Source organism: Schistocerca piceifrons, chromosome 8, assembly GCF_021461385.2.
Source record: "Schistocerca piceifrons isolate TAMUIC-IGC-003096 chromosome 8, iqSchPice1.1, whole genome shotgun sequence".
Taxonomy (NCBI): Eukaryota; Metazoa; Arthropoda; class Insecta; order Orthoptera; family Acrididae; genus Schistocerca; species Schistocerca piceifrons.
This window is the reverse complement of record NC_060145.1, coordinates 172,933,291-173,077,469: the sequence shown is the minus strand read 5'-3', so window position 1 is coordinate 173,077,469 and position 144,179 is coordinate 172,933,291. Positions and strand designations below refer to the sequence as shown.

General features: G+C 41.0%; 1 protein-coding gene across 3 annotated transcripts; it reads right to left on the bottom strand.

The window, feature by feature from the left end:
* Positions 1 to 47,644: 47,644 nt before the first annotated feature.
* Positions 47,645 to 108,553, bottom strand: LOC124711949 (arginine/serine-rich coiled-coil protein 2-like). Of its 3 annotated transcripts, none has more exons than XM_047242217.1 (9): positions 108,142 to 108,199; positions 107,896 to 107,979; positions 107,259 to 107,350; positions 87,220 to 87,452; positions 78,764 to 78,814; positions 75,449 to 75,912; positions 65,864 to 66,081; positions 48,942 to 49,086; positions 47,645 to 48,656 (listed from the first exon to the last, which is right to left on the bottom strand). In XM_047242217.1, exons 3-9 carry the CDS (start codon positions 107,322 to 107,324, stop codon positions 48,499 to 48,501), a joined length of 1,335 nt encoding a protein of 444 aa, XP_047098173.1. In that variant the 5' UTR covers positions 107,325 to 107,350; positions 107,896 to 107,979; positions 108,142 to 108,199; the 3' UTR covers positions 47,645 to 48,498. The 3 variants fall into 3 exon arrangements, with proteins under 3 accessions (XP_047098173.1, XP_047098174.1, XP_047098172.1); XM_047242218.1 differs by lacking the exon at positions 108,142 to 108,199 and adding an exon at positions 102,125 to 102,170 and having other exon boundaries at positions 107,896 to 107,978; XM_047242216.1 differs by lacking the exon at positions 107,259 to 107,350 and having other exon boundaries at positions 108,142 to 108,553.
* Positions 108,554 to 144,179: the final 35,626 nt, after the last annotated feature.

Sequence of the window (144,179 nt, the reverse complement as noted above, 5' to 3'; positions counted from 1 at the left end):
TGCCAAAACCTTGTGAAATACTGCCAGGTGGTGTTCATGTACATGACAAGGGTTCAATGGACAACACTGATTTGAAATTATGGATTAACAGGGTTCGATGGATTAACAGAGTATGAGAGAGAAGGAAAGGTGCTTTATTGAAGAAGAGTTCTCTTCTTTTGTTAGGTCAGTTTAGTAGTCATTTGAAAAATTTTGTGAAAGAGGAGTTGTAACAGGGAAATACAGAGCTTGCTGTTATTCCGGCAGGACTTTAATAACTTCACAATTGCAAACTCTTGATGTGTCTATAATTAAACCATTTAATGTGTATATGAGAGGAAATGGATGATGGATGAAGCCTAACATGGAATTCATGTTAAATAAAACGACCTACAATCAAACAATTGTGTCAGTGGATAGAGCAGTTGTGATCTAGAGTGAGAGAAGACATTATTATTAAATCTTTCAAGATGTGCACCATAATTAATGCTCTTGATGGCAGTGAAGACCATCTTGTATATGAAGAGGACAATGATGATGACTAGGAGGAAGAAAAGAAGAAAGTTCAGATGACAGTTTTCAGGCATTTTAAAGGTCAGTTGGTTTTATAAACTAAGATTTCTTTCTTTCCTTTTTTCTTAAGTCTGTATTTGCAGTCTAAAAATAAAAATGGTATTTTTTTTTAAAGTTGCTTAAACATTAAGGTGTGTCTTATAGTCTTTAAAATACACAAGAGGATGCCCCTTAGCTATACATAAATTTTCTGAAAGTTAAAACTTTGCTTTTATCACCCCTAGTGTTGTTCCAATTGACAGAAAACAGTTTGTGGAAAATTTCATCTCAGTTTAACAAATCGTAGATGACTATCAAATGCCTTGAAGCTGGAACATAGCATCCATAACACCTGTTTCCATTAAAAAGCATTGTATTCTTCCTGATATTCACTGTACATTTGTTTTTCCTAAAAACAATGGACATTGCACATTCCAGCAGATCAAGCAAACGTTTAAAATCATTTTTGACTCATATTACTGAAAAGTTCATGTGAGGCATTCAAAGAACACCACCAGAAATCTAAAACATCAAGTTTATTTTTGCTAATGCACACATTTTCAATTTGAAAAACCTTTTTCTTTATGCAAGTCATTTTACAATATTCATTTCTGTTGAATCAAAATATATTTTGATTGAATGAACACTGGAAATTATTTACTCCTAAGGGTATTTTTTACGGTCTCCAGCAACGATCGGAGTAAATATCCTGATAATTTATCAACTAAGTCATGAATCGGAAATCATGGTAAGATGCCCTTAATTGCTTCCTTTGAGAGAAACCAGGCCTGAATGTGCACACAGACGAAAAAAATACATATTCTTGTAAATGATTTCTTCTCCATATCAGATAAGAGAAAATCATTATGAAACTTGTATAACTTGAATACATACGAGTATAATGCTTGCCATCCACCTACAATAAGTTACAGCTCCTGAGATGTGAAAAGATATCCCGTTCTTTAGAATGCCACCAAGAAAGATCATTGTTTACTCCAACTATTCTTTGTAAGCATCTTGTGGTTGTTTCTACATAGAAAGTTGGTTTTCAAGAAATCCGAGAATAATAGACTGTACATCATTGGGTACTTCAGTTCCATGCCTGGTTCAGAAGTTGCCCCCATCAGTGATTTGAAACATGTCTTTGACACCAGTTTACAAATGTAATGATGCAAGGGAGGTACAGTAGATCACGACGGAACAATTTTTCTAGATTTGTGCAGCAGCAGCAGCTTATTCAACTTGCATTGCTTGCTGTCGTATCTTAGCAAAATGCCTGAACTGTCAGCTATACCCCACTTCTGTACTGCTTGGTAAACAGCCATGGCTTTATCATCCCCAGGTGACGGGAATTTAGGGACTCCCAACAATTGTTCCTTGCCTTAAAAGGTTACATATATTGCCAGTCCATCTACTTTTCAACATCTTTTAAGTGCTGGGAGCAATTTCCATCTCTGCGCAACGTTAGTTACTGACAATCATTTAGGTTAAATTTTTGTTGAATTTCTGCACATCTCTCTTCTTTACATGTTGAAAAGAAGTTCGATTTATAACCAAGCTTTCAGTTTTCTGCCATAAAGCCATGCAGCCATTACTGTGTGAACCTCATTTCTATCACTGACTTTGCTATGACTTTCTTGCCTTCTTGATGTTAAATGATCACTTTCTGGCACTGTGATGTCATAAGTAGCAACAGGTTTCATTTCTTCATATGCCCTTTTCCTTCTGGTAATTTGAATTGCAGTTCACTTCTGTGTTTTTTCTTCCTGGCAATTTAGTTTATGATTAACACCAGCCGTGTAGCCAGAGCATCCTTTTTGGTGCTGATTTGTTAAAAATTTCTTATCTTCATCATTTTTCATCTGTTCCAAAGCATTGGAACGGGCTGTGTTAAAGGGCTCTTTCATGTTTTCACAAAAATATATCTTTTTTTCCCCCCTCCTTGCCTGAATTTCTGGTCAAATTTTCTGTAGAACCATTTATCATTCAGACTGAGAAACTTTTTGACACAGTGGTCTGTTCTTATAGTAGGAATTTGTGACGTTTGCTGAAGAATGGAAAACTACCTCATGTGCCAGTACATCTACATCTACATTTATACTCCACAAGTCACCCAACGGTGTGTGGCAGAGGTCACTTTACGTGCCACTGTCATTACCTCTGTTTCTTGTTCCAGTCGCGTATGGTTCGCAGGAAGAATGACTGCTGGAAAGCCTCCGTGCGCGCTTGAATCTCTCTAATTTTACATTTGTGATCTCCTCGGGACGTATAAGTAGGGGGAAGCAATATATTCGATATCTCATCCAGGAACGCACCCTCTTGAAACACCGTGATGCAGAGCGTCTCTCTTGCAGAGTCTGCCACTTGAGTTTGCTAAACATCTCTGAAACGCTATCACGCTTACCAAATAACCCTGTGACTTTGGATCTTCTCTATCTCCTCCGTCAACTCGACCTGGTACGGATCCCACACTGATGAGCAATACTCAAGTATAGGTCGAACGAGTGTTTTGTAAGCCACCTTCTTTGTTGATGGACAGCATTTTCTAAGGACGCTCCCAATGAATCTCAACCTGGTACCCGCCTTACCAACAATTAATTTTATATGATCATTCCACTTCAAATCGTTCCGCACGCATACTCCCAGATATTTTACAGAAGTAACTGCTACCAGTGTTTGTTCCGCTATCATATAATCATACAATAAAGGGTCCTTCTTTCTATGTATTCGCAATACATTACATTTGTCTATGTTAAGGGTCAGTTGTCACTCCCTTCACCAAGTGCCTATCCGCTGCAGATCTTCCTGCATTTTGTTACAATTTTCTAATGCTGCAATTTCTGTGTATACTACAGCATCATCCGCGAAAAGTCGCATGGAACTTCCGACACTATCTATTAGGTCATTTATATATATTGTGAAAAGCTATGGTCCCATAACACTCCCCTGTGGCATGCCAGAGGTTACTTTGTCTGTAGATGTCTCTCCATTGAGAACAACATGCTGTGTTCTGTTTGCTGAAAACTCTTCAACCCAGCCACACAGCTGGTCTGATATTCCGTAGGCTCTTACTTTATCAGGCGACAGTGCGGAACTGTATCAAACGCCTTCCGGAAGTCAAGGAAAATGGCATCTACCTGGGAGCCTGTATCTAATATTATCTGGGTGTCATGAACAAATAAAGCGAGTTGGGTCTCATACAATCGCTGTTTCCGGAATCCATGTTGATTCCTACAGAGTAGATTCTGGGTTTCCAGAAATGACATGATACGCGAACAAAAAATATGTTCTAAAATTCTACAACAGATCGACGTCAGAGATATAGCTCTATAGTTTTACACATCTGCACTTTGCCTTATTGTTAGATTGTAGGAGAAAACACAAAACTTGTTTGATTGAAAGTAGTTTGGCTCCAATAATTTTACTGAAAATAGAACCAACAAGAGATGCTGAAGCCTTTTCTTAACAATAATTTTGTCTTGAAACTCTTCCATTGGTCCGTGTTTGCATGCAAAACAACAATCTGGGATTCTGGCTCCACTTCGATGCAAAAGACTTTTGTTATTTATTTATTCATTCGCAAACTAGCTTCAGTGACAAATGTCGCCATCATCAGTAGGTTCTTTGATTCTGAAACATTATTACATGTATGCTGTTTGGTTCCAAATATTGTTTTTTTGTGAACAATTTCATAATATCTTACCTACAATATGTCACAGCATGGTTTGACTATTGTTGCTGCTGTTTCTCGGATATTTTTGCATTTTTATGTTGCCACAGTAGTTTCATTATTTGATTTGCAGTGTTCACTGCTGAAGTGCATCACTCTCCAGATCATTAAAAGGAAGAGGCCACTCTTAACCTTGCGTAGCTACTACAGCCATTCCTACTTAGTCTATTAATGTTTTACTATTCGTAAAGTTATGATATTTATTATATATTATATTAGGTTCATGTGAAACAGGGTTAGAAAGTTGAAAATTAAGGGCCACCCTAATAAGCAAACACATCGGCCCATTATAGATATGCTGTATAGTCGTAGTGTAACACCATTTTTGTGGAGATGTATTCTCGGCAGTGTTACAAGCACGAAAAGTGCAGAAATTGTATAATGTATCATAAACATTGTGATGTATGAGATTCTGATAAACAAGTGTTGTAGATTGAGTAATTGGTGTTACAATAAGAACCATATACATAACAATAGGTGCAGTAGTTGACAGTATTCAGACTATAAACTTTGAAAAAGTCGTAGATATTAGTATCATGATTTTTCCAAAATTCCTTGAAGAAAGTATGTTGAGTTTGATGTCAACGGGTCCCAAAAGCAATCACAAACATTCCAGTAGTTTAATTTTTTCTATATGTGCTAGATTTTGATTGATTTTAGATTTTGTTTTGAGCTCAGAAGTGCCCTCTTATTGCCTTGGTGGAGAAGTGGACTCAGTGTGGAAGCATGAGGGGCACTTGTTCTGGCTCTGTGATGAGACTCTTGTACTGGCAGTGCTGGGAGAGGAGAGGATTTTCGTCATGGGTTTGTGGTTAATGGTGAAACTAAGGTCTACTATTGAGGCACAGAACCAAAATGAAAAATTGAAGTATGGCAAAGAGAAAGTTGTTACAGACAATGTTAAAACATGGATGCTGAATATATTATAACATTACACCTCCTTTTACAAAATGTTACCCCACGATCCATGCTACTGTGGAGGGACACACAGCTCCTGAATATGTACAGCAACTTTTCCAGTAGCTGCAAGGACAGTAGTGTGGATGACTGACTGATCTGGCCTTGTAACATTAAGCAGTATGAACTTTCTATATTGATACTGTGAATGACTGAAGTCGGGGGAAAGCTACAGCCTTTATATTTTCCCAAATGCATGCAACTCTACTCTATAGTTTAATGATGCTGGCATCCAGTTGGGTAAAATATTCCAGAGGTAAAATAGTCCACTCTTTGGATCTTCAGGTGGGCAATGCTCAAGGAAATGTTATCAGAAAAACTGGTAGAAGTTTGGAATCTCTAAGTCCCATAATTAGGTTGGTAGGTTAGAGAATTTGATAATAGGTAAGATAGGTACAGTAGAAATTGCTGAAGTGAGTTGGCAGGTAAAATAGGAGTTCTGGTAATATGCGTATAAGGTTACCAACACAGTCAAGTAGGGGTAGACATAATGAATAAGAAGATAGGATATGATTCAGTTACTGTAAACAGCATTGTGAACATCGTATTTTAGGCAAGGTAAACATAAAGCCAATGCCCAACACAGCAGTACCAGTATAAATGCCTAGTACCTCTGCAGATGATTGAAAAATTGCATGACAAGATAAAAGAAATAATTCTGATCATTTAACACTTAGCATGCAGCTAACGTTATATTATGGCACTTAGGGAAGTGGGAATAAGCAGTGGATGTAATATTACATCACACCAGTAATGATGTTTTTTCCATGGTGTTAAATGCATATTTATGGCTCCTGCAAATGTCAGATCTGCAGGCCTTGTAGTTTCTGGTAGATGGTAGTAGCAATATCAGTCAAGAAATTCATTGTATTTGAAGCCTTTATCATCATCTCTTGTGTCGTAGGCATTAGCTGACTATCAAGTTCTCTCTGTTTCTTGCTTTTGTATTGACTGTGTGTTCAATATGTGTAGTGAAGAGGAGAAATGTCTGGAACAAATGATTTACAAAGTCACTCTCATTGTTTTTTGTATAACATGATAAAAAATACACACGTAAATACTGCACTTCACAACCAGAATAATTCTTGAAACATGTTTGGCTCATCATGAAAAAAATACATAAGTGCGCACTGTGTTTAAAAAATATGTAACAGGTGCTGTGTTTAAAAAATACATCACCGGCACTGTGTTTGAAAGTGAATGACAGTGTCAACTAGTGCTACGGGAATGATAAAGAATGGCATAAATGACAGGAAAATGTTAATTCTGGGAATGTAAAAGCAGGGTTATACTGTAGTAGAAAAAGGAAGAAAAGGAAAAATATTAGGGATAAAACAGGTAGAATTCTACACAAAGCACAATTTAATTGCTAACACTTAGTTTAAGAATCACGAAAGAAAGTTCTGTATGTGCAAGGGTCCTGGAAAAACAGGAAGATTTCAGACAGGTTATATAATAAGGTGAGAGAGATTTTAAAGCACAAAGCATTACCATGAAATTGGATAGATAAAAAATCTACTCTCCAAGTGACAGCAGGAGAACACCCGTATAAAAAAGGTTTTACTTATGCAAGCTTTCGGAGGCAGTGGCTCCTTCTTCTGGCAGAGGAATTGAAGGGGAAGAAAGAGGAGTGAAGGGAAAGGAATGGGAGAGGTGGAGTTCGGAAAAGTCAGCCGGAATCCCTTGTCGGTAGACTTACCGGGCAGTAAGACTCCCCTGACCCGGGGTTCCGAACTTCACCCCTTTTCCTCAACTTCTCTTATTCTTTACCCTTGACCCACCTTCCTGCCCCCTCAACCCTTCTGTCAGAAGAAGGAGCCACTGGCTCTGAAAGCTTGACTAAGTAAGACCTCCTTTTATACAAGTTCTGTTCAAAACATTCTGAAACATTTGTAATGTCGCACCAATGGTGCGTTGGAGCAAAATGCACTTGCATCCCTGCACACATTTGCATTAAAGGAGTACCTGCCAAAAGTTTTATTGTTGTATGTCTGTTAATTATTGTTCAGTGCTGTATTGAGTAGAACATCATGTCACACAGTTTGTGAATTTTGAGGTGGCAGAGTTAGAGGAACAACAAATCTGCATTAAATTTTGCGTGGAACTCAAGAAAACCTTTACGCAGAAACACCAAATGATGCAGTGCTTAAGCCATAACCAGTGTCAAAAATGGTTCACATGGCTTAAAAAGACCAGTTGGAAGTTCAGGATGCCCATTGACACTTATTGATGATGCTCATGTCAGGAACGTCAACGAAATTGTGCATGCCAATTGAAGACTGACTGTTGGAGAGAATGCAAAAGAATGTAACATTTCAGTTGGATCATGTCATGAAATCTTGACACAGCATCTTGGAATGCATTGTGTTGCTGCTGAGTTCATCCCATGGCTCACGAATAAAAACCAGAAGGATCTTTACCTTGCAATCCGTGAGATCTTTTGGATCATGCAAATGAGAACGAGATATTCCTCAAGAGAATCATAATGTGATGAGAGGTGGGTGTACGGTTATGATGTTGAGACCAGGGTTCAACCTTTACAATGAGTCGTGAGAGGTTCTCCAAGACTAAAAAAAACCTAGTTAGGTCAGGTCAAATGCCAAAGTCATGCTGATAGTTTCCTTTGACACAGGGCACTGGGACAGTGTGTTAATTGTTGGTACTATCGGAACACGTTGCGACGTCTGCGAGAAAATGTGAGAAGGAAATGGCCTGAAATTTGGCAAGACAATTCACGTGTCTCACATCACAATAATGTACCCACACATTCATCCCTGCTGGTGCATGACTGTTGCAAAAAAACGAAATCATTGTGCTGCCTTATCCTACATCTCTCCAGGCCTGTCCCCTGCAGACTTTTTTTTATTTCCAAGTTGAAAACCCCATTGAAAGGACAAAGACTTGCAACGATGGACAAGATAAAGGAAAATTCACAGATGGCACTTTGCATGATCCAGCAAGAGGGGTACGAAGTCTGTTCCCAGAAGTGGAAACAGCATTGGGAGCGGTGTATCAATTGTAGAGGAGAGTATTTTGAAGGAGACCATCCACAATAAGTAAAAGGTAATCAGAGCATTCTTTAGAACTTTTCTTCTTTCATCCCCATTCCAAAGAAGAAAAGTTCTAAAGAATGCTCAGATTACCGAAAAATTGCACTTATTTCACATGCTAGCAAAGTTATGATGAAAATCTTACAAAATAGACTTCGCCAATATCTAGATCGAGAGCTACCAGAAGAACAAGCTGGATTTAGGAAAGGAAGAGGAACTAGAGATCAAATTGCTAACATTCGGTGGATTATGGAAAAAGCGAGAGAATTCCAGAAAGATGTGTACCTCTGCTTTATTGACTACGCCAAAGCCTTTGACTGCGTCGATCACAACAAATTATGGAATGTACTGAAAAACATGGGTGTACCAGATCACCTCATTCATCTGATACGGAGTTTATACCTTGACCAAGAAGCCACGGTGAGAACTATGTATGGAACAACGAAATGGATAATGATTCAGAAAGGGGTCCGGCAAAGCTGCATACTGTCACCGTACTTATTCAATCTGTATGCAGAACATGTTATGAGGAATGCGAGGCTAGATGAAGGAGAAACAGGAATTAAAATAGCTGGAATAAATGTAAACAACCTCAGGTACGCGGATGATGCGATCCTGTTGGCAGAAAGTGAAGAAGAATTGAGAACACTCTTACTGAAGGTGAAAGACAAAAGTGAAAAGGCCGGTCTTATGCTGAATGTTAAGAAAACAAAAATTATGGCAACTACACCTACCAATTTGTGGGATATAGCAGGAGAAACCATGGAGGTAGTGAACACATTCAGTTATCTCGGTTCCCAGATCTCTACTGACGGCGACTGCAGCCATGAAATCTGGAGACGCCTGTTGCTCGGTAGACAGGCGATGTCAAACCTTGACAAGGTTATAAGGTCCAGAGATATAACACTAGCAACAAAGATCCGTATTGTGAGGGCTATGGTCTTTCCAGTTGTGATGTATGGATGTGAGACCTGGACCATTAGAAAGGCTGAACGGCAAAGAATTGACTCTTTCGAATTGTGGTGTTGGAGGAAACTTCTTAGAGTTCCATGGACTGCAAAGAGAACCAACAGATCAATATTGGAGCAAATTAAACCAGATTTCTCCCTGGAAGGTCTAATGTTAAAACAAAAGCTGACCTACTTTGGACACACAATTCGAAGGCATGCCTCGCTGGAAAAAACATTAATGCTGGGGAAGATTGAAGGAACTAGAAGAAGAGGACGTCAGAGGATGAGATGGATCGATGGCATCACAGAAGCAATGTGTTCCAACCTGGAAGGTCTACAGGAGAAAGTGCAAGACAGGAAAAAGTGGCGTGATTTGGTTCATGGGGTCACGAAGAGTCGGAACCGACTAAACGAATAGAGAGAGAGAGAGAGAGAGAGAGAGAGAGAGAGAATCATAGAAAAAATTTGTGGACAAAGTTCCAAAATTTTTTGAACAGACCTTGTATGTGCGTTCTCCTGCCACTGCTTGGTGAGTATATTTTTTTACATATCCGAATACATTATATTATCAAAATTGATTATTTTCATTGTTATGAAACATTACCATGGGTAATGGCTTACACCCAAAAGTAAAACAAGGGCAATAATGTATACTCAGATCAGGTGATGCTGAGAGAATTGCATTAAGAAATGAAACAATAAATATAGTAGATGAGTTTTGTTATTTGCGTAGCAAAATGACTGACGATGTCCAAAGTAGAAGAGATGTGAAAAGCAAACTGCCAATAGTGAGGAAAGCATTTCTGAAAAAGATAAATTTGTCAACATCAAAATAAATTTTAAGTGTCTTTTTCTGAAGGCGTTTGTTTAAAGTATAGCATTATATAGAATCAAACACAGATAGTAAACATTTTGGACAAAAAAAGAATAGAAGCTTTTGAAATACACCTCTATAGAAGAAAGCTGAAAATAAAATAAGTAAATCGAATAACTAACGAGGAGGTACTGAAACAAAATGGGGGGAAAAGTTATGGCTCAGATTGATTAAAAGAAAGAACTTGTTGATAGATCATATTCTGAGGCATCAAGGAATAGTCAGTTTGGTAATGTAGGGAAGTGTGGAGGATTTTATTGTAGAGGGGAATGTAGGCACAAATACAGTACTCAGGTTCAAATGGATGTAGGTTGCAGTAGTTGTTCACAGATGAATAGGCTTGCACAAGATATATTAGAGTGGAGAGCTGCATCAGACCAGTCATTGTACAAAAGACCACAATAACCTATTTGAATTCTGACTCTTGAAACTCCCAGCAGCAGAGGACAAGCACATACATTTCTGTGGTTTTACTCGCTATGTCTTGAATGTACTATCATTCAGCTGTAACTTATGTAAATAGCCATTTATAATAATGTACTGCTTAGCTGCTATGGTCTGGTTTAGAAAGTACTGCCCTGGGGAGAACCTCAGGAAAGAGTCGCCTTATTGACAAAGAAAACTGTTGGTGGAACACTGAAGTACAAATGGTTATGAAAATGAAATGAAATGCCGAGGAGATGTGAAATGAACATGGAGCAGCTGAGGGCAAACGACTATAGAAGCTGGCCTTCAAGGGGGCAAAAAGAGCAGTTGGCAATTTGAGGGTGGGTGCATGAAAAGATGATTATGAGAAACTGGAGACAAAAGAGGGAAGAACAAATCTCTCTGAAAAGCTACAGCCAGAGTCAATGCAACCAAGGATTTCACCCAAGTTAAACAATGAAATGATGTCCAGACTCCAAGATGAGAGTAAGATTAAGGAACAATGGCAAAACTACTTTGAGAAACTCTTGAAGGAATAAAATCAAAGAAACATCTCAGAATAGGGTGGCTTCAGCCAGAACATGATATGGGGATATATCACAAGAAATAGTTGTTTCAGCACTGAGAGAAAGCAAAACTGGGAAGACAGCTGGACCAGATGAAATCCCCATAGACACTTTGGAGTGTCTGGATAGGGTAGGGGTAGACTTACTGTGAGACGAGATAGGTCTGTGGCGTCGATAGTTTGTATTGACCACGAAACTTAATATCTGTGAACTCTAAGTGCTCTGTCAAGCCTCCATCTTAACTTTACGTTAGTCAGTTCTTTGTTATACTTCATTCTGTATGGACACAGTGTCAAGTGTAAATATATACGAGCTACAACATATATGGGAATTAAGTTTTCTATATCCTGATTACCAATCCCATTCCCATAGTGGTGACCCCGCAGTTCGTTTGTGTATTGCGTCTTCCGCACCAGTGTTTATGCAACAGGTTATATGCACTGTGCAATGACCACACCAAACAATGCCTTGTTCGAAGATGTGGAAGCAGAACCCCGCTCCCCGAGTTTCGTCGTTTCTTCGCCTATAGCATATTCACCATTTACGCGCAGTGATACGTGTTCTCAATGAACGCCATGTGCTAACCTCATTAATTTTCAACAGTCGTCAAATATGCCATTAGAGCAAACAATGATTCAGACTTCGCGTCAACGGATTATGCCCATCCGACAATGAAATATGAAATGAACTATATTTCGAATTGTCTCTCTTCAAATCGAGTGTTTCAAGAACAAAGTGATCTCCATTCGAACATGTGTTTAGCCACCCACTGGCATGCTACATCAGTTACTGTCGGGCCGTGTGCAACGCTGCCATTACTACAAACTGCGCTGGATCTGTTCTGTGCATGTGGTGTTCCAGTTGTGTCTAATTTACATGCACAATTCAGTGTTTCGCCTAACATGGACCCCTTACCTTGCCTCAGAGACCCGCCACATGACATGCACTACAGCATGTTATGCATCAGATAGTTTCCACGCGGGTACTGTTTTTAACCCTCCCATCCCCCTCACTTTTGGGGGTCCCCATTTCCAGTCGTTCAACCGCCTGCCGCTCCCACAGCACCGCCTGTGTCTGCCGTGCCGGTCTCTTGCTCTCCGGAAGTGGGTTGTTTCCATCCAGCACTCGTCACTCACGGTCCAGTTTCCGGGACCCCGTCGTGTGCCTTCCATCCACCCATTTCCACAGTACCGTCCGTGCCTGCAGCACCATGTTTTCGTGACACACAGTCAACTATGCCAGCAGTCGCTACTATGGATTCGCTCGCCTGGTTTAAATCCGGGCCTACCTCAGTTCAAACACTTGGTTTAAGAATCATGAAAGAAGGTTGTATACATGGAAGAACCCTGGAGATACTAAAAGGTATCAGATAGATTATATAATGGTAAGACAGAGATTTAGGAACCAGGTTTTAAATTGTAAGACATTTCCAGGGGCAGATGTGGACTCTGACCACAATCTATTGGTTATGACCTGTAGATTAAAACTGAAGAAACTGCAAAAAGGTGGGAATTTAAGGAGATGGGACCTGGATAAACTGAAAGAACCAGAGGTTGTACAGAGATTCAGGGAGAGCATAAGGGAGCAATTGACAGGAATGGGGGAAATAAATACAGTAGAAGAAGAATGGGTAGCTTTGAGGGATGAAGTAGTGAAGGCAGCAGAGGATCAAGTAGGTAAAAAGACGAGGGCTAGTAGAAATCCTTGGGTAACAGAAGAAATATTGAATTTAATTGATGAAAGGAGAAAATATAAAAATGCAGTAAGTGAAACAGGCAAAAAGGAATACAAACGTCTCAAAAATGAGATCGACAGGAAGTGCAAAATGGCTAAGCAGGGATGGCTAGAGGACAAATGTAAGGATGTAGAGGCCTATCTCACTAGGGGTAAGATAGATACCGCCTACAGGAAAATTAAAGAGACCTTTGGAGATAAGAGAACGACTGGTATGAATATCAAGAGCTCAGATGGAAACCCAGTTCGAAGCAAAGAAGGGAAATCAGAAAGGTGGAAGGAGTATATAGAGGGTCTATTCAAGGGCGATGTACTTGAGGACAATATTATGGAAATGGAAGAGGATGTAGATGAAGATGAAATGGGAGATACGATACTGCGTGAAGAGTTTGACAGAGCACTGAAAGACCTGAGTCGAAACAAGGCCCCCGCAGTAGACAATATTCCATTGGAACTACTGACGACCGTGGGAGAGCCAGTCCTGACAAAACTCTACCATCTGGTGAGCAAGATGTATGAAACAGGCGAAATACCCTCAGACTTCAAGAAGAATATAATAATTCCAATCCCAAAGAAAGCAGGTGTTGACAGATGTGAAAATTACCGAACTATCAGCTTAATAAGTCACAGCTGCAAAATACTAACACGAATTCTTTACAAACGAATGGAAAAACTAGTAGAAGCCAACCTCGGGGAAGATCAGTTTGGATTCCGTAGAAACACTGGAACACGTGAGGCAATACTGACCTTACGACTTATCTTAGAAGAAAGATTAAGGAAAGGCAAACCTACGTTTCTAGCATTTGTAGACTTAGAGAAAGCTTTTGACAATGTTGACTGGAATACTCTCTTTCAAATTCTGAAGGTGGCAGGGGTAAAATACAGGGAGCGAAAGGCTATTTACAATTTGTACAGAAACCAGGTGGCAGTTATAAGAGTCGAGGGACATGAAAGGGAAGCAGTGGTTGGGAAGGGAGTAAGACAGGGTTGTAGCCTCTCCCCGATGTTGTTCAATCTGTATATTGAGCAAGCAGTAAAGGAAACAAAAGAAAAATTCGGAGTAGGTATTAAAATTCATGGAGAGGAAATAAAAACCTTGAGGTTCGCCGATGACATTGTAATTCTGTCAGAGACAGCAAAGGACTTGGAAGAGCAATTGAATGGAATGGACAGTGTCTTGAAAGGAGGATATAAGATGAACATCAACAAAAGCAAAACAAGGATAATGGAATGTAGTCAAATTCAGTCGGGTGATGCTGAGGGAATTAGATTAGGAAATGAGGCACTTAAAGTAGTAAAGGAGTTTTGCTATTTGGGGAGCAAAATAACTGATGATGGTCGAAGTAGAGAGGATATAAAATGTAGGCTGGCAATGGCAAGGAAAGTGTTTCTGAAGAAGAGAAATTTGTTAACATCCAGTATTGATTTAAGTGTCAGGAAGTCATTTCTGATAGTATTTGTATGGAGTGTAGCCATGTATGGAAGTGAAACATGGACGATAAATAGTTTGGACAAGAAGAGAATAGAAGCTTTCGAAATGTGGTGCTACAGAAGAATGCTGAAGATTAGATGGGTAGATCACATAACTAATGTGGAAGTATTGGTTGGTTGGTTGTTTGGGGGAAGAGACCAAACAGCGAGGTTATCGGTCTCATAGGGTTAGGGAAGGATGGGGAAGGAAGTCGGCCGTGCCCTTTCAAAGGAACCATCCCGGCATTTGCCTGGAGCGATTTAGAGAAATCACGGAAAACCTAAATCAGGATGGCCGGACGCGGGATTGAACCGTCGTCCTTCCGAATGCGAGTCCAGTGAGGAAGTATTGAATAGGATTGGGGAGAAGAGAAGTTTGTGGCACAACTTGACCAGAAGAAGGGATCGGTTGGTAGGACATGTTCTGAGGCATCAAGGGATCACCAATTTAGTATTGGAGGGCAGCGTGGAGGGTAAAAATCGTAGAGGGAGACCAAGAGATGAATACACTAAGCAGATTCAGAAGGATGTAGGTTGCAGTAGGTACTGGGAGATGAAAAAGCTTGCACAGGATAGAGTGGCATGGAGAGCTGCATCAAACCAGTCTCAGGACTGAAGACCACAACAACAACCTCAGTTCAGCCGCTACCCCAGGAGACACCAAAGCCACCGTTGTCGTCCCCTCCTGGCTGCCTGCCGAAGCTACCGCCCATATACGAGGACAACCTGGCATCGTGTTTTGCGCTTGTCGAGCATCTGTTCGAGTTATATCATGTGTCTGATGACAACTCAAAGTTTCTCTGCCTCGTCACATACCTCCACGACCACTCGGATTTGATTTGTGACCTGCTCCTTTCACAGCCGCCTGCATCAGAATATGAGTTTGCGAAGAAGACTAAAATGGAACGATTTGCCTGCTCGCCACAGGAGTTAATAATCAAGATTCTCTATGAGGAGCACCTGGGGGAACGCACCCTCTCATAACTCTGGCGCTGCCTTCGATTGCTCGTGAACGAGCATACCATGCCTGACGCCACACTATGGGATGTTCTTGTGGGGTTAACAAGTTAAAGTACTGGCACTGGGTGCCAAACTTCCTAGCGATGCTACTGGTCACAATAACAAAGGTTTGAGGAAAAGATAATTTTTTTGCTGAATAATTAATTACAGCAAAAAATTTACATCATCTTAAAATGTTTGAAACGGTGGAGGTATTTTGCATAATTTATTTTCATACTGAATAAGGTTAAATTTAGATATTATTAAATGTTACCCTACAATAATATAACAATGAAAATAATTATTGACAATCTAATGTAAATGATAGATGAAAAATCCACTCACCAAGTGGCGACAGAACAGACACAAACCAAAAGGATTAACTTTTACAAGCTTTTGGAGCCAGTGGCTGCTCCTCCTGGCAGAAGAGTTGAAGGGGAAGGAAGAAGAGTGAAGAAAAAGGACTGGAGAGGCTTAGGGATGGGTATAGTTCAGAAAAGTCAGCCAGAACTCCAGGTCAGGGGAGACTTACCAGACAGAATGAGAAGGAAACACTGATTGTTGGGGACTACACCAGACAAGATTTGAAAATCTTAGAGCTTAAAGGTACAAGACAGGGTAATATGCATGACAGAGATTACTACTAAAACATCATCCATGAATTAATAAGAGTGAAAAGCTAAGTGCTGTGCATGTAACAGAGGTGGGAGGGTGAAAAACAGACAGGTCAGAAAATGAAAGATTTAGAAAACTAAAATGGAGTGAAGAAAGGAGTAGCTACTGTGAAGAAATGCTGAGACGGAAGGAATGAACGTAAATTATGGCCAGGTGGGTGGCGAGACACAAGAACATGTTGTAGCACTAGTTCCCACCTGTGGAGTTATGAGAAACTGGTATCTGGGAAAAGAATCCAGATGACATGTGTAGTGAAACAGGCACAGAAGTCATGACTGTCATCTTGTAGCCCTGCAAAAGGATATTGTGTGTTGCCAATATACACACTCTGCCTATGCCCATTCATCCTGACTGGTAAATGGGTGATAGTTATGCCAATGTAAAAGGCCAAACAATGTTTACATAACGGCTGGTATATGACGTGTTGTTACACAGGTGACTCCCTTTCATAGTATATGTTCTGTCAGGTAAAAGGCTGGTATAGGTGGTGGTATGAAGGTGCATACAGTAAATCTTGCAGCAGTGACGGTCACAGGGGTAGGAGCCATAGAGTAGGGAGATGGGTGCAGAAGGAGCACAGGGTCTGACAAGGATATTGCAAAGATTGAGAAGGTGACAAAAAGCTATTCTAGGTGTGGGGCGCAACATCTCAGACAGAATTTAAGGACATGATTTTAGAAAGTCATGGCCTTTCAAAGTAGCTGATTTATACATTGAAGACCAGAATAATACTGAGTGACAAGCGGTGTGTACCAGAGAGTTGTTTTTTGATGTGATCGGCAGTACCAGGATTAGATGTGATGGACTGGGAAATCTGCTTTTCAGCCACGCTGTTGGGATAATTATGTCCAGTGAAGGCTGATGTGAGAGTGGTGGTGTATTGCTGTAAAGAGTCCGCATCCAAACAAATACATTTGCGTCAAATGCAAGGCTGTATGGGAGGAAACACTTGACATGGAAAGGATGGTAACTGTCAGAATGTAAGTACTGTTGTTTATTTGTAGGTTTAATGTGGACAGAAGTGTGTAGCTGGCCTTCATGAGGATGAGATCAACATCAAAGAAAGTAGTATGGGATTCAGAATAGGACCATGTGAAACTTAGCTGGTAGAGAGTATTTAGAAATTCCAGGAATTTTAAATGGTTAGCCTTACCATGAATTTGTATGGCAAAGGCCGGCCGCGGTGGTCTAGCGGTTCTGGCGCTGCAGTCCGGAACCGCGGGACTGCTACGGTCGCGGGTTCGAATCCTGCCTCGGGCATGGGTGTGTGTGATGTCCTTAGGTTAGTTAGGTTTAAGTAGTTCTAAGTTCTAGGGGACTTATGACCTAATATGTTGAGTCCCATAGTGCTCAGAGCCATTTTTTTTGTACGGCAAAGGTGTCATCAGTGTGTCTAAACCGAACCAGGGGCTGAAGGCTTATGGATCCCAGGAAACCCCATCCAAGTGACCCATGAAAAGATTGCCGTAGGAAGGAGTGGGGGATGTTGGTGTAATGGAAGATGGCATCAATGATGACAAGAAAGGTGTGTGGTGGGGGTGATATGCGCAAGGATTTTGGACGCTTTATGAAATGGTTGCTATATTCAACATGGGAGGGAAGTCTTTGTACTATGGCTTGCAGGTGTTTATCGACTAAGGCAGATATACATTCGGTGGTTGCTTTGAAGCCAGCAACTATAGGACAGCCAGGACGACTGGGCTTGTAGATATTAGGAAGAAGGTAAAAGGTGGAGGTGCATGGTTTGCGTAGAGTAAGAAATTCTATGGATTGAGGTGAAAGTCCTTATGAGGGGCCTGAGGTTTTCAGGAGGGACTGCAGGTCAATTTGAATCACATGGATGGGATCTTGATGGCAGGTGTCAGACAACTGGCACAGACCTTCACTAGCATACTCCTGATGGTCAAGTACCACAATAGTTGGTCCTTTGTCTGCTGGGAGGATAATGAAGGGGTCATCAGCTTTTAGGGAACATAGAACCTGGAGTTCTGCAGAGGACAGGTTAGGGTCATCTTGTAGGGACCCGAGGAAGGGTTGTGAAGCAATGTTGGATGTGAGGAATTCTTGGATGGCTTTTAAGGAATGATTCTGAGATAGTGGTGATGGAGATCAAGTTGGGATCATGGCTGGAACTGTTCAAGGCAGGATTCACTATCAGGTTTGCTGTTGGAAAGGTTTTGGGATCGTGTTGCAAAGTGATATTTCCACTTGACATTATGTGTAAAGGAAAGTAAGTCCTTCACCAAAGCAGCAGGATTAGGGCTGGATAATACAGATAATTCAGGAGGAGAGAGTGCTTTTGACAAGAGGTTGAGAACAACAATGTACTGTTGTCATACAATGAAGGCTTTCACCACTGGATGGTATTGTTGTTGATAATTCTTCCAGGTTATATGGCCGTGGTCCATGGAATACTTCTATTCCTAACGTTTCGTCCAATACTACGTTGGACATCCTCAGAGGTATGGCTGGTCCTTTTGAGTCTTGCTGACTGACGAGTTGGGCGCCGGAGAGCGGCCTAAATACCGAGGAAAGTGGGCGTGGCCTTTGACTAGTTTTCTCTCTGCTACTATGTGCAAGCTAGACCACGCCTACTTTCCTCAGTATTTAGGCTGCTCTCCGACGCCCAACTTGTCAGTCGGCAGGACTCAACATGACCAGCCATACCTCTGAGGATGTCCAATGTAGTATTGGACGAAACGTTAGGAATAGAAGTATTCCATGGACAACGGCCATGCAACCCGGAAGAATTATCAACAACAATGTACTGTTGTGACTGGTTCTTGTGATTATGAGTTATTACTGGTCTGGGAGGCAGTGGGATGTTAAGGAGGTTAGCAAAGCTTGGTTTGTAGGAGGGGAGTGGTGGTTGGTGGTGTGGTGTTTGGGGAGCTGCTGAGGGACAGGACGGGAAACACCAATGTTGAGATAGTTTAGGACAAGGTCAAATAGCTTTTTGAGGTGAGGTCTGGCATGTTGTTGTAGTCTGGGGTTGGCTTGGCAGAGGATACCATCTAGGGAAACATGAAGGACAGATAACTGCAGGATTTCGTAGAACAAGAGAAGTCTGGTGGAGTTGAAACTGGCATCTGAGGCATATAGAGCATAGATTAGTTGGGTAACTGCAAGAGACTGCTGTATTTGAAACTGTAAAAGAGCCTGGTGTAGAGCAAGATTACATCCAAAAACAGAGACCTTCAGTGTTAGGCCCTTACGAGTAACTCCAAGGGACAAGCATGTTTCAAGAAACAGAATGTGGGACCTTAATTTTGATAGTGCAAAAGCATATTTTCAAAAAGAAGGATGTAATACATGATGGGATTCACCATGGCTAGAGACAGTTTGGAGTGTTAGAAATGGTGGGAGTGGCAAAAACAAGAGGCAGATGGTGTTTTGATGCCATCTTCCTCCGTACTAAGATCCCCCACATGCACAATCTGTCTGCTGTTGAACATTTCCGCAGTCAAAACCCACCTGATTCCAAATCTATGACATCCTTCTTGCTCACCTCAATCATCTTTATACTTACCAATAATTAGTTTGCCTTATAGGGGCAGACATACAAACAGATCAGGGGTACAACCATGGGAACCAAGATGGCTTCTTCCTATGGCAATCTTTGCATGGGTCACTTGTACAGGATTTTCTGGGATCCATAAGCCTTCAGCCCCTGGTTTGGTTTAGACACACTGATGACATCTTTGCCATATGAACTCATGGTGAGGCTGATCAGTTAAACTTCCTGGAATTTCTAAATACCTACTCCCAGTTAAATTTCACATGGTCCTATTCTGAAACCCATGCAACTTTCCTTGATGATGATCTCATCCTCATGAAGGCCAGCAACACACTTCCATCCACATTAAACATACTAACAAACAACAGTACTTACATTTTGACAATTGCCGTCCTTTCCATGTCAAATGTTCCCTTGGCATTTGAGGCAAACAAATTTGTTCGGATGCAAACTCTTTACAACTATACATCACCACTCTCACCTCAGCCTTTACTGGACGTAATTATCCTGGCCCATCACATTCAGTCTTGCTACTGCTGATCCCTCCTAAAAACAACTTCGCAGTGCACCACTTGTACTCAGTATTATCCTGCTCTTGAATGTAGTAATCAGCTACTCTAACAAGGCCATGAGTTCCTAAAATCATGCCCTGAAGTGAGATCCATTCTCTCTGAGATTTTACCCACCACCTGCATTAGCTTTTCATCACCCTCTCAATCTCCACAATATCCTTGTCAGATGCTATGCTCCTTCTGCACCCATCTCCCTACCCTATGGCTCCTACCCCTGTGACCGCCACCGCCGCAAGACTTACTCTATGCACCCTCATTCCACCACCTACACCAGCCTTTTAATTGATGAAACACATACTATCAGAGGGAGAGCCACTTGTCTAAGGACACATCATATACCAGCTGTTGTGTAAACACTGTTCAGCCTTTTACCAGCATGATTACCACCCAGTTATCAGTCCGGATGAATGGGCATAGGCAGAGAGTATATACCAGCAACACACAGTATCCCATTGCAGAGTGTGCTCTACAAGATGATCTCAGTGCCTGATTCACCATACACGCCATCTGAATTCTTCTTGTCAGCTTACAGCAAGTATTTCCAAACACAATGTTTTGCAGTTTAGATTCAAAGAAAAAAATGTATTCATTTTTGTCTGCTTGCTCTTGCAAAGCTGAGAAAGCTCTTGTGGAGAATCACACAGAAGGTTCATGAAGGCGATAGTGATACACAGGCCACATATATAGCTGCAAATCTTCCATGCCCTTTTTCTTCAGTTTTGTTATTCGTCAATGTATGGTATAAAGAAGACCCTGCTGAATGTTACAGAAATATGTCAAGGGAAAGCTAAGCTTCTTTCTTGATTAAATTTGTCAAATTGCTCTCCATGAGTTGGAGTGTGCTTAAATAGGAGATTCTATTTCATGATGTAACCAACTCATAGTCAGCCAGATGATAATCATCAACCATTTCTGTGTTGTTATAACAGAAGGGAGATATTTACTTTTTCAGATTCTTCTCTTGAGTGTAATGTCTTTGTAAAGAAACTATGCAGACTGATTAGAATTAAAACTCAATTTTCAAAATTCTTTAAAAAAAGGAAAACCACTCCTCAGAATGATGTTAAATTTGAATGGAATACTATCAGTGACGGGAGAAACTTATGGGAAAAAAATGAATTAAAATTTTACCACTAGACAGCACTGTAGGTGGCAGAATACATAAAATAAAAGATGTGGTGCACACGACTTTGCTCAGTCTGAGTTAAGAGTTTCTTGTTGGTGTGGAAGTAGACAACTAATGGCCATTGAACGTTCTGTGAACAGACAAAGCCCATTTCCATCTCCAAGGACATGCTAATACACAGAATCTGGGCAACAGAAAGTCCATTTGCACATCAACTGGTATCGCTTCATTCTGCAAAGTTAACTCCATGATGCAGGTTGACATCACTGTTTATCATAGGGCCATATTTTTTCGAGGAGATGGGATCCTGTTACCTGCACCATCACTGATAAACACTATAAGAGTATTTGTGCCCCAACATCATTCAACAGCATGGATGTGTGTGTAGGATCATTTTTGTGCAAGATGACGCTCCTCTGCATATCACAGTCAGTGAAGTAGCTACTACAGAGGCCTTTTGGAAATGCTAGAACTGTCAGCCTTTATTTTCCTACAGCCTGGCCATCCCAGTCATTTGATCGTAATCCACTTGACTTCTGGCTGTGGTGTTATATGAAAGATATTGTGTTCAGTGTTCCGATTACAAACATAGCTGAACTGAAGGCAAGCATTGCACAGAACATTCTGAACATGACCCCTGAATACTGATCTGTTGTGAAACATTTCAACTTGTGGCAGAAAACAATGGAAACATTGAATACATCTTGCACCAATTTCAAGACAATTAAAAACTGATTTTGCTGTTGCTTTTTATGCAGTTATTGGCCTCTGGACAATTAAAAATCAATTTTTCCCATCCAGTGTGGTACACCCTTCCCATGGTTGGTGGGCTTACCTAACCAACAGTGCCACAGCTGTTGAATGCCAAACTTGTGTGATTATGCACATTCCACAGTATGGTTGGTTTAATATGCAACTCACACCATAGCTACAGTATTGCAATTCCTATGTCATCTGCAGCTGACACCATATATGTTATGATGCTTACAGCACCATCTAGTGGAAAAATTTTCTTGTGTTATAATGTTTCCCACTTCCTCAATAATATTTCATTCAAATTTGATGTCATTCTGAGCAGTGGTTCTTTTTTTACAGTGTTTTAAACTGGAAATTGAATTATAATCACCCTGTCTGTTCAACTTTTGTGTCAATTTCATTTGTTGCCTTTTTCCTACCCTTTTCATCCAATGCACTAAAAATGTTATCTTTACTTACACATGTATACAGTCTTTTCCCAGTAACTCGAAAGATATTTAAAAAAATACTTCTCACCCCCCCCCCCCCCCTCCCCCCTACAGACCTTACTCCAAGAAAAATTTGAAGCTAATGCCTTTAGTATTTCTGAAACCATACATTTTTCAAGACCTCATAATCGGACCTGACTGAACAAGTCCCTGAAGATACACATTTTGCCAACCGTAATCACTAAGTTTCTGGAAGAAGTGAAATACATTTCCTCTCACTGCTTCTTTAAGTTGGTTGTGGCATTGCATCTTGCAACAACAGGTGTTAAAAGGAAGGCTTTTATCTTGAACTTTGACACCCTTCCTTATAATACACTCCTGCCCACAGTTCCGCTGCCATTGCCTAAGACTCCTCTTCCACTTCTCACGATGTTGAGGAAGTTGTCTTCCTCTTTTCTCTGCTCCAGCTTGATTGCAGATGCTATTGTCAACTGCTGCAGAAGCACCACCTTCCTCAGCAAGTGTGTCCTCTACTGCATTAAAGGAAAAATGTGCTAATATAACATACGGTAATTGTGAAAGTTCCTCTGTGCTCTGAAGGCCTGAATCCTGGATCCACACCTGCAATTATTCCCAACATAGCTGCCTTTGATATAACACTAAAAGGAAAGATGTCAGACACATAAGAAACAAGGATCCTGCCGGCAGTTACAGTATGCATACAGAAGTTTCATTCAGCTTGCTACCCTGGACTGCATGGCATGGCTGCACCTGTGCTGAAAGCTGATGCCTCCAGTGTAATCTGCGGTCCCTAATGTCATTTGCATATACCTTACCTGGCTGGTTTACACTCACCTGAAGGTGAATGACACACAGCAGCAGGGTCACAAATCTCTCAGCGGAAGGCAGTAGTGGGTGCCAGCCTTACAGTTGTTCCCTACACTTTAAAAACATATTTTACATCTGACCCATTCCTAAAGAGTAAACCAGAGCCAGCCATACTGGGGCACCTTCCTTGATGTTTAAGCTTAGCAGCACAGTCTGGTTATTGGCCTGTTAGTTAATTCTATCATAATAACAAAGTATATATAAATACAAAGATGAGGTGACTTACCGAACAAAAACGCTGGCAGGTCGATAGACACACAAACAAACACAAACATACACACAAAATTCAAGCTTTCGCAACAAATTGTTGCCTCATCAGGAAAGAGGGAAGGAGAGGGGAAGACGAAAGGAAGTGGGTTTTAAAGGAGAGGGTAAGGAGTCATTCCAATCCCGGGAGCGGAAAGACTTACCTTAGGGGGAAAAAAGGACAGGTATACACTCGCACACACGCACATATCCATCCACACATACAGACACAAGCAGACATGTGCTTGTGTCTGTATGTGTGGATGGATATGTGCGTGTGTGCGAGTGTATACCTGTCCTTTTTTCCCCCTAAGGTAAGTCTTTCCGCTCCCGGGATTGGAATGACTCCTTACCCTCTCCTTTAAAACCCACTTCCTTTCGTCTTCCCCTCTCCTTCCCTCTTTCCTGATGAGGCAACAATTTGTTGCGAAAGCTTGAATTTTGTGTGTATGTTTGTGTTTGTTTGTGTGTCTATCGACCTGCCAGCGTTTTTGTTCGGTAAGTCACCTCATCTTTGTATTTATATATAATTTTTCCCACGTGGAATGTTTCCTTCCATTATAATAATAACAAAGTAATTATACTTGAGCTTAAACACTGGTATTCCAAAGTGTTATCTTCCATATCTTCAGACAAACCACTCATTATCACCAATCTGCTTCAACTAGAGGTCACACACAAACAGAAACACTGCAAACTGTGACAATGGACAGGTTCCCACTGTGGTCTGAATAAAAGACTGCTACCCTTCATGCTCAACAGAAATGCCAATCCTACAATGGTTATTTACAGTATCTGGACATGAATCATTTATACTCTGAAAGCAGCTCATAAATAATATTTAAAACTGGAATAAGTCCAAAAGGATCAAAAATGGACTTGATTCCTCTGTGCTCTGAAGGCCTGAATCCTGGATCCACACCTGCAATTATTCCCAACATAGCTGCCTTTGATATAACACTAAAAGGAAAGATGTCAGACACATAAGAAACAAGGATCCTGCCGGCAGTTACAGTATGCATACAGAAGTTTCATTCAGCTTGCTACCCTGGACTGCATGGCATGGCTGCACCTGTGCTGAAAGCTGATGCCTCCAGTGTAATCTGCGGTCCCTAATGTCATTTGCATATACCTTACCTGGCTGGTTTACACTCACCTGAAGGTGAATGACACACAGTAGCAGGGTCACAAATCTCTCAGCGGAAGGCAGTAGTGGGTGCCAGCCTTACAGTTGTTCCCTACACTTTAAAAACATATTTTACATCTGACCCATTCCTAAAGAGTAAACCAGAGCCAGCCATACTGGGGCACCTTAGGGAAATATGAAGCCTGTCTAAAAAGTAACCGACCTTTGGCCAGGAAAAATATTTCAAATACCTGACAGGGTTGCGGCCCCAATCCCCTTCAAAGTAGGCCCCTTGTGCTTGAACACACTGAGCCCACCTATCCGTCCGCTGCTGGAAACACCTCTGGAAGTCCTCTTTTGGGATGGTGTTCAGTTCTATCATTATGTTCTGCATTATCTCTAGTCTCAAAATTGGATATTTTTGGTGGTGTCTTCAATTTTGGAAACAACCAGAAGTCGCAAGGAACCATGTCTGGAGAGTATGGAGATTGGCAAATGGCCGTAAATCCATGTTTGGCCCAGACATTTCGGATCAAGTGGGATGAATGTGCAGGGGCATTGTCGTGATGCAGTTGCCAGTATTTCGCCGTCCATATGTCTGGTCTTTTGCACCATACAGCACCACGGAGTCACTGGAGAACATCTTGACAGTACTCGTTTGTCACTATTTGTCCTTCCGGTATGCATTCATGATTCAAAATTCCACAGACATCAAAGAAGACAGTCAGCATCACCTTGATTTTACTTCGCACCTGCTGCACTTTCTTTGGCCTTGGAGACTTGGGGTGCTTCCATTGCGCGGCTGTCTTTTTGTTTCTGGGTCATACACATACACGCATGACTCATCTCCAGCTATCACAGTATTCAGAAACCCAGGATCAGTGTTGGTGCTCTCCAGAAGGTCCTGTGCATCAAAATAGAGATCTTGTTGAACCGGTGACGACGACTTGGGCACGAATTTCGCAGCAGCTCTGTGCTTGTTCAAATCATTGCGCAAAATTGCATGTGCAGAATCTTTACTCTCTCCAACATCTGGGGCAACCTCACGCATGGTCAAACAACGATCTGCCATCACCAAATTTTGCACCCTCTCAACAACAGCTGCACTTCGAGGAGTTTGGGGCCCGCCAGAATGCTGGTCACTCTCTGCTGATGTGCAGCCATTTTTGGATCAGTTGAACCACTCCTTAATTTGTGTTACATCCATTGCATCTTCTCCAAACACCTACTGAATCTTACGAATTGTTTCGCTTTGGGAATCACCAAGCTTCTGACAAAATTTGATGCAGTTACTTTGCTCAACACGTTCAGTCATCTTGAGAGAATCGGTAATCTGATGAACACATTGTGTAGCACCTCACTCAGTGACCGAGAGGCAGCGACTGATGAGCTGGAAGGCAGGGATAAAATTCATGCATGCGCATAAATGTCTCTTCCTTTACTGTGTACAGTGGCACCATGCTATCGTGTCTATTTTGAGCGGGAAAATCAAAGGTCGGATACTTTTTAGACAGACCTCGTATACAGGTATGGAAAGAAGAGGAGTGTCCACCTGGTATGCTCTCTAGGCACCTTGTCCATGATACATAGGAGGTTCTATCAGCTTCTGATTTTCTTGGAGCAGTTGTGACACAGACTTAGTTGCAAACCTCCTCATGTTCAGTTCTCCTGACAATGCATTCAGGGCATGTGTCACCAAGTCAATGTTTGTCCATTTTTGAAATGCTTATCCCAATGTAAGTATATGTCTCACCTGAAGCATTTCCCTCAAAACTTTGCTCTTCCATATCTGTCAAAGGCATATTGTAAGAAAGCAGAATCATCTTTCTATCTTTCTTAACATTCTTAATGACACTTATAGTCAGTCGTGCTAAAACGGCCATATCATCAGCGTCACCCTGCTCTTCGCAAGTGAACTGAAAATTCTGGGCCTGTTTGTAATCATGAGATCTAAGCTGTAACTCATTAGTCCTCCTCTCAGTAACAGCTCAAAGTAATTTTCAGGAAAAGTATTTAGAATCTCATGGAACCCTGTCATCACCCACCCCAATCACTTGTACCTCCCATTTCACAGCTGGCAAGTTGGAATCTCCACTCTTAAAATACTACACTGAAGCGCCAAAAAAAACTGGTATACACATGCATATTCAGATACAGAGATATATAAACAGGCACAGTAGGCCTTGGTGGTTGGCAACACCGATATAAGACACCAAGTGTCTGGCACAATTGTTAGATCAGTTACTGCTGCTACAATGGCAGGCTATCAAGATTTAAGCGAGTTTGAATGTGGTGTTATAGTTAGCACATTAGCAATGGGACACAGCATTTCTGAGGTAGCAACGAAGTGAGGATTTTCCAGTACGGCCTTGTCATGAGTGTATCATGAATATCAGGAATCTCTGACATCATTGCAGCCGGAAAAAAATCTTGCAAGAACAAGATCAATGACGACTGAAGAGAATCGTTCAATGTGACAGAAGTGCAACCCTTCTGCAAATTTCAATGCTGGGCCATCAACAAGTGTCAGCATGCGAATCATTCAACGAAACATCATCGATATGGGCTTCCAGAGCCAAAGGTCCACTCGTGTACACTTGATAATTGCACAACACAAAGCTTCACCTAGGCCAGTCGACACTGACATTGTACTGTTTATGACTGGAAACATGTTGCTTGGTTGGACGAGTCTCGTTTCAAATTGTATCGAGTGGATGGACATGTACGGGTATGGAGACAACCTCATGAATCCATGGACCTTGCATGTCAGCAGGGAACTGTTCAAGCTGATGGAGGCTCTGTAATGCTGTGGGGAATGTGCAGTTGCAGTGATATGGGACCCCTGTTGTGTCTAGATATGACTCTGACAGGTGACACATACAACATAAGCATCCTTTCTGATCACCATTGTGCATTCTGATGGACTTGGGAAATTCCAGCGACACCTCACACGTCCAGAATTGCTACAGGGTGGCTCCAGGAACACACTTCTGAGTTGAAACACTTCGCTGGCCACCAAACTCCCCAGACATGACTATTATTGAGCATATCTGGGATGCCTTGCAATGTGCTGTTCAGAAGAGATCTCCACCTCCTCGTACTCTTATGGATTTATGGACAGCCTTGCAGGATTCATGGTGTTAGTTTCCTCCAGCACTACTTCAGACATTAGTCGAGTCCATGCCAGTCGTGTTGCAGCACTACTGCATGCTCACAGGGGCCCTACACGATATCATAGGCAGGTGTACCAGTTTCTTTGGCTCTTCAGTGTATAACAAAATTTACGAGTGATCTTCTCCACATTTTCCTTGAAATGTTCTGTCACTATATGTCCCTAGGCAGGGAGTATGTGAAGCACTCTATTTGATCCAACATAAACACTTAACTTCACCCAAATTATTTCACAATCTGATTCTGTACTAATCTAACTAGATATTATCACCACCAGTGTCCAGTTATTATTGTGATGTATAATCTGACTGTAACTAAAATTTTCTCACTATTCAGTTCTCTCTTCAGTCAGCTTTTTTTAAGTACTACATGCAAATTATTAGCATTTGTAAGTGAGACTAGTCATGGGAGATCCCCATTGATGTTCCAACAGGTAACTAATACTATGTCAACATTTCCTTACTCTTGTCTGAAATGACAATTGCTACCCTAAGTATTTAATGGGTTTTACCAGGCTTGTGGACAATCGCAGATCTAGGATTCAGTTTTGGGGGAATGATCACAGTTTGTTATTGTCCCCCGCCCCCCTCCCCCCAAATATAATTTGAAGTCACTTCCATTTTTAACAAGCTGCAGGTCCTTAAGATTTTAATGATAAAATACATTAAATGTTTTAATATAATAATTTATTTACAGAACTCCTCAGTACAGGCTTTAGCTTAACTCCCAAGAAATTGCAGTTCAGAAAAATACACCAATTGAAAACCTTTTGTCCAAAAATTGGAGAAATAGCTGTACCATGTAATTGTTTTAAGAAATGTAATAGCAACACACTTTCATAGTTCATACATTATAAAATCAAATGTGCACTACACCGTTATCAGTATTTCACTGAGCATTAAGGTTGTGAATACAGATCTCCAGATTATGGCTATTGTTTCGATCTATTTTCACTCTTTATTATTTTTTCTTAGTGGATGGTCTTTCTCATCTTTTGCCTTTTCATTACTCAGCTACCTGGAGTTTGCCAGTTTGGTCTGTGGATTCATGAACCACACCAGATTAGTTGCTCGCAGCAAGTATGATCAGTCTGGGAATGGGTACCTTTTCCGTGCTGAAACATTTTCTACATCCAGTCCAGCTGAAAATCAATGCACACTAGAATGCAACTGAAAAGCTTGTGTTAAACAAAGTCTACAATTTTTTAGAACTTCTAGCTATTTTGGCAACTTTGAAGTTTTCAAGCTACTTTATCTTTGTAAGCTAGCTGAATATTTTGGAAATTACTGAACGTACAAAGATAAATGTTATCAGTAAAGTTTAGGAGTGTGAGTGCATCCTGAGATTACCTCCCCCCCTCCCCCCCAGGATTTGCACCTGGTTATGGAGGGGTTTCTCCTTCCCTAAAAAACCTACATGTGCTCCTCGATACTTTAGTAACTGCTTCCTGTGTGCACCTGACTTATTAAGGTAATTTCTGCAGTTTCTCCATCCTACAGCAGTGTTAGGTCTCATTCATGCCTACATGAGCCACGATTTGCAGCAGGTTGCACCAAGACCATCCAGGAGCCAAAAAAGGCTGCTGCACACCTCATAAGCAACTCCCCACCTCCAAAATATACTGAGTGGCCCCTACCCTTCCCTCTGGACCTGCCTGCTATTTCCCTGAGAGGTCCTGTCACCTGAGTAATATTGGAATTCCCTACGGCCAGCAACCCTTTGCATTTGTCCAGACAACAAACCAGTTCCAGAATATGTTTTGTGACCACGCGACTACCACACAAACTGAGGGCAAACTGACCACGTCAGGTGTATTAGAAGGCACAGTGACTTTGGGGGGTCTCAGAGGTGCCACAGTTTTCACTGCAGGTGCTTCGATGTTATCACAGCCCATGGCAGCAGCCTGAAGTCCATTAAGTGTTCAATGCATTCCCCAACTTTTTTGGTCAATGACCAGTTCCTGTTGCATTCTTACGCAACAGGTGCAGTCTCTCTACAGTCAGATAACACTACAACAACGCTGGCAAAATACACAGTTAGATAAATGCAAGACACAGTTCAGGACAGACAATGAATAAACAGCTAAAGACCACTTCTAAACAGAAGTAGGTGATAAAATAACCAGGTGCTCTACACAAACTACTGCATTACTTACATGTCCACAGAGTACACAGCACACTCCAAACTTCAGAAACATTGTGCTACACCTGCCCTGAGATAACATGGATTTAGGTTTTCTTTAATTATTTTGGAACCCTTTGTCCTTATGATAAACTATTTCAAAACTTTGTGGTTAATACTATGCTATTGTTAAACATATGAGCACTGGCTTGATACTAAAGTACACTCCTGGAAATGGAAAAAAGAACACATTGATACCGGTGTGTCAGACCCACCATACTTGCTCCGGACACTGCGAGAGGGCTGTACAAGCAATGATCACACGCACGGCACAGCGGACACACCAGGAACCGCGGTGTTGGCCATCGAATGGCGCTAGCTGCGCAGCATTTGTGCACCGCCGCCGTCAGTGTCAGCCAGTTTGCCGTGGCATACGGAGCTCCATCGCAGTCTTTAACACTGGTAGCATGCCGCGACAGCGTGGACGTGAACCGTATGTGCAGTTGACGGACTTTGAGCGAGGGCGTATAGTGGGCATGTGGGAGGCCGGGTGGACGTACCGCCGAATTGCTCAACACGTGGAGCGTGAGGTCTCCACAGTACATCGATGTTGTCGCCAATGGTCGGCGGAAGGTGCACATGCCCGTCGACCTGGGACCGGACCGCAGCGACGCACGGATGCACGCCAAGACCGTAGGATCCTACGCAGTGCCGTAGGGAACCGCACCGCCACTTCCCAGCAAATTAGGGACACTGTTGCTCCTGGGGTATCGGCAAGGACCATTCGCAACCGTCTCCATGAAGCTGGGCTACGGTCCCGCACACCGTTAGGCCGTCTTCCGCTCACGCCCCAACATCGTGCCAGCCAACGTGCTCCAGAAGATGTAAGTCAACTACCCTGGCCAGCAAGATCTCCGGATCTGTCCCCCATTGAGCATGTTTGGGACTGGATGAAGCGTCGTCTCACGCGGTCTGCACGTCCAGCACGAACGCTGGTCCAGCTGAGGCGCCAGGTGGAAAGGGCATGGCAAGCCGTTCCACAGGACTACATCCAGCATCTCTACGATTGTCTCCATGGGAGAATAGCAGCCTGCATTGCTGCGAAAGGTGGATATACACTGTACTAGTGCCGACATTGTGCATGCTCTGTTGCCTGTGTCTATGTGCCTGTGGTTCTGTCAGTGTGATCATGTGATGTATCTGACACCAGGAATGTGTCAATAAAGTTTCCCCTTCCTGGGACAATGAATTCACGGTGTTCTTATTTCAATTTCCAGGAGTGTATGTTATGTCCACAGCAAGAGAGGGCTAAAGATTGCAAGAGGTGGAAATTAATGTACAAGAAGATGGACCTTGCTCTATGTTGGGGGAAATGCTGAGAAGAAAGATTATTCTCACATCATATACAGATTTTAACATGTTGATGCCAAGACTGCTGACAGACACAATAGGGGATCACCCCTGACGCCCTGTGCCCACCAGCGGCCACACACTCCACTACGTTCAGTACAGTTTTTTCTGCTAATTTTTGGGAGAGCTACTTTTGCACTGCTGGGGCCCTCACCAGACTTAAATCTGCCACTGGAAAAAGCACTCTTCCCTTCTAGCAGCAGCCTGCTGTAGGTCACTAGAAGACTAAATCATTCCAAATGATTGGAAACATTGTGCAGGTCATTTCCATTTTCAATAAAGGTCATTCAACAGATGCACACAACTCCAGCTTTATGTTACTGACAGTATGTTGTAGAAATTTGGAACATGGCTTATGCTAATTTACTGTGACCTTTCAGAAGACCAAAAATCTCCTCTGTAAGAATTAATAGGGATTCCACAAACAATGACCATGCAGAACTCTGCTCTTTCTAAGAGGTCCAAAAGGATGTCCATGTTCCTTAACTTCTACTATGTGTTCAATACACGAAATAGAGAAGATCCTAAGAGCAGCAATTTGTCACAGATTTGTTTAGAGTGCAAAAATGTCATGGAGATAAACACCCATCTCCAGTGGCAGAAGCTACAAGAGAGCCTTTGTGCATCACAGTATGGTTTACTATTAAAATTCCAAGAGTGTACTGTACATTCCTAGAAGAGTCAGCCAGCAAGTAGTTTCCTTTCTACACATATCTCACAAAAAGGAAATGAAGCTAAAATTAGAGACAAGCTCACACATTCTTCCTGCACACTACTCATAACTGGAACAGGAAAGGAAGGGTGGCAACACTGATGTGCCATAACATCTCTGGCGCGCAAAAACTCTTTGGGCCAAGGCGGCCATTATGTTCTGTCTATGTGATACTTTTGATGTGTAATGACGTATATATGAAGTGTGACAATAAATGTGCTCATTGTTTTAACAAGTGGATCAACGGGTTGTTATTTATAGCGATAAGGACCCAAACTCCCACACTGGTGACCCCGACGACAGTTTGTGACGCTCTTCCCGTGTTCTACCTGAGTTCAATAACAATAACAATCGTGTGTATATGAGTGAACCGCCTGTATCGTCATGTGGCCTATGCAACGAGTTGTACCGCCGTACGATTTCTACGGTCAGAATCCGACCATGCCACCCACCTGTACTACGCATGGACTCTATACATCGAGCATTTCGAGGCCCTCCAACCTGCGAGTGGATTGCAGTACGACAGCACTAACAGACAACGCGTACGTACCGCCCACCATCTTGCCTCAAGATCGTTCTTCCGATCATACAGGACAAAGTGTGAAAAGAGATCCGGACATTCCACTGCTAACATCGCATGCTCAGGGGTGCGCAACCCCCCCCTCCCCCCCCCCAGAACTTTGCACCAACTTTCGGAGCAGTGTCACTAGACGGCTGCTACATCATCCGCGCCGTGAATCGGTTCCGTGCCTGGCTATGCAGAGCCTCAATTTTCTGATCAAACTGAACAGTGTCCTCCCCTAGTACCTTGCCCAATTTTGCTAGACACCAGACAGCAATAACAACCGATCCGAGGGGTGTAACAGTTTACAGGTCTCCGGGCCTAACCACCCCCCCCCCCCCACCCCCCGGCAGATGCCATATTGACTGCTCCCACACCTGTGGTTCTTACGCACCCAGAGGTCGTGGATTCCAAACCAACTAAGTTACCTAAACTGCCGATTTTTGAAAAAACACAGCCCAGCACATGGTTCGCGTTATAGCCGACTCTATATTCGCTGCCACAGGCACTGACTCAGAAGAATCATGCTTCGTGTGTTTGGTGGGACATTTGCATGACCATTTGGATTTGATTAGCAACACTGTGATCAGCCCGCCACCTTCACCAAAATATACGAACGCGAAAAGACTCATTTGTGAAAGACTTTCTCGAGCTCTGCGTGAGAATATTCATCATATCATTCACAAGGAACAACTGGACGACCTCACCCCATCGGGACTATGGCGACGACTCCACGCCCTCGCACCTGTGGATTTGCTACCCGATACAGCGTTGTGGTTGATGTGGCTCGTCAAAATGCTGGAAGCATTACAACTACAGCTCCTGCTGCTCACCAACAGCACCTTGGACGAGAAGCCTTCGGTCGCGGATCGAGCTTTCAGGATTATTAACAGGCAAGTGCATAGCATGAAGAGTGGGAGCAGCGATCTCAAAAGCACGTCATCCCCCCCCCCCCTTTCCCCCTCCAGGATTCGGGCGAGCTCGCTTCCTCAGCACTCACGCTACAACAGTGGTGACATCTACCCGCGGTCGCGGGGAACCAGATACAGCCTCCACTACATCCGCCATGACAACCGACACCACACTGCAACGCTCCACAACGGACACAGCTGACACCAGGAGCTCTACATCATCCCCACCTAACGCAGCCTGGCCAATTTGTTGGTTCCACACCAGCTTCGGCAACGCGGCAGGAAATGCAGCTCGCGAGGCACCATAGGTGCAGCATCTCGTGCACAGGAAAAAAGACGCCTTACAGCAGCAACAGCATCTAACATGGTAAGCGCTAACGGTTGTCTATTCGCTCTTGACCTCGTCTCAGGAACTAAATTCTTCATTGACAGTGGTGCTAATATGAGTGTAATACCCCCAGTTCTCGCACCTACCGTGTTAACTCCCTCGCCCAGACTGTTCTGCGCGGCTAGTGACTCTCATATCAAAGTGTTAGGTACGGCGCCTTTAACGCTCAAACTGTCAAAAGACTTGAAGTTTTCGTGGACTTTTCATGTGGCACAGGTGACTTGTCCGGTCTTAGGCATTGACTTTCTGCGACACCACAAATTTTCACTTGACATTCTGTGAAGTACAATAGTCCATCAACCTTCGCAAAAGACTACTGCCCTCATGGCCACTGCGTCTGTATCATCCATTCGGTCAACAAACATTGTCATTTCACTATTGCAGACCGAATGTGCTCTTCTTGCGGCCAAGTTAACTAGTAAAAGTTGTGACGTGCTACTACAACGACAAGAAATCAGTGAACTCCAGCAAATGCAGGCCAAGCTCACCTCCCTTATTGAGCGTACCGAACAGACATAACAGAGCATGAAATCCGAACTCGCGTCACTTCGAGGTATTCGCTCTTCGCACAAACCGGCGTGGGCTCAAATCATTGACTTATTGCACAAGTGTTCGAACGCTAATGATGCACCCCGTGCGCATAGCATGTTATCAGTCACAAGCGGCGCATGTCACAAACTCAATATGACTGAGGGCCCTCCAGTCAGACACCGACAATGATGCCTGAATCCACACAAAGCAGCGAAAGCAATCATCTCGGACCTATTAAAAGCAAGCATTGTACGCCCATCCTACAATGACTGGTCGTCACCGATTCATCTCACACCGAAGAAGGATGGTTCCTACAGACTCTGTGGTGACTATAGACGTCTCAGTGACCACACAATCATGGACAATTATCCAGTACCGAACATTCAGGACTTCGCTTCTCAGTTGGCAGGCGCTAAACTTTTCAGTGTGGTAGACTGTGAGGAAGCGTATCACCAAATACCAATGTACGAAAAAGATATCCCTAAAACGGCCATCACTACACCCTTCGGCCTCTTCAAATATGTTTACATGCCTTACGGATTGAAAAACACCACCCAAACCTGGCAGAGGTACTTAGATACAGTGTTACGACCCCCACCTTTCTGCTACGTGTACCTGGACGACATTTTGATCTTTTCTTCCTCTTGGGAGGAACACGAGCTTCACATCCGGGCACTGTTTTGACACATTACAATCCCACGGTGTGATCATCAACAAAGACAAATGCAAACTGAGACAGGATTCTGTTGTTTTTCTGGGACACATAGTTTCAGCCAATGGTATCCGGTCCACACAAGAGAAAATAGACATCATCAAACAGCTGCCGATACCAGAAACATACTATGTACTCCGCCTGTTCTTAGGAATGATCAATGTTTTCTGCTGCCACATTCCAAGAGCCGCCGAACTACAGGTCCCCCTCACAGACGCACTGCGTGGGCCACAAACGTCAGGCGACAGGCGCGTGCCGTGGACAGAGGTCATGTGCGCATCTTTCAAAAAACTCAAATCCGCACTCGCAGAAGCCATCACACTTGCCCATCCACACCCGGATGCAACACTTTCGCTCACCACGGACATTAACGAAATATCTATCGGTGCAGTACTTCAAGGAGAGGTGGTGCAACCCCTTAAATTCTTTTAAAAAAAAAGCTTCCGACAGAGAGCTCTTAGCTGTCTATGAAGCCATTAGATATTTCCGCGAAGACGTCGAGGGACGCCCCCTCGCGATCTTTACAGACCACAAACCTCTCGCCCAAGCACTCACAAACCCTCCAGCCGCCCCACCTCCTAGGAGGTTCCGTTATTTCGACCTCATTTCACAATACACAACTAATCTACAATATGTTTGAGGATCCTACAACAATGCCACTGATTATTTCTCCCGGATCTCGGGCATATCTTCCTCAATCGACTTTGACGCTCTTGCTCGAGCGCAAACAAATGATGACTCCTTGGCGAGCCTTTTATCTGACAATAATCACTCTCTGCGCCTGGCGCGCAAGACGATCCCTGGCACATGCTCAGAGCTATGGTGTGACACTTTCACTGGCGTGCCTCGCCCCCTCCTCTTTGCGTCGCTCAGTGTTTGACGCACTGCATAGTCTCGGCCACCCGAGGTTTGCGCAACCACACGCATCATCGCCGAGCGTTTTGTATGGCCTTCGGTTCGCAAAGACCGTCGGTGTCGCACTTGTATTTCGTGCCAGCGGTCCAAAGTCGGATGCCACTGCACGCTTCCCTCAGGTATCTTCCACTCTCCTTCTGGCAGACTCCACCACATCCACATCGACATTGCTGGCCCCCTTCCCCAGGTGGATGGTTACCAATACTTGCTTACTTTTATCGACAGAACAACTAGATGGGTCGAGGCAACCCCTCTAGCCGATATTTCGGCCAAAACAGTTGCCAACGCTGTCCTCTCCACATGGGTCGCACGTTTCAGCTGCTCCGAAACCATTACTACAGACCAAGGCCATCAATTCGAGGCTGTCCTCTTCACAAAAATGTGCGAGCTCTTCGGTGTCGGCCACATTCGCACGACAGCCTACCAACCCCAATCAAACGGCTTAGTGGAACAATGGCACTGCACATTAAAGACAGCGCTAACGTGCCACGAGGAACAGTGGTTACACACCCTCCCGTGGGTACTGCTAGGCCTCCATTCTGTATATAAAGATGACCTGCAGTGCTCGGTGGCCGAACTGCTCAATGGCGAGCCATTGACCCAACCAGCCGAGTTTGTCAAGCCTTCACTGCTCCAAGATACCATTGAATGCCCTGTGCTAATTGAGAACATACGACAGACGATACGAGCGCAGAGAGCACCCGCTCCCAAAGCACACACTCCGCCTAAAACATTCATGCACCAGTGGTTAGCCACGTGTGAAGCTGTGATGCTTAGGGACGATACAGTGCGCGCCGCCCTGCAACCCCCATACACAGGCCCTTACAGGGTACTTAGGCACTCGTCAAATACATTCAACATCTGTATCAAAGGCAAACCCTCGACAGTGTCAGTGTCTCGACTCAAGCCGGCGTGGGTCACTGCAGACAACAGCACCTCCAGCGACCCGACGCCACCAACCACGACAGACGACGACCTCCACACCGCCGCCTCCTCAAGGGATGGCACGCTGGCCATGCCCCCTTCCCCAACACCGGCAAACTGCACTGGGAAGAGTCCGGGGTCCACACCCTTCACCCCACCCTCTCCTGCTACGCCCGTAACACACTTCTCACCCGACATTCAACAACCCACTACCGTCTCCATCGACTTCTCACACTTTTCACCATCTGACATCTGTATAACTACCACAAATGATTCTCTCTTAGTCATCCATGCTCCTGCCCGCTCCACCACCGCTGACACCTTCCAACTTTCCGTTCTCCACTCCTCACCAATCCCCGATTCCTAAGATCCTTCCCTCATTCAGTCTTTCATTGACACCATGGGGACACTGTACGTGTTGTACCCCGTGTCTCCGTCTATTCCCACCACCCCCTCTGTCACCTCACGAACCGGTCGCCACATACTCCCACCGGTGTGGCACCGTGATTACATTTTTCTATCCAAAAGGGCTCGAACCCCGGCCCCGCCCCGCCCAGTTCCCCCTCCGGACAAAGACGGTGCGACACTGCACCCTCCCCCCACAACAGCCGGAGCCTCCTGCTCCGCACTGCAGGGGGAGGAGGTGTCTGTGGCAACACTGACGTGCCATAACATCTCTGGCATGCAAAATCTCTTTGGGCCAAGGGGGCCATTATGTTCTGTCTATATGATACTTTCGATGTGTAGTGACGTTTATCTGAAGTGTGACAATAAATGTGCTCAATGTTTTAACAAGTGGATCAATGGGTTGTTATTTATAATGATAAGGACCCAAACTCCCACAGAAGAAAGTGGTAGTGAAACATGTAGTTCTCTCAGCCACATACCATAACATAAGGTGGCTCACAGTGTGTAAATATTTAACTGATTCTACGACTTATTAATTTGTAGTAATTTCTTTTTCAGACATTGGTTATACATTACTAGCAACATGCCCCAGCTTCAAAAAGATAGCACAGCCAAATAACTCATCAGAGTTACAATTTGTGGTGATTATACAAACAAACCTTCCTTGTAAATTAAGTCTGCCTATTAATGAAAACTGTACCAAAATTACCACAGTAATTCCAAAGATTAGCCGTAACATAAAGATAGAAAAATACAGCGGAGACTTCAGTTTAATAATATGTATAGATTTTAGATTTATTAGAATTGATTTCCTGCAACATTTTTCCATTCAGTGCAACTGTTTATTTGCAGTAGTGGTATACCAAAGTCACCTGCAAAAAGAAGATGTCCGACTTCTCTTCCAATTCCGATTTTCCTATTATTCCTTGTAAGCCCAAAAGAAACTGAAGCACTAACATGGACATCAATCAATACTTCAGTTCTAAAGGGCAAGTACCTTTTTAATTAGCTTTAGAACAAGATTATCACCCCCCTCCAGATGAAACGAAAAGGAAAGTTAATTCACAATGAAATGTCTAACAAACGAAATAAGTTGTATTAAACATACTGTAACTGTTGTCACAAGAATAAATTACATCAGGAAGATCCAATGTGGATTGTGGGATGAGTGATGGTTTGAGAATTCGATTGAATAGTGACTGTGATCTTTTATATACGTATTAGTTGCTGTTGTTACATTTATGACCTACAGTGCAAAAGATATTACTGTTCATGTTTCACTATTGCTCCAGCACAGCACTACAGAAAGTTGGAGGGGGAAAGGGCTGATAAATATGATGAGTGCCAAGAGGACAGTGTTGAGCAGGCTGAAATTTCATCATGCAGCCAACCATGGGAATGTATACTGCATACTTCAGCTTTTTATTAAGATCTACATGTTTAAACTGCAGTTTTCCTACATCCATTTGCACTCTGAATCGAATTGACTTTAAAATTGGACAAATACTCAAGAATAGCATACATTTCTCCAAGAGACATTACAAGCCTAAATGAGGGCCAGTGACGTACTTCACTGTTTTGCACAACAACGTTACTGACCCTTTCCATGAGGTATGACTGGAATGATTGGGCGTGTGTCAGCTGCTGGTTCTACACAGCTAATGAGGGAGTGATGGACAGACAATGTGTATGGAAGCAAGGGACATGGGGAAACATTCACCCGTCAATGCACAAGCGAAATACGCTGTGTGTTTAAAAAAACTGGATTCTCGGGTCCCACACTAACAACCACCTCAGAAATCATGACATATTCGAAAGAAACAGCCAAATATTTGTGACAATGGAGACAAAGTTTCAGAGCTGCCCTGTTAGGATGGTGGCGGTGATTACCATTAGTGATACTACAGATGACAGACTAAGTATTAAAAAAAAAAAGGCAATGATGTAAACAATTTCTTTTTGTTTATTTTATTTCTCCCTGTATTATCAAAATGTAGCAAGGAATAAATGGCATAATTTTGAATAGGTGTAATGTTAACTACTTAGACAGGTTCCCTACATCAATAAAAGTTTGTAATTATAGTTAATCTGAATATGTTAAAAACAAATTTTCTCAAGGAGCCTCTTACAAAAGGGGGCATCGTCTTATACTCGGGTAAATACAGTAGCTTTCGAAACTTAGTTCTTTCCTTGAGTAGGAATGAGGTATAAGTTTACGAACTTAGGAAGAAGTTTTAAGTGACTTTGATCCAAAGTTGAGAGAGTGCTAATTACTGTCCAGTGTAGAGCACTCCACCATGTCTTGCTATTGCATCAGGCAAGGACCATATCAATTGAAGCAGGCTAGGAAAAAATCTTACCTTCACTGTCTCGGATGTTATTGAATTTGGCAAATGTTAAAATGAAGGACTAAGTAAGGAACAAGCATTTTTTTGTTTTCTCCAAAAAAATTTCTGCTCCGAGATACAGCCCTCCAGAGATGATATTGCATACCATTTTGAAGATGCGAATGTTGTAAAAAATTTTAAAATGCTGTATCTCTGGAACAGTTCTATGTAATTTGTTGTTTTTTTTATTTGAAAGATAATTGCCTTATGATTACAAAAAAATCCTCCATTTGGACTTATCTGCCAAAGTTCTTTTACGATAGCATTCTGAATGTCTTTTTATAATTTATGGGAAAAAAAATTTTTTTTCAAAAATGCCAATCCATAAAGTTTTGATTTTTTCTGTTGATTAGTTCCATATAGTTCTACATTTCCTGAAAAGGAGAGCTTCCACTTTTAGGTTGAACAGGTTTTATAAACAATTGAAATTTTTGCCTTACATAAAACCTGTTTTATTATCACATAACGGGCTCATAAAAATCAAAACCTAGCCTTATTTAACGTAATTTCAGTTGTGAAAGATGAGTAAGATACCCATATTTTTCAAGCATTTTAAATTTTTCCAAAATGTATGTGAAAGGTCCGAACACTTAAAGGTTTCAATTTATACAATTTCCGTGCACTCTGTTTTGTACTGAAATTAGCCAGTCAATGAACTAAAAATGTGTTTCACTGCTTCAGTATCTTCCTTTGATATACAGTGATGCCTTCCTGTTGGAGCACTTACAATCTTCAAACCCTCGTGAACAGGAAGTGAGCACTGATGGTGGTGTTGCTGTCCTTCAGCTGGAAACCTGTATCCAGGAGCTGGTCCATGTGGTAGCATAAAGTTCACTACAATTTCATTTATCTCATAACTGGTGTCTATAATCTCTGCAATCCACCAGTCACACTCATACACACACGCCACAAACATCCCCCTTCTCAGGTTGTGAATCTGAATATCATCCTGCTGTTTCTGAGGTGTTGGCCGAATGAACGGAATTTATTCTTTCTTTCTGTTTAAAGTGCGTTCAATATGAGTTCGCCCATCACTATTGAGTCCAAAAATGTGTCTTCCGAATCCCTTTCACAGGAGTAATTTGTTTGGACCATTCTTCTTTCTTCTGCTCACGGAATTCTTCGATTTCCTCTTTGGACAAAAGAAGAGGACTGTGGATGTGTAAGATTTCATGACTCTCGTAAAATCCTCAGCATTCTGAATTGCAGCTGTATTTGGTCTGGAAAGATTATGTTTCATAGTATGGTGCTTCAGCAGGCCGCCTACACCATCACAAGACCCCTTCCCGAGACCTGTAGCATTGTATACCTGGTCAGTTGGTACAAGCGACATACTCAATTCAACAGCTGGTAACGATTTTTAAAATGACTATGAGCACCATCAGAAGTAATGATGATCTTCTCTGCCTCTGTTTGCTGTTGAAGAATTTTGTGCATTGCTAGCAAAGCATGTGCTGAGTCATGTCCTGTGTCATCATATATGACTGCAACACTTGTGGTCTTGTTTTGAAAATATGTCACTCCTGTAAAAATTGAACCCTGGTCATTACTCCCATGATACCCTTGTACTTCTTGTGGGACAATTACAGACTACTTCTCAGCAAAATCACAGTGAAGCATTAAACATAGTTCTTCAGCTTGTACACACACTTTCACTTCTGCAATGTGGTGTTGTTGTAATTTCTCCAGATGCTTGTGTGTTACTGGTTTCACTGACCATTTACTACGTTCATCAATGAAACTGTAAAAGGCAATAGTTTTCTTAATTAGTTTATTTTCCTCCTATGTTCCATATGTAATTTCTGCATGGTTATCTGCTACGTCCTCTGGGCCAAGTGTCTGTAAACACAGGCCTCCCTTTCCAGAGCAGTCACCACATTCTTGAAACAAACAAGTCTCAGACTTTGCCAGAGACTAATGACTTCACACGCCCAACCTAGGTGTCCTATGTCACATGCTCCAGTAAGTTCTTCAAAGTTACCACATAAAGTTCAAAATTCGTGCATCACACACAGACAACTTTAGGTGGGTGTGGAACTACCCACTTAGGCTGTAGTGCAGAAAATTTTGATCTTCCTGTGGTGTCACCGCCAGACACCACACTTGCTAGGTGGTAGATTAAATCGGCCGCGGTCCATTTAGTACATGTCGGACCCGCGTGTCGCCACTGTGTGATCGCAGACCTAGCGCCACCACAAGGCAGGTCTCGTGATACGAACAAGCACTCGCCCCAGTTGTACGGACGACCTAGCTAGCGACTAGATGTACGAAGCCTTTCTCTCTCATTAGCCGAGAGACAGAATAGCCTTCAGCTAAGTTAATTGCTACGAACTAGCAAGGCGCCATTAGCCTTACAGTGATTGTAATTAAAGTCTCCTGTGTATCGTCAAGAGCGATGTACCACAATGATTGATTAAAGATAAGTATTAATCCAGCTATGTACTTTTCTTCATAGCATTAATTACGTAGCCTGTTCCAGTACTTCACGCCCGTCTGCGTTAGTCTAGCGTGCATTTTCAGCCATCTCGATCTACAAGGTGTTGGCCCAGCTGCCGACACATCACTTCCAATATGTGAAGTTGTATAAATTACAAAAGTCTCTTTAATACCGAGAGTCATGTAACTATTCACTTTTACAACTTTTTGACCTTGAACCTTTACAGTTGTGTGTGTCTTTTGTTGGCACTCTGGCGAGAACAGTCCCATTTATCTTCCAGATAAAATGACTGCACTATTTGAAATGGAGCTGCTTATACAGGATGATCATAACAGGGATCTGGTCTTCCAAAGACTCCTTTTACAGACCCATATTTCTTGATTTATCTACCATGTACTTTGATACTGATGAAATCTAGTTCAACATTGTTTTCTTTGAAAATGTCTCTGGAATAACAGTTAAAAATTGCATCTTTTCACTGTAGGACGCACGATATTCAATAGTTGAATTGATGTTTGTGAAAAATTCCTGGCAAGAGGTGCAAGAGTGCTTTGGTTCATTTTCTTCTGAAGACGGAATTTCTACTTTGAAGAGTGTGGTCAGTTTTGCTGTGGTGTATACATCCATACTGTGCTTTCTTGATGCATAGAGCTTAGTACTCGACTTCACTTACCACAGTTTCTTAACAGGACTAACATCTACCTCTGCAGCTGACTGATTCTTCCTCTACTGATGCAAAATCTGCACCATGGGAGGCTTCACCTTGTTTATATACTATCATTGTTACTCTGTCAAAACATTTAGAACACAAGAAGCCTTCACTGGAAACATCTTTGCTTTGAGTGAGCTCCCTGCCGCCATTGGATAAGCAGCAGCCAGCAGCAAGTCATACTCTTAGCTCACTTATTTGTTCCATAGTTTAATTCTTACTTTCTTTGCATGTTTTTGGGTACTTGCATAGTTTAATTATAAATTTCAGGCGTATTAAAGTATTTGAGAGTTGTAGCATCGCATTTTAGTACCCATATAGTGTAAATTCATGTAATCATCAGTCATCTGTTTGTTTTGAATGGCTTGTAAGATAAAAGAGAGGAAAAAAAATTGTTAGGGATGGATAAGAGCTGTGCCTGTTGTGTACGGATTCAGGGGGAATTAGCCACTGTCCGTAAACAGCTGGAAGCTGTGTTGGCCGTCGTCGACAGGCTCCAGACTGTTGCCCTGGGCCACACTGACACTAGGACACCCGGGGCGAGCGCTTTGGCGCCTTTGAAACCTGTAGCATCGCCTGGGATTTCTGATGCCACTGCGCCCTAGGATTCTGACGTCCCTGCCAGTAGACACCCTGCCTGACGGTGATTGGCGAACCATGGCGAGGTCGCGAATACCCAGGTGGAAGGTGAATGTTGGTGCTGGCCACAAGACTGTACCCGTACGCCTCCGTAACAGGTTTGAGGTACTGCCCACTGCTGAAAGTACTTCTGAGCCAGCAAGGGTGGCCTCGCCTCTTGCGGCAGTGGCCGGTCTTCCTGAGAGGTCGGACAAGCACAGAAGGTGGGAATGCTTGTCACTGGGAGCTCTAATGTTAGGCGGGTGATGGAGCCCCTTAGGGATATGGCAGCTAAGGACGGGAAGAAAGCCAATGTGCACTCCATGTGCATACCGGGGGGAGTCAACCAAAACCACTAAATGAATGCAAAATATATCTGTTTAAAACAACAGATAAAAATTCGTTTGATGCCTTCCTGAGAGAGAGAGAGAGAGAGAGAGAGAGAGAGAGAGAGAGAGAGAGAGAGAATTCCTTCCAAGCTAATTATGTAAGTGTAGACCAGATATGGCTCAAATTCAAAGATACAGTATCGACAGCAATAGATAGAGTCATACTGCATAAGTTAATGAATGACGAGACTGATCCACCATGGTACACAAAACACGTCAGAACACTGTTGCAGAAGCAATGAAAAAAGCGTGCCAAATTCAGAAGAACACAAAATCCCCAAGACTGGCTAAGTTTCACAGAAGCTCGAAATTTAGTGCGGACGTCAATGCGAGAAGCTTTTAACAGTTTCCACAATGAAACATTGTCTCAAAATATGGTAGAAAATCCAGAGAGATTCTGGTCATATGTAAAGTACACTAGTGGCAAAAAATAGTCAATACAGTCATCGCGCGATAGCGATGGAAATGTTACCAATGATGGTGCCACTAAAGCGGAGTTACTAAATACCATTTTCCATAATTCCTTGACGAAAGAAGATGAAGTAAATATTTGAAACCAGAACAGTTAGCACAAGTGTCATAAAAGTAGATATCTTAGGTGTTGCGAAACAACTCAAATCACTTAAGAAAGGCAAGTCTTCTGGTCCAGATGGTATACCAATCAGGTTCCTTTCAGAGTATGCACATGCAATAGTGCCTTTCTTAGCAATCATATACAACCGCTCACTTGACGAAATATCTGTTCCTAAAGACTGAAAAGTAGCACAGGTCACACCAATATTCAAGAAAGGAAATAGGAGGAACCCATTGAATTACAGTCCCATATCACTGACCTCAATTTGCAGTAGGATTTCAGAGCATATACTGTACTCGAACATTATGAATCACCTTGAAGAAAATGACTTATTGATACATAACCAACACGGATTCAGAAAATATCGTTCTTGTGCAACACAGTTAGCTCTTTATTCCCATGAAGTAATGAGTGCTGTCGACAAGGGATCTCTGATCGATTCCATATTCCTAGATTTCCAGAAGGCTTTTGATACCGTTCCTCACAAGCAACTATTAATCAAATGGCATGTATATGGAGTATCGTCTCAGTTGAGTGGCTGGATTCGTGATTTCCTCTCAGAGAGGTCACAGTTCGTAGTGATAGACGGTAAATCATTGAGTAGAACAGAAGTGATATCTGGCGTTCCGCAAGGTAGTGTCATAGGCCCTCTGCTGTTCCTGATTTATATAAATTATCTATGTGATAATCTGAGCAGCCCCCTTAGATGACGCTGTAATTTACCATCTAGTACAATCAGACATTCAATTCCAATTACAAAATGATCTAGAGAGAATTTCTGTATGGTGCGAGAAGTGGCAATTGGCACTAAACAAAGAAAAGTGAGAGCTCATCCACATGGGTACTACAGGAAATCCGATAAATTTTGGGTATATGATAAATTGCACAAATCTAAGGGTTGTCAATTCGACTAAATACCTAGGAATTACAATTATGAGCAACTTAAATTGGAAAGACCACATAAATAATATTGTGAGGAAGGGGAAACAAAGTCTGCGCTTTATTGGCAGAACACTTTGAAGTTGCGGCAAACCCACTAAACAGACAGCCTAAATTACACTTGATCGTCCTCTGCTGGAATATTGCTGCATGGTGTGGGATCCTTACCAGGTAGGATTGATGGAAGACATCAAAAAAGTGCAAAGAAGGGCAGCCCATTTAGTGTTATCGCGCAATAGGGGTGAAAGTGTCACTGATATGATACGCGATTTGGGGTGGTAGTCACTGAAACAAAGGCAGTTTTCTTTGCGGCGAGATCTACTTACAAAATTTCAATAAGCAGCTCTCTCTTCCAAATGCGAAAATATTTTGTCTACACCCACCTACGTATGGAGAAATTATCATCATAATAAAATAAGAGAAATCAAAGCTCAAATGGTATGATTTAGATGTTCCTCCTTCCCACGTGCCATTCGAGAGTGAAATAGTGGAGAAATAGTATGAAAATGGTTTGATGAATCCTCTGCCAGGCACTTAAGTCTGAATTGCGGAGTAACCATGTAGATGTAGAAACAGTCTTCAAATGAGAACACTTGTTACCAACCTGAACAAACTGTTTTTTGGTTTGTCCTATGTATCACTCTTTTACAGATATGCAAATAGTTAGCACACTTCACTCTCTCCTGTAGCCCCAGTCAGAAGAAATTTCAAACAGTCCTTTTCACAAAACATACTTCAACTGAGTCAACTGACAAATTCCTCACGAAAACTCAGAACTCGCTGGATAGTCTCAGATTTCTTAGAAGGCTCTTCAGTAAACAAATTAGCACTGAACTACAATACAGAAACCTGCAATGAACAACCACAACAAAGAAACTACAACAAAGTGTAAGAAATACCTGCAACAATGATAGTGAAATGAAATAACTGCAACAAAGACAACAGAAATAAACATTGTAACAAAGAAATCAGTAAGAAACAACTTCAGTGAAGACATACATTACCCTCGAAAGCTTTTTTTTTTTAAATAAAACCTGTCCAACTCAAAAGGGGAAGCTCTCCTTTACAGAGAATATAGTACTATATTGTACTACTAAACAGAAAAAAATCTGAACTTTTATGGATTGACATTTTTGAGGGGGGGGGATTGTAAATTATAAGAAAATTCAAATGGCTACAGTTAAATAACTGACAGATATGTCCAAATGGAGGATACCATTGTAATCATAAAGCAATTATCTTTAAAAAAAAAAAAAAAAAAAAAAAAAAAAAAAAAAAAAAAAAAAAAAAAAAAATTTAAACAAAATTTCTAAAACGGTTACGGAGATACAGCATTTAAAAAAAAATTCTGGAATTCGCATCTTCAAAAAGGTGTTCGCAGTGTCATCTTTGGAGGCGTGTATCTCGGGGCAGGGTATTTTTTGGGAAAAATACATGTTACTTACTCCTGAATTTTAACATATGCTAAATTCAATATCTATAATATTTTTTAAATTTTGTAGCTTGCAGTAAACCCTAAACCCAAATTTCTTCTCTGCTCTGTTACACTGTAGTAAAATGAATACCCCGACTGCAAGCATATTTGATCTTTTTCACATTTTTGACAACAATATGATTTGAACTTAAAATCTTTTTTGCATCTGAAGTTCTACAAGTTATTGTCTCAAAATAAAATAACATTGTCACCTCCCCTCTCTTCTTTTGGCCACCACTAAACTAAACAAAATTAACGTTTAGAATTTTTGCCAGCTCAACAGTCATTTTCCGATCACTTCAGCCACTTAGGATGTGAATGTGGATTTACCTTGTTTGCTTGCTTCCCGTCACAAACAGAAGTGTAATTGGCATTGTCAGGCTTTTCTTACTGCCGGAAAGTATACCGATCAAATCACTTCAACAATTCCATAAAGCCACAATTAAATGGCCTGATTGATCACTGCCTATACAGCACACAAAATGCGTGAAGTGTATCTGTTTTGATGTGAAAAGCAAAGTGTTTTAATTAAATTTATTTTATAGATGACCATCCTCCTAAAACCTCTCAATAATGATAAATGAATACCGTCAACCAAAACCTTTCGATACTTTGATTTAACTACATGTCACTATCAGTTTATGAAGGAGTCTATTTTTGTGTTTTACAAATTTTCATTTATCAGAAAACTCTCCTCGATATTAAGGAACACACAGTGCAAACACATTATGTGATGCTTCAGTCATATGCATTTAGTTCTCTAATCACAATCATTATATTTACAATAACTTAAAAGACAAAATTTTATGTATGAAATTTACAATTAACATTCACTTTGATATGCAAAAATGCATAGCCATTAATCTTGGTACTTTCAGTCAAATTGAGGGATGTTCCACATTAGAACTGTCCATCTGCAGGCAGAGAATTCAGCAGATAAATTTAGAAATTTTACCAAAAACTTAATACAGCACTATATTAGAAACTTAATGACAAATACAACAGGATGACACTTCAGTGCTGAACATTGAGAGAAACATAGTGCATTTCTAACATTTAATACAACAAAATTCACAAACATATCATACATTCATTATAATTTACACTTCATTGTAAAATCACACATTCATAGAAAACTCTACATTTTTAACAGTATATACACGAGATACCCGAACAGTTTGAATGTATAGAACATTTTACATCCCAGCTCCTTAATCCACTTCCCTATCAATTGTTTGTCAGAAGAGAAAGGGTTTAAAACATGTCCAATCATAGCATGCCGAGACCTTTTTAAAACACGAGTGTATGAAAATGTACCACTAAGATCATTCTTTTTAGAGGACTTTAGATCCTTAAAGGAAGAGATGAGACACTGAAATTAACACTGGAAATCCACTCAAATATTCCATGGAAGGTACAAATGATACAGTATTTTAAACTGTGAAGTGCAGGAGCTGAAAGTTAAATCCTTATGAACAGGAATGTGAAGAATACCAATTTCTTATTGCATTTGTCCGATTCCATTTCCTGCACTCATATACATCACGTCCCCAGGTGATATCACGACACACCTCCCATTTTCTTGCTATCGTGGGTACTGGAAAGTACCAAAGCCAAGGCCTACCCCACGATGTGTGTGGGTTGCTACTCTCGCTACCTCATACTGCATCTCCATGGAGTTGAACATTTCTTCTTGCTTCTTGAGAATTTCATTTCCTTCTGTGCCTGAAGAGCCAGAGCTTCCTGCAATTGAGAAACATTTCAACTGTCATATTGCCACAATACCAGAATGTCTACCAACTAGTTTTCCCCTCCTTTATCTTAACAATGGACTGTATATATGACACACAAATACCTCTAAGAAATAATTTATATAGAACAGTTTCAAAAAATTAATGAGAGTTATATTTCATAATTCATCCATAAACTGAAATTTGTGAATTCAAGTAACAGTCTATCATTAAAATACTTGTCACTCTTCTATTGGTAAGTGTGTATCTTGGTTAGCTTGATATGTAGTGTACATACCTTGTGCCGTATCTTTGATCCCCATCAGCCTCTTAAACTTGGCTGTCATTTTGCCATCTTGGTCTTGGGCAAATGTAGTTCCTTCCCATTTATTGGTAGATGTTTGTGGTGTTGACGAATCTGATTTTGCAGTAGAAGTTGTTGCCTGTAAAAAAGGACAACACAAATTTAAACAGGAACAGCAAATATTTCAGTAAATTATTTCAAAACTATCTTTAAACGTAACTGGAACAGATACAGCGTTTCGAAATCCCTCTGATAATGTCATCTTAGACCACATATTATTGAAATTGTCTAATGCAGCTCGCATTAAATAAATGCATGTCACACAAAGTACAGTTATTGATAAACTGAGAAGAAAGGTGCTATAGTAGAGATGGCATAATAAGATCCCCGACAGTACTGTTGTCAGTTTTCAACTGCAAAGTGCTAATGGCTACAGCTGAAAACAGTAGCCATCTACTACTGTACTGTGACAGCACTGAGGCATTACCATAGAAATGTTTACAAAAGTGCATACATTACTGGTTAAGGAAGCTGCGTAAATCTGCTACACCTAGTCCACTGTAACTTTCAGGGATCACCTTATGCTGACTCAACTACAGCTGTGATCTTGCATATCAAAATTCATTCACAGGAGCCACTGACTCGCAGACAGACCCAAATTGTGTCTGACTCACTGCCTACTATACGCAGTGAGTAGCAATCTATCCTTTTCATATTATTGTTATTCCATCCTGGACTTTCCATTGCTTAAAGTTCACCTAGAGCGATTTAGAAAACTTCACAATACCCCTACACATACTTAAATCACCACTAACGTAATTAAAGTCTAACATTCTTTTGACAACAATATCAGTACCCATAATCTTGTGGGAGGTTAAAAGACTATGTTGTATCACTGGCAAAAATCTGTTCACCCAAATGCACTTCTTCTGACTCAAGGGCCACCTTTAATGCCGTTTATGGTTTAATTTCTCTCACATACGTATATTACACAATATGGCCTTCCATAAAAACAGAAATGACTATAAAGCAAAATGTGGTATCAAATGATGAACAAATGCACAGAACTGAGCAACTAATATGAACTATCACTTTGGAAGCCATGGGTTTTGAGAAAACTTTTTACTCAGTTTCAACAAAATCTGTACAGGGAGCTCATGAGAAACAAGGCATGATTCAACCTAAAAAGAATGACGAACCTAAACAAAATCAACATTTTCAAGGGTGTTCAGGGATATTTTCTGGTATAAGATAGATACGGTTTCTTGTGGTCTGTTATCCAGTAATTATATTTTGTTTCATTTCTTACCACAGTTTATCTTTGAACCTGCACTGCACTAAAATCATCTGCAGACAGTGCAAATGTTGACACGAAGCACTTTGTCTCCTATTTGGAAACAAACTTGTTGCACTCACTCACAGTAATAACTGTCAACAACAGTAATCCCCACTTTACTCTTCATCATCGAGCATGCCTTCAGTACTGCTCAGACTTGCTCCAGGTTTGTTTTTTCAGACTACGTTAATTGCACATTAACAGTGATGATACAGCAGTATGGATTGGTTTAATGGTGAAGAGTAGTTGATATGCAACTTGTGTGGGAGTTCACTGAATGTAATGGAAGAGCAACACTATTACACTATGCTCAGTCATTTCTAAAGTACCAGCAACTGAATCTTAGTCCGTTAGAATCAGAGGGTTGTGGCATTACTCCGTGTTGTGTATTGTACCTTCTGTAACTAAGTATTACAGGCTTTTCACTGTTCTTAAGATATTTTCGCAAGAAAACCATAACTGGCAAAACAAACTGTATAAATCATAGTTACATTATTACTCTGTAATGAGTCACTGGATATAAAGGATATCTTACTCAAAATGTTGTTGTTGTTGTCGTCGTCTTCAGTCCTGAGACTGGTTTGATGCAGCTCTCCATGTTACTCTATCCTGTGCAAGCTTCATCTCCCAGTACCTACTGCAGCCTACCTCCTCCTGAATCTGCTTAGTGTATTCATCTCTTGGTCTCCCTCTACGATTTTTACCCTCCATGCTGCCCTCCAGTACTAAATTGGTGATCCCTTGATGCCTTAGAACATGTCCTACCGACTGATCCCTTCTTCTAGTCAATTTGTGCCACAAACTCCTCTTCTCCTCAATTCTATTCAATACCTCCTCATTAGTTACATGATCTACCCATCTAATCTTCAGCATTCTTCTGTAGCACCACATTTCGAAAGCTTCTATTCCCTTCTTGCCTATACTATTTATCGTCCATGTTTCACTTCCATACATGGCTACACTCCATACAAATACTTTCAGAAACGATTTCCTGACACTTAAATCTATATTCGATGTTAACAAATTTCTCTTCTTCAGAAACGCTTTCCTTGCCATTGCCAGTCTACATTTTATATCCTCTCTACTTCGACCATCATCAGTTATTTTGCTCCCCAAATAGCAAACCTCTTACTACTTTAAGTGTTTCATTTCCTAATCTAATTCCCTCAGCATCACCTGACTTAATTCGACTACATTCCATTATCCTCGTTTTGCTTTTGTTGATGTTCATCTTATACCCTCCTTTCAAGACACTGTCCATTCCGTTCAACTGCTCTTCCAAGTCCTTTGCTGTCTCTGACATAATTACAACGTCATCGGCGAACCTCAAAGTTTTTATTTCATCTCCATGGATTTTAATACCTACTCCGAACTTTTCTTTTGTTTCCTTTACTACTTGCTCAATATACAGATTGAATAACATCGGGGAGAGGCTACAACTCTGTCTCACTCCCTTCCCAACCACTGCTTCCCTTTCATGCCCCTCGACTCTTATAACTGCCATCTGCTTTCTGTACAAATTGTAAATAGCATTTCGCTCCCTGTATTTTACCCCTGCCACCTTAAGAATTTGAAAGAGAGTATTCCAGTCAACTTTGTCAAAAGCTTTCTCTAAGTCTACAAATGCTAGAAACGTAGGTTTGCCTTTTCTTAATCTAGCTTCTAAGGGTCAGTATTGCCTCACGTGTTCCAATATTTTTACGGAATCCAAACTGATCTTCCCCGAGGTCGGCTTCTACCAGTTTTTCCATTCGTCTGTAAAGAATTCGTGTTAGTATTTTGCAGCTGTGGCTTATTAAACTGATTGTTCGGTAATTTTCACATCTGTCAACACCTGCTTTCTTTGGGATTGGAATTATTATACTCTTCTTGAAGTCTGAGGGAATTTCGCCTCTCTCATAAATCTTGCTCACCAGATGGCAGAGTTTTGTCAGGACTGGCTCTCCCAAGGCTGTCAGTAGTTCTAATGGAATGTTGTCTACTCCCGGGGCCTTGTTTCGACTTAGGTCTTTCAGTGCTCTGTCAAACTCTTCACGCAGTATCATATCTCCCATTTCATCTTCATCTACCTCCTCTTCCATTTCCAAAATAGTCAGAAGATACCCACGAAGATTATCCTACATTTTGCCTGTGCGGTTCAGGCTCACCTTTTATACGTTAAAGCTAAAGCTTCCACCACACCTATCAGGATAGCAGGAAACTACAAACTTGAGAAAAGAAAACAAATAAACAATGAAGTTTTAGTATCAGCTGATGAGCATCCCTATTCGTCAGTTGAAGATAACGGTGAGACTGACAGTAAAAAAATAAACAGAAGAGTAAAAATAGGATGGAGTGCTTTTGACAAACTAAATACGGTTTTAAAAACAAAGCTCCTACTATGTCTTAGGAGGTAAGTTAATAATTTTGACTTATGGCTGAAAGATACTTGACTTTTAATGCAAAAACCACCCCCAAAACTGAGGGTTACTCAGTGAGAAATGGACAGTGATGTGACAACTACGTCCATTTGCTACCACTGACAGCAGAAAATGCGCTGCACTCCCCAAACATCAGCAGCCAGAGAAGCTCCCATCAGCTAGTATACCATTGCTTTCTCCAGCACCCACATTGGTAACTCCCGTTTCTGCTCCTGGCCCCACTGTTGAGAACTCGGCTCTAGCAATGCCACACTGTTTGCATCCTTAGCCACCATGCCTCATCGGACTTTGCCTCCGTTACTATAGTACAAAAGGATTTCAATAGCCCTTCCTGTGTGCCATTTTAGAGTCTTGTTTCCTGGAAAGACTAGTGTGGTTCTACTACGTCTGTTGCCAGATGATCAGTCTCCCCTCACCCCAAGCATCAGCGCTGAGTTACTGAGCGTGTGTAGTAATTATCAGTGCAGTGATGTGACAAGTGAGTGCAAGAAATGTGATGCTATTTATTTTACTAGTGTCACATCTGGCCATTTTGACACCTGTTCATTGCCAAGTGCGCAGAGAGGTGAATTCTGTCCCGACTGGGCTAGTTCTCTTCACAGCCAGACAAGTCCTTTCTTTTAATCTTAATTTTGCCTTGCACAGCAACCAAATATCTCCCTTTTATCTGCTTCAGTCACAGATGAGTAGGAACACTAGCCAGTGAACGGCCCATCTGTCCTGGAAGCAGCAGGTTCTGCACTGTGATTTTAATTCGGTATCACAGAACCACGTTTTTTTTGTAAGTAACTGCCAATAACTCGGCCATTATTATTTACGGTGTACAGGCCCACATCATGAACTACTGTGGACCTTCACAGTTGCCAAGTGCTACTGTTCTCATACTGGCCAGGCATCATCATCATCATCATCATCATCATCATCTGGCCGAATTAGGTAAGCGCTGTTTAGTCAACAGCGCCTCCAGCACATCTGTCAGCTACAGGTCCTATTTCATTATATGTGTTGCCACAATGAACAGCTGGAATCTCCCTTTGGCGAGAATCTTTCAGAATTCCTCCGCCTCACCTGGCCATCCAGTGCCCATCAGAACATTCAGCACCACACCATGCATTACACTGTTACCACTCCCCCCCCCCCCCCCCCCAAAACAAGTCCAAAATTGAGCAGAATGAGTCTGAAGAGCTCCTTGCCACCAGCAAACTTCGCCCCTCAAAAAGTCTTTGGGCTCAGCTTTTCACCTCACCACCAAGCATGGTTTCTGCCACCCTTGCGGCAATTACTGTAAGCTCAACACCCGCATCATTCGCAACAGTTACCCAATTCCACTCCTACGCACTTACAGCAACACCATCTTGGGAATAAACTATACTGCGAAAAAGCCTTCGCCCAAATCCGGGTCACCACAGAGGACATAAAAAAGGCCATAAACAATGCCTTTCAGCCAGTTCAAAAGTATGTTTATAGCACCTGGTTTCCAGAATGCTGCACAAACCTGGCAAAGACTATACACAACATCCTACAAAGCACAACAGGTTGTTTTGCCTATTTAGATGATATGCTCTTCTACTCCAGAAACCCCAACGAACACCACCAATGTATCTGATGTGCTTTTACCTGTCTACAGAAAGCAGATATGATCCTCAACACCACAAAATATGCTTTTTTGGGACAGGCGAGGTTGAATCCCCTGAACATGTAGTCTTTGCTGCTGGCTCTCCTCTTCTCCCAGAGAAAGTATGGGCAGTAGCAGACTTTCCACACCACTTTCAAGGAACTCAGCCATTTCATCGGCATCAGCAACTTTCTCTGATGCCATTTGAAGGACGTCGCTGCCACTTCATGGCCCCTTACTACCACAGTTCACAGCAATCTGAAGAAAGGCAATAAACTAGTCCCGTGTACCCAGTCCATGATTGAGAGCTTCAAAAAGACAAAATGAGACCTCGCCAACATTGCCCTTTTCACCCCCCTCCAAACCACCGCCCTCCTCACACCAGTTACGGACGCAGGCCAAACAGCTATGTACAATGTCACTGGGGCACAAATGACCAAAAGCTCTCCCATAGCATACGAAGCTGTTTGGTATTTCTACAGTCACATCCACATATACATTTAAACACATATTCCTCAAGCCGCTGCACAGTGCGGGGTGACCTTCAGTCAAGGGATGTGTTGTTTATACAGACCTCTGCCCCCTCATCACCAAATTCTGTAGGAAAGATCTGATCTCAATCTATACCTGACAGTTTAGGCTACAAGAGCGTATCATGTAATTCACTACCGGCACCCAGAATGTCACCAGCATTGATAACATTGTGGAGGATTGCCTTTGTCACTCCTGTGTCGTCATCCAAACATTAGATTACAATGCTCTAGCCACCACCCAAGAGCATGACCAGGACCTCAACCACTCCCTTCTGGTCTCCGACACCATCTTCAACCTCCATCCCCGGACCTCAACCACTCCCTTCTGGTCTCCGACACCATCCTCAACCTCCATCCCCATACCCAGCTCTGATAACAAAATCTGGTGTGATGTGTTTGTAGACCCATCGCAACCTGATGGGCCCGGCACTCACCTCCTACCCCTTTCTCCCCCAGCTTTCTGAAAATCAGCCATTTACCACATTCATGGTCTTGCACACCTTGTGTCGGAACCTCTGTCACCTTCAAGGAACAGCGCTCCATCTAATTGGGCATTCACCGCGACTACAGCAACAGTGGATGTAGGTGCCCCAAGTCACATTTCCTTCCATGCAATATCAGTCTGCACATGCACATGTCAACATTGTTGTCCCACTGCCTTCTTCCTGTAGCTATCAACATATGTCGACAGTTATCAACTGATTTACATGCTGGCTGGCAGCCATTCATATCCCCAACTTTTCAGTCAAAACTGTTTACGCAGCCTTCTCTTGGAACCTGGGTGTCCCGTTTTGGATGTCCCTGCCACATCACTCTAGATCACTGGTGCCATCTCCTTGCTTTGGCGGACACCTGTGACTTTAGCACCCATTGCACTGCAGCTATCACCCTGCAGCCAATGGCATGGTAGAACAGTTCCACTGCCCACTTCAAGCTGCCCTAGTCTGGTACTTTTGTACACAAAGTCGACCTGGAAACTTTGGCTCATATACGGACAGCCAATTGCCATCCTTGGCTATTTGACGGAAGCAGTACCACTTCCTCCCAACAGCATCATCCCAGGCTTCAGCAATAGCTCAATGATTTCATGTTTCAGCTGTGATCAACACTCCCACAGCGAGCAATGCACTTTCATTCAATGTGACCTCGCAGCATGACCCATGTCATGCTTTGGACAGACACATGCCTTGCCCATCCTCTCACCAGTGACACCACTCACACCAGCATAGCAAAGAAAATCCGCGCAGGTACCTCTTAGTACAAGTTCCACGTCCTACACCACCCCCCCCTTTTTTTTTGCGTTTCTAGCAGTGCCACTGCCACAATGATGCAACCAGGCCCAACATCGTCATCACACTATATGTTGCTCCCTTGCCAGCACTTGACACTGGGCACAATCACCCCACCCCCTGCCCAGCTGTCATCAAGATGCCACCCCCCCCCCCCTCCTCTCTCCCAGCAAGCACTCTCAACCAGCTTCAAGCACCTCCTTACCCTATCACTGCCAATGTTATCCTCTTGAAAGGTGGGCACTGTATAGCGACTCCCTTCTTTCGTCTCTACTGACAGCAAGGGTTGACACACTGCAGTTGCCCCACATTGGCAGCCAGAGAAGCCCCTGTCAACTATTGTACCACCACTTTTCTCCAGAAACCATGCTGGTAATTTCCACCACCTGTGACTCTTTGATCTCCACGATTTCTGGAAGCCATGCACTTTTACCTGTCGCCACCAGTTTTTGTTTCCACTCTGACATATGATGAAGCAACACCTTCTGGCCACAGTCATGAGAACTCAGCTCGTACAATGCCACGTGGTTTGCATCCTTAGCCACTGTGCTTCACCAGAATTTGCTCCAACAGTAGAGCTTCATATTCAGTTTTCGTTACCATAGTTCTCTCACAGTCTGGTGAGCAAATGGATTTCTTCTGAATCTCCCGTGTACTGTTTTAGAGTCACGTTTCCTTGGAAGACTTTTGTTGTTCTACGTAATTTGATGCCAGACTTTTGTTGTTCTACATAAATTGATGCTGGATGCCCAGTTCATCTCCCCGGTATTAGCGCTGGGTTACCGAGCGTGTGAAGTGATTAATCAATGCAGTCACATGATGAGTGAGTGCTGCAAGTATAAGGTGGTATATTTTACTAGAATCACATTCAGCCATTTTGGCACCCCTTTACCACCAAATGTACACAGAGATGAATTCTGACTCCCTTCACTGCCAGACGCGTCGTTTCTTTCAATCTTGATTTTGCCTCCTACAGCAATGTAATATCAGCCTTTTATTTTCTTTGGTCAAGAGTGAGGTACGAACACTGAGCTTCCAATCTACCTTGGAAGTAGGAATCCTGCACCATGATTTTGACTCCATATCCCACAGACTCATTTTTGGAACTATAGATATGAGGTTAACCCAAGGATATATCCAGTATGTTTTTTTTTATTTTGTGTCTGTTCATATTTGTTGTATCAGTTAGGCCCTGAAATAAAGTTGGAATTACTTTTGTAGAAATCAGGGCTGAGTTTTATTCCTATGCCCATAGTGATGTGCCAACTTACCCATGTTTCCCCTCTCAGTGTAATCACAGTATTATGTTACTTACATAATTGAGTTGGTGCATCTGTTTCTAGCATTTTTCCATAAGTTTAAGAAACACAACAGATACACATAACGGAGTCTTTAGTCATCAATAATATATCCTCCTCCACTATTTACAACAGTCTGCCAAAACCAAAGTAACTTTTCAATTCCATGACTGTAGAAATCACAGTTTTAAGGGGAAGAACTCATTGAATCATGTTCAGAGCATATTTTCATCTGGAAAGGAAGTTCCTTAAAAATTGGTTGATGGAGAGTGGAAAAGGTGAAAATTGAAGGTGCAACATCAAACGAATAAGAGGGGTGTGGAATGACTCGCCAACCCATTGCCTATATGGTTTTCTCTGTCAGTTTACCAGAATGCAGGCGGGTGTTATGATGGAGTAGTATCACTTCACGTGGTCTTCCTGGTCATTATTCTTGCACTGTATCTGCAAGATATCTCAACTGTTGACAATGAATGTGAGCAGTGATGGTTACACCTCGGAAGCAATTCATAGTACACCACACCATCGCTGTTTCACTAGGTGCATAACATTATTTTTTTGGATGCATGCAGGTCTTTATACAGAGAGCTGTTGCTTTGTTTGGGCTCACGCAAATGACATGTGATAGTGGAATGATTACAATTCTTCGCATTTGCCAGTTCTGAAGTACACTGATGTGGATCATTGTGGATTAATGTGTTTAAATGATCTTCATCAAACCACAAAGTCTTTCTGAGCATGGAAAGTCACTAATCTCAAAATGATCCTCCATAAAACAAGAAAACCATGTGCTCTGTCCAATGGCATTATCCACATACATGAAGCAAATGTTTCTGGCTGTCTCTGCTGCTGTCACCCCTCCACTGAAAAACAGTTGAATTTGTCAGAAATGTTCCGATTTTAGCACTCCATTTCCTAGCATCCACAGTTTCACACACTATCTTGAAATGATAAAATGTAAACTCAAATAGTCAGGATTAAAAGTTATGACCTGCAAGTTATATAGCGTAGTTGAATTTACTGAATATTTTTAAGTGCTTTGTGTTTGAAAGGAGTGTGATAAAAGTTAGTGCAGTGACCTTTTTTGACCTTTTTTTGTTCTTAACTTTAATGTGAACTACTTTTTACATGTAATATGTAACATTAGTATATTTTATATTGTGTACATAAACCCTCCAGTCATATACATTTGCTTACTCTTCCTTCTATATTATCTCAAGTCTTTGAATTTTTCTATTCTTTTTCAGGAATTTATCTGGCTAAGTTCACTTGACAGAAAAGTGTTTTAAGTAGGCATTGAAAATACAATATGAAGAAATCAAAACATGGGTGAACCAAACATCCCGATTCATTTTGTTATGTAAGTGGTGATTTCACGACAAGGAAACAAAGATCACCACTTTCTAACTTACTGAAGACAATGTATCAATTATACTTCAAATGCCAACTGGGAGATAAGGATAAAGATTGGGCACCTCACATAACTTGCACTAGGTGCAATTCTAAACTAACACAATGATTGAAAAAAAAACACTTACCATTTGGCAAACCAATGATCTGGCAAATGTCTCAAAACCGTGTTGATGATTACTACTTCTGTTTGACTAATCTAACTGGCTTTTCATCAAAGAATAAGAAGAATATTAAAAACCCAAACCCACCCTCAGCAATTAGACCTGTTCCCCACAGTGAAGACCTGCCAGTTCCAACAGCTCCACTAGTGTGTGAAGAAGTTACTAATTCTGATAATGAATCCACAAACACTAAGGAAGCACAATGTCAATGAAGTGAAGAGGAGCACTTTCCAGAACAAAGACTACTTTTAATTACACAAGCAGACTTGAATGACCTAGTTCTTGATTTATACTTATCCAGGGATCATGCAGAAATTTTATCTTCATGTCTTAAGGAATGGAACTTACTTCAATATGGTGGGTAACATTTGTGCTTGTAGTGATGTAGTAGGATTAATGAATCAGTTAAACATACCATAATATGCTGCTGAGTGGCGCTTGTTTATTGACACTTCCAAGACAAGTCTGAAGGCTGTACTACTGCATAATAGTAATACATTTCCATCTGTTCCTGTGGGGTACTCTGTGGCTATGAAAGATAACTATGTAAATTTGTCAGAGATACTTGAAGCTGTTAAGCGTAAGGAAGAAAATTGTACAGTATGTGGTGGTCTTAAGGTGATTGGTTTACTAACTGGTCTCCAAAGTGGTTTCACAAAGTATTGCCGTTTTCTTTGTCTTTGGGACAGCCGTGCAACAGATAAACATTATACTGTTAAACAGTGGCCACCACAAGAGAATTTGGCTCCAGGGAGAGATAATGTGAAATATGTACCTCTGGTGGAGTCTCAAAATGTTTTCCTTCCCCCAATGCATATTAAGCTCGTTCTTATGAAGAATTTTGTCACGGGAATGGACAAAAACGCTAATGGTTTCATGTATCTACGTGAAGTGTTCCCTGAATTAAGTGACACCAAATTGAAGAGAGGATTTTTATTGGGCCACAAATTAGGAAGTTAACGCATGATAAGAACTCTAAACAAAAATTAAGTCAATCAGAACTTGGCAGCCTGGCATTCTTTTAAGGATGTCGTTAAAGGTTTCCTAGGGAATACAAGAGCAGAAAACAGTGACATTAGTGGGAACTCTTTTAGAAACCATAAAAATCTTGGATGCAGAATGTCACTAAAAATGCACTTCCTTCATTCTCATTTAGATTTCTTCTCTACCAATTTTGGTGAGGTTAGTGATGAACATGGAGAAAAGTTCGATCAGGACATTTAGCGAATGGAAAGCTGCTATAAAGGTAGATGGAACCCTGCATTGTTAAGTGACTACTGATGGTTTTTGAAGTGCGAAGGATATATATCCCACAGAAGGAAGTTGTCATCAAAAAGACTCAACCCTTCACCTTCAACATCATCATCGAGCAAATTAATGTTGCAATTTTTCTTGTAAAAATGTACATTAGGTCCAGGATAGTAATACGGCATTAAGAATGTTATATATTGTCTAAATTTAGTGTGGACCACCATAGTCTCTTTAGATATAGGCATTTAAAAACCACCATAACAAAAAATTGGAGGTTGATGGTGAAAATCTAACTGATTCAGCAAGTCCAAATTTATTAGGTCCTCCATATTTTATCTCTGTACCTGAAAAAAAAAAAAAGTTTTTTTTGTTGTATAGTGTAATCGATAATTAAGACCCATAGCAACCTGATTACCAACATGCAAAACAAAAATGCTATGAACTTGTGGATCACCCTAATATTTTCTTGTTAGATGCATTGTTCAGATGCATACCGGGAAACTTAACAAATGAAGCATCTACATCTACGTGATTACTCTGATATTCACAATAAAGTGCCTGGCAGAGGGTTCCATGAACCACCTCCAAGCTGTCTCTCTATGGTTCCACTCTCAAATGGCGCGTGGGAAAAATGAGCACTTAAATTTTTCTATGCGAGCCCGGATTTCTATTATTTTATCGTGATGATCAATTCTCCCTATGAACGTGGGGGCCAACAGAATGTTTTTACAATCGGAGGAGAAAACTGGTGATTGAAATTTCATGAGAAGATCCCGTCGCAACGAAAAATGCCTTTGTTTTAATGATAGACACTCCAATCCACATATCATGTCTGTGGCACTATCTCCCCTACTTCACGATAATACAAATCTAGCTGCCCTTCTCTGTACTTTTTCGATGTCATCTGTCAGTTCCATCTGATACAGATCCCACACTGCACAGCAATACTCCAGAATAGGGTGGACAAATGTGGTGTAAGCAGTCTCTTTAGTAGACCTGTTGCACCTTCTAAGTGTTCTGCCAATGAATCACAGTCTTTGATTTGCTCTACCCACAACATTATCATGTGATCGTTCTAATTTAGGTTATTTGTAATTGTAACCCTTAAGTATTTAGTTGAATTTACAGCTTTCAGATGTGTGTGACTTACTGTGTAACCGAAATTTAGCCGATTTCTTTTAGTACTCGTGTGAATAACTTCACACTTTTCTTTATTCAGGGTCAACTGCCACTTTTTGCACCATACAGATATCTTATCTAAATCATTTTGCAATTTGTTTTGGTCATCTGATGGCTTTACAAGACGGTAAGTGACAACATCACCTGTAAACTATCTAAGACAGCTACTGAGATTGTGTCCTATGTCTTTAATATAGATCGGGAACAACACAGGGCCTATAACACTTCCTTGGGGAACACCGTATATTACTTCTGTTTTACTCAATGACTTTCTGTCTGTTACTACGAAGTGTGACCTTTCTGACAGGGAATCGCAAATCCAGTCGCACAACTGAGACAATATCCCATAGGAAAGCAGTTAGGTTAGAAGACTGCTTGTGAGGAACAGTGTCGAAAGCTTTCTGGAAATCCAAAAATATGGAATTAATTTGACATCCCCTGTTGACAGCACTCATTACTTCATGAGTATAAAGAGCTAGTTGTGTTTCACATGAACGATATTTTCTGAATCCGTGCTGACTATGTGTCAATGAATCATTTTCTTCAAGGTAATTCAAATGGTTCACATGGCTCTGAGCACTATGGGACTTAACATCTGAGGTCATCAGTCCCCAAGAGGTAATTCATAATGTTTGAACACTATATATGTTAGAAAACACTACTGCAAATCACCGTTAGTGATACGGGCCTGTAATTCAGCACATTACTCCTATTTCCCTTTTTTTGGGTGTTTGTGTGACTTGAGCAATTTTCCAGCTCTTAGGTACAGATCTTTCTGTGAGTGAGCAGTTGCATGTAATTGCTAAATATGGAGCTATTGTATCAGCATACTCTGAAAGTAATCTAACTGGTATACAATCTGAACCAGAGGCCTTGCCTTTAAGTGATTTGGTGAAGGAGTTTGGGAAAACCCTGTTTAATAACTCTGCTTTAGTGGCACTGTCATCAGTGACTTCACCATTGTTATTATGCAGTGAAGATATTGATTGCATCTTGCCATTGGTGTGCTTTATGTATGACCACAATCTCTCTGGGTTTTCTGCCAGTTTCCGAGACAGAGTTTCATTGTGGAAATTATTAAAAGCATCTCACAGTGAAGTAAGCACTATATTTCAAACTTCTGCAAAACTTTGCCAATCACCTGGCATGCTTTTTACGTTGCTTCTACAACAGCGATCTCATCCATTTTGTGTATCATGGAGGATCAGTACCATCACTTATTAATTTATGTGGTATATATCTCTCAATTGCTGTTAATACTATCTCTCTGAAATCATTCCACATCTCTACACTTACATGATCAGATCGGAAGGATTGAAGACCGTCTCTTAAAAAGGCGTTAAGAGCATTTTTACCAGCTTTTTTAAACAGATACACTTTGCGTTTCTTTTTGATGGTTGTATGTGTTACGGTGTTCAGCCTAGCAGTTGCTAATCCCTGTATTTGTCACGATACTCACTATTTGTCCAGGATTATTTGTTGCTAAGAGGACAAGTATGCTTTCACAACCATTTATGCTTCGAGTGGGCTCATGAACGAAAGCATTCAGTACAATTTCGGATGAGGTTTTATGCCTGCCACAAGCTTTACATGTATAATTTTTCCAGCATATCGAGGGCAAATTGAAGTCACCACTGACTAGAATTGTATGAGTGGGGTACCTATTTGAAATGGGACTCTAGTTTTCTTTGAACTTTTCAGCAACTCTGTCTTCTGAGTCGGGGGGGTACAATGATCCAATGCCTGAGCTTCAGTGCTTTCTATTAGAGCTTGGAGCTCTGGTTGTTTCCTAACACAGCTACGATAATTTGTAACTTCAGTACCGATCATTTCTACAACTACCTTGTTGTGTTTTGCCTGCCACCTTTTAGATGGACACCCTTTCTGTGGTTTCCTGAGAACCACTAACCTAAAAAAGTGCCCAGTCTCTTCCACACAGCCCCCGCTACGTGTGTAGCCACTTCCTGTGTGTAGTGGACTCCTGACCTATTAAGCGAAACCCAGAAACCCACCACCCAATGGTGCAAGTCAAGGAATCTGCAGCCTACACGGTCACACAATCGCCTGAGCCTCTGATTCAGATCCTCCACTCAGCTCTGTGCCAAAGGACCACAGTTGGTTCTATCAACGATGCTGCATACAATGATTCCTGCCTTAATCTCGCAAGTAAGACTGGCAGTCTTTACCATTTCCACTAGCTGCCCGACACCAGAGAGAATCTCCTCTGATTCAAAGCGACACACATCATGGGTACCGACATGAGCCACCACCTGCAGCTGGCTGCAACTTTGTACTCTTCACGGCATCCAGAATGACTCCTCCTGGCATGCACACTGGCTTCCTTCCCCTCCTTGGGCTTGTTCCTTAGGGGCCCCATTACGCACCTAACATTGGAGCTCCCAACTACCAGCATATGTGAATGTCCAGACCTTGCTGGCCAAGAAGCTTCCTCTGGAACAGGGTGGACAACTGCATCCAACTTAGAGACTTTTGTCAGCCACAGATAATGACTAAAATCTGTTCGTCAAACGAACTAGGGAGGCCCTATAATCGGCCGCTTGGAAAGTCTTTTGCCCTGCCAGACTTTGGAATGATCTCCCACTCAACCATAGGTGAGGGGCCAACCTCAGTGGAGGCAGTACCCAGGGCGGCCACAGCAGTGGACCAATCAGGGGACATGTGGAACATGCTTGACGTCCCTCGCATTCCCAAGTCTGACCCCCCACTGTGATGCTAGTTGGCAGCAGCCTCAAGCTGTGTATGGGAGCCAACAGCCCGGAGATGTGAGCGAAGGGTCACGAACACAGCTCACATCTGTACACAGCATTTTTAGCAGCAGGAATTTGAAGTGCTCTCTCACTGACATTCTCACTGAGCTACAATAACCGAAACAAACAAAATCCTGTACAATAGGACGGTCGATAACAGCAGCAGTACTGTATGTTACACTGTTATTGAAATAAAAGGTTATGCCTAGTAAGCACTCGAACATTCAAGAAATTACAAAATAAACTAGTAACTACACAGGTATCTGTAAATAAGTTGATATAACAAATGAATTATGTACTCGCTGAGTTAGCAACAGGAACTCAAGGTGCTCTGTCACTGACAGTCTATCTGACACAGAAATGGCAAACGTAACAGTATTTTGAAAACTGTCTGGTTTCTACAAATATACAGTGAATCCTATTTTGACACCTTTCCAGAGACGTTAAAAAAAGTGGGAACTAACTTATTAAGCAGTGAAAGTTACAGGCTCCCTCCTTCCATTTTTGTAGTTTATGTAACATACATAATAGGTAACAAAATATTCATTCCGGGCTTGTTTATTATCCAATAAAGGTGTACTAAGTTTAGTCACTGACATATATGGAACTTGGAACTATCTGGTAAGCAGAAATGTTTGACTTAATTCCATTCACTATAATCGATGTTTTGGAAAGCCTGTAATTCATTATTTAAATAATGAAACACTGCACCAGTTACATACTTTTTTTATGCTTAGCATGGCACTTTTCAAGAATTATTCTCATTGTCAAGTGCAAATATTTACGTATTTTGTCTTATGTTTGCATGTGTATATGGTACTGTGCCTGCACGCACGCAAACAACCATCACTCACATTGTTTGTGTGTGAAATGTCACAAAAAATACTTGTTCATATGTTTACAATTGATAACGAAAAAAATTCTCTAAACACATTTCGTTAAGCATGGAACATATGTAAAACTGGTGCAGTGTTGCAGTATTTAAACCAGAAACATTTCAGCAATGCAAAGACTGCAAACTCGCCAAGTTGTCAACTAGGTCAACAAAAGAACTAAACAACAGAACACGGATCGCAGGTGTCATGACAATTACAATGCTCACAAAATTGCCCACACGCATTAGTGACAGTTTGAAAACTGTTGTGATCGGACATTATTCAAACAAATCTAGTTACCCCCATCAGCCATCAGGCAAAGGAGATCTTGGCAGTGGCAGGAGATAAAGCATGAATTGTCTCGACTTTCACCGATTCAGATCTGTTGATTAGAGCACCCAGCTGTCAAGCAACTTAACCATATAACATAAAACACTATTTGAAGGCCAACACCAAGCCAAGTATAATTTTATGCCAATTATGTCAGTTTTTTTCTACAAGGACATAGTTTCACAAAGTGTAAATCATGGTAAAATTATAAATGTGCTAGCACAAAATCGGGTGAGAGTTAACATTGTGAACATAGAAAATTTGACGAGAGCAACAAAGAATGTTGCAGCTGGAATGTAAAATAGAAGTTATACTGTACTTGGAATAAGTCTCGCACCTAGTGAGTTATGGTGCGTGAAAGTGAGATTAGAGAAATCTCTGTGCTAGTAGGTGCTTTCAGTTTTAAGTCTGACAGCAAGCAGCTCTCCAAGCACAAAGTTTTAATTACCTTGTTGCCCCATAAGAGACGCCTCTTCTGCATTTGTTCAGCATAACGTGCAGGATTCATTGCAGCTGGATTGTAATATTTTGGAAATTCTATTCCAGTAGTAGACTTAATCTGTCGAGCCTGCTCTTCTGCTGAACGTTGAAGAAGTTGCTGTGGTGTTACAGGTTGTGCCGTAGGATCATTTGGTGCTTTTATTTCAATTCCAAGACGTTCCAAAACTGCACAAAGTAATCATCACATAGTCAAGCTATTCCTATATTGAAATACCCTCACTATTAAGTTTAGCTCATATATGTAAAGCAAATTGTATCTATTTAACTCATTGTACACAATCTATTCCAAGTTGCAGTGATAATTCTTTAATTTCATTAGAAAATACACAAAAATAAAATTAAAATACAAGTCTTAACTGCTGAAATATGTCTTTACTTTGTCACTTGAACTAACTTGTGGTTCAAATGATTTTCAATAATATAACACAGTAAATAACATTCTGTAAAATATTGGTATTTAATATTAGAATTTTTAAAACATGCTTAGTTCATGTCAGCCGTGGAAAAGAACTTTTTTAGACATTGCAGCACCAAACCAGAATTTGCATCCAGGACATAGAGCTCACACGAGCAAATTTGGTCAGCACTGGGCATTTCCACTGATGTGGGGGTGTGGCACAGGAAATAGAAATGTTTTTCAATTGTTGCATTTCTACACTATGAAAATGAAGATGCAGACTAGCATTCACTTAACCTAATTTTTTGTGGATAGGATACAAAACAATCAAACAAGGGACAGCAAAATCATGCAAATAGAAAAATATAACAGTTTATCACTCCAACTGAGACAAGTTACTTGTATCTTATATGCAACTATTCTGACAGTATTAGTGATAAAAAAAGGGAAGACTAAAACTTTAGACTACTTTCCACAATTGCTACTTGATTGGAGATTAAAGAACTAAACAGCAGGGACTAAACAGCAGAGTCACCAGTCCCTTGATCCAGGGATAGTTCATCTGGAATTAGTGACATCCACAAAGTATGCGTCCTGATGATGAAAGTACGTAGGATGGGAAGACCAAGGCATTGAAGGCAATACTGATGCCAGGGCTGAGAAAGGATTTACAAAGAAGTGTATGGATCAGGCCAGTATGTAGGTCAGGTGAGGGGTCTCCCAGGGCTCATCCTGTGGTGAGAAAAGCCCCTCCCCTTTATCCAAATCCTGTCAGCCTGATGAAGGACGAAGACAGTTACAGAGCAAAGAATATTTTCTAGTTGACAGAGTCAAGGCAGTAAAAGAGAAGAGGCTAAATACAGCCCATAATAATACAAGAGAAAAGAAACAGGTAAGGTAGCTGGTGAATGCCCGCAGGGCTCTGCACACAACCGGAGTTGTACTACCCACAGCAGTCGCATCCCTGCTCCAGTGCGGCAAAGCATTAAAGAGCACCCACTATTCAACAGATACAAAATAGGCAGAAAAGGCAAAACACCATACCTAAAAGCAATTAAAACAGAGTAAGGAGGTGTTCTCAGCGGTCCCCCTGATCCAGCATGCAACAGATGCCAAAAACCCAATCACCCTGCCCCTGCCCTGAAGCAAGCTTCAAATCTTCTGACAAAGCTGGTGCATGAAGTGCCAAAACTGGTAGCTACACAATAAGTGACAACATAAGGACAGTTGTAGGTGTTTCATTTTCTTACAAACTCAAAGTTCGGGTGGACTGCCATTTTAAATGCTAATGACTGAGGCAACACTGAAATTTTCACAGCAAAAGGAAAGTTTGTTGCGATACAGTCAGCAAGCCATCTTCGAACAACATGACTGTGCCTTGGAAATGGTGGACCATATCACCTGCCTGATTCAACACGCTGCCGCACATTCCATTCCCTAGTCTAGCAACCACCTGACAATGGTGTGGTGGAATGATGAACATAATTTATCAATCAGAGCCAGGCACGCAGCTTTGCAGAAATTAAAACACTGTTCATCTACTGAAAATCTTCATGCCTTCAGGTCTGCAAGAGCACAAGGGAAGTGAGTGTTAAAAGGACAAAAGGAACTCCTGACTGTAACTAATTAGTCCACTTCCACTGCGTAAGACAGATTCAACATGGCAGCTTTCAGCCAAGGGCAGTACACCTCCCCTTACAACTTTGTTGAGAAAAGAGGGCTTCATGAAAACGCCTACACAAGGCACAGGTTTTAGCTGAACACTTTTATACTGTCGCTGCATCAGCCAGACAAACTCCTGCAGTCCAGGTCTTCTGTAGAACTGTAGAGATGAGGGGCCTCTGCTTTACTTCATGCAACGAGGAGGTCTACGATCTTCCATTCTCCTTGTGGGAATTGAGTCAGCTCTGACCATGATCAGTTACACTTCTCCAGGGCTGGATCAAAACCATTATGCCATGTTCCATCTTCTGGGCCCTTGAGCTGAAGTCAAGCTCCCATTTCGTTTCAATCAGATCTAGTTTGATGGACAGTACCTGTAACAGTTAATGGAGAATGGCCATTACCAGTTAAGTGGGTAAGACTCTCCGATGCAAGGTCAACTGCAGCCTTGTCTGGTTCTTCAAATTCCATGGTCACCTACTCCAGTGCAATTTCTGGCACTACTGTTCTGCCGTTGACAACTTAATTCTACTGAAGACAGCAATACAGGATACCTTATGCCGGAACCATTTGGCGTGTTACTTGACCTTGCAAAACCATAGCACATGGCACCATTTGGAAGTACAACATCCTTCACCAACTTCATGAATGGGAACTACATGGATATCTGCTGCTTTTTATCCAATCCTTTGAGGATTGGTGCTTTTGATTTTGCATTGGTGATGGCTTGTCTGATTGCAATGCTCAAGAGAATGGGGTTCCACAAGGTAATGTACTCAGTGTCACAGTGTTTGCAATCACTATCAATGGCATCTCCTCTGCTGTCAGGATCTCTGTTAAATGTTCTGTTTATGGATGACTTCATTATATCCTGTTGACCATCCTGCAAGTCAGCAGACAAATCCACACTGGAAACTAGTCACTGGAATGCAAAGTCGTGGCCATTTCCCACTGAACTGTCTGCAATAGCTGGGAAACAAAGGTTAATGGCTAAACATCACACTGCAACTGTAGAAAAGTGTGTGATCTGCCTGGAATTCAAAAGGCAGATGTTCTCTCAATGAATAAGGCACTTGATAATCGAATCCCTGAAGCATGCGATAGCTGAACAGCATCTGCATCCAACAAGTCATAAGGCGAATTGTTTAAAGAACACACTGTTTAATTTTATCCATTTTTGCAGCTGCAAACCTGACTGTATTCAGTACACTGGAAGTATGAATTAAAAAATACTTCATCAAAAATTTTCTTGTTTTATTAAATACATTATGCATTTCGGACCCTGTGGGTCCATCCTCAGTGTAAGTTGTTTTAATACGATTTATTGTTGATCTTGAATGAGGTGAAATGCATGTTTCTGTTATGAAAAGGTCTGATGTTAGCTTATGAATTTCGTACGTCAAATGCAGAAAATATGTTCAAAACAATGGAAAAAAATGAATAGTGTAAATGGTGGGACAAATTTAATTTCAGGAATGTAAAAGCGGGGTTGTACTGTATAGAAATTCAGAAATTCATGCAGGTGCTAGGTTTGCCTCTTTTTGTTGTAACTAACCTATTTGCAAATGGTACCAACTGAAGAAACAGTAGATATAATCTTTGAAAACCTGGTTGGGAAAAAAAAAAACTAAATAAATAAATAAAAACAAACAAAAAAAAACGGTAGAAGAAAAGTCAATTGCAGAAATATCAAAGTCAAGGACATATTGCAGCTAATATTGCCACATAATTACTTTACATTTAATAGGAAAGTTTACCGACAGAAAAAGGATACTGCCAGGGGCAGTAGTGTATCATGTTTCCTGGCAGATATATAGGATGTATCAAAAAGAATCATCCAATTTTTAAAAAATCATAGCTATTATGCCATTTGAGATATACATGTGTGTGTGCAACATACTCTTGGAAAGAGCAAACTCTCGAGTTTTACATGGTTCCCACTAGGTAGCAACAGTGTGCGCCGACTGTAGTTCTAGTAAAAATAGTGTCAGGTTGACAAAGCGTTTTGTGTTCTATGTTTTCTGCAGTGTGGTTTAGTAACAACTGTTCAGCGTGACTTTCGTACTAGGTACGGTGTGGATTCTCCTACAGCACAGAGCATTAGACGATGGCATGAACAATTCCGAGAAGCAGGTTGTTTGTGTAAAGGCAAACTGCTGGGCCATCCCCAAGTGTCTGACACAGACGTCAAACGCATCCGCCATAGTTTCACTAGGAGTCCACAGAAATTCGTTCATCGTGTAGCTCGACAATCAACATGCCCCCAATGTCTGCGTGGCTTGTGTTGCGTCAAAGTTTACACATGAAACGTACAAAATTCCTACTGCAAGCTCTTTGTGAAGGTGACAGACAACAACACGTGGAGTTCTGTAATTTCGTTCTTGGTAGGATGGAGGATGACAGTTTTCCTCCACACTCAGTGTTTAGTGATGAGGCAACATTCCATTTAAATGAACCATCATCATATGAAGTTGTACAACATGAGACAGACCCTCCAAAATTTGGTGCATTTTGTGCAGTTTCACAGAAAAAGGTGTAGGGAGGTCCATTTTTCTTTGCCGACAACACTGTTACAGGTAGCACATTTCTTGATATGCTTGAGAACTTTCTTTTCCCACCATAGGAGACCGCTTCGAATGACTTTATTTACCAACAGGATGGGGCACTGCCACACTGGCGTATGGAGTGCAGGAATTTTTAAATCAAAGAGTTATTGAATGATGGATCGTTCACACTGGAACAAATGATTCAGCCTTACATTACTGGCCTCCAAAGTCACTGGACATGACTGTGTGTCAATTTTTATGAGGGTTCGTAAAAGACTCTGTTTATGTGCCGCCATTACCAACAAAGAATGAACTGAGACATCGCGTAACAGTAGCTGCAGAAGCTGTAACTCAAGACATGCTTGCTGCAGTGTGGGAACAATTTGAATACCGCACTGACATATGCCTTGCTTCTCAAGGGGGGCATACTGAACACCTATGAAAAGATAGGAAAAAACTTGATGTGCCAAATCGGATGTCTCTTTTTGAATCAACCTGTGTTTCTCAATCATATGGAAAGCACGTTCTTTAAAGAAAACAACAGACTCCAAAATATAATATTACTGGAAATATGTTGATGATACCTTGCTGGTATTTGACAGAACGAAAGAGGAGATTGAAGAACAACTAGCCTTATTCAATTCTTTCCACAATAACATGAAATTCACAACAGAACATGAGGACAACAAAAGCATAAATTTTTTGGTTCTTATCACCAACCACTGACAAAAACTTAAGTTGCAATCTCGACTAATAAGAAGTTAGGATACTCACTCGTCCATAACAAAATCGAATACATAAAAAATTCAACGGCGGTGGAGTGTACAAAGGATCATGCCCTAGTTGTCCTGCCTACCATGTAGGGAAAATAGGCTGAAACATCAAAACCTGGTTTCAAGAACACACAAATGCTTTCAGGCTCAACCACCTCGAAAAATCAGTTACTGCACAGCATTTCTTGGAAACAAAACATAACATCAACAGTGTACAAAACAACTTGGTACTATTACATAATGAAGCCCATGGAAGATCCTAAATCTGTTAGAACTGGAGATACACCTCCATAAAATCAAAAAACTACAATCTAGGTTAAATGAACAGACAGATTTCACAAGCCACAGTTATTTCAGTAATTTTAGAGATCTACTCTAAATTTATTCTCTGCATATGTCAATTATTTAATAATTAGACCTCTGGCACTACAAGTAATTTCGTTTTTGGTCACACCATGTACACACTTGTGAAATGTGCGTGCAAATGACCCTCTTGAGTGAAGTGATATGCATGGACAGGATGGAGAAACCAATGTATGATAAGTTAAAAACACTTTTCTTGGATTATGTGGCAAGTTTACAGCATTCATTTATTCCACTGTTTCATGCATATTTTCCACATTTCATTCACTAAATTCATAACCTAACATGAAACCTTTTCGTGGTAGGAACATGTTTTTCACCTGATTCTAGACCAACAATAAATCATGTATTGAAGATAACTTACATCCAAGGATGGACCCACAGGGTCTGAAATACATCATGTATTCATTAAAACACAAAAATTTGAGGCTGCAGATGTTTCTTATTTCATACTTCCAGAACAAACTGTGATTTTAACTGGTGTCAGAACTTTACTGCAACTGTTTGTATAGCTGTGGTAAGGAGAGGAATGGCATTAATCACCATCAAAAACAGATACTCCACCCTTAGCCCCGTCTTCAGTAGCACTGTCCTTCCTGTAGGAGTGGTGGCCCCTTAATGCAGATGTGTCAGAGGCTTTAAAGTGAGTTTGTCAGCAGATGCAGAACAGTCTCTCCTGGGCCAGGAGCTGTAATTCTTCCAAACGTGATCTGTATCCACTCAAGTTCCAGTGCAATACAGAAACCCCTGCAGATGCCGTTAATTAGTGATAGTTGTAACTGCCCTCCTCCCTTGGTGCTGGCGATTAACCTGAGAGGTCAGAGGGAATGTGAGACAGTGCCCAGCTCTGGTTCTTCCATATGAATATCAGTATCCTCAGACACATGATCACTATCTGAAAGGGAGAGAGCTCCCCACTCCAATGGTGGCACTGCCACTTTCTTTGATTTCGAATGACTTTATCCTTACTTATGGGAGGAGTTGCATGCATGAGTAGAGAGGATGGCTTAGTGGGCTCCTGATGGTGTGCAGTGGTATGCGGCCTAGGTCTTTCATTGATGGGTCCCAAAAAATTTGGGGTTCAAGTGTAGCTTTTCCTCCACAGATACACTGACAAGTGCAAGCACTTTTACTCGAATCCTGTGGTCTGGGTTTATGTGGAGCATCATACTTGCCAACTGGCTTCTTAAGGGCTGATGCAAAAGTAGCAAACACCAAAGTTTACATAGCTTTTAAACCTCTTTTAGATTCACCACAGGGTTTGTTTATCTTAGCTTTCAACCCCTGAATTTTCCTTTCCTTGTTACAAAATCCAACTCTTCCTGCTCCATACTGGGTAATCTCCAGAGCCGTTTATACATTTTGGAGGAAGAGTACAGGAGTCACTGGGCTGAGTCTCCACAATTTCCACATATAGCCCTCCCACTTGATGCTATAGTGATATGACCAAATCTTTGACTTTTGAAATATCGATTTGGGTTGGCAACAAATAGTCTAACCTTGAAATGGATATAACTGTGACAGTTTTTTCCAATGTGCCGTTGACTCTCCCCATATACTTCTGCACTTCCATGACACCCATTTTTTTCCATTCTATACTTAACTGCTTAGGGTCCATCTCCGTTATATCAGAGCAGGTAACCACACCTTTACAGAAGTTAAAGGCGGTATGAAATTCAGCCAAAACAGGGTAGTCACCTTAGGCCTTGTATCACGGAAGCTTACATACTTTGACTTAGCAGTTCTATGATTTTTCCAGGTAAAATGTAATTCCCTGAGAATTCCAGATTTTCAAGGAGAATCACTGCCCTGACTTTTTGACCAAGCAATATCCTCCAACACCTTATGAGCATAGAAATGAGAGACCTTCCCAAAGGTTGTCTCTGCTCTCTTGATTGTAATGGAAGTGTTATGGTAGACTAACCCTGGCACCATAATTCTGAGACATCTTCTTAGACAGACTGACCAATTCAGCTTTCTTTGTTGGATGGGTGTAGGTACTAACTGATAGCATACCCATGCTGTCAGGAGTAGATGTGAATTGAGGTCTCTCCATAGGGATCCCATGAGCCACTATCAATCCAGACATAGCCCTGCATGCTTAGCAAGCCTTACATTACAGGGTAAGGGGCATGTGCCCCGGGGGTTGACTGCTAGACTTTTTACCTCAACAGCCATTCAGCTCATCAGGACACAGCCCATCTTCAGGTTGAGTTCTTTTTAAAACAGAGGTGTGTTTCTTCCTCATGATCCAGAATGTAAGGCAAAGGCACCTGTTCTTTGAAACACACAACGGTCCACTGTCGTGCCTAAAGATGACCCCCTGAACTATGCCCAGAGTATGGTAGAAGAGTCTGGCGGCACTGGCCAGTCTCCAGCTTGGGAAATGCAGGTCGCCATATCCATACCTACCCACTGCTGGAGCAGTTTCTTGGGAAAAACACAGCCCTACTTCCCTTCCAAGTTGTGGGACACATTCTGTCAGGCCCCAGCCCTGAGGTTGCACTAAAGATGCCTATGATAAAGCGGTGTCCCCCAGGAGCAAGAGAGAGCAAGGCAGCAGGTGCATGGAATAGGAATGCAACATGACCCTGGTACCAGCAAGATTGTTAATCACATGATAATGACGACATGCAATGACATGGAGAAGTGGTTTGTCGGGAGGGGAGGGGGGAGATGATAACACACACAATAACTTCTCAAACTTGGAAAAAAAATTCCCTTAGAAGACCACGCATGAGGAGGAAGATGGTGTCAAAAAAACCCTGAAAAATTAATGGTGAGCATGGAAGGTGGGAGGGGTGGGGGATGGCACCGTACCACAAAATGATTTTTCTTTCCTCTCTGCTGAGCTCTATACAAGCCATAGGCAGTAGTTTAACCACAGTTTTTAAACATCGATAATTTATTTTTAATAATATTCATATAATTAACATACTCTGAAATAGTGTTTTCAAATTTGCGATATCTAAAACTCTATGAAATCCAATTTCAATGCTAGGAAAAAAATGTGAAATTCCCCCGAGACTTAAGGCAAATCCCTGAAATTCCGTGATCTTTCCTGGTAAAATTTAACTCCCCAAGAATACAACGTTTTGCAGAAGAGCTGCCCCCAGACAGAGGAAAGGGACAAAAATCAACCTAGGCACATGTCACGTATGGCAGAGCATATCAATAAAGACGCAAAAACAAAATCTTGTCATACACCTTTTCACAAAGCTCAAAGAACTCTTGGGCAGGAACAGTTTTGGAAGTGACAACAATGTGAAGAGTACTTGGAAAAACTAACTTAATGGATTGGCGACAGCCAACTATGACACAGGATTTCTGAATACGTGCAGTGGAAGTGATAAGGAAAAGGTAAGCTTCAATTTCATAAGCAATGACTTCTTAGTTGACAAAATTTACTTCTTTATTTTATTAAAGCCAAACATCAGCCACTTTCAGGCTCACCCTTTCATATTTCTAACTGTCGTGGATTACTGATCACTATCAATTAGCTGTATCAAGGCTTTAGTAATGAAACAGTTTCCCCTTTAGTGCTGTTAGTTTTAAAACTCGAAAGTACCAAATGTTCAATAATTTTTTTGGGCTAGCACATGGTTGCATTAATTCTTGTTACAAAAATATCTTACTGCCATAGCCATGCAAAAGTATCAGATAGAAAAATACTGTTGACTGGGGCTTCACAAAACATGACTGAATATTGAATTCACCCACAAAGGTTCAGGAATCACCATGACCAATTTTAGCAAACATAAATTATGTTCTAGCTGTAAGTATGCACTTACTCGTTAGCTTGTTTGGTTTTTTTTCATATGGTCGACGATGTGTTGGAGAACGTGACCTTCGGTCTCTATCTCTCTCACGATCTCCACCCCTGTGAGACCTAGAAGATGGACTGTGGGACCTCTTTTTACGATCTGCTGATCTTGACCTCCTCCTGCGTTCTGATGGACTGTGTGATGATCGTTTTCGGTCACCTCTGCTTCTGTGGGAAGGAGATCGCTTCCGGCGCTCTGGACTTCTTGACGATTCTCCCCGCCTGCGACGGTCACGAGATCGTGACCTTGAACGCCTTTTTGCATTTCCACGGGAATGACTCTTGTCTCTATCAGAACTATGAGATTTTCGCCGACGAGTGTTTGGTGAATGGGAATGCTTTTGGCGGTCAGGGCTATGTGAACGCTTCTTGTCTTCTGAACTATGTGCATGCTTCTTAGCATCACTTGGATTTTGAAGGCTATTACTGCACCTGCAAAAGCATAACACTAGTTAATGCAGTCTAATGACAATACTCAAATGGCAAAATATGAAAATATTTAACAATTCCTGGCTAAATATAAAAATAAGTCTTATTTTTCAATTTCATGCTTGTATAAACAGAAATTTTTATATTGTTTAAATGAAATCTGCTACCACTTTCTTGTATCTGATATTGTGACACTTCGATATTCCTCAATATGGGGCAAAAGAAATACATTATAGATGTTGGAGACTGTGAAAAGTTGGTTTTACATAAGTGTGCAGCCTTCATCTGCATGCAGTTATCAATATTTTATTCTTTCACTTATACTGGGTAGCACATTTTATATAAAGTTTGAAATAAAATCATAAATGATGAAGATTCAAATTTTGTAACAGCTGTGACAAGAATTTCCAGAGCATTTAACTTGTGCCTTTAGAACTTTTTCAACAGCGTCTTTGTAGGAGAAAAATACAAAAAAGGGAACTGAAAAAGGAAAAAGTACAAATGGTGTGCCTCTGGATCTCAATCCCACAGTTTATCATGATCATACAATCTTTGAAGGTCATGTTATGACTGACAGCTAAAATTATGGGAGCAAGCTCATAAAATATTGACAAAAATATTTCATTTTTCTTTAGTTTATTGGCTGCGAACAGAAGCTACTGACATGATGTACCACTGCTTACACAGATTTCATGGGAGCATGATTTATATTACTGCTTCCTGCTCATGTTAGCAAGATGTACTATTGCAGCTAGCAAAAGAAGGGTGAAAAATTGGGGTTTTGGCCACTTGTTCATTTTGGAAGAAGCATCCCCCACAAGCAATTTAAGCGAACTACAAAAAACAAACATGGTTGGGTGGACTCCTCCCAAATGAGAGTAAAGTAGCATTTTCACCTAATGGAGAAGCTCCACAAACAGTCTATGTATTGTGCATATTTCTTGCTCAAACAGTCCATGGGTGTACTGCCGGTCCATAGTGTCCAACGGGCACAATATTTTGGTGATCAGACATGTTGCCATTGTCATGTGTGCTGACAAACTGAGCTCCTGAGGGCGGGCGGCCGTCCTAAATCCCCTCCCCCCGCGAGGCGTTCTCGCCGCGGTCTGCGGCCGCACGTCGGTGGTCGCTGAGAGGCTGGCGTTGGCATCTGTGGTGTCATCGGTGTAACTGCCTCGTCTGCACTGGTCGCTAGGAGCTTGTCCCTTTCATGGGACAATTTTGAGGATGAAGCGTTGCGTCATCCAAATGGAAACCTACTTGTTTTCTACGTAATGTTGAGGACACGTTCATGATATGGCCCCATGGAAGGGACAAGCTCCTAGACTTCCTTACACACCTGAACTCCATACATCCGAACATTAAATTCACTATGGAGACCGAAGCAGAACGAAGTTCACCATTCCTGGACGTCATGGTCAAAAGAAGAGCGGATGGCACCCTGGACCATGAGGTATACAGGAAGAAAACACACACCGACCTGTATTTGCATGCTAATAGCTGCCACCACCCTTCGTAGAGGAATGGGGTACTAAAAACACTGGTGCACAGGGCGCGCACCATCTCGGATGCAGAGAGTCTACCCCCATGAGCTGGAACACCTCAAAACTGTATTTCGGAAAAACGGGTACTCCAAATGGCAGATCAGACACGCTCTCCGCCCCACCTCTACAGAACAGCATGTGGAGATGGACAAAGTCACAGAGGAAGAGATAGCCACCGCCTATATACTGTATACTGGCGCACTATCGGGGAAAATAGGACGAATGAGGAAACACAGAGAAGGAACTGTCTTTTGCCTGCCCAATAAAACACTAGCATTATTGGGAAGTGTCAAAGACGATCTCTGTTTGCGGAAGGCCGGCATATACCAGATTCCCTGTGAGTGTGGGAAGACTTACATTGGACAGACAGTGCGCACCATCGAAGACCGTTGCCAATAACATCAGAGGCACACTCGACTTATGTACCCCAACAAGTCGGCAGTCGCAGAGCACTGTTTGTCCGAAAATCACGAAATGGACTACCAACATACTAGGGTCTTAGCACAGACATCTAAATAACGGGACAGTGTCATTAGAGAGACTATCGAAATTTGTACCAGGGACGGACTCATCAACAGAGATTGCGGCTATAACCTCAGCAAGGCATGGGAACCAGCACCGAGTCTAATTAAGAAGAGGCTCAGCAAAGAAAATGAACGAGCGACCAGGGCAGACGAGGCAGTTACACCGACACCACCACAGACACCGACGCCAGCCTCTCAGCGATCACTGATGCGCGGCCGAGTGTTGGACCACAGAGAGAATGCCTCGCGGGGGAAGGGGATTTAGGACGGCCGCCCGCCCTCAGGAGCTCAGTTTGTCAGCGCACCTGACGATGGCGACATCGTCTGCTCACCGAAATATTGTGGCCGTTGGACACTACGGACCGCAGTACACCTGTGGACTGTTCGAGCAGTCTAGGTATTGGCTGAGGATTTTAGACACACAGCAAATCAGCTGAGGAAATCTGTACGCTGTTTACACTTTGTCCGGAGTCCACTTCACAGGTAGGTGTAACTGCAGAATCCATTGTGGTCACAACCATGATGCACACTTTCTAGTGTCTTGCCTATTAACAATTTACATACACTTCCAAGTAAAATTTGAAGTATAGTCTATGTGTCAGTCAAAATATACTATGTAAATGAATGCTAACAAATCAGATGCCCCTGTTACACACATTTGCACACTTAACTCTTCAAAAACAACACTTAGTTACATGCCACTGCTACAATAAAATTGGCTATTGTTTGGCCACAATAAAATAATTTTCAAATACAGAATATCTTAAGCATAATTATGCAACATACCTTTCTGCAGTTATATCAGAGCCAACTTCAGGCTGCCGTGTATCCTTCTCACTGAAACAAAGAAAAATGTTATAAGGAAACTTCCAGGAAGTGCGTCAGCTACAACAAGAAACTAAGAACCAACATGACATATTTTCTGTACACAGCCACACAACTTTTGCCATTAGTTAAAGACTGAAAACTGACTGCTAACATGGTATATGAAGATCAAGCTATGACTACTGTAGAAGTACTGAACTAATGACTCTGAATGTGTACCCCGCATTTCCAACTATCTTCAAACTACCCCTGTTTCATTCCCCAGCAAGGAACTAACAGTTCCAAAATCTATGGTCATTTTTTGTACTTTGTGTGTGTGTGTGTGTGTGTGTGTGTGTGTGTGTGTGTGTGTGTGTGTGTGTGTGTGCGTGGGTGTGTGTTAGCAGTAATGGAATTTGCCTCTTGAAGGCAAGCGCTGACCACCATTTATGGCCCTGTGTACCTTCGCTCATGATGTGTGCGATTTAAGAGCATGTGTCCCTACAGTTCTCAAGGCCTGCTAATGAAGGCCACTCGGGTCACCCTCCTGGCATGCTTTGGTGAGCCATCAAAGGAAGAGTATTATTTAAGCAATCTCAAATGAGTGTTTGACCTATTCTGTAACCCGTATTACTGTTGTCCAGTGCTATGCACAACCTGTACTTCATTGTATCTCACGTGTTGTTCCATAAAGTACTATGTTCCATAAATCATGTCCGTTCTTGCTATAGCAAACGTGGCGACGAGTCAGAATTATGTTTCCTCCCATGTTAGTGTCAGTGCTAAGTCACCCGACAAACATCTCAATGGAAGAAATACTCCAACATATCAAGGCCCAGCAGCAAGTTATCAAGGAACAGCAGCAGGCTCTTACCACTGCTCTCAATCATGTGGCATCTGCACGTTCGCAGCAGTTTACTTTCTCATCAGTGCAACCGTCACCCCTTCCAGCATATGATGAATCAACTGAATATTAGGATTCCTACGAGACACAGTTACACCAACATTTCCCTGTTTTTCGCATAGTCAATGCAAACCTGAGTAGGGCTCTCTTTCCTGCCTTTTGTCACGCATTTATCACATGTTGTGCCAACTTGTGCCTGTTACAGCGTAAATTCAACCGCCGGCACACCAGACAGAAATGAGACATCAGAGAGGGATGTGAAGATGTCAGCCAATTGCATGCCGACTGACCCTTCTCCAGGACGAAAACGCGATGGCAGCAACATATATGTGAAGAGGACATTAGCGCCACACCGACTGGTCGCGGCCCAGTTCTACAGCAGCATCAAATTAGGCACTTCAAAACCAGCAACTTATGAATTGTATACACTGAAGAACACTGTTTACTTTGTCTGTCGCCCTTTGCTTGTGACACATCTGATTAACACAAAGTTAAGTAATGTCATGTAGTTTTCATAATAAAACTCATTGCTTGAATTTTTGTCTAGTGATCCGAGAAGCAGGTTTCCTAGACACACATCTTTGACAACTAGGTGGGATTCAACAGTGCCTTTGCAAGTACTGACCAGTTAATCATTTGATGAAATGTCCATTACTGCGACAGAACGCATGTCATTGCGATGCGTGTAGAATTTTACCATCGTCAAAAACAGCCAAATCAATCTTAAGACTGGGCTGCACAATTACACAGGTTGAACCATCATTGTAAATTTATCAGTAGTACCCATCACAAATCGAACACTGATCACAAGGTGTGTGGCGATGATATTCGTCTGGTCCCGGAAAGGGAAGTCCGTGAACAGGCACTTTAATGTGAGAACCTGATGCTTACGGATGTACGGATACCGTATTTAATCGAATCGAAGCCGCACTTTTTTTCCGGTTTTTGTAATCCAAAAAACTGCCTGCGGCTTAGAATCGAGTGCAAAGCAAGCGGAAGTTCTGAAAAATGTTGGTGGGTGCCGCCACAACTAACTTCTGCCGTCGAATATATGTAGCGCTACATAGGCATGCTTTGTAGGCACAAAGATAAATACTGGCACCAAATCCTCTGCGTCAGTTAAAAAAAAAAAAACAAAAAAAAAAACAAAAAAAAAAAACAAAAAAAAAAAAAAACAAAAAAAAAAAAAAAATGGCCAACTCTACTTGTCAATATGGCCAACTGCTAAGCTTACGACTTGAACCAAACTACTGTAGCTGTATCGTCATTCATTCGACCTAAATTGTGTCTCATATTACAATGGACCAACTTTGTTTCGATTTCGAGATGCGGCCTAAAACTTCTCTCTCCTCTTTAATTTTGAGTCTCAAATTTCAGATGCGGCTTAGATTCGGGAAATTTTTTTTTCCCTTGATTTCGAGTCTCATTTTTCAGGTGTGGCTTAGATTCGAGTAAATACGGTATGCTCAATATAGCACAGTCCTTTGAAGTGACATGGACCACAGGCAATCAGATTTCTGCGTGGGGGGAGGTATCGGAAGTTGCTCAGTCAACCCCTGTTAAATACACTGCAAGTGTTCAGGATGATGATGCAGCTGTTGCAGCAGTACAACCTCCCATTCAGCATCACATGGGGTAGCATTTGTTACGGACACAGCAGTAACAGGCCGCATCACAACATTGCCTGACCCCCTTCCCTCTTGCCCATACTGCTTCATCCAACTAGAGCTTGCTGCATGCCCTAAGTGTTGAGTCGTTTGCAACTAGAGTCAAAAGAAAGGCCACACCACTGCAGTGTGCAGCTCCTCCTCCAAAGTGGTGGCCACAGTAGTACTGATGCCCATAAACTGTCTCTCTCCAATAACTGTCTGCGCGAATAAATTGTTTATTGACTTGCGCGTATTTAATAAACCATTAAAAATGCAAAAGGACTCAGGAGCTGCAGTGACTTTAGTTAACGCACAAATGTATGTGGACTTGGGCTCCTGTCCCCTCACACAGGTTTCATAGAATTTGGTTGGCTATAATAAATAGCAGATTCCGATCCTAAGTAATTTCTCTGCTCGTCTCTTAGAAATCTGTTGTTTACCCTCTTACATTCCCTGTGGTGGATCAATCCTATACCGCAGACATGTTGGGTCAGATGTGTTTAATGCTTTCGGTTTTATATTGCTGATAAGGTAAATTTAGTGTCAGATCAATTTCCGTACCAGCTACTGGAGTCCCTCTGCTCTGAATTTTCATCTCTCTTTCCCCTGGGCTAGATTGTGCTACCAGTTATCAGGCGCATATTACCATGAATAAGCTTGCACCCTCCTTCACCTGTTGCATCAGACTGCATCCACTGGAGACGCCGGTTCCGCACTGGTTCTGACCACTGGCCAAACTTGGATCCTGCCATCATCAAGTATCACCGGGGCTGGTGCCTGTGCATCATCCACACTCCTGATGTGGAGACAACCTGTCACTTCGACCAGCTGTGGCTGTGCACTGTAGGATCTGTTGCAGAGGGGCCACCATCTCCCCCACTGCTGCCAATGCCTGTTCCTGTGTCACTGTTCACACCACAGCGGGCGTCGCTGCCTGGCAGATCGCGGTCTAGTGTGCCTACCTCCAACCTCACTCCTCAACTGCTGTCACCCAACTCCTCGATTGCTGTCGCCGGTGCAATCCCCGCTGCACCTGATGCCGCTACCTCCATCACTGGGTCCTGTGTGACCATCACTGCCGGGTCCTGTGCGACCATCACCGCCGCTGGCACCTATGGCGCCAATTGCTGATCATCTCATCTCAGCGAGGACGTTGCTATGAGACACTATCCACAGTAGCAGCAGCCATTGTCGGACGACGAAATGGATGTCAGTGCTGTCACTGGTCTTTTCCACGATTCATGTGCCGTAAATTTTTTTGTGTGTCTAGTATTTTTTCTGTACCGTATATTTTTTGGTGCCTAGTGTTTTTATGTACATATGTGGTTTTCCAACCCCATGGAAGGGGGGAGTGATGCAACTTCACTCATGATGTGCACGATTTCGTAGATCGCGTGCCTGTATAGTTCACAGGCCTGCTTATGGAGGCCAACTGGTGTACTCTGGTGAGCTGCCAAAGAAACAGTATTATTTAAGCAATCTCAAATGAGTGCTCAGCCTATTCTGTAAACTGTATTACAGTCATCCAGACCATGTTTCCAGTGCTACTCACAACCTGCACTTCACTGTACCTTATATATTGCTCCAAGAAGTACTATGCTAAATAAATCGTATTTGTTCCTGTTACAACAGTCTCCTCCTAACTTTCAAGATTTGTTAAGTTCTCATTAATGTATGCAGAGCCACAAAGTTGCACACCAATAAATTTGAACAAGACAAAAGCAACTTTATCAGTTTTCTTGTTTCCGTGTGGCCAATCATTGCAGTTGGAGTGCCCTTTCACTTGGCAGTATAATCACCATTATTATACAGTTTATCTCATTCGTGATATAGTACTCTGGCATGCTCAATGTGAGGTGGTTCGACATGAAGGCTTGAAATCTCTCACACACATTCACTGATTGTACTTATGATTAATCAAGCCTTTGAGGTGACATGAGCATTGGACTGTACGCTAAGGCCAAAGTTCACTCGTCATTTCAGCACTGAACATCGACATCTTCATTGGAGCTTCTCACTTATGCCATGATGACAGTGCATCAAACTGCACAGCAGGTACCAACACAAAACAAACAAAAAGATGGCCAATACATCACGCCTCACCGCAATCTCAGATGACTAAACTATTCTTAGTGGTAATCCCTGAATACAACAACTTGCCACGTTATGTATTATGAGAAGCAATTAAGTCCATTTAATCACAGATCTTGCAGCACCTGCTACAAGCTATAACACAGATAGTGTTTTATTGTTGCACTGTCTCAAACTCAAGGTCCATTTGAGATGGATCTTCATTCCTTGTCAAATTGATATTATGTTGGCTTTAAGAAGTATGGTAATTAACATTACTGAGTTACAAGCTTATCTAGGCATAATGAACTACTGTGAAATATTCATTCTCAGGGATACCAATATTACGTGTATCCTGAATGTATTTTTTCGTGAAAGTCTTCCTCATTAATGTTCTACTCAAATAAGTTAATGTTTAGCACATACATTCTGGGCAAACTCTTGTTCTAGCAGTGGATGCTACTCAGTATGGAATCTGTGCCACATTGTCGTGCATAATACTGATGGCACTGAGCAACTTATTGAGCCACTTTTAAAATCGGTGTGTGTGGCCTGAGGCATTTCTCCACAACAGATTGTTCATGAGGATAAACATTTTACACCTACTTGTACGGTATGAAGTGCTATTTAACTACTTAATGTTTTTTTAATCATTTTCCAAAAAGTAATTTACTCTTTTATTAATGAAAAACATTCCATAATGAATGACATTGCATACACACACACAAAGCTAGCTTTTACAGCTCAAAATAATGAGTTACAAAATTTTGAAGATCACCAATGATAAAATCCCAAAGTATACTTGTACAATGGACTTTTGATTAAAATATCCTGAAACTATAAGTCACTTATTAGCTTCTGTGCAGCTATAAAGTCTATGCATGGGTTTCACAACAGTTTCTTGTGAACATAAATCTTGGAGGAGCTGTTTGGGAAACAGTAGATGTATTCATCTTTTACCACTGGCGACCACTTGTCACTCAACTGACGTACTGTGATCACTTCCAGTCTGTAATGAACTAACATCATGTTGTTCTTCACTTCCTGAACTGCTAAATTCAATGTCAATACAGAATCATTACAACAATAATGTCCTGCAAAGCGCAGGCGCAAGGTTCCTCATAATTTTGTGTATAATCATACGTATTATCACCACCAATTCACTGCTGACACAAGTACTGATGTGCATTCACATAGGTTGGACAGAGAGGACACTAAATGTTTCAAGAAGTCTTCATGCAGTTCCACACACTGTCAGCAACTCAAGGGGTCATCACATTGATCACAAGCTCCAAGCAACATCTACTTTTTCATTCCTTACACATTATAAGTTCAGGTCCTCACATTTCTAAAGATACAGTATTTGGAAAGTCCAGGTTGGAATATCAACAATTAAGGAATGGATAGATTGCTTCTCACTGAAAAAATGAACAGCCACAGACAGCAGTTGTGTGTGTTAGGTGCGCCTGCTTGTGTGAACACGTGTTTCTCTTTTCTGATGAAGGCTTTGGCCAGAAGCTTTTTATGTGTAACAGTCTCTTCAGTGTACCTGTCTGCAACTCAACATATCATCTTTATGGTGAGTAGCAATCTATCCTTCCCATTATTTTTGAAACAGTATTTGGGAATGACATGCATCCAGAATGCAGCTGCACACCATGTTTATTGGCCTATACCAACACACACAGAGAAATAATATGCACATGTCCACAGTGCGCTAAAAATCTTCAGTGCCATACACTACTTATGTCCTACAGCCAACCCCCCTCCCATCTGTGTGAAAAAATTAAGACCAATTTTAAAAGTTCATTCTTAAATTTCATATGGCTGGTAGTAATAAAAGCATCTCATGTACTCAAACAAAATAGTAGAAATCACAATCTGAACACTTGCCAAAGGAGAACACATTTCTGCTAAAATCTCCAGCTTATGTCATACTTATTCCTCTTGTTCTAAACCAGAATGGGATCTACCATTTGAGTTCTAATCCCTTCCAGCCCCAAAGTAACAGGGAAGCAGAGTGCCTAGTGCACACATTTAAAATCTTTCAGGACAGGCAGCGATATTGCTCTTCTTGACATATAGGGTCACAGTCATGAATGACTGCAGTCCTGTTGCTCTCACTCTTGTAACCTTGGATGTCAAAATCTCACTTCTGAACAAGTAACCTACTTTAGGAAAAGTCTTTGGGCAGTTGCTATAGAGGACATCAGCCATTCGTGGTTACCTCACATAGTCACTAAGGATGGCCCTTTCAGAAGTCACCATCTTAAGCAACAATGTCTATAGTGGTAACACCAACAAATGCCATCAACTCTGCTGCATCCAGGATGTACACCTGTGGAAGAAGCCAATCTCCGCACAGTCTGCCATGTGCCTCCTATTGTGATTGAGACTACAGACACTTCGTACCAAGGATACTGCAAGTGGGCCTTTTGCACACTAAAACTGACCAAAACAGTGGAGGAATTTTGCACATCATTTACATGCTGTTGTGGGCCAGCAAAATACCAAGGCCTGCTATTGCTTATTTGGATGCTCTTATTCCAACCCTAGCATGTTGGACAGTGCCAACAGACAATACCAATGACCTCCGAAAGTGGACATACTGGACCCACCAGAAGGTGGCACAAAGCAGGGCATTTTGAACCATGTGTGGTTAGCTTAGTGGATTGAATCTTTAATGTCCAAAATGTTGACCTCAACAATGCATTGAAGCCAATAGAAGCAGCCCAGTTCCAGGTTATACAGTAGCACACACACGGTATCTTACAGTCTCACAGCTAGCAATTTCCTGGGCCACACACCTAGTTGTTATCGTGGCTTTATGGTTGACTGGTCATAGCTTCACTACATTCACTTGTAGCACTAACTCAAGTATTACTGACACATTTCTGGCACGATTTCCCAGTTCCCTTCCATCTGACAACATATGCTATGCTTGGACTTTGACTACCTTGAGTGTTAATGCTCTGCTGTTGGTTTTTAACTGCATCTCTGGACTTCATATCAGGCACTGGATGCACCATGTCTTATAATTTTTGGTGCTTTAACTTTGTGGATTCAAATTCTCACTATATGCTCCTGTATTCATAGTTATCTTGTTTAATAATATTTATCACAGACAGAATAATACATTAAGTAGTTCTGTGAAAATAAAGTTTGATACAGAATATCCAGCAAAGCAATTTATGGTATTAGAAATAATGAGTCAAATTGATTTAAGGGTCTAGAGGCAAACTCAAAAAGATCACCACGTAATGAACTGTTGTATTCTCTTCAAGAATACAGTTTTGCGACGTGTGACAAAACACTTAGTCAATATAAACCATGGGAGGAAAGAAATTAACTTAAACGAATACAATTCATTATTAAATTTACAATTAATCCATGGAGGATGTAATTATTGGACTATTTCACACCCAAAGTAATATCTGTTAAGGATAAGAGTCACACTGAATGATAAAGAAAGGAAAAAAAAACAGGCTCAGGTTCAGTTACTGCAATTTAATATTTCACTGATCTCAGTAATTTGATGATTACAATAGGGATAATGTGCCACTACTAAAATTCTACTCAACAAGGTGATAAGTAAATGACATTATTGCTGAACCAGTGATCAAATCTTATGTGACGCAAGTTTAAATCTTGTGAATTAGCTCACAAAATTTTATTAACTTCCATTTTAAATCAGAAAGGACATCAGTACCAATGGCAAGTATTAAAAGGAACTACCTAACATTTGAGTACTGTAAGAGAATTTATGGGTGTTTCAAGAAAGAATCATAAAGATATAACAGACAACAACTATTTACCTTTGCGATGTGGCCGTAACGTCTGATGCTTCATGCGATGTGGCGATAGGAGTTTCAGCAGTAGTTGCTTTAGGGCTCTGGCACTCTCTCTCGTCACCACTGCTGAATGTACGTGAGCTACTGGATGATGAGTGTTTGTCACTATCACTATCACTTTCACTGTCACTACTTGAGCTGCTAGTGCCACTGCTGCTGCTACTGCTACTACCACTGGTGTGGTTGTTGTTGGATTCCTGTTCACACAAATATCACCCTGAATTAACTTTATTAACAAAAATAGTTTACGTTAGAAAACTATAATATGGTCAAAAAATACCAGACAAAACAAGCAACCTGCAAGCTGAAGTTTCCAGAGAATGCTAGAATATGGGATTTCAGAACAAGACCACAAATCTGGGTAATCATCATCACTAAAATATATGTGATGAATCATGTTAGACCAAACATACCAATTATTATAAAGGAGGTTCAGTGTAGCTGCAATGTAATTATCGTTCCTTATTTCACAACAGATCTGTTTGGGCTTTCATTGCCACTTTCAAGTAACCTGCAAATATGATGATGGTGAGATCATTTATGTACCTAATACACCTTGCATATTTGATTGATTACATACTGTTATATATGTGAACTTGACATCCATTTTACATCAATAGTAAACTGTCATGTAACTGTCAGTGCTCAGTTGTCGGTAAAATTACATGTTGCATATGTTTTGACAGTGACATTATAGTTTACAAGTATATGCAAACAGACAGTGATGATGTTTTTTCCCCTCTGGTTAGATTTTTGACATTGTTGCGTGTTGTTTACTTGTATCCCTTTTCGTGTTCCAGTATTTCTTTAACGTAGAATGTGTGTTTAAAATCTGTATTACCATTTAGTATTACTTATGGGTTGTTATGCATGTGCATATAAATTTCTAATTCTTTGAGAATGTTGACAGTGGGACTTTTGGGTATTCTATGCAGTATGATTGTCACTATTTCTGATGTGCTGTTTGAATCCAATGTCCAAATTTTGTCATGTCTGGCCAATGTAGAAGTTATTACAGTTGTTACGGATTTAGCACTGCCTGAACAGTTTCATTTTGAGGTGGTTGTTAGTACAAAAGGCTAGTTGTATATCAGTGGTTTTGAACAATGCATTTATTTAGTTAAATAACTGATTTTGGTAAATTGCTGGTTATACTCTGTTTTATGTTTAGTTGATGTTTCCCTTGCTAGATGTTATTTCACTGAGTATTGCATTACGATTGGATGCCATGTGTGTGGTGCACAGTTTTGTGACTATGTTCGGCCAGATTATTTTTGTGTACTGTGTAACAAAATGTATCCAATAGTTTTTCTATTGCTTGTTTGTTTAGTTGCAGGTAAATTAGTCTATAACTCATTAAGTGGAAATATTTAAGGTTCTGCAATTTGGGATGACAGAAGATGGCATTTGTAATATTGTCCACGTGCATTTTCTATAAATATCAAATGTGTGATGGTGGTTGTTTTTGCTAATTGTGAGGTCTAGGTAGCTTATGGAATTGTCTTCCTCCATATCCATAGTGAATTTGATTTTGGCCAATAAGTTGTTTAGGTCTTGGTGAATATCCTGGGTCTCTGTCTGATTTCCGTCAATTAGCATGAGTGCGTCATCCACATATCTGTAATAGTGTATAATTTTATTCAATGTAGGCCAATTAACAAATTCTTCTTCTAGGGCATTAAGGAAAATGTATGCTACTGTGCCCTCCACGCTATTCCCCATAGTCACTCCATCTGCTTGGGAATAAATTCTGTTGTTGAATTCAAGGTAATTTTGAGATAGTGCAATTTCTAGAAAATTTACAAGTATGACTTTTGTGTGTTCCAGCAATAGATGAGTTCCTGTGGTATCAGAGATTATGCTTTATAATCTAATCAATCAAATGTGCAAGACATATAATGTAAGTAAATGATCTCATATACATTGTAGTCACAGGTTACTCGAAAATGCGAATGAAAGCTGAAACATAATGGTCATAAAATAAAAAATAATGATTATATTGCAGCTTTTCTGGATCTTAATTTATAGTAATTTCATTATTGACGTACACTACACCGCAGGCCCAAAATGAACAAAGAAATTTAACATAGCAATGCTAGCTGCAGAAACAGCCAAAAACATGAGGATAAACAGACATAGCTTGGATTAACAGCAACTTGGTTGCAATGTCAATGTAGTATTGTCTTAGTATTTGCATATAGTGATTCATGCAAACTCACAAATTTCTTACATACACTCTTGCATTACATGTAAAATCATTTTCTAAAACAAAGTGTGATTTTAGTTGAAATTTTTAGATTGAACTTTTCTCGCCTAGCATAAATGAACATCTTTGTAGATTTCTTAATAAGTACAAAATTATACAGATACATTCCTAGAGGGCAAAAGTTATGAGAAAGCACCTATGATTATCAGCATAAAGTTAATTTTTATCACCCTGTTGATATTGCTCCATTTTAGAGTGTCATTACACTACTCACAAAAAAACATTATTCTTGTTACATGCTAACTTTTGGAAACAATACTGTAATTATGCAAAAGAAATAAAACAAATGGCTGAAGATGCTTCCTAAGAATGTCCACTGTGGCAATTAATAATAGAGCCATCCCACCACCCATGCTTCCTATAAGAATAGGGCCATACAAGCACGACCAATATGAGAATTACTCAACTTAGACAGCAAATACAAGTATCTTGCCTATAAGCAGCTGTCACCAATGCTACAAATGATCTTACGCCACAATCCACATGTTATTCTTAGCAAGTCAAAATCCATGTCTTTATGAGAGATAGGAAAAACTCAGCCCAAAACTTTCTTTCAACTAAAGCTACACAGGGTATTAGGAAATAACTGGATTTTGACTTGCTAAGAGACATTTAGGGATTATGATAGTCATTCTGCCAACATTTATAAAGCATGTGTTGCCACTTTGATGTTTATTGTTAAGATCAGGCTCTGTCAGTGCAGCCTCAGTAGGCTAGGCTTGAAAAATGTTAACACAATCATTAATAAACAATTTAACAAAGTGAATATAATTGCTCGTTCTCTGTCAACAAAATGTTGAAACTGTGGGAAAAACTGTGTCAGAGTGACCACCTGGAAAAATAGTTCAGCATATGATTTCAAACACTAACACAGAAGAGGATGTTAATGAAGACCAACACCCAAGAATACAGTATTTGAAACTGAGGATATTTACTTACTAAAACAGGAGCTCTAACAAGGTTGTCAAATGCAGACAACCTGAATCATTAATTTTCAGGGCTTACAAAATGATTCCCTTACAAGAGAGTGAAAAATAAAGCAGGGAAAGCACTTGTAACACATTTCCAGGTTTTTGCCTGCACATTTGGTCTCCCCTAATCCAGCATTTTCAAAATCTGGAGATTCACATGAGAAATCATACAGTAAAAAATGTTTTGTTTCTAAGCAGGATGAAAAAACCTAATGTTCTGTTTTTAAGTAGGACCAAAAAATCTAGTGTTCTTTTGCTTAGCAGATGACAACCTTGTTTTGTCGAAATGTTCCGTCACTTAGTGATCCACAAAATGTCTACTGGGGTAGATGATTAGTTTCGTTGAGATGTACTGAAAGACTATATCCAATGCCTTTTTAGCATCTGTATCAGGTTCATTGTCATCTTCCTCATTATCATCACTTGTTCGAGTTAAAGCATGAATGATTTGGCCATCAGTTAATTCTTCTTCCATTGTGCAGTCAATGACTGCTGTACTGATCCACTCACTCACATTGCTGGACTCAACATCCTGTAGTAAAGTTTTCAAATTGCTAAAAATTGCCGGAGTGTCTACATCTTGATTTCATCATTTGTAACTATTGGGATGACAGGTCAAAAAATCATTCCTTAAAACAGGTTGGATTCCATCCATGTTAACTTTTGGTTTTGATATGGCTCTGAGCACTATGGGACTTAACATCTGAGGTCATCAGTCCCCTAGAACTTAGCACTACTTAAACCTAACTAACCGAAGGACCACACACATCCATGCCTGAGGCAGAATTCTAACCTGCGACCGTAGTGGTCGCGCGGTTCCAGGCTGAAGCGTCTAGAACTGCAAGGCCACACTGGCCAGCCTTTAGTTATGATAACAAACAGGTAGAAATGCCATATTAATGTTTTTGAATACTCGTTTATTATTATTATTATTATTATTATTATTATTATTTATTTATTTATTTTTTTTTTTTTTTTTTTTGCCAATCACACACAATGACATCTTGTGACTGCCATTAGCAATACTATGGAGAAAAATAGGCATTCTCTCTTTGGCAAGTTCGGTATCTTCACTTTAACCTTTTCCTTTTGATTGTCTCTACACAATTTTCATACAAAATCAGTACCTTTTCTTTTATGACTGGTCCAAACAACAGAAATCCTTTTCTTCTCTCTTGCTCAAACCCCTCCCATAAAGCATTGTCTAGAATTTCACTTCTAGACTTCTTTAAAGTCTTGCGTATTTTCAGTTCTTTCTGATCATCAATCATTCCTGTACGACTTTCATGAGTTTTTCCATTTTTGTTCTTCAGTCTTTAACACCTGTTATGCCAACCCCTAGCTCACATGTAACATTTTGAAGAGACTCGCCTTTAACATTTCAAGCACATTCAGTTTCGCAACTGAAGACAATGTCACATGTTTACGTTCAGTTGATGCCATAGCTTAGTTTTACACACTTTAATACAGTATATAAGAAGAACACTGTCACTAATATATAAAACAAATGTGTGCACACTAACGCTGATTGATTGAGCTAGAAAAAAGTTGATCAAACTACATTATCTACAGTCAACACTCCATACCCCAAGATGATAATTCACTGCAAGTCCACACCTGATCGTAGCAGCGGCCCACATATGTAAGGGTCCCTTCACACAACCCCACTGAGAAGAACACTGCCATTGACAACAAGTGCCGCTATTGTAGTAAGCAGCTTCAATGCTGCCGCTACTGCTACACTGACAACACATGCCAACTGTTCATATGTGGTGACCCACTGCTTAGCTCGTCTGTAGCACCATTGAGTGGCATCATGTGAAGGGCGGTTAAAGAGACACAAGAAATGTGATGGTCAGACTAAGCGGGGAGTCGGATCCTCCAAGGTCAGATTAGCAAGGTTCTACTCTATTACTTTAAAAAAACGAAGTTACATAAATAACTGGTTGTCTGTCTGCAATCCTGGAACACTTGAAATCCCAAAGCAACAGTACCATAGCACAGTGCCAAAACAAAATGGTGAAAATTGTTGAAGAAACAAAGTATAACATGCCTATCTGTTTTCAGCAGCAGCAGCAAATATGTTTAAGCTGCTGCTGGCCAATCCAAGTAACTTCTCTAGCTGCGTGGACTGGCCTGAAACAGCTGCAATATTTCCATTGCCATCAAAAACGAATTAGCACACAAAACGAATTAGCACACGATCACTTTTTCAATGGGCTGCACAGTTTTGTTTTAGGTCCTCCAGTGGCATGCTAAGGTATGTGGAGATTTTAATATGTACCATGACAGTATACGTGCATCAGCAAACAATTAATTACTGGATGGGTTTCCTTAATGTACGCACAAGCCAGGAGAAAAAAAACCACATATATGGCATCAAACAGGATGCACACAGATAATATAATGAATAGTCTTAAATAAATCACAATTTGCATCTACAGTGTAAATTGACTGACAGTTCAATCACAGCAGAAAATTGAGATACCTTTCAAGAACCATAAGCAAATGAGAACTCAAAAGCTCAAACAGCAGGAAATTTTGTAGCGGTAAAGAGCAACACAAATAACAAAATCAAGAGAGGGAGGCAAAATTATTTATTTTTATTACACTGATCAACTTTAAAGAGAGAGAGAGAGAGAGAGAGAGAGAGAGAGAGAGAGAGAGAGAGAGAATTATTTGCAAGATGCACTGCAGAAGTGCACGTTTAATTTACTTGTTGAATGGCCTCTTCACATTCTTTGTGACTATTCAGTTAAATGACAAATATGTGCAGGGAACATATATGGATAACTATAAACTTTAACAGAATGTACTGCATATGAAGCAGTCCAGCATAACACTCCAATCAGTTCACAAGAATTAAAGCAAATCTCAGAGATAGAAGGAGGCACTCAAAAGTCAAAACCTTTAAGAACAATTGTCAGAAAATTGTGGTTAACTTTTGCAGGTAAGATGACAAATATGTGTCAGTACACTTGACTATAACTGCATCAGAATTACTGCAATCATAACAATACAGGGATGTGGAGAGTTCCCAAATATGAGGCATATTCAGAACACATAAGGGCTAATTCTGACATAAATAAAAATATATTAATTGGAGACAGCTTTTAATGTCAGTTTTAGTTTCTCACAAACCTGCTTTTTTCCCCCCAGAACTGCATTAGCTGCTTCAGCTTCCCTGTGCAGATACTTTCTACTTGGGAAATGAACCACTTGAAACTGCAATCTCAAATTTCTCATAATCTTCAAATCATTTTCCACTAAGCCACTGTTTGAAGTGTACAAAGAAGTAACAATTGCTAAGTGCAAGAGAAGGCCCCGTAAACGATCAAATGGTTTGTTAAATATAACTGTGCTTGCCAAATATTTGGCCGTGTATGGTGCCGTTTGAAGTATTTGTCAAGCATAGAACTTGTTTGACTTTGCGAGAAATTTGATTGACGGAAAATTTGACAAGACGGTGGATGTTGTTTGTGTCGAAGTGTCGCCAAGTATGTTTGGTGAAAAAGTGTTTTATTACAATTTATCTCACTGTATCGTGAGTTTCCACAACTATGAGAACACTAACAAGTATAAAAACAAAACAGCACTGACAATCACTAACACCTTTCCCATCCATATATCTAGCACGGCGAGGTTATTAACAAAATCAATATTTTACGCATACAGTAAACATACAAGCAGAGTGGGTTGAAATAAAGAAATCACAGTTCTCTGGTTCTTTCACAGACAATGTGGGCTATATGATCCCAAGCTGTGGTATTTTAATGAACTGTCATTAGAGGACTAAGTAGGCAATAACGAATTTTCGCATACTTGTGTTTTCTTTTTCAGTGTGAAAGTGAAGTGATGTTGAGCAAGATATTTAACTTTCACAGCAGAAAGTTATAGAGCAGTCAGATTCTGAGCGTAACATTTCCATTGATGGGTTTTCAGTTGTATATTGTTCATTTTAATCCATTCCCTGGACGAGCGTCTTGTTTTCTTCTTCTTTAAACAGTGCCAGAAGCAATGTTAGAAATGCTTTATCTGCATTTGTATCCATTACCACTAGTGCCAATATATAGAATACACAGAAAGCATCTGCTTCAAAAGTAAGGTTAAACTGACAAGCTTTCTTGGTATGTGAACGGGCTTGTTTGACACATCCGTGTCTACATAAGAACGAACTTTACGGGCAACTTTGCTATTTTAGGTGGGCCTTAACAAGTTTTAAAAACTTTCATTGTCCATTCGCAGAAAGAAGTTGTAATCATCGTGTTCTGAGAATATTATTTCCTTTAGAAGATTTTCATGTGTAAATCATTTTAAGCCAGTTTCTGACAAGAGCCGTGTTTTCTTCTTCTTCTTTAAATACAGTGCCAAAGTCAATGCCAGGACAGCTTTGTCTGCAATTGTGGCTGTTCCTGCTACTGTCAAAACACACATTAACATGAACAATGTTGGCTTCAAAGTGAGATTAAACTGACAAAAATTGTTTGAACATGTACAGGCTTGCTTGGTAAATCCATGGTTAGATACGAGCAATTTTGTCAAACACGTTTGATCGTTTTGGGGGCCATTAGAGAATGCAAGCTGTCTGATCTGAAAGTTCCTTTAAGATGATGCCTCAGTATTTCGTGAGTGTTTCGCAGTATGCATCAACTATAATTGTTTAATTATGTTCCATTGAATCAAAAAGAAAAATGCCCCTCCCATCAGGGAAATAGTGGCTAATGTGTTCCGATTGGAACAAGGAGAAAAATAGTTTTTGTTTTAGTGAAGTTCAGTGGCATCCCAGCGTAAGCAGTTGTTTTCATTTCATTTTGGTTGTAGATAATCCGATTCCCGCCCCCCCAGCAATAAGACAAACCACCTCTGTTTTGTCGTAGCACTCTAAAAACAATTGTCTGTTGGAATTTATCTTTTCTTGTGCTGGTTATCTGAGCTGTTTTTTGACAATAATGTAGATAGTACTGTGCCCAACACAAAGAAATTCAACGGCCATAGCACCAATTGTCAATCAGACCACAGTTTTGATTCACTTACTGCACGATTTCATCAGCCTAGATACACCTCTCTTGTTTCATGAGCTTGAAAGTCTTAACACCATTGTCAAACCTTTCCTGGATTCGATACTGCAGGCCCACAAACTACAAGACTGATGCATCTAATTACAGAAAATGTTCCACAATTTGCAGGATCATCAACTTTTGAAGCCATTGTTGTTTTGTTGCACACATAGTGAAACAACTACTTATAACTATTGTGGTTTTGTAAACAATTAACAGAAGGCCTTCAACTTTGTTCTGAGCTGCCAGTATATAAATACAAGCAAAGACCCTCAACTTTGTGGAGATAAGGAAAATGATTACATACACTGGATAGGATTATGAGTTAACCAGTTAAATGTTTGATAACTTCGCTTTAGATTGAGACCTTGTGTATTACATGCCAGCCAAACTAACGGGGTAAAGATGGAAATAGAAGCCCTTGCAATACTGTAGCTTTTTTTAATACAGAAAGGCTTAACATAGTATTTTTCCACCTAAATCTTTACTGAATTATCTTTTTGACACCACAGCATAAATAACACCAGACTTATTTCAAGAGTGCCTAAAACTGTGTGAAACGGCAGATGTTAAATTTCATTCAAGTAAAATTCTGAGAATATAATTGTTGCTGCACCCAGCTACCCTTTTAAATTTTAACCTTCCCCTTCTTACTGGACTGCTAGGTTTTAATAACTTATTGCTTGTACAAAAGAATCTACTTCCACGTCCACAACCTCTAACATTGTACAGAATTCTGTCTTATAAACAGACAAACTCTGATTCATTACAGAAAACTTTAAAAATTACCACCGTATTAATAAAAAATAACAACAAACTAACTTCAGTGAACTGTACAAAAAAAGTTCTGTATCGTCCATGTTTCATCTAGTTTGTGTACTTTGATGGGAAATCTCATGTTCCAAAACTCCTAACCACAGGAAATCACAATGTACAGGCATCTGTGTAACAGAAAAATGGAATCATTTTATGGCGTTGCTGGCCAGGAGGCCCCATCCGGGGAAGTTCAGCCGCCAAGTGAGAGTCTTATTTCAGTCGACACCGCACTGGGTGGCTCACGTGTCGTCAATGAGGATGAATGATAAGGACAACACAACACCCAGTCCACGAGCGGAGAAAATCTCCAACCCGGCCAGGAATCGAACCTGGGCCCACCGGCCAGGAATCGAACCTGGGCCCACTGCACGAGAGGCAAGCACATTACTATCCAGCTAAGCAGGCGGAAATCTGTGTAACAGTTAAGAATAAACCTGCATTCTCTGGCAGTTCAGCATATCTTACTGCATCTCCACACATGAAGGCAACAATGCTTCATGGTGGTCTCCCACGGTAACACTGCCAGCTAAAGACCACTATCTACAAGGCTCAAAGGAGAATGCAACAGGAATGTACACTGTCTTCTTGATGGCAATTGAACAGGCTGTATCAACTTAGCATGTAACAGTTTCCATGCAATCCAAATGGGCATTCATTACAAATAACAGGACAATTACCCAAGCACAACGGTGTGTGAAGAAGACAGGCAAGGAAACAAATGGAATGGAGGTTATTATCAATGGCACTGGGTTTCTCTTCACCTGTGCATGCAGGATTTGTCTGATACCAGATACCTAAGAGTGAGCAGGTGGCTAGGTACCAACGCACATCTCAGGCCTGCAGTCCCAAGAGTTCAGCAGGGAGGTAATCAATCATGTATTGTGCCAATGTGTGCAGTGCCTGAGTGCAGTGTTTGAATGAGATCTTCGAATATCTTATCCTGTTCTGAAGTAAAAATTTCAGCAATTTATTCATCTTTCAACACTCTAATCAAATGATGGTTTGCAATTTCTGCTGACATGAGACTAACAGAGCATGCACAAGACCAGATGAACCTTTTAGTACTTCATTGCAGGAATCTTCCTCACGCAATGGCTAACCTCATGACCTCAGGCAGGCCATCGAGGTGTGGAACAGGCTTGAGCAAAAACCACTACCAGCTTGCGGACAATACGCTAAGGAGGATCCAAGCTCATTACAGAGCATGGTGCATTGAATATTACCCAGTATGAGATTTTTGATACCATAGATGTGTACTTTTGAACAGGCTGCTTTTATTCTGACTGTTGTTGTTATGTTTTTATTTTGCTGTTGGGTGATCACAGTTTCATAAGGATTCTCCTTGCACTCGCTGCTTCCACCGGACCTTGGTCATACACTCTCGCAGACATGCAGGTGGTGCAAAACTTAAATTCAAGCAATTTGTACATAAATTGCTTCAGAATTAACTTGTATTAAACACTGATTTACAACTGTATATTTGGAGTTGGGAGAATTGCCATTATTCCAGACTTTTTACGAAACATGGATAGGTTCAAATGGCTCTGAGCACCATGGGACTTAACATCTATGGTCATCAGTCCCCCATGGATAGGAGAAAAAACTTTCACAATATAACAAACACAATTCCAACACAAGGTTTATTACACTTTTGCCAAATAATTGTCAAGATTACATTAATACATTGTAACTGGAGATCAATTATATAGATTTGAAATATTTCTGTTCCAAAGACCACAACTAGAAACAATTATTATTATAACAGAATTTTATAAATAGGGCTATATTTAAAATAATATTTTCAAACATTTTGCAGTCCTGTCAGCAAATATTTAAATTATTTGAGCCCTTTTTCAAGCTTTCAACAGATACCCAACATCATCTCTATACACTAGACAATGGTACAATGCACCAAAGAAATTATCAAAATTTCAAACCTCTTCTCTTCAATTTCAGTGTACCATTAAGTCTAATATTTTCTGCATCATAAAGAAGTAAGTTTAGGTCCACAGTCGAATAGTAATGGAATATGACATCTTTTCAGCAGCCATCTTGTTTTAAACTTGTATTTGATGCACATCCAGTATCAAGATCGTAAAATCTTGTACAACAAAACAAAACTTTAGCTTCGTGGAAAAAAAAGTTAGTCAACTGAAGAGAAAGTGACTGACAATGAATGAATTACTGTTTACTACTTTTACAACCTTACCATTTGTCTTTTATTGTTTTGATAATAGGATCCTAAGGAAATGAACCTAGTTGTGCTTTACTTAAAGCAAGATGGCTGTTTAAGATTTATCATCTTCCATATCAATAAGCAAATGGGTGTGATTTAGGGCTAACAAAATAAGAATTTCTGATAAACCTCTGCATGTTTACATTTAATACATCCCATGGAGGTATTGATCACAAAAAATATGGGAACTTAGGCTTTTTTGTTGTTACAGTAATTCCTCTAATCAGACATTCTGTCCAGTTTGGTATACAAGTGATGATTCCCCTCTTTACATACTAAATATTTCTAAAATGATGTAACATTTAATATTTGGCACTTCTACATCCTTTGACAATTATTACGTGAAAACTAGACTAAAATGTCAATCTCCATTGGGGAAAAAAAAAAAAATCTTTATATGAGAGAGAGAGAGAGAGAGAGAGAGAGAGAGAGAGAGAGAGAGAGAGAGGAGAGAGAGAGTGAGTGTAGTTTTCGACAGCTCCCTCGCCTCTGACCCCTCAGATGATGCAAACCACAGCAGCAGTTTCATTCTACAACTAACACACTGACTTGATACATGAACTGAGAAGAATCACCTAATACAACAAAAATATAGTAGGAAAGTTCGAATGTAAATGATTTAGGAGTAAAAGAGGCCACTCACCGAATAACAGAAGCATTAAGTTGTCAAAAGTCACACGCAAAAGACAAAGATAACTTGCTAGTTTTCAGAACAAATCCTTTGTTAAAATAGGAATGCGGGAGAGAGATGTGGCAGACAGAAAGAAGTGGAAACTTTTGGGTGGAGGGTGTGGGGCCAGTGGATTAACAGAAATTGTTGCCAGGAGGGTTACTGGAGCGTTTAAACTGGTGGTGAGGAGAAGGACCCAGATGGTCTGAGTTGTGAAGAAGCCACTGAAATCAAGAATGTTGTGCTCAGCAACGTGCTGTGCCACTGGGTGGCCATAGTTTGGTAGTAGCCATTCATTCTGAGGAACAGCTGCTTGGCTGTCTTACAGACATAAAATGTTCTCCAGTGATTGCAGAACATTTGATATATGACAAGGCAGCTTTCAGATATGATACCTGTGGCAAGAGGCTGGGAATGGGAGTGACATATGGGTGGATCAGGATGTAGTGTAGGTTGAGTGGGCAATGGATTACCACTTTAGCAAGGGGTGGGAATGATCTGGGATAGGATGTCCCTCATTTCTATACATGATGAAAGACAAAGCCCTGGCAAAGGATATGGTTCAGTTGTTCCAGTCCAGGGTGATTCTGGGAGACGAGCGGCGAGCGGGGTGCTTCTTTGTAACTGATTCTTGAGGGTGGTGGGAGGATTAGGGGTGTGTGAGGATGTTGCATGAGAAATCTGTTTGCAGACTAGGTTTGGGGGTTACTGCCTGTCTGTGAAGATCCTCTTGTGACCTTCAAGCATACTGGCCCAGGGAATTCTCATCACTGCAGATATGTCATCCACTGGGTGGCCAGGCTGTATGGGAGAAATTTTTTTGTTATGGAAGGGATGACAGCCATCTAAATGTAGGTACTGTCATTAGGGGATTTAATAATGGCAGACGTGTGGTTGGAGCTGTCCAAGACATGGAGGTCAATGTCCAAGAAGGTGGCATTCTGGGAAGAGGAGAAGTACCACGTGAAGTGGATGGGAGAGAAGCTGATGATATTGTGGAGGTATGAGGATTGAGCATATTGGCCCTGAGTCCAGATCAGAGATATCATCAATGAACCTGAACTACCCAAGGGCTCTGGGAAGCTACGAAGGTTTCCTGTGGATGGCCCAGCAACAGATTGTGCCCTCAGCAGTGCCACAGATTTGTTTATACATCTTCCTCTCAAAGGAGAATTAGTTGCATATCAGTATATAGTTGGTAAGGCATATGAGGAATGAGGTGGAGTCTGAATAACATTGGCAGAGATAGTGTTTGATAATGGCAAGGCCATGGGCAAGATGGATGTTGGTGTATAGGGAGGTGACGAGTATGGATCCAGGGGGTAAAGGGTTGGGGGGTGGGGAGGTTATTAGAGATGGTGCTCAGATTAGGGAAAGATGGAGAAGGAAATCGGTTATGCCCTTTCGAAGGAACCATTTGCCTTAACCGATTTAGGAAAATCGCAGAAAACCTAAATCAGGATGACCGGACACAGGTTTGAACCATCGTCATCCTGAATGCGAGTCCAGTGTGTAAAGGGGTGGGGGATAGTTACATTATCAAAATCATTACTGTGTACTAACAACCCTTACAACCTGGACATTTGCTGTCTTAAAAATGATAGTTTTTAATTGGATTGGAAGATGTCCCACACATCTAGATGCCTATGTATCTCTTGGAAACTATTCAAGGACACACAGAGTGATGTTCACTACATGTGGCAAAACTGCAGTACTTGTACTGCCAATCTGTCAACTTGGGGGTAACTCAAATGCAGACCCAGCATAACCATACCCAAGTTCTGTAACTCTAAATGAAATATCAAGAAAACTCTAGAAGTAATATGAAGATGCAAAATGCCAGACTTCTGAAGAATCTTTACACTAAATGAATCATCCTCTCACTCACTCACACACACACACACACACACACACACACACACACACACACACACACACACACAGAGAGAGAGAGAGAGAGAGAGAGAGAGAGAGAGAGAGAGAGAGAGAGAGAGAGAGAGAGAGAATTATATATGAATTAAAACATTAAAAACGATCTTTCCATTTTTTCTTCATAAATAAAAATTTATCATTATCTGCACAGCCACGTAACACTAGCTGCTGCTTTATGTCTTTTGGCCAATTCAATACATTCCAATTATGCAGCTGGTGTGTGTGGCAGTACCACTTATGATTGGATTACGTGTCTTAGTAATTATTTTCTTCAGGATACAGATCAATGACAAAGCAAACACTGGTGGCTGTAATGCTTCAAATGTGTCTGCTGTTTTACCATTAAGGTATTTCTGTATTCCTTGTTCTCAGCAGACACAAAACAGTTGTCACCACACCAAGTAGTTGGCAGAACAATTTGCACAACTACTGGTGAGAAGCATTAGCATTATGCACTCTTGCAGCTGAGCCACATTTGCTGTTAGTTGCTTCAGCCTTTATACAAGATTGTGATGTGTTCAAAACTTTGCCATTATAGCAATGCAGTCGTACCTTTAGATAGATAAGGGCTCTTGTTGCTTTCTTCAGGGAAAGGCTACTTCACAAGCACTGCTCGCTCTTCAGTTTACCGATTGTACCTGTTCAGTTCTTTTATGCGAGTAGACAAAATAACTTCACTGAGCTATTCATGTAGTGGAATTATTTTCGGTGTATTAAACGAATATTTATTTGCAGTTGTTAAGTAAGATATTATGTATATAAAAAAATCTCAACCACAGGAGCTGAAATTGTCTACCCACTGAAGATCCTACCCCCAAGTGTAACATGGCGTCAATACATATTTGGCAATATTGATTTAATTGTCTCCACTATCAAATGTCTGGAATACTTATCACAGAATAGGGGTATCAGATGCATCACCCCAGCCTCAGCTCTCCAAACATCTGTAGAGCCCCAGAGGATCCCTCTGCAACAGAAGTAGGTCAGCCAGGTGTTATGGAACTTCTGAAATTTGAACACAAGTCAAGCTATGTGTTACAGCAGACTACTTTTCTAGGCTTTAACATGATCAGTCCCATTACACCCACCAGCTTTGATCAGTGATGTCCTGTCTAAAGTCTTTAGTTTACCATGCGAAGGATGTAAGTTGCCTGTTATTAAATGTTACCTGTGGTTGTCTTAGTACATGGTGTAGTAAGCTATGCCGTTTATTCGAAACACATCGTGATTTCCGAGGTGTGGTTAGGCAGGAACCTACGAGAACAGGTTAAACTGCAACAAGTGAAAACTGTAACGATCACATCATAATCTTGGGCCTCAGAAATATCAGGCTGTTTTTTTTCCGGAATGTGGAACGATTTCCGAGGGTGAGCTTGGGCAGGATCCTATGAAGACAGAGCAATATCAATAATGAAAATCCTAAAGGAATGCACACTACACAATTTCTGCAAAAATGCAAAAAATAACAAATCTTGGAATCGACAACTAGAATTGACCTATATAAATGAATTCTAGCTGTCGAACCACGCCATTTTTCATGGATTTGAGTTACATGTTTTGCATATGTTTGTGTGTGTTTGTTTTTGTGGTTTTGTTAAGATTTTATAGTTTGTCCTGCCCAAAAACCTCTGCTTTCCCATGCTAGTCACAGGAGAGTCAATATTTATTATTGATTATTACCACGATTTTATAATGTTATGAGTTTATTATGCAGTGTATTAGAGTGGATGTTAAAGGTTGTCTGTAATTCACAATTGTAACTTATGTATGCATATTACTTTTTTCTGTGCGACATTCATTTGTTTAGGAATAAGCATTGTCATTTTCAAGTATTTCCTCTCTCTAGCACCTTTGGGTCAGCTATGTCACTGGTCAAGGCTGACATATGGAATTGTACACTAGAATTCATTCAACATATTCATACCCACCTTGCAAGACATACTTTGGATGTATAGTAAGTGGCTCCAATCAGTGCAGCCCATTCTTCAAGTGCCAGAAGTTCCTGAATGGAAGAGATTTATGCAGGGACCACAACACTATTAACAGCGAGAGAAGTGCACTAACATTCTGGTCATTCATTAATTCCCCTCCAAGTGACTAAATCATGGTTCCTTGGCTTTACAATATACTGTTCAACAATAGACAGCAAGAAAGTGACACATTTTTCTATCCAAACCCTTTCTCACCAACATTAAGTAGGCAACTGACATCACATTCACAGTAAACACACTTCTCAGCCACTGTGTACAGGAATGTATTTTCCTAAAATCTCACATAACTGCAAACAAGTAGCCATTCAAACTGAAAATAATTGCACTATATAAGCATGAGTGCAGTGAAGTTATTTTGTCTATGCACATATGAGAACTGGATAGGAAATGGTGGAAGCTATAGCCTGCCTGTAGACTGAACGAACTGTTTACAGCGCAGGGAAGTTTGCTTTCCTGGAAGAACACTACAACTGCTATACAGGAAGATGATGAATCAATTTTCCCTCTATGAATGTAAAACAATGTACAGATTTACATAGAATCTGTCCACATGTATTTCCTGAATGAAGATTGTCAGTAACTCTCATGTTTTCAATGCAGTGTTAATGCACTTTGTGGAAAATAAACACCCCCCCCCCCTCAGGCGTGTGCATGCAATGCCATAACCAGCAGTGAGTCACTGGGCAATCTGTAGTTTGCAGAACTGCGAAGAACGGAAAATACATGACCACAATACGGCAACCTACCTTCCTTCCCACATTTTCTCCCCCTTACATGTGGTACACACATTTAACGTTTGTTCCAAACTTACTCAATTTAACAAAGAGTTTTATCCACCCCTACAAAATGGAAAGTATTAGTCCTAGGCCTAGAGATTTTTGAGTTATTCAACACCTCACACCTGCAGTCATACTCCACCAGTCAGGTTTTGCAGTGTGTTGCTCAAGGAACTTGCTTCTATCACAGTACAAAAATTTATGACTAAACAATTTTTTCCTTATTTGAACTGTTTTGGTCTTAGTTGACTGGGTTAAACAACCGTGTATTAAGTCTATTACTAACTGGAACAGAAACTGAGTGTTATTTCCCCACATCCTTTGGTTATTTGTGACACCTAAGACTGACTTTAGGGCTCATTGTTGTGTTACAAATCATATTCAAAGATTTATAACCTGCCCTATAGTCGCCTGCTCTGCAGAACTTTATGTGACTTACAATCTGCATGCTTCAAATTTCTGAAAACTTTACATCATGTTTAACGTTACAATTCGTCTGGCAACAAGTTATCTGCTTCATGTCATTCAGCAAAGTATGGGCAAACAAAATGCTATATGACAACACACAGTGAAGCACTCTGTTGTTCATAATCAACCTCTTGGGTGATTGCAGCTTTATTTATCCATTTGTTAAATGCATCCAACCACATGAACCAGCCAGACAGAATGAGTGGTAAATAAAAATCATGTTAAATTATTAAAGATACCAAATACCACGAAAAGTAAAAGTAATTTGCACAGACCATAGCGTAACAACAGTGATACATGAACGCAAACAACATGGTATCATCCATAAAAGAGATTATTTTTAAGACTGATATCAAGCATGCCTTCAGTCTTCACAGAGTCTGTAAAGTCTACTAAATTAAGTTTCAGAGAAGTCTAACATGTCTTACAGAAGGACACAAAACAAGGATGCATTATAATACAACTATACTGCTTGGATTGTGATTCAATAATTTGAGAGTGTCACTGCTAATCATAAACTTTGATCCAATTATTTCACAGCAACAGAAATTCTCAACGTCTGACAAACTGCACTCATGCTGTTTACAAGAATCCTTTCTGAAATGAATACAAATTTTTCACCAGCACTTAAAAAAAAAAAAAAAAAAAAAAAAACTACTGTCTATAGGTTAGATATCTCCGTTACCAAATTTAATACAAACCAATCATAGAGGCTACCAGCATAGCCAAAAGTCTTCACAATTCTCCTAGCAACCTCCTTGCATTTGTCTGCAGGACTTTTACAAATACTAGCATTTGATGGAAGCTTTGTATGTATCTTTACTCACTGTCTACCCACAAGCACAGAACATTATTCAAGGTAATTCCACAGACTGATGCCACATCAACCCTACTTCAAAGTTACTAATGAATTCTGTACTTGACGTAAAAGGGAATGGGTGCAGACTGAATCTTGGCAGGATATCCTTGGTACAGATAAACTAGAAAGCAAGCAAATTAACAGATTCACATAAACTTACTCAAATATTCAAGCACACGTAATTACATCAAAGTATGAAACCCCATTCTAAGTTAATTCTAATTATAACTAGTATGCATCACAATATTTGGTATGTACTACAAATTCTACAATGGAAGCATAACCACACAGTATCCTAATGTAACAAAATTAAGAAAATATCAGCTCAACAGACTTTAAAAATAAATAAAAAATGCAATTGTCCACAAGCTTGTTTTGAAATTTTACAATAAAATCTACAGAACTTAACTTCAAGGAAACACATTATGAAAATAACTACACACTGAAAGAGCATGGACAAAAAGGGAAGATTGTAGTGCTGGAACACGTCAGTCAATGAGGGACACCATCATGAACTCAGAACAATAAGATACACAGAAAATACAAAAAGTACAACAAAAAAAAAAAGTTCACTTCACCTATACTAGGTGGTCAAATGTCAAGCTGTCACACAATTCAAAGAAATTCTACATCTTACCACACCAAATATGCACATCCACTCCCCCCTATCCAAAATTCACAGAACATTAAGCAGAATATTGTTGACAGTACACCACATTGTCAATTTACAAAAGACAGTAAACTATTGGTTGTTACTGCTCACTATGATAACTTCGAACTTATTTTTTGGGACATGGAAACATGCCCAGGCTTTTCTCATCTCTAATTTTATATCAGAGAATGTAACTGAACCCCTCACTCACCACTGTCAATGTACATATCTTATTGTTGCTGCTCAGAAGACATGTTAAGTGACAGTGTCTTTCAAATTACTGTGTGGGAACTGTAACTTGTCTCAAGTGCTCCCTGTTTCCGATCAATGTCTTAGTGATTTGCGAATGGTCATTGCAAACTGTGCACCATACCACTAGTCAATGTTGATTGCAATGTTGTCTGCTTTGCGGCTGAGCTGTGTGGTCACTGTTTTGATGTGCTATTTTCATTGTGATTGTTTCGAAAATGGGTGATGTAGTGGTTGCTGGCCCATCATGGGATTACCTTCTACTCCAGTTCAGAAAAAGAAGCCAGATAGCAAGAGTTTGTGGGAGCTCACAACACAGGTTACTGTTGTCTGCACAGCATACTTACAGTACACTGATGCAGAGCTTGCTGCACACCCCCCCCCCCCTCCCCCACATCCCAACCGCACCATACCCTATAGGCTCTACCTGCAACCCCTACTCAGAAGACGCCAAATTATAGTTCCCCAGTAACACATTTTTGAGTAAACAAATCAAACATACATTACTGACACTAGATAAGAAAAGGTTAGAGCAGAAAAATCAAGGGCTATTAAAGGAGCAAAAGTTTCCTGGGAGACAAAAATGTGTTAAAACCTTACTGGTTGTTACTGAGCCATTATGCTGAAAAATAAACATTATGCCTTTGCTCACAGTCCATGGTTACAATAATATATTCAATAATAATGTAAGACAGAGAAAGTAATCAGCAGGGTTAGTCTTTTTTCACAGATAGTAGGATGACCTGCACCAATATACCTTCATCTCCAAATTGATTAGGTGAGCATTAATGAGCCATAAATCAATTTGAAAATGTGTTTGGTAATTCTGCACATTTGATTTGGGAAAACCTTTTGGGAATACATACGAATTGTAATGCCCAAAATGTTTCACAAACCAGTAAGTGGGTAAACTCACACCTGACATAGCATCAGATGGTGAAATAAGCCTAAACTCTTACAGACAAAATTATACCTACACAAATTAAGAAAGACCTTACTTGAATTCAGTTTCTCTGTTTACTCTTTGTAAATATTCGTTACCTGTCCTGACAGTACTCACCCAAAATGATCTTGTGACATTGTTGATGGTTGCTTTGAAGATCAGACCGTTGGGAACTTTACACATCTCGCCTTGCGATGGCTTTGGCGCCACTGTCCATGCACATGGTAGTATATTTAAGAATGTGTTAATATTTTTTGATCTTTTACAAACATTTCCGAAGAAATTGCCGCATTTTCGGCACATGAGTTGAAAAATTAAGTGATTTCCAAATAGCATGTCAAACGCTCGCACATTTTGAAAAAAGACAAATATGTTATGCATTCCCTTGTTAAATGAATAAATAAACATTAAACTAGGCCAGATGCAAGAAACACCAAGGCTTTTCACAGCATTTAAAAGGATAAGTTCAGAACTAAAATGCACAGGCCTACAGGTATTGCAACATGAAAAAAAAGTTATGACAACAAATTTAGGGCACCAGGAAAACCACCACTTATTGACACAACTTTGACATTTTTGGCTCTTCCTTTCTTACTATAATGGAGGCACAAAAAAAGTGGCCATAGAAGAAAGGATGGCATTCCAAATACTGGCGCAATCTGTGGTACCCTAAATATTTATCTAGGCTTACATCATATAAAGCACAATAAAGACTTGATAAGCCTAAAACTTAACAAATGTAAAACATTCCTACCTCACTCATATCCATTTGTACGTTATCGTAATTGACGTCGTCTTCTTGCTTGTTTTCTCTGTCGGAGCCTTCTCCAATACGTTCCTTTAAAATAATAAACAATGCTTCAGAAAATTAAAGACAAATTGAGACACCCTATTGTGTAGAACTTTGAGAGAGACACACATCAAAATAAAAGACTACAAATATGTCATGAGACACTATAGAAACTATCATCACAATCGACAAAGTTTAATTAAAATTTACCTTGTTATCTTGCAACATTTCGTTGCTTTCATCATCGCTACCGTAACCAGCTAACGATTCCATTATGGCGTCTTTAGCTTTCTGTCCAGGTTTTACAATACCTCAACCTTTGATCCTCGTCTTTTTTCTTTAGTTTCGTAAAAAAATTGCTAATTTCACTAAATCACATAACAGCACCTTTGCTGAAACGAGATATTAATATTTCAAATGTATAAAGGCAGAAAAACAAGGCCCTTCTGTCGTATGTAAACGACTACTTTGAGCCTTGAAAGTTTGCAAAAGTGCTTGATCGATAGTGTGACATGTCTATTTCTGTCTACTTTTTGAATTTTAGAACGTGCGAAAATAAACACAGAACTTAATGATACTTAATTTCACAAGGCTTCTACCATTTGCGTTTTCATCACACATTCACTTATGTGAAGTCGATAACAATCTGTATCTTCGATACTTTGAAATCTTTTTCTTGATTTCCTAGATTGAGTCCTTTCGTTTTGCGTAGAGATAAAAATGTCGTTTCCGAAGAATATGTGAGATCTTCATAGCTAAATATCTATTGTGAATTTCAGTATTCAAAACTGCATCTGACCTCCGACTGAAGTTACTTTTCAATCCATGAAACACAATTATCGCAAATAGTTAAGTTCACTATTTTTGGTAATATACCTTGGCTGGGTTTAAGTTATACTGCCAATATAAAGTAGATCAGATCTATGTAAATTTTCTTACTGCATTGACTACGCAACGGCAAATGACGGCAACAGTTACTCGGAAAGAATGTCCGAGAAGAAGGTTTCTGTTTGAAACCGCGTGTTGGGTTAGAAAGCAAAAGAGGTCATCGCACTAGTGGGCTTCTAATAGGAAATCGCTGATTCAGCTACGAAACGACTGCCGAAGTGACCGAGGCTCTCTAGAAAGTACGTTCTAGAATGAGTGAGGATGTTGTAAAATGTTGCAGAATGTTACAGAATCTCCTAGAAGGGTATCACCATAAATAAGGCACAAGGGCAGAAGTTAAGGTATAGTGGAATTAATTTAAGAGAATAATGTTTTTCTCACAGTCAGTTATATATAGCTAGCTCTGGAGCAGAAAACCCAAGGAATTTACATTTTTTTCTCACCAAATAATGAAATGACAAATGTAGTTAATTTGTATTGTTATCGCATATGTACAATACAAATTAACTACATTTGTCATTTCATTATTTGGTGAGAAAAAAAAAATTTTGTATTGTTATCGCATATGTCCCCCCCATGAACCATGGACCTTGCCGTTGGTGGGGAGGCTTGCGTGCCTCGGCGATACAGATAGCCGTACCGTAGGTGCAACCACAACGGAGGGTTATCTGTTGAGAGGCCAGACAAACATGTGGTTCCTGAAGAGGGGCAGCAGCCTTTTCAGTAGTTGCAAGGGCAACAGTCTGGATGATTGACTGATCTGGCCTTGTAACAATAACCAAAACAGCCTTGCTGTGCTGGTACTGCGAACGGCTGAAAGCAAGGGGAAACTACAGCCGTAATTTTTCCCGAGGGCATGCAGCTTTACTGTATGATTACATGATGATGGCATCCTCTTGGGTAAAATATTCCGGAGGTAAAATAGTCCCCCATTCGGATCTCCGGGCGGGGACTACTCAAGAGGATGTCGTTATCAGGAGAAAGAAAACTGGCGTTCTACGGATCGGAGCGTGGAATGTCAGATCCCTTAATCGGGCAGGTAGGTTAGAAAATTTAAAAAGGGAAATGGATAGGTTGAAGTTAGATATAGTGGGAATTAGTGAAGTTCGGTGGCAGGAGGAACAAGACTTCTGGTCAGGTGACTACAGGGTTATAAACACAAAATCAAATAGGGGTAATGCAGGAGTAGGTTTAATAATGAATAGGAAAATAGGAATGCGGGTAAGCTACTACAAACAGCATAGTGAACGCATTATTGTGGCCAAGATAGATACGAAGCCCACGCCTACTACAGTAGTACAAGTTTATATGCCAACTAGCTCTGCAGATGACGAAGAAATTGAAAAAATGTATGATGAAATAAAAGAAATTATTCAGATTGTGAAGGGAGACGAAAATTTAATAGTCATGGGTGACTGGAATTCGAGTGTAGGAAAAGGGAGACAGAAATGAAAGAGGAAGCCGCCTGGTCGAATTTTGCACAGAGCACAACATAATCATAACTAACACTTGGTTTAAGAATCATGAAAGAAGGTTGTATACATGGAAGAACCCTGGAGATACTAAAAGGTATCAGATAGATTATATAATGGTAAGACAGAGATTTAGGAACCAGGTTTTAAATTGTAAGACATTTCCAGGGGCAGATGTGGACTCTGACCACAATCTATTGGTTATGACCTGTAGATTAAAACTGAAGAAACTGCAAAAAGGTGGGAATTTAAGGAGATGGGACCTGGATAAACTAAAAGAACCAGAGGTTGTACAGAGATTCAGGGAGAGCATAAGGGAGCAATTGACAGGAATGGGGGAAATAAATACAGTAGAAGAAGAATGGGTAGCTTTGAGGGATGAAGTAGTGAAGGCAACAGAGGATCAAGTAGGTAAAAAGACTAGGGCTAGTAGAAATCCTTGGGTAACAGAAGAAATATTGAATTTAATTGATGAAAGGAGAAAATATAAAAATGCAGTAAGTGAAACAGGCAAAAAGGAATACAAACGTCTCAAAAATGAGATCGACAGGAAGTGCAAAATGGCTAAGCAGGGATGGCTAGAGGACAAATGTAAGGATGTAGAGGCCTATCTCACTAGGGGTAAGATAGATACCGCCTACAGGAAAATTAAAGAGACCTTTGGAGAAAGGAGAAACACTTGTATGAATATCAAGAGCTCAGATGGAAACCCAGTTCTAAGCAAAGAAGGGAAAGCAGAAAGGTGGAAGCAGTATATAGAGGGTCTATACAAGGGCGATGTACTTGAGGACAATATTATGGAAATGGAAGAGGATGTAGATGAAGATGAAATGGGAGATATGATACTGCGTGAAGAGTTTGACAGAGCACTGAAAGACCTGAGTCGAAACAAGGCCCCCAGAGTAGACAATATTCCATTGGAACTACTGACGGCCGTGGGAGAGCCAGTCCTGACAAAACTCTACCATCTGGTGAGCAAGATGTATGAGACAGGCGAAATACCCTCAGACTTCAAGAAGAATATAATAATTCCAATCCCAAAGAAAGCAGGTGTTGACAGATGTGAAAATTACCGAACTATCAGCTTAATAAGTCACAGCTGCAAAATACTAACACGAATTCTTTACAGACGAATGGAAAAACTAGTAGAAGCCAACCTCGGGGAAGATCAGTTTGGATTCCGTAGAAACACTGGAACACGTGAGGCAATACTGACCTTACGACTTATCTTAGAAGAAAGATTAATGAAAGGCAAACCTACGTTTCTAGCATTTGTAGACTTAGAGAAAGCTTTGACAATGTTGACTGGAATACTCTCTTTCAAATTCTAAAGGTGGCAGGGGTAAAATACAGGGAGCGAAAGGCTATTTACAATTTGTACAGAAACCAGATGGCAGTTATAAGAGTCGAGGGACATGAAAGGGAAGCAGTGGTTGGGAAGGGAGTAAGACAGGGTTGTAGCCTCTCCCCGATGTTGTTCAATCTGTATATTGAGCAAGCAGTAAAGGAAACAAAAGAAAAATTCGGAGTAGGTATTAAAATTCATGGAGAAGAAATAAAAACTTTGAGGTTCGCCGATGACATTGTAATTCTGTCAGAGACAGCAAAGGACTTGGAAGAGCAGTTGAATGGAATGGACAGTGTCTTGAAAGGAGGATATAAGATGAACATCAACAAAAGCAAAACAAGGATAATGGAATGTAGTCTAATTAAGTCAGGTGATGCTGAGGGAATTAGATTAGGAAATGAGGCACTTAAAGTAGTAAAGGAGTTTTGCTATTTGGGGAGCAAAATAACTGATGATGGTCAAAGTAGAGAGGATATAAAATGTAGACTGGCAATGGCAAGGAAAGCGTTTCTGAAGAAGAGAAATTTGTTAACATCCAGTATTGATTTAAGTGTCAGGAAGTCATTTCTGAAAGTATTCGTATGGAGTGTAGCCATGTATGGAAGTGAAACATGGACGATAAATAGTTTGGACAAGAAGAGAATAGAAGCTTTCGAAATGTGGTGCTACAGAAGAATGCTGAAGATTAGATGGGTAGATCACATAACTAATGAGGAAGTATTGAATAGGATTGGGGAGAAGAGAAGTTTGTGGCACAACTTGACCAGAAGAAGGGATCGGTTGGTGGGACATGTTCTGAGGCATCAAGGGATCACCAATTTAGCATTGGAGGGCAGCGTGGAGGGTAAAAATCGTAGAGGGAGACCAAGAGATGAATACACTAAGCAGATTCAGAAGGATGTAGGTTGCAGTAGGTACTGGGAGATGAAAAAGCTTGCACAGGATAGAGTAGCATGGAGAGCTGCATCAAACCAGTCTCAGGACTGAAGACCACAACAACAACAACAACAACATCGCATATGTTACTTGCAAATGAAATAAAGTGAAAACAAAGCAAAGTTTTCTGTCACTAAATTACACAGTAAGGAGAATATAATGATTGACTTTAGTTTTATTATTTCGGTATTTAAAGGTTCATTTTTTAAAATCCGCATTGGATATGAGATGGCTGGCTTTGTTGGAGGTGGGAGCCCGTCTACCACCAATCACTGGTTTTTGTGTCAGATGAGTGTTGCGCACAACTGTACTTGCGTTGGTAGCTCTTATTGTTGTGCAAATATGAGTGTTTGAAGTTGTTGCTGTCACATTGTGCTGGTCACCAGACATCTTCCCTCTGTTTTGCATTAATGTATATTTCGAAGGAAAAAAATAAGAGGCTCATTGAGCTTTAATTCTTGATTGTGTCTGAAGATTCTAAAATATTCTCGAAAGTTTTAGAACGCTCTAGGATCTTCTAGAATATCACTGTGTTCTTTAACATTTTTGATAGTTCCTGAATGTTTTAGAACGCTCAAGAAAGTTGCAGAGTTTCCTTTAACGTTCCCATTAGAATGTTTTGAAATGTTCTCAGTGTTCTGCAAAGAAACGATAAACTGAGTCTCAGAGTAGTTAATATCAAATTAGGACCCTGTTGAATACTTAAGTGGATTTAATAGTACTTAAGAGGATGCTTGAACATTCAAGAGTATTTTTGAGCGTACAGTTCCGACATTTCTAAGTTTTTTTGAATTTTCATTAGTATAATATTATTGAGTGTTCTCAGAAAACAAATGAAAATAAAGGCAAAGCTGAAAAGGGCTTTTTCTGCTAGTATGTAACATATACAAATGCAAAACAGTGCTTCTTCACACATTTGATCATTAAATAATAAGAAAAGGCAATATTTCGTGACAATATTCGCGTAATAAATGAACTATATATTAATATTTATTTGTTTAACTGGACTTCTTTCATCAGACCAGGATTTCATCCTTTAAGTATCTTTTTTTGCATCGTAGTTTCCTGAGAAATATCAATTTTAATATGAGAAATAGTATTAAAATGATTTGGTTGTCTGAAGTGGCAATGTGAGTAAATAATACTGACTATGAACTAATAAAGTTATTACTGCAGCTGCTGCCACTAATAGTGATGATAATTATAATAATGACAATAATAAAAATAATGATAGTGGCAGATCTAAAAGGAATTTGTAAGTGTACAAGGTAGATGTTTTCAGATACAGCCAGTTCAGAGAAAAGGAAATTTAAGGAGACTGCACCAACTAGGAATAATGGGAAAAGAGGAAGATCTGGTTCGAAAGAAGGATATTCAAGGGTAACAAGTGCGTAAAGAGATAATGATAATCCCTGTTGTAGCATTAGTAGCAATGGCATTAACTGTCTCCTGAAGATGGAGATTTTATTCAGTCCTCTGATGTAATTTGAAGGGTTATTCCAAAGTTGGATTCCTGCTACTGAGAAGGACTTTGAGAAAGTGGCTGGAAGATGGGCTGGGACAGAAAAAATTTTATATTGATGGGAACGGGGGTTTCTAACATGTTTTTCTGATAAGAGTGGTAAGATTGGGGAGATATATTGAGGGACAGTTGATAACACAGTAGAGAAGACAGATGGTATAGAAATGTCTGTGCTTGTCTGCACACAACCTGAATAGTTACTCAGATAGTGAAGGGAGACGAAAATTTAATAGTCATGGGTGACTGGAATTCAGTAGTAGGAAAAGGAGGAGAAGGAAACGTAGTAGGTGAATATGGATTGGGGCTAAGAAATGAAAGAGGAAGCTGCCTAGTAGAATTTTGCACAGAGCAGAACTTAATCATAGCTAACACTTGGTTCAAGAATCATAAAAGAAGGTTGTATACATGGAAGAACCCTGGAGATACTGACAGGTTTCAGATAGATTATATAATGGTAAGACAGAGATTTAGGAACCGGGTTTTAAATTGTAAGACATTTCCAGGGGCAGATGTGGACTCTGACCACAATCTATTGGTTATGAAGTGTAGATTAAAACTGAAGAAACTGCAAAAAGGTGGGAATTTAAGGAGATGGGACCTGGATAAACTGAAAGAACCAGAGGTTGTACAGAGTTTCAGGAAGAGCATAAAGGAACAGTTGACAGGAATGGGGGAAAGAAATACAGTAGAAGAAGAATGGGTGGCTTTGAGAGATGAAGTAATGAAGGCAGCAGAGGATGAAGTAGGTAAAACGGCGAGGGCTAATAGAAATCCTTGGGTAACAGAAGAATAATTGAATTTAATTCATGAAAGGAGAAAATATAAAAATGCAGTAAATGAAGCAGGCAAAAAGGAATACAAACGTCTCAAAAATGAAATCGACAGGAATTGGAAAATGGCTAAGCAGGGATGGCTAGAGGACAAATGTAAGGATGTAGAGGCTTATCTCACTAGGGGTAAGATAGGTACTGCCTACAGGAAAATTAAAGAGACCTTTGGAGAAAAGAAAACCACTTGTATGAATATCAAGAGTTCAGATGGAAACCCAGTTCTAAGCAAAGAAGGGAAACCAGAAAGGTGGAAGGAGTATATAGAGGGTTTATACAAGGGTGATGTACTTGAGGACAATATTATGGAAATGGAAGAGGATGTAGATGAAGATGAAATGGGAGATAAGATACTGCGTGAAGAGTTTGACAGAGCACTGAAAGACATGAGTCGAAACAAGGCCCTGGGAGTAGACAACATTCTATTAGAACTACTGACAGCCTTGGGAGAGCCAGTCCTGACAAATCTCTACCATCTGGTGAGAAAGATGTATGAGACAGGCGAAATACCCTCAGACTTCAAGAAGAATATAATAATTCCAATCCCAAAGAAAGCAGGTGTTGACAGATGTGAAAATTACCAAACAATCAGTTTAATAAGTCACGGATACAAAATACTAAAGGGAATTCTTCACAGACGAATGGAAAAACTGGTAGAAGCCGACCTCGGGGAAGATCAGTTTCGATTCCGTAGAAATATTGGAACACATGAGGCAATACTGACCCTATGACTTATCTTAGAAGCTAGATTAAGGAAAGGCAAACCTACGTCTCTAGCATTTGTAGACTTAAGGCCCGTCCACACGCAACGATCTGTCTGCGCAAATGTCTGCGCACATCACATCTGCGCAGACAGATCGTTGTGTGTGGACAGAAGATCTGCACCAACCTGAGGTGTGTGCAAACCTGGAAGTTGGAGTTGGAGGTTTGAGCGAAACCTCTCAAATCTGTCGGTTCAAACCACATCTGTGCAGACAAGATGGAGCGTGTGGACAGGAGATCGTCGCAAATCTGGCGCGAAACAGCTGTTTGCTCAGTCTAGTGTTTGTATTTGTGTGCACAGGGCTGATACTCGTCAGTGTTCTCGAGAGTTTGTAAGTGAATTAATTGAAATATACAGAAATCACCCATGTTTTTGGAAGATTAAAAGTAAAGAATATAGTGACCGAGACAAAAAGACAGCAGCATACAATGCTCTAATTGAAAAATTGCGGGCGGTTGGTCGGCAAACAGAGAAACGGTAATAAAAAAATAATTTCGTTGCGAACTGGCGAAATTATTTGCGGATGGATGTCGAAACTTATAATTATCTCTTAAAGCATGTAACCCCTCATATTATGAGAAAAAATACTTGTATGAGAAGGGCAATTTCTCCTCTTGAACGCCTGGCAGTATCATGAAGATTCCTAGCAACAGGAAGGAGCTACAATGATTTGGAATTTTCATCTGCAATATCGAAACAAGCATTGAGTGAAATAATACCCAACACATGTGAAGCTATTTACGCTTTCCTGAAGGATGAGTTCATGAAGGCAAGTCAAGTAAATTAGTCTGTCAGCGAACTGTTTACCGAAAAGAGTTATCCAAAGTTCAGAAATCTAGAAGACCTGGTGTAGGAGTAGATCAAGTATACCAGCCAACGTTATGGTATTTTGATCTACTTGGCTTTCTTAGTGATCAAGAAACGCCAAGACCAAGCAGGAGTACAATTGAAGATGAAATTGGAGTGCCAATGTGCGAGGAAATGGAACACGAGGTTATGTAAAACAAAACAGGTTCGCCCTGCAACTCTCGCAGTATCTTTACGTGACAAAACTGCTTTCGCTTTAGCAGCCACTGTCTGCACCATTTTGACCGCTTTCTCTGTTTCCTGCGGTTGGTCTGAATGTTTTTTGCAACACAAGTTGCGAACACAGACCACAACAGAACTTCCTCCATTTCTGTTTTTCAAAATATCTGAATTAAATTTTGACGTTTTCGGGGAGCGTAGTCGCTTGCCACTGATATTTCTTTTCTACACCGACAGATGGCGGGCGAGTAGTAGGTTGGGGTTTGTGTCGTGTGAACACACCACATTTGCAGCGATCTTTTGCATGTACAGACATCTGCGCCGATGTCTGCGCAGACAGATCGTTGCGTGTGGACCGGGCTTTAGAGAAAGCTTTTGACAATGTTGATTGGAATACTCTCTTTCAAATTCTGAAGGTGGCAGGGGTAAAATACAGGGAGTGAAATGCTATTTACAATTTGTACAGAAACCAGCGAAATTTATTGTGTTGTATCTCTGCCTGCCATTCTAGTACAGCCAGCCAGTACCCTTGAACTGTAGTAGGAGACCATTTACTTGGTATTTCTTAGACACAATGGGTTTAGGAATTAATTATCCAAATATTTGAAGTTTTGGCCTCCAGTGCTTCACAATGGAAGATTGTACTTAGGAATTTCTTTCTCTATACACATTGTGTGCAGGTGTTTCTTGAAGTTAACATGGAAAGTCGTTAGACCTACTATGAATTTGATCTGCATTCTGTTCAAGCCCAGAATTGCAGAACTTCTCTTAAAACATGCATTTGAGATCATAACTTGCCATATTTTTGGTTTTGGGTCTTAGTCCAATATTCTACATATTGCCTCCTGATCCAGCTATGTACAGTAGCTTAACTTTTACTATCAGCTTAGTGATAATTAAAACAGGTTCTTGTCCAACAAATGGAGTTATCGCCTCTGGCCATCCTATCAGCTTGTTTATTATCATTAGGGCACTGATTTTAATGAAAGTCATAATTTTTACCTGAAGTTCAGAGTGAATTTTTCAACAATTTATACACACATCCGGGTGCTGGTCTATGAAAATGTATCTTAATTGTGCATATAAAGCCATATTTACAGCTTTTTTAAATAATAGCTTATACTGCAGCCAGCTTTTGTCATAACATGTCATACTTTGGACAACTTTTGCCAAAAATACATATATTTCTCGTCTCTTTAAGGATGTAAGAATATAAACATGAACATGTTTCCATTGATATTGTCACAAATAAATGTGACAATTGTTAGAAAAGTTTATTTATCACAACTATAGCAGACAACGAGTATCGATTTTCTCATGTAAGAAATTGTCGCACAGGGTTGACAAAACACTTTCAGAGCCAACAAAGGCAGCTTCCGACGTAATAAACATCGCCCATGTGGTCACACAGTTCAGTCTGAATACAAAGGACGATTCAACATGCCAGGAATGAAGTGCTGCAACAGCATGAAGTTGCTAGATTTGTTTGTGATTTGAGCACTGAGCACTCACAAGGAAATATTAATTTCTAAACTTTTGCAGATAAACTTAGTGTATAAATGTGCTTTAATGTGCAACAACAGTGTAATACCATCAAATATAGCATCTGTGTGAAGATCAGTGCTGAAAATGATAGCAGGCAAACGGTGTTATTTGAGGAGGAGGAGGAGGATATTAGTGTTTAACGTCCCATCGACAACGAGGTCATTAGAGACGGAGCGCAAGCTCGGGTGAGGGAAGGATGGGGAAGGAAATCGGCCGTGCCCTTTCAAAGGAACCATCCCGGCATTTGTCTGAAGCGATTTAGGGAAATCACGGAAAACCTAAATCAGGATGGCCGGAGACGGGATTGAACCGTCGTCCTCCCGAATGCGAGTCCAGAGTGCTAACCACTGCGCCACCTCGCTCGGTGTTATTTGAGCAGCGGGGTCTGCATCTATATCTACATTTATACAGTGTGAACTGTTGTGAAGTTCATGGCAGATCGTACATCCCACTCTACCACCTAGGGCTTTTCCCCACTCCATTCATGTAAGGAATTCAGGAAAAATGATTGTTTAAATGCCTCTGTGTGTGCTATAATTAATCTAATCGTATCCTCACGATTCCCATGGGTGCAACATGTAGGGGATTTTGGAATATTCCAAGAACCATCATTTAAGGCTGGTTAATGAAACTTTATTACTATAATTTTGTGGGATGGTTTATATCTATCTTCAAGAGTCCACCAGTTCAGTTCTTTTAACACCTCAGTGGCACTCTCTCATAGATCAAACAAATCTGTGACGATTCTCTCTGTGTATATTCAGTATCTCCTGCTAGTCCTATCTGGTATGGGTCCCACACACTTGACCAATATTCTAGAATGGGTCACATGAGTGATTTGTAAGCAGTCTCAGGTTTGTCTTCAACTGTGCTTTCGTTCTTCAAGGACTTGTGTGAGATGATGTTGTCCTGCAATATCCCAGAGGAGAAGCTGAAGAATCCATGCTTCAGACAGTTCTTGAAGAAGTTCACAACATATCCATTTCCAGATGAATATACACTGAGAAAGAACTATTTACTCATGTGCTACAAGGAGACACCCAACAAAATGTTAATTAGTGCCCTTGACCAAAAGTTTTGGGTGTCCATAGATGAAGCCACCAATGTGGGTGCGCATTATGTTGAAAACGTTGTTGTTGGCGTTCTAAAAGTTCATGGACCAGAAGAAATGTCCCTTCTAACATGTGAAGCTCACAGGAAGGTTCAGTCCAAAAGGGATCCTATAATATTGGTAGTGACCAGGAATCGTGGTAAATGCTGTTTCAGGTTTATTCTCAGGGTGTACCTCAATTTGATGATATCCACTTCTTAAATATCACGTTGAAAGAACTTGCAGTGACCCAAATCATCTAACGTGTCACTAATATTAGGGATCATTTATGCATCTGTTACTGTTTTTCATTTGAGAAGCTGTAGTCGCAAGAAAGCCGATATTTTTTGTTCCATCTGGTGACTTCTTACCCACAATCATGATACTCGCTGACCAGGGACTATCACTGTTCTGGCGTAGCCACAAGCGTTCGATGAAGAGGAAGAATGCAAGACCAGAGAAGGCAGTGAGGCGACGTCAGTCAATTGCCCGCTGACAAGGACCATGCCACGATAGGAGCAACCTCGCAAGAACTGAATATAAGCTCCACTCCTGCCAGCCTCGGCCAGACATTAGTGGACAGTATTCACGTAGTATTAGCACAGCCTAGCAGAGAGTGCTACGAGAACAGTTAGTGATCCACAAACAGTGTGACATGCTTGTTGAACACTGCATATAGCACAGGACTCTGATTTATATTCCATGTCACCCGTCGCTTGCGACACTTGGTCTAAATCCAAAGTTAAGTATTGTCAATCTGTTTTATTGAAATAAAACTACTAATGTTATTTTCTTGAATTGTTGTATAGCATTCTGAGAATGCAGCGTCCTTTAGGCACCCTATACAAGACGAGTGGGCAAGACCCCACACTTGGCAACGACGACTGAACATTTAGGAGACAAGTCTCCTCCAAACCCAGTGCCCGACAGCCACGAACTTTCCGTTTATATTGTGCTGGCGCCTTAATTCTCTCTTGTCTTTCCTTTGCAGGGGCGCCGACTGCTTTTACAATTTCTTGTCGTTATTGCTAATAAATGTTTTCAGATGGGCATTGCAGAAATTTTCTTTGCTTTTTTTCTATTTGTTGCATTTGTGTATTCCAACATGTGCACCTCACCTGACCCACCCCCTGCTCAGGTGCTGCAGCTGCAAGCATTAAATGTCACACAGCTAATGCAGATGTTTCACTTTCAGACAGCAGATCTCAGCACTACTCAACAAGGTGCAGCAGTTACTCGCCAGCACTGTGTGCCGGACAGAACAAGCACCACCCACTACAGCTGCTATACCACCTTTTCGACACTTTTGTGAACAAGAAAAAGAGTGGCTCGACTGGTTACACCAACCTGAGGCACACCCGCTAGCCCACAATGTTACAGGTACTGTGAAACTTCCCTATCTATTATCCACAATAGGAATTTGAGAGGTAACAGTCCATTAAAACCGATTTAAAGAATATTTTTCGACTATGAATAGACAATTTCTGACGTAAATACTAAAGGGGTTTAGGTAAACATGCACTTGTGGAACAGATAAAACTAGGGCAGTTACTGCATTGTAATTGCATTGAAGGGCATAGGTCCTGTAATTGGTAGGAATATTGCCCTAAACGTGAATCTTCTGTAATTAGTAAAAGCTACCTATGTATTGTTAACAAACGATACTTTAGCGTTTGTACACTTTTAAATTAATAAACGTGCTAAGACTCACTCATATGTTTAATATATAAGAGTCAATGTAATTTATGAAATACTGTACTAATTTGGAGAAACTAATTTTGTTTGATATTTATTTTAAAAAGCATGTACAACAATACAGTAGATTGTTAACGACTATATAAATAGTGGGAGCCATGTTGGCATGGGGAGGCAGTACTTTGTGTGACGTTGTACAGAAAGCATGCAGCTTGTTTAGCAAGATTCATTTCATTATTGTAAGTATGTTACAAAATTATTTGAATTTTTGTAAAGGAAGGTTGGATTTTTCGAAATTGCAATAAACAAAATACTTGATTAAATATTCACTGGACTTTTCAGTTTATTTTACAGTCGTTGTCTAAGAATGCAGGACCATGGCTGCGACAGATTACGATGGGTAAAAAACAAAAAATTATTTATAACTACTAGCTAGAAGCGTTTCAAAGTGCGGTGTTCAGATGAATTCAAAAACCCTTTCTTAATCCACTCTGAGTGAACTTAGTTATCACCAGATTATTGCTTCGCTAACTAAGTACTATGACTAACAAGTGAATGTCTAGCAACTAGGTATTAATTCTTTAATTGCAAAAAACTGTCAGAACATACTTTTCGCGAGTGGGTAACAGATTTGCAGGGAATGAAAGGAAATGCAAATTCAAATGTGCTTGCGATGCTTTACATTAAGATGTTATGTTGCGTTATGCGATCGGGTACTGATGTCAAACTCAGAGAACAGATTTTGAAACAGTCTGAGCCATCCTTTCAACAGGTAGTGCAAATAGTAGATCAGTACGATTCCAGTGTCTTGTTGGGTCATACATTTGAGTAGCCAGCTTGCTTGCAATCGCCCCATTCTGTACCGGCGGCTTGCGCTAGCCACGCTGAGTAAAGAACGTTCCTCGCTGCATAAGCAGTTCACTAAACAGGCGGCTACACAGGCGAACAGTATTAAGTCTTGCTCTTGGTGTTATTCGCGGCACTAACGCCAAGGCTGGCCCTCCTGACAAGCTCAGTGTTACACCTGTGGTAGGACAGGACCTGTGCAACCTGTATGTTTGCAAAGGAACAAACATAAGAATTCGGCTCACTCACAAAACTCTAGTGGCAAGGCCCATGTCATTAATACCATATACTCAAAGTCTGCAACAGGCAAGCGTGCAGTTTCTACAGTGATTCGCCAGTGAAACAAACTTTTTGTTCAATGTGAAATTTCAGTTGGACACGGGTGCCTCTGTCACATGGCTAAATCGTCACACATGTGAATTGTTAGGCTCCCCAGGCCTGTCTAAAACTATCACGCAACTGATGAATCATAATGAACAAAACATTCCCATTCTCAGAACATGTACTTTGCCTGCCATGTATCGCCACACATGCGAACAGTGACTTTTACAGTGTTACAATCAGGCGATTGTGAGAACATATTTGGTCTTGATTCTTTTGATTTGTTTGGCTTTGACATTCAGGACAATGTATTGTCTGTTTCTGCATTCAGTGCAATAGGCAATATAGCTAGCTTACTCCAAGACTTCCCGGAACTCTTTTCTGAAGGTTTACACGAGGCTAACAATTTTGTTGCACATATTACACTGAAAGACAATGCTCAGCCAAAATTTTGCCGGGCCAGTACTGTTCCCATTGCATTACGGGACAAAGTAAGTCACCGCTGAACTTAAAGAATTGCAAGATAGCGGAGTTACTGACCCGACATCAGCTAGTCAATGGCCAAGTCCACTGGATTTGCTCCCCAAACCTTCAGGACGCATTCGCCTCTGTGTTGCCTTTTAGTCTACAGTCAACCCACAAACTGTCATTGCCACTTATCCATTGCCACACACAGAGGATCTCGTGGAGAAATTAGGCGGTGGATGCTATTTTTCAAAAACTGATTTGCGCGAAGCATATCTTCAAATACCGCTCAATGAAGAATAAAGTGTGTGTAGTAAACGCTCATTTGGGCTTGTTTAAATATTTGCGTTTGCCTTTTGGCAGTGCTGCTACACGATATTTGGAACAGCTGACTGCACAAGTACTAAACTGTTCGAACTATTTGGACGACATTGTAGTAGTAGGTCATACACCTGAAGAACATATTGCAAATTTACATGCATTGTTTCGTGTTTTATCTGATGCAGGACTAAAGTGTAGACTAGACAAGTGTGATTTTTTAAAATCTGAGTGGCAATATCTTGGTCATCTCATAAACATTCAAGGTGTACATCTTCTTCAGTCGCATTTGTTAGCCATAAGAGATTTGCCAGTTCCTCTCAACGTCACAGAATTGTAGTCAGTTTTAGGGAAAATGAAGTATTATATTCGGTTCATACCGAATGATGCACAAACCGCAGCTCCATTGCATCTCTTGCGTCGCAAGAATGTCCCTTTTGTTTGGAAAGATGAGTGCCAAGTAGCTTTTCAAAAACTTAAAGATGCATTGGTCAGTGATCGATGCTTAGTTCACTTTGATCTGGACAAGCCAGTTGTATTGCAAGTTGATGCTTACTCTCATGAAATCGGTGCAGTGCTTTCGCACAGAATTGGTGATAAAGACAGGCCTATCGCTTTCGCATCAAAAGTGTTGTCCAAAGCTCAGTGTATTCACAAATTGAAAAGGAGGCTTTGGTTATTACGTATTGTGTCCCCAAATTTCACCACTATTTGTAAGGCAGAAAATTCTACTTAGTAACGGATCACAAGCCTTTGCAATTCTTGTTTCATCCGACATAACCGCTTCCTGTACGAACTGCCCAAAAGTTGCAAAGATGAGCTTTGTTGTTGTCTCAATACCAGTACAAGATTGTGTATCATCCATCAGCTGAACATGGTAATGTGGACGCACTTTCGCGTCTTCCGATTGGCCCTGATACAGACTTTGACGCATCTGTTGCATCTTGTTGTCACATAGATGCTCAGGATTCCGAATTGCTTCAGTCTTTTCCGTTGAACTATAAGAAAATTGCACAGGCCACGGAAGCTGATTCAGATTTGAACATTTTGCTAAAATATATTCGCACATGTTGGCTTCGTTCCTTGAATAGCATATAGAACTCTGTAGTGCGCCGATACTTTACACGTTGACATAGCCTCGTTGTACAGAAAGGTGCGATTCTCGTTCAAAATGACAGTGGATAGTCACAAGTGTTGATACCTAAAGCTTTGCGAAAAGAAGTGTTGCAGTTACTTCACCAAGGACACTGGGGCAGGGGTCGGTAACCTTTTGAGTCGGAAGAATCAGAAATTACGGTTTATAAAATTTTAAAGTTTTTAAGGACCAACAAAAATTTTTCTTGTCAATGATAAATAGTACTTGCATAAATAAAGTTTTTTGACAAAAAAACTAATCTATTCATTCATAAGGAAAAGATATATTTATTCATATACTATAAGTAGTGTTTTTCATGACAAATTAGATAATATATATATGGTATTATTACATGATCACTTATTATTCAAGTAAAATATTAAAACAATTAAACATTCACTTACAACACTAACTTGTACTTCAATAACAAACAATTCAGTAAACAAATTCAATGGGAGTGATGGTTTGCATGGTTATTCAAGTAGAAAATTTGAACTTTACTAAACAATGTAACATGGGCTTAAAAATGAAAAAAAAGATAACATACATTCGAGCGAAAAAATTCTATTGGTTCTTTACTTGACTTTTAATTATATTCACTTCACTGTAGCAATCTGGAAGAATGTAAGTGCCTCAACTAGCGGCATTTCTTATAAAGCTGTCCACTTTTGTTGCGCTACGTACATACATTTCTGGACTTCCAACTCTTCTAATTTCCTTTTCAACTCTGTGAGTTTTCCACTCCCCAAAACATTACTTTTTAAATCGATCAATTGCATTTCTAGAGATCCACTATCAACTCCAAGTGGCTTAATGTGGATTCCTTTACTATTTGTGTTGAGAGGTTTTACTATGAATGCTAGAATGGATTTGTTGGCTTTGAATTGCTGAAATCTGTCAGCAAATTCATCTTTCATTTTTTTAATAGCTGTGCTGAAGTAGCTCTAGTCAGCAGTTGCACTGGTTTTATCGCGATATTGCTTTAGAAACTGAAAATGAAGTAATTTGCCACTCTGAATATCTTCTGGCAAAATAATTAATATTTCTTCGAAACAAACCAATTCTTCTACCAACTCATAGGCTGGGTTTCCCTTTCCTTGCAGTTTTAGATTCAGCTCATTTAATGTCGCCGTCATATCCACCATAAGGAAAAAAGTTTTGCAGCCATTCGCTGTTCTCTAATTCAGGGTGATTAATGCCCTTTTCATTGAGGAATGTGTTTACCTCAAGCACAAAGCAAAACGTTTCAACACCTTACCATTGGAAAGCCATCGAACTTTATTATGAAGGAGGAGGTCAGAATACTGAGTCTCCATTTCGTTTAAGAATTCTTTAAACTGACGATGGTAGAGTGCTTTTGACAAGATGCTGTTAACAATCCTGATTTCAAATTCATGACCTCAACTATTTCGGCCGGAAATGTTTGCACTCAAAGCGCTTCTTGATGTATTATGCAGTGAAACGTAAGAATTTCATGGTTTATTTTGCTCTGAAGAGTCGTTGTCCCCTTATTTTTCTTGTCATACTTCTGGCTGCGTCAGTTGCTATTGAAACGATTTTATTTTAATCGATATTATTATCAAAAAAATGGCTCTGAGCACTGTGCGACTTAATTTCTGAGGTCATCAGTCGCCTAGAACTTAGAACTAATTAAACCTAACTAACCTAAGGACATCACACACATCCATGTCCGAGGCAGGATTCGAACCTGCGACCGTAGCGATCGCTCGGCTCCAGACTGTAGCGCCTAGAACCGCACGGCCACTCCGGCCAGCGATCTTATTATCGTCGAGGTATTTCTGCACTGCACTCGCTATGTCTTCCCCTCTAGTTTGTCCCAAGAGCGGTAGCAGTCCTAGAAGTGGTTCTTTCGGACCTTGGGAAGACATATACCTCACAAAAAGGGCAACTTGTGCCGTGTCAGCTGATTGGTATTCCTGCTTAAGGGAAGTCTCTCTAACAAAGAAACCACTTTCGACAAAGCTTAGGTATCCGATTAATGAGGGAATTAGTATATTTCATCAAAATATACAAGGTATTAGAGATGAAGTTAGTGAACTGCTTATAGATGTTGACTCTGAAATTATTGGTATTCAGCTGATTGGTATTCCTGCTTAAGGGAAGTCTCTCTAACAAAGAAACCACTTTCGACAAAGCTTAGGTATCTGATTAATGAGGGAATTAGTATATTTCATCAAAATATACAAGGTATTAGAGATAAAGTTAGTGAACTGCTTATAGATGTTGACTCTGAAATTATTGGTATATCTGAACACTTCTTAAATAAGGAGATAATTCAGAGGCTTCCTTTACCAGGATACAGGTTGGGAGCTTTTCTAGGAGCTCTTTGCGGTGTGGGGGAGTAGCCATGTATGTGAAGAACGGTATCCCATTTGAGTCAATTGATGTTTCAAAGTACTGCACTGAAAAGAAGTTTGAATGTTGTGCAGGTGTGGTTAAATTTAGTGGAGCTAAACCAAGAAAAAGGATGCTGGTAGACCTCCTTAATTCATATAATCTTATGCAAACCGTATTCGTTCCAACGAGAGTGCAAGGTAACAGTAGAACAACCATAGACAACATTTTTGTTCATTCCTCATTACTAGAAGGGCATTCTGTTAGCAAAAAGGTGAATGTCCTTTCAAATCATGCACAAATTTTAACTCTAAAAGATTTTTGTGCTGCAACACATGTTAAATATAGTTATCAACTTTTTAGGAAAGCTGATCCAGTTGCTGTAGAGACCTTTGTAAACCTTATCAAGGAACAAGAGTGGCAAGATGTTTATAGTGCTGATACAGTAGACGATAAATGTAATGCTTTCCTCAAGACTTTTCTCGTGCTCTTTGAAAGTTGCTTTCCGTTAGAACGTTCAAAACAGGGTACTAGCGCAAACAGGCAGCCTGGGTGGCTGACTAGAGGGATAAGAAAATCCTGTAGAACGAAGTGGCAGTTATATCAAAATATTAGAAATAGTCAAAATCTAAATGCAGCAGCCCATTACAAACAGTATTGTAAGGTGCTTAAAAAAGTTATTAGGAAGGCGAAAAGTATGTGGTATGCAGATAGAATAGCTATGTCTCAGGATAAAATTAAAACCATATGGTCAGTCGTAAAGGAAGTGGCTGGTCTGCAGAGACAGGTTGAGGATATGGAATCAGTGTGTAGTGGGAATGTCTGTGTTACTGACAAGTCGCATATATGTACAGTATTTAATAATCACTTTCCGAATATAGCAGGTGAACTAAATAGAAACCTAGTCCCAACAGGAAATCATATAGCGCTTGTAGAAAAAAGTGTTCCGAGACTGTTACCTGAAATGTTCCTCCACGATACTGACAAGAGGGAGATTGAGTTAATAATTAAATCACTAAAGGCCAAGAACTCTCATGTATATGACGGGGTATCTAGCAGAATACTGAAGTATTGTTCTATGTATGTTAGCCCAGTACTTAGCAATATCTGTAACTTTTCCTTTAGGAGTGGTCGGTTTCCTGACCGATTAAAGTACTCGTTAGTGAAGCCACTTTATAAAAAGGGAGACAGGAATAATGTTGACAATTATAGACGTATTTCTATGCCATCTGTGTTTGCTAAAGTTATCGAGAGGGTTGTGTATACAAGGTTACTGGCGCATTTAAATTCACATAATTTGCTGTCAAATGTACAGTTTGGTTTTAGAAATGGTTTAACAACTGAAAATGCTATATTCTCTTTTCTCTGTGAGGTTTTGGACGGATTACATAAAAGGTTGCGAACGCTAGGTGTTTTCTTTGATTTAACGAAGGCTTTTGACTGTGTTGACCACAAAATATTACTGCAGAAGTTGGACCATTATGGAGTAAGAGGAGTAGCTAACAATTGGTTCGTCTCTTACTTTAAGAACAGAAATCAGAAGGTAATTCTCTGCAATATTGAGAGTGGTAGTGATGTTCAGTCCCAATGGTGCACTGTTAAGTGGGGCGTTCCCCAAGGGTCCACTGCTGTTTCTTATTTATATAAATGATATGCCTTCTAGTATTACAGGTGATTCAAAAATATTTCTGTTTGCCGATGACACCAGCTTGGTAGTGAAGGATCTTGTGGGTAATATTGAAGCAGTATCAAATAATGTAGTTCATGAAACAAGTTCGTGGCTTGTGGAAAATAATTAGATGCTAAATCACAGTAAGACTCAGTTTTTACAGTTTCTAACTCACTATTCAACAAGAACCGATATTTTGATCAGACAGAATGGGCATATTATAAGCGAGACGGAACAGTTCAAGTTCCTAGGCGTTCGGATAGGTAGTAAGCTGTTGTGGAATGCCCATGTTCAGGATCTTGTTCAGAAACTAAATGCTGCTTTATTTACCGTTAGAACAGTATCTCAAATAAGTGACAGTTCAATACGAAAAGTAGTCTACTTTGCATATTTTCATACCCTTATGTCATATGGTATTATTTTTTGGGGTGATTCTTCTGATTCAAAAAGGGTATTTTTGGCTCAAAAACGGGCTGTTCGAGCTATGTGTGGTGTAAGTTCGAGAACCTCTTGTCGACCCCTATTCAATAGTCTGGGAATTCTGACATTGCCCTCACAGTATATATTTTCTTTAATGTCGTTTGTTGTTAGCAATATTAGCTTATTCCCAAGTGTTAGCAGCTTTCACTCAGTTAATACTAGGCAGAAATCAAATCTGCATGTGGAATGCACTTCCTTGACTCTTGTGCAGAATGGAGTGCAGTATTCTGCTGCATCCATTTTCAATAAGCTACCACAAGAACTCAAAAATCTTAGCAGTAGCCCAAACACTTTTAAGTCTAAACTGAAGAGTTTCCTCGTGGCTCACTCCTCCTATTCTGTCGAGGAGCTCCTGGAAGAGCTGAAAAATTAAGCAAATTTCAGTGTTACATTGTTGATTTTCTTTATTTAAACTTACAAATTGTCACCTGAGTATGTTACTTATATCCATTTTATCTGTTTCTACTATCGTGTTATAATTTCATGTATTGACTCATTCCATGACCATGGAGACTTCTCCTTAATTTGATCCCACGGAACAATAAATAAATAAACTGTTTTAGCGGATAGTGGCAGATCGTTGATTTTTTTCAAGATTTCTGGTTTGTTTTTGAAATCACAAAATAGTTCTTCAGATGCACATATGAAGCAGTCTTTGACATACTTACCATCTGGGAATGATTTGCCGTTTTACAGTTTCTAGTGATACCACGAAGCTTTCCAGATTAACATTACTTGTAGATTGCGTCCACTTACTTAACATGAACTTGAGTGCTGTACCTGTTTCTGGAGCTCGTCGACGGCCTTTTTTTCGTTCTTCTCCGGCTGGATATTTACTAGCAAACTGTGTATGTTTTGTAGTGAAGTATCTCTCTAAATTTGATTTCTTATTGTGTGCGAGTTTTTCGTGGCAAGTGAGACAAGTCGGAAGGCTATCTGAGTTGCATATGAAAGCGAACGATTCCTTCTAATCTCGATTGAATTCTCGATGCTCTTCTTCAGTTTCTCTCTCCCCTTTTCTTTTCTTTTTTTTTTTTTAGGTGCCATGCTTACGGTGAAGCTGTGTAAAGAATTTTTAAAATCATTATTCAGGTATCCAAAACAGCAGATGACAAGTTTTGCAATTATTTGCCATATCAACGAATACCTATGTAAATGGATACGAAAAACTGGGCTTTAAAATATAATCCATCAAAAAACATTTTACATCGACGTTTCCCAGTTAAAAATACTCACCTTGACAGAATAAATAATTCTCCAATAATTGAATTATTAAAATGAATAATTCAGACACGAAACACTGTTTGTCTCACCCTGTGGTCGCCTCCCGTGTGCGATGATCGCCGACTGCCATGAACGGACTTGTCAGAACTCAGAATGTGCTTATCGCGGTGAGACAGTGACGAGTGTCACAGGGGAGGGGTGCGGTGAAAAGCGAGAACAATGGGCTGATTGTGAGGGATAGAAATGGTGCCTAATCCTCGTTAATCGATTCAGAACGACTAAAAAACTTTTTTCTTATAAAATAAATGATATCTGCGTATGGAACTAAAGAGCCGCAGTTTCACATCCAAAGAGCCGCATGTGGCTCGCGAGCCGCAGGTTGCCGACCTCGGCACTAGAGGATTGTTCATACGAAACAGTTAGCGCGTCGACACTGTACTTGGCAGGGTATGGACGCCCAAATAGAACAGTTGATGTCGCAGTGTCACGCGTGTACGGAAAATCAGTCTGCTCCGCCACAAAAATTCTCTGCTTGTCCTAAGTCGCAATTACCGTGGCAACGTGTGCACATGGACTTCGCGGGACCTTTTTGGAACACTCGGTGGTCTATTCTGGTTGACTCGTATAGGAAGTTTCCTTCTGCTGTGCCAATGAACTCGACAACATCACGTAGCACAATCCCGATGTGATCGATTTTTTGCCTCGAAGGTTTACCTGAAGTAATAGTGTCAGTCAGACAACGGACCTCAGTTCATGTCAAATGAATTTGAAACAGTCCGTGAACACAATGGCATACAGCATCTAACAAGTGCACCGTTCCATCCACAGTCAAACGGCGAAGCGGAACGCTTTGTCAATACCTTCAAGCAGCAGATGGCCAAACTTCGCTCTGCACACACCAGGGATCAGGCACTGCCACTGTTTCTCGCCTCATATCGTTCGCACCCACGAGATGGACCATCGCCGACGGAATTGTTTCACGGCCGCCGGCATCGCACACTGCTCCACCTGCTCCACCCTCCTCGGCAGCTGGAGCCGAAGGAAGGGCGCAAGTATCGCTTCATGCCACATGATATCGTCTTTTACAGGGTTTTTAGTGGCAGCAGACGGTGGGCGCGAGGCGATATAATACATCGACTTAACACTTGCATGTATTTTATTTCAGGTCCAAATGGCTTGCATTGCCGCCATCAAAATCAACTTCACCTCTGTCATGTACATGATGATCTTTCAGTCTCTCTTCCCCCAGATTCGCGGATCCACAGGACAGCGCGGCCACAGCCGCTGCCAGGGGGTGCCCTCATAAGACCGCGGGACGACCCCCTGGAGATGGAGCCTTCATCTCCTCCACCTCCTCTCGTCCTACCTATGGAGCTGGATCCGCCCACACCGCAGCAGTCGCCGCCTTCTTCATCTGCGTCATGGCAGCAGGAGGTGAACGTGTACCCGTCTGGTCGTTTCCCGGACGACGTTTCCGCCGGAGCGCAGGCTGGATGGCGGGGTACGGCCGGAAGCTTCACGTCCCCTGCAGCCACAGTTTCCGGCCCGATATTGCGCCCACACTCCTGCATCTCCCGCTGTAGTCGCACTTCCTACACGACGACGGTCCGATGCTTTGGGTGGGGGGGGGGGGGGGGGGAGGAATGTTCTGGCGCAACCAGAAGCGCCAGAACGAAGAGGAAGAATGCAAGGCCAGAGAAGGCGGTGAGGCGATGTCAGCCAATAGCCCGCTGTCAAGGAATGCGCCACGACAGGAGCGACCTCTCCAAGAACTGACTATAAGCGCCGCTCCTGCCAGCCTTGGCCAGACATTAGTGGACAGTATTAGCGGAGTATTAGCGTGGCCTAGCAGGAGAGTGCTAAGAGAACAGTTAATAGTAATTCACAAACTGTGTGACAGACTTGCCTGAACACTGCATATAGCACAGGACTCTGATTTATATCGCATGTCGCCCATCGCTTGCGACACTCGTTCTAAATCCAAAGTTAAGTATTGTCAATCTGTTTTATTGAAATGGAACTACTAATTTGATTTGCTTGAATTGTTGTATAGTATTCTGAGAATGCAGCATCCCTTAGGCACCCTACACAAGACAAGTGGGCAAGACCCCACATTTGGCTACAAGGACTCAACAATCACTATGTTCTATAATCCCATTTGATAACTGCTGATTCACCATTTTCTCTGCTATAGACTGTAAATTCTTAGGTAGTCAATACTGTTTCCTAAGTACTGGCAGATGATTGCCTGTTGGTATTCTGTGTTGTGTGATTGGTGTAGCAGGTGTTACTCCTTGTGGACTGAACAAATGCTTATACCATGTTAACACTGATTCCCTTAATGTCCTATCTCCACCCTGAAGGTGTTTAAATTTTTCTAGCAACGCAGGTATTTCGACGGTTCGCTCTGTCGTACCATGTACACTAGAATCTTCAATATCTTCATCTTCAAGAACCTCTAATGTGATTGTCAGTAACCCCTTCGAAAGACTCACTTCAACTCCTTCAAAATGTTCCAGGCTTATTGGCACCATATCATGATCATTAATATATATTGTAGGCATTATACACCTGCGTACAAAAAAAAGTAGCTTATCCAACAGGTCATTACTTGTTAGTAGTTCTACCAAACACACTACACCCTATGGAATGTTTCTATCTCCAGGTAGCCTGATTATTTTTCCTGTACCTGCTGGTACTTTTTCATGTAAAAGATGCACTTATGCACAGTTTATGTAATGCACTTATACACAGTTTATTCGATGCCACCTTTGGAATGGGTGCATCTTGTGATATAGAAACATTTGCAACTATTGTACCCAACGTAAATAACTCACCATCGAGCTCAATTGTCCATTGCCAAAGGTTGAATCTAACACAATGCCTAACCAAAAAATCTAACCAAAATATCGCAGCAACAATTTGGCCCAACACTTCCACTTGCTTGTGAACCTTTGTGTTTCCTATTTTAAACCCGAGTCATGTTGTCATGATTGAATCAACTGCATTGTTGCCAACTATGCGCAACCTGTACTTTGGCTCTTGTAGTCTGCTTTTATCCACGAGGTCCAGACTAACAACCGATAGGGGTGCCCATGTAACTACCAAAAATTCATATTGTTTCCCTTTCAAACAAGCCATGAATGAACAATCTGTCTCTGCGTGCACATTGAATGTACTTCTATATATTGGGAACTTCTCGATGGAAGTAAGTTTCCCATTATCGTTTAACGATTTCCTTTTCCCATTATGTTGTTGTTGTTGTTGTTGTTGTTGTTGTTGTTGTTGTTGTGGTCTTCAGCCCTGAGACTGGTTTGATGCAGCTCTCCATGCTACTCTATCCTGTGCAAGCTTTTTCATCTCCCAGTACCTACTGCAACCTACATCCTTCTGAATCTGCTTAGTGTATTCATCTCTTGGTCTCTCCCTCTACGATTTTTACTCTCCACGCTGTCCTCCAATACTAAATTGGTGATCCCTTGATGCCTCAGAACATGTCCTACCAAACGATCCCTTCTTCTGGTCAAGTTGTGCCACAAACTTCTCTTCTCCCCAATCCTATTCAATACTTTCTCATTAGTTATGTGATCTACCCATCTAATCTTCAGCATTCTTCTGTAGCACCACATTTCGAAAGCTTCTATTCTCTTCTTGTCCAAACTATTTATCGTCCATGTTTCACTTCCATACATGGCTACACTCCATACGAATACTTTCCCATTATAGTTACCCTATTTCTTTGACCTACATGCATGTGCCTTATGACCAATCAGCTGACAATTACAACAGTGGTTGGATCTCTTTTATTTGGCAGGAAAAGCTCATCATTCTCTGCTGTTTTGAAAGATTCAGGACTTGTAAAATACATCAAAAAGAAGTAACTAAATATGTAAATAGATTGTTGTTTTTCCGATCATACAAAGTCATCAAACATAACTCATCAACCGTAATTACACTGTCACAGATCGCGCTAAAAACAAGGTGTTTCAGAAAGAATATACGTTTCTCGAATGCATATATTTATTAAACTTTAAGAATTGCGAATATGAAACTTTACACACATATTTACGAACCTCTCAAGTTCAGATTACAGATGTTCAATATGTTCTCCATCAGCGACACAAACAATATCACGTCGATACTCAAATTCCTTCCATACTCGGTCAAGCATGTCCTTTGTCACTGATATTATGGCAGTACAGATCCGGTTCTTCAACTCTTCCAGGTTCTGTGGGAGTTGTGGTACATAAACATTCATTCAGATTATCATGCACTTGGCGACTCTAGTGAGGGGGTGCCTCGTCCTGTTGAAAAATGAAGTTGTCTTCGCGCAGCCTCGGAAATAACCAGTTTTGTAACATAGATAGATACTGCCGACTGTTAAGAATGGGCTGGGATATCGCATAAAACACATTGACTTTGGGCGAATCTCGTACATGTTCAATGGCTGCATGTGCATTCTGTAGGCTCCAAATTCGAACATTGTGTTTGTTTACCCGACCACTAACATGGAAAGTCGCTTCATCACTGACCACGATGCGTTGTGCAAATGTGTTATCATTGTCAATAGCATAAAGAATCTCGGTACAAAATGCCTCACGTTTGCGTTTGTCATCAGGACGCAGAGCTTTTAACAGTTGTAACACTTACGGCTTCATAACCAACCAACGTCTCAAAACACGCAAATTGTTGTTGTAAGTTGCAACTCCCGACGGGAATGATGAGTTGATTTTGAAGGACTAAGTTGGAAAGCAGTTTGAATTCATGTAATATTTTCTTCAGGAACATGAGGGCGGCCAGGGCTCTTTCCTTTACAAACACATTCTGTATCAAGAAACTGTCGATATCATCTGCGAATGGTCCACCAATTTGGAGGATCAATTTGGTACCTCAACCTGAAACGTCTTTGCACTGTAATCACGGAATTGCACTCGAGAACTCAAAATTATTTCTGCTGCAAAGTAGCAATATTAAACATATGACGGGTACCAAGCAAAACAGAAGACAACTGACATCTAGCGGCTACTAATGTAAACTATACTATGTATTCGTTTCTCCAATAGCTGAGCCGAGGCGCAATGATCGATAATTTGGACAAAATAATACTTTGTAATACGTATATTCTTTTTGAAATACCCTGTATATCTGCCGACCGTTGGGCATCTTGCACTGGTGGAAGAAGTGGCACGTGTCTGCTGTCAGTTCCTGCACCACCCCGTGAAGGACTGGCAGCCATCTTGCAGTATTAGCATGCCTTAAGTCGTTACCTCAAATTGCAAGCGACTGCTGAGCAGAAGTTAACCTCCACTCTCTCTCAAGTAGCCACTTCCTGTCTGTGAATGAACTACTGTGGCCAAACACACAAAAGGAGGTTTCTATTTCTCCTCAGAATACTGTGTTCCTACAGCCTAATACTGGGGACAATGGGAGAGCTGGTGCAGTTTCGATATCAAAAATATGTGAAATAGTTAATTTGCACTACCCTACAAAATCAATTGTTTAAAAAATATACAGGAGTCAAACTGGTCACTTAAAACATTCATCACCACTTTACAGTTGATTGATTGATTGATTTTTATTTCCCAAAAACAAAACATTTACAGGGATGTAAAGCTTGCATAAGCAACATCAATAAATGTACAAACAACAATGACAATAAATACACAAATAATTAATCTATGTTAGAAATTATGCTCACAGAAACCTTCCATTGTATAAAAACAATTTTGAATTAATAAAGTTCTTACAACTATCTTAAATTTTTTCAGCTTCAGACTCTTATCTGACTCTGGTAGTTTATTAAGTAGCTTTACAGATGTGTGTTTGAAGCTGTTTAGAGTTTTGGTATATGAGCAGTAGTCTTTTCTTACATCATTACAGTGTCGTGTGTTATAACTATGTACATTAGAATTCAGATCAAAACTAGACAAGTTCTTTTAATGTAGAAGCGACATTGAAATATGTGTATACATGGCAAGGTCATCATACTAAGTGTAATAAATAATTCTCTACGGTGAGTTCTAGGTGGTACTTTACATATCAGTCTGACAGCTTTTTTCTGGGCTGTAAATAAGCATTTTGAGTAGCAATTATTTCCCCACAAGGTTGTCCCTTATGTCAAATGAGAGTGAATACATCTATAAAAGACAGAAAGCAAAATTTTCTCATCTACTGTTGCTTGTAATTTTTTGAGCATAAATATTCCTTTAGAAATTTTTGGTGTTAAGTAATTCACATGTGCCTGCCAGCCTAACTTATTTTGCAAAACAATGCCAAGAAACTTTACAGGAACTGCGTCTAAGGTGATTCTATTGTTATAAGAAATGTTTAGTTCCTGTGTTTTATTTATGTTCATAGACAGGCTATTGGCATTGCACCAGTCAGAAATTATATCTACCTTGAGTGAGGTAGAGTTACTTACGTTATTGTTCGTAGGCACTGTAACACTTAAACTGATATCATCTGCATACAAGTAACAGTTTGTAGTATCATTGTTACATTGCTAGGTAGGTCATTCATATATACCGAATGAGGTGGCGCAGTGGTTAGACACTGGACTCGCATTCGGGAGGACGACAGTTCAATCCCGCGTCCGGCCATCCTGATTTAGGTTTTCTGTGATTTCCCTAAATCGCTCCAGGCAAATGCCGGGATGGTTCCTTTCAAAGGGCACGGCCGACTTCCTTCCCCGTCCTTCCCTAATCCGATGAGACCGATGACCTCGCTGTCTGGTCTCCTTCCCCAATAACGAACCAACCAACCATTCATATACACTCCTGGAAATGGAAAAAAGAACACATTGACACCGGTGTGTCAGACCCACCATACTTGCTCCGGACACTGCGAGAGGGCTGTACAAGCAATGATCACACGCACGGCACAGCGGACACACCAGGAACCGCGGTGTTGGCCGTCGAATGGCGCTAGCTGCGCAGCATTTGTGCACCGCCGCCGTCAGTGTCAGCCAGTTTGCCGTGGCATACGGAGCTCCATCGCAGTCTTTAACACTGGTAGCATGCCGCGACAGCGTGGACGTGAACCGTATGTGCAGTTGACGGACTTTGAGCGAGGGCGTATAGTGGGCATGCGGGAGGCCGGGTGGACGTACCGCCGAATTGCTCAACACGTGGGGCGTGAGGTCTCCACAGTACATCGATGTTGTCGCCAGTGGTCGGCGGAAGGTGCACGTGCCTGTCGACCTGGGACCGAACCGCAGCGACGCACGGATGCACGCCATATCCGTAGGATCCTACGCAGTGCCGTAGGGGACCGCACCGCCACTTCCCAGCAAATTAGGGACACTGTTGCTCCTGGGGTATCGGCGAGGACCATTCGCAACCGTCTCCATGAAGCTGGGCTACGGTCCCGCACACCGTTAGGCCGTCTTCCGCTCACGCCCCAACATCGTGCAGCCCGCCTCCAGTGGTGTCGCGACAGGCGTGAATGGAGGGACGAATGGAGACGTGTCGTCTTCAGCGATGAGAGTCGCTTCTGCCTTGGTGCCAATGATGGTCGTATGCGTGTTTGGCGCCGTGCAGGTGAGCGCCACAATCAGGACTGCATATGACCGAGGCACACAGGGCCAACACCCGGCATCATGGTGTGGGGAGCGATCTCCTACACTAGCCGTACACCACTGGTGATCGTCGAGGGGACACTGAATACTGCACGGTACATCCAAACCGTCATTGAACCCATCGTTCTACCATTCCTAGACCGGCAAGGGAACTTGCTGTTACAACATGACAATGCACGTCCGCATGTATCCCGTGCCACCCAACGTGCTCTAGAAGGTGTAAGTCAACTACCCTGGCCAGCAAGATCTCCGGATCAGTCCCCCATTGAGCATGTTTGGGACTGGATGAAGCGTCGTCTCACGCGGTCTGCACGTCCAGCACGAATGCTGGTCCAACTGAGGCGCCAGGTGGAAACGGCATGGCAAGCCGTTCCACAGGACTACATCCAGCATCTCTACGATCGTCTCCATGGGAGAATAGCAGCCTGCATTGCTGCGAAAGGTGGATATACCTGTACTAGTGCCGACATTGTGCATGCTCTGTTGCCTGTGTCTATGTGCCTGTGGTTCTGTCAGTGTGATCATGTGATGTATCTGACCCCAGGAATGTGTCAATAAAGTTTCCCCTTCCTGGGACAATGAATTCACGGTGTTCTTATTTCAATTTCCAGGAGTGTATTAAAGCAGAAAAACAATGTATCAAACTGCTTATGAAAGAATAACACAAGAACCTTCTCTTGTGACTGATTGTCCTTGGGGCATGGTCCTTCTATAGTAGAGGTGACAAAACTCTACACTGGTCTGCACAAGAGACTCCGATCACTAGCCTCCGGCTTCAATGGACCAATACGTGTATATTTCATAGGATCATCACATATGCTCGATGTCAACAGGCAGATGGTACTTTTTTCGATAAATCGGAAGAGAGAGACACAGTAATATCTGATCGACTTTTTTACCAGGTGATGTTAGCAAAGTTTGTATAGTTAATTGGTTTACTCCAATGGATGTTATAAAAAAAGCGAGGAGGGGTAGAAAAAGAGAGAAAGAGACTGTGGTGTCAGAAAAGTCTCTGAGAACATTACGCTATCAACACAGTGAGGCGTGAGCGGAAGACGGCCTAACAGTGTGCGGGACCGTAGCCCAGCTTCATGGAGACGGTTGCGAATGGTCCTCGCCGATACCCCAGGAGCAACAGTGTCCCTAATTTGCTGGGAAGTGGCGGTGCGGTCCCCTACGGCACTGCGTAGGATCCTACGGTCTTGGCGTGCATCCGTGCGTCGCTGCGGTCCGGTCCCAGGTCGACGGGCACGTGCACCTTCCGCCGACCACTGGCGACAACATCGATGTACTGTGGAGACCTCACGCCCCACGTGTTGAGCAATTCGGCGGTACGTCCACCCGGCCTCCCGCATGCCCACTATACGCCCTCGCTCAAAGTCCGTCAACTGCACATACGGTTCACGTCCACGCTGTCGCGGCATGCTACCAGTGTTAAAGACTGCGATGGAGCTCCGTATGCCACGGCAAACTGGATGACACTGACGGCGGCGGTGCACAAATGCTGCGCAGCTAGCGCCATTCGACGGCCAACACCGCGGTTCCTGGTGTGTCCGCTGTGCCGTGCGTGTGATCATTGCTTGTACAGCCCTCTCGCAGTGTCTGGAGCAAGTATGGTGGGTCTGACACACCGGTGTCAATGTGTTCTTTTTTCCATTTCTAGGAGTGTAAATTCATGCAGTGTATGACTACATCTTTGTACACCACCACACATTTCTTTTCTCCCATGACTTTGCGACTTTGAGATCTGTGTCAAGTGCTAAACTGGCATTAACACCTTTCAGTCCATTGGCTCTCGGAGGAAACTCGACAGCACATGGTGTAAAGTATGCTGCTCCCACAACAGACAGGATGTTTTGAATAAAAGACCGAGGCGGTGTTTCGTATTGGCAAAAATGTGGAGGACATCGCAACATATGGAAACTGGAAGAGTTTACAGCATTTTGGAGCGTTTCAGAATAGCTGTCCAAAGGTGATGATCTCTACATTTAATCTCATTCTCCACAGTGACGGAGTTTTTCGAAGAGACTCTGAGCACTGATTCCTCATATTGGTAGTGCATATTTCATCCAGGTATATGATCACTATTTCGGTGTACTAGGTAGTAGTCATCCTGACCTTCAAATCTGTGGACACTGCGTCTTTCATTTTTATGACTTACAGTTCATAACCAATGGGGAAGAAGGGGGTATTCTACAGGACATAAGCCCATAGAGTACAGATAGTGTGCATGATCAGTTGTCAATCCCGCTGGTGAGTGAATGGAATGATTTTCGTATACCCAAGCGACCATGTAACTACCCACATCGATCCACATTTTTCTCTTATTTTCATCAGTTTTACGTACTTCAGTAATTTCAAAGCATTTTATTCCAGTACAGAAGGTCCAAACCACCAATCTTAACGAGTTCAACAAAACGGCTCATCGCATCGACCATGTGATGCTATCGGCCAATGACATTGCAGCATGGTTCTCAATTTCTGTGTCATTGCTAAACCACTTTGCGAGAGTCATATACAAGTGGATATTTTGCGAACAGTGTTACACAGCCTACATCACATGACACAAATAGTGTTTCTTAGTGTAGGAAATAGCAATTAGCAGAGAGGAGGTGCAAAAACTACGTTTTCCTTAGCCCAAACACTTTGTAAAATCGGTAAGATTTCATTACGATTTGCCGCTTCCCGCTTTGTGGATGGAGCCGGGAAGTATTCTGACATTCGTGGGATAAATTTGGACATCCAAAGCTCGCGGTGTGCTCTAACTCTGTGTGCAGAACACAGTCTCTTCCACACACGGCGTCTGTCAAGTAAATGTGCACACAGACTTTGCAGTACATCACAAACCCTTGTCACTAACTTAGAATCACTACAGTTATGAAACTGAAGACTCGATTTATGTCCAGAATATGGCAGGGCAATGTATTACTTCGCATACACCATAGATCGTCTAGAGGACGGTGTCAAAATAGGTTTTCCACCGGTTCGACAGACATGATTCTTCACACTTGCGTTGGAAGTCCTGTGCTGACTGCGGTGTGGGTGGGTTTGCTATTACCGACTGCAGGTAGATAGCGCTCTAAGTTACACACAGAACACGCAATTCTATACCAGTCAAACACAAGTTATACCACAGATACGTCACGGCAAAAATGGTTAAATGTGAGATATATAACCTGCCACAACTCCCACTCCCTAAAATGCAACATCAGTCAACAATTAAATCGTACCTCGTTACAACCGCTCTCAACCGGTTACTCGATCCACTTTATGTCATCCTTTAACGCAGATCCATGCCAATTTAAAGGCAGATGGTTCTCTTTTCCAGAAAAGCGTGAAAGACAGCAGTCAACTTGCATGCATCCCTATTACCTCAATAGACATAAATCAGAATGTTATGAAACACCTTGCGGCAATTGTTTTGTGAGGTATTTGTTAGCTGACACTTCATGGTTATGATTGGTATAGAGTATAGAGAAGCACACTGTAGATACAATTTGTTTGGGTTTAAAACATGTAAAGAGTCTTGCACAGGTTCAAACTGCGATCTGTTCTGTACTTATGTATTGCAGCCTCCCAAACTCGTGATACAATGTTCTATATCTAAGGATACTTCATAAAAATCTACAAGGCGGCCGCCGATAAGTTTGGGGTTACACCTGGACTTGTAACCTGACGTACGAAAATTCTTTACTCTACATCCACGTTGAACACTCTATTCTGGCCGTCCATAAAAAATGACAATTCCCTGGCTCCCAGTGCTTTCATGACGACTTGTTCTCGTAATCCTCTTGCTGTCACATACTAGTTTCCACGTACAAGAATTTTCCAGTACTAATCAGTCATGTAAGTACTTCCTCATTCTCCCTCAATTTCTCCAGATTTTGACGCGCTTTCCCTCAATTTATATGTATTTTCCTTCAATTTTTGTAATTTTACCTGTTTTATCTCACTTCTACTCATGTGATCATGGCATCTCTTCTCGCCACGTATTCTAAAATTGCTTGTAAATGTAGTACAGCTGTCAACATCTAGCGCAACTGCACCATTTTTCTGTATGTGAGTATGTGCCTGTATTGGTTTCATGTGGGGGCCACCATGGCAAAGGATAGGTTCAGGATAGAGCTCTTAGGTGAATCCATCACTCGTTACGTCAAGGATAGCAGTCAAGGATGGATCCACCACGTGTTGCAGCTGGGATGGTGTTCGAATGTGGATACAACATGTGTTATGGATGACACATGGTTCAGAGGTGGATCCACCACATATCATGGCTGGGATACGGTTTGAAGGTGAATCCAATCTCAATATGTCTGGGGCGGTGTCTCAAGGTGGATTCAATGGTGGTAGTTTCCGAGTGAAACTGATACAGGCACACACAAACACACAGAAAAATAGAGCATTTGTGCTAGGTGTTGGCAGATGTACTATATTTACAAGCAATTTTAGAATATGTGGTCAGAAGTGATGTCATGATTACATGTGAAAAAGCGAGAAAAAATTGGTAAAACTTCAAAAATTGACAGAAAATATGTATAAATTGTGGAAAAATTAGCCAAAATACAGGGAAGTTGAGGGAGAATGAGAGAGTACTTATATGTCTGCTTGGTGGAGGGAAATTCTTGTACATAGGAACTAGTATGTGACAACAAGAGAAATACGAAAAAAAATTGAAATGGAAGTACCAGGAACCAAGGAAACTGTCATTTTTCATGGACGGCCGGAATAGAATGTTCAACGTGAATGACCACCAAATGAAGAGTAATGTATTTACATACGTCAGATCACAAGCCCAGGGTTGACCCGAAACTTATCGGCGACCACATTATGGGTTTTTATAAAGTTTCCTTACATAAAGAGCATTGTATTAACAGCTTGTGGGGGGGGGGGGGGGGGAGGGAGGGGCTGCAATATACAAGTACAGAACAGATCGCAGTTTGACCCTGCGCAAGGCTCTTTACATGTTTTTAACCCAAACAGGTGCTTCTCTAAACTCTTTACCAATCACAACCATGCAGTGTCAGCTAACAAATACCTTACAGAACAATTGTTGCAAGGTTTTCACAACATTCTGCTTTATGTCTATTGAGGTAATAGGGATACATGCAAGCTGACTGCTGTCTTTCATGCTTTCCTGGAAACGAGAACCATTTGGCTTCAAACTAACATCGATCTGCATTAAAGGACGAAAGAAAGTGGATGGAGTAATCGCTTGAGAGGTATTGTAACGAGGTATGATTTAATGGTAAACTGATGATGCATTTTAGGGAGAGGGAGATGTTGCAGCAGGTCGTATATCTCACATTTAACCATTTTTCCCGTTGTTCTCTCGGGATTTATCAGTTGTGTGGTCTAACGTGAGCTTGACTCATATATAATTGCGTGTTCTGTGTGTGACTTAGAGCGCTATCTACCTGCAGTCGGTAATAGCAAACCTCTCCACACCGCAGTCAGCACAGGACTCCCAAAGCAAGTGCGATGAATCATGTTTATGAAACCGGTGGAAAACCTATTTTGACACCGTCCTCTAGACGAACGATGGTGTATGCGAAGTACTCCATTCCACTGCCACTTACTGGACATAAATCGAGTCTTCAGTTTCATAGCCGTAGTGATTCTAATTTAGTGACTGGGGTTTGTGAGGTACTGCAATTTGCTTGATAGATGTCGTGTGTGGAAGAGACTGTGTTCTGTTTACTGAGTTGGAGCACACGGCGTATAATTTCACGCGTCAAACACCGCTGCTAGGCGTTTGTCTATTTACTCATAACATGTCGTTGTTTCGTGCATTTTCCGTTGCTGACGATAATTTTATAGTACTGATGCGAGGTTAGCATAATTTCGGAACCATAATTGGACACTTCTGGAAAACTATATAGTGCATGAGCCACAAAGAATCTATGCTTCTTTTTCTTTGATGTACAAGGTAGCAATTTTATCATCTTAAAGTTTCGCCTTAGTGAGCGAGATAGTACACTTGCAGGGTGAACGTGCGTCATGTGTTGCAAATATATTTCCTGCATTGGAGGATTAACAGCATTTCATTCTAAACGAGTAATACATCAGAAACCACAATGCTTTAAAAATTACAGCATGTTTAAGTGTAGAACTGTGTAGCCTTAGGGGTGTGTGTTTATGTTCTACCATCATTTCTCTCCTCCCAGTAGCTTTTTGTTATGGAATCCAAACACTACAACGATTACACACAATTGATAGCACAAGAGATTTGCGTAAAATGTTTCAAACTCCGTCACTCTGAAGCTACGTTATGCATAAATCATACATGTCTTCTTCTTATTATTCGTTTGTTATATCGCCACAATACTCTGAAATGTATTAGGCTCGTTTCTGCTTACACCAGTAAAGAGTGCTAAACTCTTCTGCATACAAGCATACAAACAAATTGAGTGTAACTGGATACGTAACGTAAGTAAGACTGGTACAGAACAGTCTTTGCAGAACGGCAGTTACAGTATTGAAATGAGAATATCAGTCTATATTACCAGCATCGGTCAGTACAAGTCTGGAACATGTGTTATACTCTTTGCAAAAGCAAAATATCGAAATGTATTGGTTATCTGGAACTCGGCTCACACTGTTCCTCCACGAGACATCGAATGTAGCGGATATAGTACCCTCCTGCTTGTACACCTACATCTACATCTGCATGGATACTCTACAAATCACACTTGAGTGCCTGGCAGACGGATTATCGAGCCACCGTCACAATAATTCTCTATTATTCCA

Excerpts from the sequence above, each read along its gene's own strand:
- LOC124711949 (XM_047242216.1), bottom strand. The coding sequence starts at position 108,204 with ATGGAATCGTTAGCTGGTTACGGTAGCGATGATGAAAGCAACGAAATG. Across the intron at positions 78,815-87,219 it reads GTTACGGCCACATCGCAAAG|TGAGAAGGATACACGGCAGC; the intron begins GTAAATAGTTGT and ends TCTTTGTTTCAG. Across the intron at positions 66,082-75,448 it reads AAAACCAAACAAGCTAACGA|TTTTGGAACGTCTTGGAATT; the intron begins GTAAGTGCATAC and ends TACTTTGTGCAG.